General features: G+C 44.6%; 3 protein-coding genes and 1 long non-coding RNA gene across 6 annotated transcripts in view; 1 reads left to right on the top strand and 3 right to left on the bottom strand.

Moving 5' to 3' along the window:
• FGF5 (fibroblast growth factor 5) overlaps positions 1-1,044 on the bottom strand; it is an 8,169-nt gene extending 7,125 nt beyond the window's left edge. Inside the window, exon 1 of the mRNA XM_061345870.1 lies at positions 688-1,044. Coding sequence (XP_061201854.1) covers positions 688-994 — 307 coding nt within the window. The 5' untranslated portion in view covers positions 995-1,044. The remainder of the gene's footprint in view (positions 1-687) is intronic.
• Positions 1,045-8,076: 7,032 nt separating this feature from the next.
• On the bottom strand, positions 8,077-13,524 carry PRDM8 (PR/SET domain 8). Of its 2 annotated transcripts, none has more exons than XM_061345868.1 (4): positions 13,389-13,524; positions 10,343-10,563; positions 9,876-10,107; positions 8,077-9,680 (listed from the first exon to the last, which is right to left on the bottom strand). In XM_061345868.1, exons 1-4 carry the CDS (start codon positions 13,405-13,407, stop codon positions 8,272-8,274), a joined length of 1,881 nt encoding a protein of 626 aa, XP_061201852.1. In that variant the 5' UTR covers positions 13,408-13,524; the 3' UTR covers positions 8,077-8,271. The 2 variants fall into 2 exon arrangements, with proteins under 2 accessions (XP_061201852.1, XP_061201853.1); XM_061345869.1 differs by lacking the exon at positions 13,389-13,524 and adding an exon at positions 11,929-12,575.
• A 25,667-nt stretch (positions 13,525-39,191) lies between these two features.
• ANTXR2 (ANTXR cell adhesion molecule 2) lies at positions 39,192-141,960 on the top strand. Of its 2 annotated transcripts, none has more exons than XM_061345866.1 (17): positions 39,192-39,502; positions 40,199-40,270; positions 42,622-42,693; positions 48,900-48,981; positions 50,009-50,116; positions 50,213-50,281; positions 51,090-51,170; positions 67,782-67,842; positions 70,381-70,476; positions 74,642-74,711; positions 93,984-94,062; positions 97,878-97,973; positions 103,092-103,133; positions 104,164-104,259; positions 107,742-107,909; positions 108,969-109,049; positions 140,076-141,960. In XM_061345866.1, the coding sequence occupies exons 1-17, from the start codon at positions 39,357-39,359 to the stop codon at positions 140,112-140,114; spliced, it is 1,458 nt and encodes a 485-aa protein (XP_061201850.1). In that variant the 5' UTR covers positions 39,192-39,356; the 3' UTR covers positions 140,115-141,960. The 2 variants fall into 2 exon arrangements, with proteins under 2 accessions (XP_061201850.1, XP_061201851.1); XM_061345867.1 differs by lacking the exon at positions 39,192-39,502 and adding an exon at positions 39,745-40,001.
• Positions 101,536-110,560, bottom strand: LOC133208174 (uncharacterized). Its single transcript, XR_009724274.1, has 3 exons — positions 110,305-110,560; positions 108,531-108,623; positions 101,536-101,764 (listed from the first exon to the last, which is right to left on the bottom strand). It is a non-coding gene; the product is annotated as an uncharacterized LOC133208174 (long non-coding RNA).
• Positions 141,961-143,582: the final 1,622 nt, after the last annotated feature.

The following is a 143,582-nucleotide window of genomic DNA, read 5'->3' as shown; positions in this document are numbered from 1 at the left end:
CTCAGGCCCGAGCCCTCAGGCTTTTTAAGTGATTTTTCATCCCTGCCTGCCATTTTATTCCCTCTAACAGGATATCACAGCAACCCCAACCCAAAGGATAAGCCATGAGTTATCACAGCTTTCTTTCAGAGGAACGTCAGCCTTAGTCCTATTTTTAAACTAAATATATCCTATCACTGTGCTGGAAGAATGAGAATGCAGAGGGAAGGATAGAAAAGTTACATGGGGAAAAGACTGGAAAGGGGAGGGCGATGGAGAGCCCAGTGCAGCATCCTCCCCTGCTATACCCCAGTGAGGTGCTATGGCAGGAGTACAAACCTCGCACCTTCACACCAATCCCCATGGATTTGCTTCTTCAATGCAGATGAACCCCACCGGGTGGGAATTCCCAAAGCAAGGAGTGCATAGCTCACTTTACTCCCGGGGGGCAGCATCCCACTTGAGTCTGCAGGATACAGCACCCCAGCCTCCCGGGACAGCCAGCATCCCAAACTCCCCTTTCCCAGGTGAATTTGGGGTGCAGCCCAGGCTGCAGCTCACCCTAGGCAAGGTTAGCAGGGACCTAGGAGCTCCATCTCCCCCGAGGGAACACCTCAGGGATGGAGATGCTGTAGCCCCAGGGTTCTCCGATGTCCCCCGACCCCGACCCCGCCCCCCTCGGCCGGTGTTCCCCAGCAGTGCACTCACTGAGCGGGCTTGCGTCGTGGGCTCCGTCCACCCGTCCATCGGGGTGTAGCTGGAGGTGGAAGCCGATGCCCACCCGGCAATACAACCGGCCCCGCCGCCGCCCGGGGCGGCTCCGCGGGAAGCGGCTCTGACCCGCTGCGGCTGTCGCTGAGGAAGAGGAAAAAGATGAAGGAGCGGGGGCGCCCGGCTGAGCACCACCGGGTATCGGCTCCCGCCGGGCACAGGCGGGCAGGGCGAGGAGGAGGAGAAAAAGGAAGAGGAAGGACGGGCTCATGATGCCGGTGGGAGGGAGGGCGCAGCGAAGCATCCCGCTCCGCCGCCGAGCCCCGGTGGGGAGACTGGGCAGGGAGAGGGCCGGGACGCCCTTCGCCGCGGACGGGGTATTTATAAACGGGCGGCGGCCCCGCACCTGTGTCCGGCCCCAGCCGCGCCGAGACACCCCCTCCCCCGGCCCTCCCTCCCCCGCGGCAGATGCTGGGGCTCAGGGGGCGCATAAATCTGGGGAATTAACTTGTCCGTCCCGCCGAGATGGAGGCGCGGGAGCCTCGCCTCGGGTTACCGCCGAGAAATACCGTGTCAGCGGCTGCACAGCGGCCGGGCAGCGGGGCTCGGTGGAGCCCCCGGGACCGAGAAGGGATTGGGTTGCACCCCCCTGGCCTGGGGGTGCAGGGGATGACAGGCGGCAGCTGCACAGCACAGCCCCCTCCCCGGGCAAGGGGAGCAGACCTGGAGCTGCAGGCAGCACCCCGAGTGCAAAACCCCCCATGTGGTGGCTTCTCCAAGAGCAGCCCTTTGGGTTCATGGGGGACTGTCAGCACTGGCATTACCAAAGCTCCCCCTGACAACACCTGAAGGCGTTCAGGGAAGCACTGAGCCTTGTCTGCTCACAATATCCCCCCCCCCCCCCTCATTCCCAGGGAGGCAGGATCACAGCCCCTTGGCTTCCCACCGCTAGCATGGTAACCCCAACACGTGCCCACTGCCTTGCCAATACCAGCAGCCGTATTTCTTCCCGATTACAAAAACAACTGCCACACAACACCACACACAAGAGAAGTCCCTGTGGCAACAGCCTATCCATCACCCTAGCACAGCACCAAGCACACTCCTCTTTTTCCAGCTCTTGAGGCTGCTTGAGGTTCCCTGCCATCTCCTGAGCCCACCTCTACAAAAGCCAAGACTGGGCAAACTTGCCCTGCCCAGCATGTACCCAAACTCAGCACCCACATGCCCTTACTTCTATTGTAAACCTGGTTGGGGGGGGCCCCCGCTCCATACCCAGAGAATGCTCTGCAGCCAGGCTGTACCCAGGGATCAGGTTCAGCAGGAAGGAGGCAAAGTGGTGGCATGCCACAAGGTGACCATTGCCCTGGGAGGAAGCTGAAAGTCAGGGGCACAGTCAGGGACACACACTGGAGGGGCTGTATCCATCCCGAGTGACACCTGCCATGCTGTGTTGTGAACAGAAATGATCACACATCAACATTACTGCAATTTCAAGCTATTTATCAGCACATATATAAATGTGTATATATAGACAGCCCTATATATAGATACACATACCTGAAGGATGGTCAGAGCACTTGAAAGCTTGTTTACTCCTTCCATCTGTAGTGCTTGGCCTGGTAAAATGTGTGAATTCCACTTACCCACCTTATCTTGTTTATTTAATTGCATACCCAAGATGGCTCTAAATCCAGATCCAGGAGCCAGGCACAGACCTAAAGAGGTTATGAACCCCTCATGACATTTGCACCAGATCTGGTGTATCAGCACAGCTGAGGCACAGCCACCTCCCCTCGAGGAGGATTTCCCCTTTTGCATCTTGCTTTAAAAGCTGCAGCTATCAAAGTATAAGCCCCAGTGAAATCTCTGTTCTCCATCCCAGTCAAGGAGACTATAAACTATTCCTGCCACTGGAAGTTAAGGTAAATGTAAAAAGGTTTAAACCCTTTATCAGGGCGTGATTGGACACAAGAGCAGCTCCTGTGCCCCCATAGAGCAGCCAGCCATGCTGGCAAAGAAAGCACTCACACAAGATATTAATTATTCTTATAGGACATGGCATATTTTCATCTTCACACTGAAACCCTAAGAAACTGAACTCCCAAGCTGGCATGAACTGTACTGCCTTGGGTTGTTTTCATTTGAATCTGTTGATTAATGTAACACATGAATTTCAAAGAGCCCAAGTGTCCATGTAACATAATTCAGTAAGAAAAAAAGATAAAGCTTAAATCTAAATAAGTAGATCTAATAGTCAACTTCCTGGAATAATCCCATGTAATTGCCCTTGGCAGCAGCAGCCCTTGCACGCGCGCGCACACACACACACACACACACACACACACACACACACACCCCAGCAGCTTGTGAAGCCTAATGCTGATGTTATGTTAACTGAATTATTCAAGGCTTTGTGAAGACAAAATGGAGACGGTGAGTTGGATTTCAAGTGTAAGGTTCCTTATTTGAAGAGAAGGGGTCTTCTGAGCCTATTTGATCTGCTGAATAACACGGGGCCATGCTTCACATGGCAGGAACGTGTCCCCTTCCAAACATGAGCCCATTCCTTTTGAAGTGGACCTTAAGAATATGTGACATCAAGCCAGAGAAGTGAGCCGATTTGTGAAGCCCTAGCTCTACCAGAGCTGGCACATGCTCTGTCAGCCCTATAAACTGGAGGAATGTCCTATAACCATATTATAGGAAGCACCACTGGATCCCATGGGGTGCATGTGCATGGGTATGATGGACCCAAGCCAAGCTGTGAGAGGCTGGCAGCAGCACCCTACCAGACAACCTCAGAAGGAAAGCATGCCAGGCTTCCAGCATCACTTTTTGTTCCACTTACAGAATGGGTTATTTCACAGTATACAGCACGCTGGAGTCCATCTCTCGGGATTGAGGGGCAACACTGTACCCCTGTACTTGTGCAGGCACTAAGTGCCGTGGGATCAGCTGCTCCCTAGGAAAACACACACCACAGCATCCCAGGAGGTTGGAAAAAAAACAACTTTCTGACAAGGATTTATGGCCTGAAGGAAACTCAATGTGCAGAAAGATGCCCTGCAAGGATGGCCCTCTGGGAAGCGTCCTCCCTCCTGTGGAAGGTGCAAGCCTTAGAGAAGAAAGTCTGCAAAGAGCTGAAAGCAGACTATGTTACTAAATACATATATACATACATACATACATACACACACACAGGTGTTAAACTACATTTGTTTAATTAAGATATCTCAGGAGCCATAGGGAGCCCAGGTGCTGCCAGGTGGCATGCACCCCTTCCCCATGGGGTCTCTCAGAAGCCACTTCACTGCTGGAAAACACCAGCCTGGCACCTGTGCTGCTCCTTTACTTTCCTCTAGGAAAACATAAGGCTAAGCCAAGGCCCCCAGATGCTTCACTGAAGAGGTGCTGAGCACAGCTTCCCTGCAGCGCCCTGCCAGCACCACATTCCCACTACAGGGCCGACATACCCTATTGTGCTTCTGCAAGCAGGGGCTGGCAGCAGCCTTGCAGAACAAAAACGAACAGCTGCTGCTAGTGATTAAGCACCATCTTCAACAGACCTGCACTTACTCAGTCCTACCATTAACACAGTACTCTTCCAGCATTTTGCAGGACAGTGCTGTATTTGACAGAAACTCCTCCCATGTGTTTTTATTTTTGTGTGCATTTGTTTTAGACTCGCCATCAATATCTTCTGCACTGGGTACGACCTTCGCCCCCTCCGAATAAAACTTTAGCAGCAGGGTCTAGTTTTAGGTGCAAAGCAGAAAATAAATACTGAATAGAATTTTAGAATCCCAGACTGGTTTGAACGGGAAGGGACTTTAAAGCTCATCCAGTTCCAATGCCCTGCCACAGGCAGAGGTACCTTTCACTAGACCATACTGCTCCAAGCCCCATCCAACCTGGCCTTGAACACTGCCAGGGATGTGGCAGCCACAGCTTCTCTGGGCAACCTGTGCCAGGGCCTCACCACCCTCACAGGGAATGCTTTCTTCCCTACATCTCTCTAAGGTCATTGTTTTCAAAACAAACACCCTATTTCAGTCCTTTCTTAGCTATCCACAGCTGAATAATTCACTTTGCAGAGCTAGGTATTAGAACAAAATATTAATAGCTGGTTTGGTTTTGGTGGTTTGTTTTGGGGTTTTGTTGTTGTTGTTTGTTTTGGTTTGGGTTTTTTTATGTTTTGTTGTTGTTTGTTGGGGTTTGGGGTTGTTTTTTTTTTCAGTTTTAGCAATCTGCCCAATGCAGGTTAACTACTAATACACACTTTGAAAAGAGGGGCCCAGCCTCTTCAGGAACAACCCCAGGAAATGGTGTCCATGACCAGGCACCAGCTTTCCATTCCTCCATCATGCTGCTTGGTGTCTTCATGCTCAGCTAAAAACTCAGCTGAGATTTTTTTGGGCAACTTCTGTAGGCTGCAGTGCAGCTGGAAGGGGGCTGACCCCGACCTCAATATCAAAATGCAGTGAAAGCGGCTCTGCTCTGCTTGTGTCTGTGCAACCAGGGGTTCAGTCACCTGTGTCTGACCCCACAGATGCTATTCCACAGCTATTCCAGAGACAAAGCTCCCACTGGTTTTGTCAGGGGCAGGATCAGACCCGGGGGCAGGTAGCTGCTTTTGGCTTCAGGCTGCAGATTCAGGAGCTGTGGGGCTGCTGCTTGCATTAACATCAGACAAAAAAAACCCAAACCACAGTTTTGCCCACATGCATCAGTGGCACAGAATACACACAATTCAGAGCAGCTTTCAAATACTACTGCAGACACAAGCCTGCCCACTGCACCCTAGTAACAGCACTAATACATCAATTTGTTAGAATTACCTGTGTTTGCATAGTGCCTGGCCACATGCCTGGTCTTACCTTGAGCACTGCAGGCAGCAGGAACTGTGCTCCCCTGACAGCACTGGGGCAGGCTGAGGCCAAAAGCTGCCCTTCCTCACTCCTCAGGTGCCTCACTTCTCTGCAGCACATTGAAGACACACCTTGCAGGGTGGGTTTTGTAGCCACATGCACCAGTGTTCTAGTGTGGGTTCACAGATGCAGCTCTGTCCTTAAAGAAATGCCTGAACTGTGCCTTGGTGCTGTCTTTTCTGACCTGTGTTGCTTGGACAGAATCCCATGCCAAAGAAACCCGGCTAGTGGTGCAGCCCAGCTGGCCCCTGCGCTGTACTGAGATGCAGCACAGCATCAGCCCAGTCAGGAATAAAAAGCAATAGTGAGATTCCCTTCCTTCTTATCCCACATGCAGCATTGCTATTAATATAAGAGAGTAGGGTTTGGGCAGCGCATCCTCCTTCGCTCCCTCTCTCTGCAGTGCCCCGGGCCCCCCCCGAGCGCCGACTGCGGCCCCGAGCTGGCACCCTGGAGCCCTCACCGCGCGGACAAACCCGGCGTTAGAATGGAGCTCTGCCGCCGAACCCGCCGTGCTCGCTAGGTGGCAGTGCCCCCACGGTAACCTGCCGCCGGCATTCCTTATCCCCGCCCGGCCTCGGGCACACCGGCGTAACTATGACGGGAACCCCCGCCAAACACCGCCTTCCAACAGCGGCGACCCACCGCGCTGTTATCGCCTTTAAGGGAAGGTCCCTGGGGAGTAATTAAGGGCCTCTTCCCGCAATTAACTGCGGGCAGGTGGAGCCACGCGTGATGCCCACTTCAGTGGGTGGCTGTCAGGGGGTGCAGTGTTAGCACCTCCAGCTGGGGGGGGAGGGGGGGGGGTTAGTTATTCGCACACTCTTGGGGCTAGGCAGATTGTGGCCTTCAAGGACTAATGGAGCAAACAGCAGCTAAGGGAAGCTGTGCTGTGTGGGGAAAACCCTCAGACCGTGATCTCGGTTGCATTATCACCATATCAGGGACCGACCTGTTCTGATTTAATGGAGGGTCAGAGTCGGTTGTGAGCATCAGCTCCCCTCAGGAAGAAGCAGTAAGGCTCAAAATACACAGAGGTTTTAAGTGCGTCCTCTCCGAAGCTGCACCCAACTTCCCCCGTAGTTGTTAAATCTTTGCAGCAGGTCTGGATGGCAAACCCCCGAACACACGGCAGGAGATGCTGATAGCACCCTGAGCCCCATCTGCACAGCACTGTGGGGCTCCCAGGTTCTTCCCTGGGCTCCTGCCTGACTCACTTCCTGCTTTGCAGCCTGGCTGCTGGGCCACACACATCATCCTTGTGACGGCTGGCCCTCAGCAAGTGTTGCCAGCCGGGCTGTGGACATTTGGTTTCAACAGATCACCAAGCTGCTGCATCGGCTGGTGCTGTCCCTTGCACCCAAGAATACGTGGCTCTGACACAAAATGCACCTGCTGCAGCTCCTGCCATAGGACCAAACTGTCCCCCCATTCCCAGGGAGGATACTGAGCCCTCCCATGTGTTCCTGTCCCATCACCCCAGTAACTCACTAGGGCAGGGGGACCCACTCCCCCTCCCCTCCCAGCACTCCTTGTCTCAGGACACCCCAGGCTGGTGCTCCCCTGGGCCCTGTCACCCCAAAGGAAAAAAGGGGAAGGAAGGGAAGGGAAGGGAAGGGAAGGGAAGGGAAGGGAAGGGAAGGGAAGGGAAGGGAAGGGAAGGGGAAGTGGAAAGGGAAGGGGAAGGGAAAGGGGAGGGGGAAGGAGATGGGGAAACAGAAGGGGAAGGGAAAGGGAAAGGGGTCTCTCCTTTTCCTTGCAGCCTGGCCAGGGACCCTGTTTCCCACTGCCACCCCCTAGCATCGATTAACATCCAGGTGCTTTGAAGAAAATAAAGTCATTTATTGTCAAAGCATCCAACATACCCAGATAAACTATAAAGTTTAATAAATCTTTTCGGGGGGGGACAGGAAGAAAAAAAAAACAACAAACCAAAATCCAAAACAACAACAACAACAACAATAACAAAAACCCCAACACAACTCCGAACATTAAAGGGAAGGTAACATGGAACTACCGAGACTTCATTTCACGGGCACCAAGTGACACTCTGTAGGAATATCGAAAATAAAAATTTACCCTGACATAGAATTATTATTACATCTAAACCATAAGTGCTTAATAATTTAAGTAGAAACGTATGACAAATGCATCAATATGTTGCAATATATGACATTTTTAAAAATGTATTTTTAAAGTCTTTGTTTTTTCCTTTTTTCCCTTTTTTCCTTGCTTCCGCAACCCCCTTTTTTCTTTTTTTCCTCAATTTTTTCATTTCTTTTTTCTTTTTCCCTTTTTTCTTTATTTTTTCTACTTTTCTTTCTTTTCCATTTTTTAAGTTCTTTTTACTTGTATTCTTTTTTCTTGTATTTTTTCTTCTTTCCCATTCTTCTTTTTTCTTCCCTTTCTTTTTTCTTTTTCCTTTTTCTTTTCTTTTTTTTTTTTATTCTTCTTTTTCTCCTTTTTTCCCTCTTCTTGTTCTCCTCTTCTTCCCTGCTGCCCTCCCCATCCCTCCCCACAAAGTGAAAATGCGTGCATCGAAAGGAAAGGGAAGAAAGCACCGGGCAACCACTGCCCTCCGCGGGGGCCGGCCGGGGGGTCCCCGGGTGTGCGGGGTGTTGTTGGAGTGTGGTTGAGGGGGGTGTTCCCGCTAGTTGTGGGAGGTCATGTGGCGGGATAGGTGGTGCCGCTCTCGGAAGGACTCGTTGCAGATGGGGCACTTGAGCTTCTCCTCGCGGCGCCGCTTGACTAGGGGCTCCAGCGCATACTCCTTCTTGTGGTGGGAGCGCATGTGGTACACCAGGTCCGAGGTCATGCGAAAGGACGCGTTGCACTTTGCGCACCAGTTCTGGGCCGGCAGGCACAGCGACGTGAACGACGGCGGCAGCAGCGTCAGCGCCGACGGCAGCTGCAGCTGCAGCGGCCCTGCCGCCGCCGCCGCCACCGCCGCCGCCGCCGAGCTTTTGGGCCAGAAGGCGGTGGTGTAGAGGAAGGGGCTCTGTTTGGGCAGCCCCCCGGCGCCGCCTCCACTCCCGCCGCCGCCGCCTCCGCCCGCCGCCTCTCCGCCACCCGGCATCTTGACGGCCAGCGCCTCAGCAGAATAGAGGCGGGTGGGAGCGGCGGCGCCGTCGGAGCAGGGCTCCCCCAGGCCGCCCAGCTTCTGGCCCAGCACCAGCGGCGGGACGTGCGCGAAGGAGCGGGCGGGCTGTGAGAAGGCGCTCTTTCGCTCCTCCGCCCCCCCGCCGGGGCCGGTCCCCCCGAGCTGTGTGACGGTGGTGAAGGCGCTGCCCCGCGCCGGGCTGCCACCTTCTAGACGAGCGGGCAGCGGGACCCCGGGGCCGCTGCGGGGACATAGCCCCGGATCGCTGCCGCCTGCACCCGGTGCAACGGGGGAAGCGCGTTCCTGGCCCTCCTCGGCGCCGCCGCCGTCGGGCTCGGGGCCGCGGGCCGTCTTCTTCACCTCCACGAAGGCGCTGCGCTTGGCCTCCCCCGTCTCCGGGCTGGGCGGTGCGAAGAGGCGGCCGCCCTCCTCCAAGCCGCAGTAGGAGCCAGCGGCCCGGTACTGCTGCTGCGGGGCGCACACGGGCTCCTCCTTGGGCGCCGACGGCAGCCCGGGCCGCTCCTCAGGGAAGCGGCCTCTCGCGGCCGCCCCGGAGCCCCGCTCCTCCTCCTCGGGGTATCGTCGCTTGCCTTTCCCGGCCGCTGTCTCGGGGTCGCCCTCAGCGGGCGCCGGCCTCCCCGGGGACCCGCCGTGGCCGCTGCGGGAGTTCTCCAGCTCCCGCGCGAGGTTGTGGAAGTCCGTGGAGGGCTTGGTGCTGGCGGCGGCCCCGCCGCCGTCTGCCCCGGGGAAGGGGTGGTGGAGCGGTCCTCCGGGCTTGCAGTACTTGCCGGCCTCCTGCTCCTTGCCGACGCTGTCCTTGCTGCCGGGACCGTCGGCGGCGGGGCTAGTGGTATCTGGGCCATGCAGCCTCTTGGGGCAGCGGAACCGGAGGTGAGCGGCGAAAGGCAGCTCGAACTGGAAGCGCTGGTTGCACTCGGGGCAGGTGAAAGGCGGCGAGCCTGCAGCCGGACACACGGCACAGAGAGAGAGACGGGAGCACCGTCAGCCGGGAACGGCGACCAGTCATCCCAGGGGATTAAAGGAAAGAGAAGGGAAAAAGGGGTACCGATGGCAGCCCCCCTTCCCATCACCCCTGGCAGGGACCTCGGCCCGGCCTCCCCCCCGGCCACGGGAAGGGGTTTTGGGGCACCCACCGTTGCTGCGGGCAGGAGCCCGTGCGGGGCTGAGCAGAAGCAGCTCGGTGAGCTCTTTGCCGTACCACACCAGCAGCTCCTCGTCCTTGGCAATGCGGCGCAGAGATCGGTAGAAGAGCTGCCCACTCTTGATGTAGGCCTCCAGGTTCTGCTCCTCCCGCTCCCGCGCCGACTGCACCAGCCGCAGCCACATCAGCCCCTCCGACGAGCCATTTGCCGCCGACGTGTCCACCTACAAACCCCGTTTTCATCAACGCGCACGGACGGGTGGAGGAACCGACCGAGGGGATGGGGCCCGGCAGCCGGCAGTGAGAGACAGGGAGAGCATCCCGACGGCGGATGATCCCTCCCGGCTGCTCCCTGCGGTGAGAATGTGCTCGGGGACCAGCCGTTGGGGCGAGCGGCGGCAGGGGGCTGTCCCCGTGTGCGGGGCAAGCGGCTTGGCCCGGGAGATGTGCGGGTCTTACCCGGAATATGTAGGGGACGGTGCGCTTGTCGGTGGACTTCAGGGCGATGAAGGCAATGCTGTCGTATAGGGATGTGTGGCTCAGGACGCAGGGGCCGAAAATGGCATTTTCCGGGATGTCGCAGGTGGTGTAAACGCTGGTGAAAATGTCAGTCAAGCACTGCTGGACCGTCTTGGCGTCCCCGTCCCATACTCCCCTCTGGACGCCGGCGTCCTCCATGCCTGTGGGCGGAGAGAGGGGCAGAGCCGACGCGTTACGGCGCGGCCGAGAGACAAAATTTAAATATATATATATAATAAACAAAAAAACCAACCAGCCAAACAAAAAAAAAAATCAAAACAAAAAAAACCTCAAGAAAAACAAGAAAAGGTAGGCGAGCACTTTCACAGGTCTGGAAAAAAATAAATAAAGGCGGCGAGGAGCAGGGAAGCTGCCGCGATGATTAATATTTATCACCGAGAGCGGCGGGAGCCGGCTTCGGGCAGCAACCGGGCAGGAGCAGCGGGATCCGGCCACGGGCAGAGCCGAACAAAAAGGGGCAGCGGCTGCGACTGGCCGGTGTCGTCCCCCCACCCCCACCTCAGGTGCCCTGCTATAGGGGTAGGGCCAGGCTCTGGGCTGTGAGAGGAGCAGAGCGAATGGGTTTCAAGTGGCTTGTCATTGTCGCTGATTGCATGTCAGCTTACCTCCCGCTCCGCTCGACAAGAGGGAACGTATGTCTGCTCATTACCATAATCCAGCACTTTCCCTCCGAGACTTTAATTAAAAGCAGCAAGCAGAGGTAATTATTTTTTTACCTCGACACGCTTATTTATGGAGGAGGGTGAGCCCCGGCTCCCGAGCTGTACGAGGGGACGGATCCAGGCGAGGGCGAGGCGGGAAGGATGTTGGCAGGATGCGGGCAGAGAGCGGGCAGCAGGACGGCGGCTACTGGGCTCCGTGGGGCCGAGGCCGGGAAAAGAGCCCTCGCCCTTCCCGACTCGGTTAGTGAGAGGCTGACTCCCCTCCACCCCATCTGCCACTGAAATCGTTTAGTTCGGGCTCGCTCGGGAATAAATACTCTTTCCTCTCCGTGCTCCTACTTAACATCCGGAGCCGCTCGCACCGGGCACAGCCCCGGCGAGCCGCTGCTCTCCCCCGCTTTCGGGAGACAACAGGGTATCCCCCCCGAAACTTCGCCTCCCGGAGCGGCCGAGGCTTTCGCACCCCCCACTTTCCCGGTAACGGCCCCCGCGGGGAGGGCGTTTTCGCCTTCCCCCTGTCGCCGTCCTCGGTCCGGCGCTGCCCGGCGCATCCCTTTCCCAAAGGGATTATTTCGCCAAACGAAACAAACGGCCGCGAGCTGCCCCCGCCAAACTTTCCACCCACCCTCGCCGGGCCCCGCTCTGCTCCCCCCGATGCCGCATCTCCCTGGTCGCCCCGCGGCCGCGCTTTGTCAGGGCCGGGCGGCGCCGGGGCCGCTCCCCGGAGCCTCTGCTGCCGGGCACGGCGTCCCGGGCACGGCCGCCGCGTCCCGGCATTGTTCCCTCCGCCGGTGCCGCCGCTGTTCGCCGGCGTCGCGCTGGGGCCCCTCCGCCGGTACTCACCAGGGAGAGAAGGAATATAATCCTCGCCCGACAAGTGGCACAAAGCCGGGCTGCGGCCCCCGCTGCCTCCCGGCGCTATTGTATCAGAGCAGCTCCATGGCCGGGGCGGCGGCGGGGGCGAGGCGGGGAGGGGAGGCGGCCGAGGAGGCGAGCGGTGCAGATGGACCCGATGCAGTGAGTGACTGGCACACAGACACACACTTTTTGTTTGCTGCACATAATCTGTCCAATGACGCGTGACAGCCCACGTCCCCTCCTTTTAACCCCTTCGGGGGCTGCCCGCTCACTGCCTGCCCGCCGCCAGCCCCTCACCTGGACATCGGGTACCTACGGAAAGGGGAATAGTGGAGGGACACATCGGAGAGCGCCCATACACACGCTCCGCGTTTCCCCTGGCATCGTGCGGGTTTGGGGGCCGCCGCTCCGGCCCAGCAGTGAGTATGGGGCGGGGAGCCGGGAGGAGTCCGACGGCGGCTCTGCCCGGCACCAGGTTCCCGGCGGTCGCCTTCCCCCACTCTGTCCCGTCCGTCACCTGCCGGGCGAGTTCTCACATACACGAATAAGATCCTTCATCGCCGTGGTGAAGGCAGGCGGGGATGCCCTTGCACCGCAAGGGAAGGCGCCCGGCGGAGGCCCGACGTGCGGGTCGCGGGAGTGGCAGTGCCGGTTGCGGAGCAGGGGAGCCGCTAACGGGGCGGCCCCAGTTACGGCAGAGCTCCCCCTTCGCGGGGTGTGGGGATCGCACTACCCGCACTCGCGGGGCTCTTGGTGCCCGCGGCTACGCACGCAGGTTCGGTAAGCGGCGGACGCTCCGTGCAAAAAGGAGGGTTTCACCGCGCGGAGAAGCGTTCACTGGTTGCTCCCTCGTCGCCGTCATTTCACACACACACAAAGCCCCCCCAAGCAGGCTAAAAAATAATATTAAAAATAGAATTTAACACACACCCCCCAAATTAAACAAAAGAAGAGACAAAGCGTTTTCCAGAGAACAATGTTTGCAATCAGGGAGTAGGCTGATGTTTGGCTTTTAAATTCACTTATCCTCTACATAATTACGATTTTCCTTGCATTAGGATTAAAGACTGCATATAATATGCTTTCAACATTTATCTTATTAATTCGACAAAACACAGCGTCTGCTAAAAGCGGGGATTGTAATAACATTAAAAAGATGGGAGTCTGTAAAAATTTGGATCTTAATTCCTGCTTAAAAGTTCCCCCCCCCCCCTTTTTTTTGTGTGTGTGTGGGGGGGGTGTTTGTTTTTTGGTTTGGTTTGGGTGTCGTCCCCCCACATCCCTTATATTATTATTTTTTTTTAATGCTGCAGGGCTCGCTGCGTGACAGAAATTGTCCGAATGACTGTCATTAATGGGGGGGGGGGGGGGGGGGGAGGAAAGAAAACCTACGCATTATTTTTATTCGCGAGAATTTTAAGGGACCACTACGGTACATAAACTACCTCGAAATTGCTTCGGCATTATCTCCACAACCGAAATTCCCCGGTACCGGAAAGGACCGTAGCGGCGTTTCCGAGAATTTCTTCAGCCTCTAATGCCGCCGTACGAGCCAACCTCCGTCAGCCGCATCGCCCCAGCCTCGCAGAACGACACTTCGATGTTTGCAGGCTCTTTCCTTGGAATTTTACGCTTCCGGGCGCCACGGCCGCGAAGTGGCCACCTCAACCCCGACCGACCCCGGCAGAGCCCGATCCCGGTGCCCGCGGCGCAGAAAAGCCACCGTGAAGTACTGGCGGCTCGGAGAGAAAGCCTCTCCCCCGGCTTACCGAGAGACAGGACCGGAATTTTGGGGGTGGAACGGAGGACCCACGGCCCGGCGAGGTCTCTGATTGCCCCGCAGAGGCCGTATTCAGACTGCCTGCCGCCGCCCTAAACCACACGCGGAATATCTCGTTCTATATCCTCGTGTTATGTATAAACCTCTTGCGGAGAGCTGAGACCTGGGCTCAGGAGCTCCAGCCGCCCCACGCCGTTCCCCACTGCTTCAAGCCCCGCACAAGCACAGCGGCGACCTCCCCCCGCCCAACTTCCCCGACGGCGCCCATCGACAACCGGCTCTCCGGGAAGGAGCGTCCCCGGCAGCAGGGAAACTGCTGAGATCGGGCCAGGCAGGCAAACTGCGGTCCTACGCACTTGCAGAGCTGCTGGGCATCCAGCCCCAGGGTCTGCCCCTATCTAGAGGGGCAGGGTGACTGGCACCCCATGGGCCGGCTGAGTGGTGATGATCGGTCACCAGGATCGCTTCAGCTCTCCGAAGGAAGCACCAGTTTGTACTGCGATGAGTTACTATGTGGATAGATAGTGGATCTGTCTCCCTGAGGATGCTAGGACACCCTCCCTGCGCCTCCTCCTTCGTGCCTGGATTTCACCCAGCGAGGTGAAGGTGAAAGGAGCGAGGTGAGGCTCAGAAAGACTCCTGCATCCCTTGGGAAAAGCTGCCTCAAAGTTCTGACGTGCAACCAGGCCTGCAGATGTATAGCTACTCCTCTGAGGACACATAGACACAGCTTAGAATCAGCTCGCAGGTGACTACCTTAAAGTCACCTGTGAAATAAAATGGCTGAGGAAACACCAAGTTACCAGGAGCACACAAGCCCAGCCGTGATTGTCCAGGGGATGCCAAGGACCACAGGGAGGAGGAATGGATGAAGGGACGTATGTGCAAAGCTGCCCTGCACCCCTCTCTTCCTGCTGCTGCCATAGGCAGGGCTGGTCCATGGTCCTCCGGGGGAGCACACTGAAGGGAATGGAAAAGCAACAGGAAATGTGGAGCCACAAGCTTCCCTGGTGTCTGAAGAAATGCAGGCAGAATGGTTCCCCTCCCCTGAGATCAACAGGCAGCTAGGCCTCTGTAGTGGTAAAGAAACTGGGACCTCAGCTGAATGACAAATCGTCCTTCCTGCATTTAACTGTTACTGAGCAGTCCTGTGCCTGCGTGTCCACAGCACCACTGCCATGCTGCAGAACCCCAAACCTTAGCATGGAGAAGCAGGGTTTTCTCCTACTGGAACAGCAAGCATGGGGATCCAGCTGGGACTCCTCTGCCACACAACCAATCAGATGTTTTCCCACCAGCAGGCCCTAGCCATGGCTGGGACAAGCAGGCACTGTCTGTCCTACCTTGTTTCCAGCTCAGCTCCTAAACATCCTGCTGCCGCTGTCCCTTCTTATTTCCATTGACCCTTCAGATACATCTCACTGCTGCTGGACTCCCAGGTGAAGCCACCACCATAAAACCATAAAGCCCTTTTTGCCAGGCACTGGCTGTGGGTCGCCCCAAAATGGAGGCTCAGGCAGCCCCAGTGGGACTCAGCATCCATCTCTTCTCCACCTGTGTTATCTGACTCAGAAATGCCGTAAGCACCTCTGCTATTTCTTCAGCCCCTGATGGTGCTTGAGTTTCCCTTGGACTTCTTTCTGAGCAAGCACAGAGACTAGGTAGAAATATTAATTTGAATGTTCCCCAAAGGTCAAAGAACTTTTTTACCACTGACCAGAAAACAGACCACTGAATATAATACAGGGTGGTTAGTCCAGTAGTTAATGTACAGCCCCAAATCTAACTATCTCAAAAATCAATTTGCTCAACCACAGTTGCTTTTTTTTCTCCTCACTTGACCTGATAGTAGCCACTGAGATTTAAAACCTGGAAAGTTTTCACCTAGCTTTAGCTTCCTTAAAATGCCTTTAAAAACAACCTGGCAGAGGATGTGGTGGGTTGTAAGGGAGAGAAATAGAAGTGGGGAACTCCCGTAGGGCTGAAATCTACCTCCTGTACACCCTTTGACTTTTATGTCCGTGTGCCACCACCAGTGTCCAGTGTTGGGGCTGGAGCCCCCCACTGCATGGTCCTTAGTCACCCTCCAGCTTCGGTGTCGATGTCATGGAGGTGTGGCTCCACAGGGGTGACCAGGGACAGACACACAGGGCTGTCCCGTGTAGGGTGCAGTGGAGTTGAGCATTGCTGGACTCCCTCCCTTAGGGAGATCCAGGCTCTGCAGTGAGCACCCCAGCCTGGACACCTCTTGGTGGCCACATGGCCTCCGTATTGTCCCATCTATGAAGATGTCACTCAGAACTCCCAGTCACGACCCTAGGTGGTCACATCCCAGGTTACACGTGGCCAGGCCTTGGCAGGAGCTGATTTGCCCAGCGTATTCCCATCAGGTGGATGATCTGCATCTGGGGATGGACTTTTCTCTCCCCATGCAGCTTGCAGGGCTGTGAAGGCATCTGCAGTGAGTGACAGTCCCCCAAGTTTGCAGAGGTTTGCTAAAGCCTGGCACAGAGGGGGTGGGAGAGCAGTGAAAGGACAGATAGACAGAGGGGGAGGGAAGGAGGGAGGTAAAAAGAAAGATGCAGAGGATTTCAGCTCCGGCTCTGCTATAGCAACTTGGCGTGGGGTGTGTGAAGGAGCCTAAAACTTAAAAAGATTTATTTTCTCTAGTCATAAATCTCATCCCGTTGTTCCTCTGGCCAACCAAGCATGATAAAATCCTTTTCCATAAAGTATTCAGTATTAAAGCCACAAAGCTCACCCAATCAGTAGCCATCTGCTTCTCCCATAACTGCTGCTCCAGAAGCAGGGAAAAGCAGACAGAAGAGAAAGGGCACCACTGTTACGGCTCTGGGAGAAATGAGGAGACGCTGAGTAGCAGCTGAAACCTTTAGTTTGCCTTGTATATCTGTATCTATAGAGACAGAGAAAGAAAGGAAGCATTATATTGATACAACAATCGTAAAACAAAAAAAGGAAGAGGCATCTAAAGGGCAATACGGCAGGCATCAGAGGGCCCCACTTAAAAAGGGATGCTAACAGATATATGGAAACCTTTAATTGGTTTTCAATTGAAAGATAAAGAGGCTGAGGGGAGGAAAAAAAAACAGCCCAAAACAACTGGGAAGAGCAGCAGAGCAATCTGCATTCCACTCCTGCATCAGTGCCTGATCTCATGCAGCCACACCATTACTTATTTGAAATGATCCCCCCAAGAGCATCCAAGCTGCCCAGCCACACTGCACTGAACTTGACTTTCAGCCAGCTGGGCTGAAAGAACATCACCACCTTACCCCCAGCCCTCCACCCGGACTTGAACGACACATCCCAAAGCCTCCCGACGCTGGCATCCCAGTGGAAGACGGAGGGAGCAGGGCTAGCTCCCAGAGAGACGTTTTTTGGGGTACCTGTCCTCTGGGACGGGAACACACCCCCTCCTTGTCTGCAGGAATAAAAAGCAGCTGTGGGGGTTGTAGCTACACGGCAGCGGATCCTGCATGAAGCCGAACAGCAAGGAGAGGCAGCAGCCAGGACCGGGGAGATACAGTCAGCTCCGCTCCTTCCTGCGCCCTCTCCTGCCCCCATCGCCGGCTAAATAGAGGGTTAATGACCCTCTAATGAGAGAGAAGGGTTTGCCCGAATACCCGTTCGCATTCCGCCGATGGCCTTGCACCTTCTGCCGGGGACTCGCACTTGCCACCGGATGTCGCTTTCCGGGATTACGACCAGGATTAGGAGGCAAGGGCGGACCCCGAGGAGTTTGGGGGCACCCAGATGTGGCTGCTCTGCAGGGTGCATGCTCCATCCCTCCGGTGGAGGGCAGGAGAGTAAAGACAAAGCTGAAAATAGAGGCGAGATTGGTGTCCCAGGAACCTTCCCGCAGCAGAGCTCGGATGGGTATTACGCATATGAACGGGGGGGCTGCACCCCTTGTGCCAGATCGCCCGCACCCTCGACGGCAGAGAGGAGCTGGAAGGACCAACGGGACCTGATCTGAAAGCACAGGGGAAAAGGGTTGTTTGTTTTTTTGTTTTTTTTTTTTTTTAGGAGTCCCCTTTTAAATGGGGGAGGGGAGGCAGCTGTGCGGGAAAGCAACACAAATATGATTTACACACCGATTAACAACCCGGGTGAGGAGCGAGGTTGAATGCTGCATTGAAGACACAAGTTACTCTGTGACTTTTCCTGATCTCTGTGGTGCCCAGCAACACTGTATTATGTCAAAAACCTGGCATGGCAGCCAGTGGCACATCTGCTAGGTGTGGATGACATTCATTAGCCAAGGTTCTCTGCTAAACGGCCTGCCAGAGTCTCAGCAGTAATGCCCAATGCCCACTTGTCTGCTGCCAGCTCAAAGGCAAACCTGCTTCAAGTATGGCTTCTTTCCATGCTGGCAGGAGAACCAGAGGAAACAATGCATTTAGATATTTGGTATGCAAGCAAGGTTGCACACTGAAGCAGCAAGCAGATGTAGCAGAAGAGGAGATGAAGTTGTGAAGTGTCATTTCGTAATTGCAGCTCACAGGAGATGTACTGGCAGGTTCAGGTTTGGGAAGGGGAAATGTTAACCCCTTTCCAAACCACAGTGGTAGATGCTTTTTGAAAGGAAAGGCAATGACACTACTACAGGAAATTGCCTGTTTGTGATCACAGAAGATACACAAAACCTTCAGCATGGGAAGGCTGCGTGTCACGACAGCCTGGAAAGCAGCTGAGGCCCATCTATGCGTCACTGTCACACCTCATGGCTCCCTGGAGCGTGTGTTTGAAACCAAACAGTGACGCAGCCAGGGTGGGGTTTGAGATGTCATTCTGAGTTGTGCAGAGGTTTTCCTTGTTTTAGTGTTGTTTTTTTTTTGGGGGGGGGGGGGGTGGTGGTGGTGGGGGGGAGAAATAAACCCATGCAGTTTAGGGGCAAATTTCCTGTGTGTGGCTCTTCTAAACCCCACGGAGGGGGGAGGCAGGGCAGGTCTGTAGCACCCCCCTCTCCACTGCTTCCAGGCACCAAGCCCACAGCTGTCCCCACCCAGCCACCTCATGCATGACCTGCTGCCTGTGCAGGGGAAGGAGCTGCACTGACCTCCTCAATAGCCCACCCAACCCAGGTTGTCCTTCCCCTCTGAAGCTTTACCTGCTGTAATCTGGACAACCCCATGCTTGTGACTTAGTGGGCTCAGTGCTGGTTTTGACATCTTGTTTCACAGCCTAAAAAGGAGCAGGCTGGGCACTCACCATGCTCTCCTTCGAGTGATGTGGAGAGCGGAGATGGAGGGAGCGAGCTTGGGGCTGCTACTACCACCTTCCTTTAGGGAGAAACACTCCATTCTCCTCTACTTGCACGTCCTGCAAAGGTCCTTGTTCCTACAAAGGAATTAAACCACCTTACTATGAGATGGATGCAAAGATGTTAATCTTCCCCTATTATTATTTTCATAAAATTACAACCACCTCATGAGGTTTGAACTTGAGCCAGTAGCTGGTTTTCAGTGAACCCAAGAATCAACCTCAGACAGGTGCTCCCTTCGTTCCTCTGCCTTCCTCCAGCTTCCCTTCCTACTGCTATTTCTGTTTACATCCATTCATTTACGTAGTGGTTCATAAAATGTGTAAAATGCTGCCTACACACAAGAGCATATACCCTTGCCTCATAGACAAATCTCTATGACAGTCTCAGTATCTTAAATCATAGAATAGTTTGGGTCAGAAAGGACCTTAAGATCATCTAGTTCCAACCCCCCTACCATGGGCCACTATGCAATTCCCCGTGCTTTTAAACCTCCACATATATCTTTCTGCAACCCACAACAGCCCCACATCCATCCTTTCCCTACGTAGGAGCATGCTGCACCATGGTGGTTCTCATCTCTAACCCCACCTTGTGCTCTGCCCCAGGTTTATGGGACAACTTTTCCCATAGGCAGTGGTTTTGGCTCCCTGCATTTCCCTGCCTGTCCATCTGTGGTGCAGGCTCAGCTGTAAGTCCTTGGCCTTTTAGTCTTCTGCTCCCAAAGTTGCTCTGCTCTGTCTGTATTTGGGGTTGAGCCTTATCCACCTTCTGTTTCTACACTGGGTTTCTCTTTGCCCTGGGTAGTTGGTTGGCCGTAACCTACTAAATATCTTCAGATTATTAAGTGTTTCCCCAGTTTCCTACTACTCATGGTTTAACACTATCTGCATCACACTAACACACTTCGGGCACAGGCTGCAAATCCCATAACGTACCATCCTCAGGGGCTGTGACTAGGTGTGCTTTAAGAGCAAGAATCTAACTGAAAGATAGAGATGTGATGCTTTTCCCCCCATCTCCAAACATTACATCTTTGCTTAAATATGCCAGTAATTCCACCCGATCTACTCCTGTGCTTAAAGTTAACTCTATTAAGTGTTCACAGGGACATGGTCTCTATGCAGAGTAGTCAGAAGAGGGGAAAATGGGAGAGTAGGGCACTGCTCTGAGGGGAGTTGTGGGCATGTTGTTCTTTTCCCAGAGCCACATTCCCCTTCAGCCATTCTCCAGGATCAGGCTTCTGCCAGGGTTTGGCATTTCTCCTGCCATCAGCTATGTAAATGCAGTAATGTTTAGGCCTGTCAATACATAGGGAAAAATGTATTTAAAAAGCTCGTGTCAAACCAAAAGCCTGATTTAATTTTTAATTTCAGGTTGGATTTGGTAGTGATTGTGTTCAAAACCATATTTCATTTTACTTTCAAGGTGTTTCTCACATGAGTCATTATAACTTTGTTCATTGCCACTATTTTCAGACAACTATGTGGGAGAGAGCAGAGTTATCACCACTCCTGCTATAAGGGAGAAAAGCACTCATGCACGTGTTCCTTTCACTCTCAAAGGATTTTAAGCATGTACTTCAATTTAAGCCTAAGTATTTTCTGGAACAGGGAGCGTCTCTTAGAACTGGGACTTGATTCAAAATCAGAGCTCATTCTCCTAACTCTCTGCTTTAAGCACTGGGGAAAAATCTCCTGCCTTGGCCATACAAGCCCATGTCACAGCGTTTGATACATCTCTTGGCACGTGCACGTTCTAGTTCACAATAGCACCAGTGCTTCCCCTCCTTATAGTCTGCTTTTCTTTGGGCACAGTGTATTATGTTTTACTGTATGTACTACTACATGCTGCTTGCACAATGTTTTGCGTGATCTAATATTCTTTGTTCAAAACTGCAAAAAAATCTAAATAAAGACTATGGTGTGTTGCAGCAGTATAGGCATCAGCTAACGTTTTCCATGGCATATGGTACTTCAGAAGCCATATGTACCACTGTTTAGTGATTCTGGCAAAGAGGCACAGAATGGTGAAATCCAACTGCCAGGATTTCTGAAAACAAATATGTAAATGCTCCAGTGCTTTTGTTATTCATAACATACCTCTAACACAGCACATACAATATGCTGTTCATTCTGTAATGAGTATACTACTAAGCTATATTTGCTTCAGTTCTCATTTTAAAAGATTTTTTCCCTTCTATGTATGATTCCTCCATCCTTTCCATCAAAATCCATGTAACTTGCAATTTACAAAAAGCATTTTATCTATTTTAAAGGATGACATTTTTTGGGGGTGGGGGACTTTGTGTTGCATGGATATGCAAGGATCTTGTATCAGAACAAAGACAGGCATTATTTCAACAGTCTGAGAATGCCCGCTACAAGTAGTGGAATGAAACCAAGTAAGGAAATGGCATTTAAGGGGATTGGTTGTGCCCTGTGAAGTCTGTTCAGACAGTGAACCTCCCAGGGAAAGCTGGTCCCTCTCAGGAGCTAACGAAGAGCCAGTAGGCTGATGAATCCTTTGGGAATACACTTGAGGGAACAATAGTTGTGAAAGGAACAGATGATTTGGGACACATGGTCAAAGGTAAATGACAGCTGCCAAACTCCAACCTGGGCTGGGATCTGTCCCGGCAATCTGGGGCTCTGTCACCAGCCAAAGAGCAAAGGAGATGCTTCACGGCTGTGGATTTCTCCCTACAAGGACCAGCAGCGCAAACACATCTTTGGTGCAGCAGCCCAAGAAGTCCGAGCACAGGAATAAGGGCAATCCATGGGCTCCAACTCACTTGGGTGAGCACAATTTGACTAGGGTCTGTCCCAACATTCATGCAGAGCCTTTGTGCATCCATAAAATAAGACACCACCAGTGCAGGCAGGAGCATTCCTTCCAGAACCAGCATGGGCAAGTAAACGGAATCAACACCTGATTCCCATCTCTGGCAGCACTACTTCATGGTGCTTCTCTAATCTGCAGACCGCCTGTCATCTCTGCTGAGTTTTTACTTGATGAAGTATTTCAAAATGTTGCTATTTAGCATTCAGCTTCACCATTCACAACAAACATTTTAAAATGCGCTGTCGCCACCATTGCCTCTGTCTTTCAGTTTATCAGTGTGCACGGAGACTGAAATGATGGGAGTGATCAAACGCGTTAGCAAGTTGTTCTCCGGCTTAATCCTGCCTCGTCTGGAGCAAGGGTCTTGTAAATTACTGTCAGAGCCAGCTCATACCCTTGTGGCTCTGGGCAACCCCAGCAAACCAGACAAGCCTTGAAATGCCTGGGGAATAAGAGGAGGGAAAAATAGAGGTGCCTCTGAGAAACATTTGCCTTTACATTCCCTGCTTTTGTTATTTATATTGTTACAATGCAACAACAAAACTGTGACTCCCCTGCACACCTTTTCAGGAAAATGCAGTTGTGCTATAAGTTCTAGTAAAGTTTCAGTCACCTCCACACTTGACAGTATTATCTGAGACACATGTAAGCCAAGAGATCAAGCACTGCTTTTCTTTCTTTGCCAGTCTTGAGCTACAGCATCCTATTTCAGCAAGCACCACCTCCCTCAGGGGCTCGTGCCCACCATAATCTTGGCCCGACTTTCTTCCTACGCTCATAACAGGCCTGCTTATTATCTAAAGTCTCCTGCCAGCTCCCCACTATATTATCCCAAGTTGCCAACAGCCTGGGTGCCCAAGCAATTGTTTTTCAGTGTGGTTTTCCCCCTGCAGTGTTAACCATTATCCAGCTCTTCCTCTGAAGTTAAAGGAAATACTCTATTCTAAAGCTTAAGTTTAGAGCTCTGTGCGCAGCCAGGTCTTTCATCTTTAAACACTTCCTTGTTTCCTAGTCTACCACAAAAAAAAAACCCTTAAAATTAGCCTTTATGTTTTCCTACATTCACAGATCCTTAAGACAGAACCTGAGGGGGGGGGGGGGGGTTGTTGTTTTGCTTTTCTAATCTGTTCTAGTCAGCAGGTGATTACAAGTTGCCACAAAAAATGTTAGCTTTGATATAAGAAATTCCTGGATTAGAAAGAGGCAATTAGAAAGTGAAAAGTGGCAAAATGCTCTGAAGAAGACCAAAATGAAACAACAAACCAACATATAATCTGGCTATCACAAAAGCCACGGTTTTTTTTCTCTTACTGCAGTAAAAATCAGTGATGCAGCAATCAGTATTTTGAAAGGTTAGAAGTCTATGAGGGGAGGAAAAAAGCAATAGTGCAACACTGTCAAAAAGCTGAAGCTATAGATAGCCCTGAGAAAACCACGTGAATAAGGGAAAGAGGCTGTGGTGCAACACAGGGGCATGCCAAGCTGCTGCACGAAAGAAAGGCACAAGAAAAGCCAAGTGCTCGCACTAATAAGAGGTTGCGCTAATCACACAGCCACGCATTAAGACAAACTACACAAAGGGAAGTGAGCCAGAACAAAAGTGTGTTGATTGAACTGGCTCATGTACACCGGCATTTATGGCAGAGCAAAGGTCAGTCTTGTATTACCTCTTGTGAATCCCTCTTGAATGAGCAGGCTGTTGATTTAATGGGCTAACAATGAAGATTTATGGACATACCATGGGTTGCTGGCCCTAACTCTTAACCCACTGGCAGAAGGTTTATTTTTTAGTGTTGGGGTGGGGGTATACATGTAATAGTTGCTTGCTTATGTTAAGAGTTCATGTGATCTTGTCCCAGAGACCTGCCTGCTGCCAGACAACAGACTTTTTAAGCACAACAGTTAACAGAAAGCTTCTTCACTTGAAACCATCTGAGCAGTTATGGGCATGGAGGGGAGAGCATGGGGAAAGCTGAAAGATGTATGTCTATGATTTTATCTGTGAGCTCAGGATCAGCACAGAAAACCCAAAACCTTGCTAATAAAGACCACAGCAGGTAATCCTTATCTCTGTAGTGTTATTGAGCCAGGTGAACACCCCACAGCCAATGCTAAGTGAGATGCCTCCAGAGGGCAATTCAGAGCTCACAGGAGCATCCTCCTATCATCACCACCAAAGCTGCCTGTTTTGTTGGAGAAGAGTCCGTATAGGGGATATAACCACCTCAGCAAGCTTGCTCCCTCTCCTAAGTCACAGTCTTTGATTGCACAGCATCAGGGGCTTAAAATTGAAAGAGCCATCAGAACAGTTCTGTCTTTACAAACACATATCCTCAGGTCTCTTCTACTAAGAACTTTCACTGTGGTCTTCATCTGTACACTAATAGAATCACAGAATGGTTTGGGTTGGAAAGGACCTTAAGATCATCCGGTTCCAACCCCCTGCCATGGGCAGGGATGCCTCACACTAGGCCATGTCACCCAAGGCTCTGTCCAACCTGGCCTTGAACACTGCCAGGAATGGAGCATTCACCACTTCTTTGGGCAATCCATGCCAGTGCCTCACCACCTTCACAGTAAAGAACTTCTTCCTTGTATCTAACCAGAATTTCCCCTCTTTCAGTTTAAACCCATTACCCCTTGTCCTATTGCTACAGTCCCTCCATGTGGAGCATTGTACAACCATGTGGCTGCCTGTACGTGAACTACTGGGTTATCTTTTCCCGTTACTCCTAGGAGGTTCCCATGAACCAACATAATTTTGTTTTACAACATCCAGCTCAATTTTGAAACCCTCTTAGACCCCTGAGCTTTCATCAGCAGCTAAGAAAAAGGGAGGACTCTGCATCCTGGTTTTACACTTACAGTTCTTGCAACACACCACACTTGTTTTACCTTTTTACTTTCTGGTTGCAAACCAAATTGCCCCTGGGGCTGGAACAGGAGAACTCTCCCTCCTCTTTTCCCTGCTGTCTCAGGCAAACCATGTAGACATCCTCTGCTTCCTTCTCCCTTTTGCAGGGAGAGGCAAAGCTTTCTTACCTGCTAGCAGCATTACCAGAACAACCTTCCCCTTGTGTGTGCAAGTGCCTGTTTGGGGCATTTAATTACCCCAAACCCCTTAAGGCTGCAGTGAGCACAGCTGGGAGATCAAGTAAGGACCAGGAGAGGGGTTCCCAATATGTGCTCCTGCAGAATGTATGAATAATTCCTCTTCTGCAGCTAGTGCCAGCACTTGCTCTTTGCCATTTGGCAGAGGTGCAGCTTCTTTTCCCGAGGAATGCTTAACATCTACCTCTCTCCCCACAGAGGGGTGCCACAGAGGCTGGGGCAAGTCCTTCTGAGTAGCCAGGCTTGGGGAAGGGGGAAGAATCCAGTAAAGAGGAGATGGGTTCCTGCTTCACGAGCTCCTTTGAGTTCAAGGGGAGCAGCCGGCACATCTCTCTCCCTTACCTGAGAGTTCCCATGGGAACACGGAAGGGCTCTGTAATGGCAAATTTTGGAACAGGCATCTCTGTTAGAAAAAACTTCTGCTGTAATATTTGAGTCCTCAGATGTTGAACCATTTGCACATACTGTGTGAACACCTCATTTGCATAGAATTTGTATTTGTTGGTATTCACATTTGTAGGAGAATGCATACATTAGATTAATGTCATCACAGTTTATGGAGATCATCTGTGCCACAGTATCAGCTTGCAGCTCTGACTGCATTCTGTGCCCTGTGGCAAGCTGCAGTCCTGGAAGGGCAAGGCAGGACCACTGAGGCTCCAGAGCAATCCCCTAGCCTGGTCCTGGTGGATTATCCCATTTACAAGGCTATGCTATCTTATCAGAACAGAGTAGCTTAAATGCATAGAATGGTTTGGGCTGGAAAGGACCTTAAGATCACCTAGGTTTCCCCCCTACCCCGGCCATGGACAGGGAGACCTCACACTAGACCATGTCACCCAACCTGGCCTTGAACATTGGAGCAACTGGCCAAAATTGCTTAGCTCACACTGACAAAGGTGTAGTTAGCTGAACTGTTCAGCTTTATTCTCTTAAATTTGCTTATATGTTCTATCACACTCCTTGCTCACATCTTTAGTGCCTACACAGGGACTTTAATCTGTGAAACAGCCCAAGTAGGAGGTCTGTTTCCAACAGCATCTCTCCCTCTGTAAAATGGGAATGGTTATTATTCACTCCCTGGTTTACCATGGCACCTGGGTGCTCTCGTGTGCTAGACAGCTGGAAACTGTCACTAGAGATGCTGTTCTCACAGAAGCGTTGCTAGGCTCAGTCAGATATTGTTTGTAAAGCAGATGGAAAACCTCCGAAGAACAGCCTTGCAGCAACAGAAAGCTCATATTCTGCTAGGAAATTGTTGTTATTGGGCAATGTTTTCATTCAGGTGACTTCACACCCCAATGAGTCCACATGCCAGGACAGTCTCATAACCACTTTATCTCAGGATCAGCTGGATTTCTGTGGGAAGCCAAACACCCCAAACAACAGCAGCTGCTCCTAGAGTGCAAGGCCATGGTGGGACCAGGGTGCTCAAACACCCTGAGCAAAACCAGATCACCTCAGTGGCCATTCCAGAGAAACTTGCAGCTGGCAAGAGAGTTAGATTACCAGTGAAAAGCTGATGGGTTTATGGAGTTTGTGCAGTCACAACCACCACAGTGCATGGCTTTATAATGCACTGAAGGGATTTACACTGGTTTTGAGACTTCCACATAGCTGTTCACACCACAGTACTACTGCTTTTCTGGCTCCCTCGAGCTGTGTGTGACATATCCCACCTCAAGATTTCCCCCCTGCCCCAAACATAGTCATTATCTGCTGCTTGAGGAAGAGGTGTAGTAACCAACCATGAGCCAAATCCTGTATGATGTTACTGTAAAATATGTCTCAATCCTGATGATGCAACTGATAGGAAGTGGGTAACACGAAAGAATGTATGCTTCCAAATCTGTATTTTAATGATTTCACATTTACTCTGATAACCAGTCAAGTAACATCATTTTGGCAGCCATTAACAGTTTTGCTATTAAGAACACATGCTGCTGACCTATCCTCAAGCTGAGTGCCACCAAGTTGTTCTTAGTCCTCCCTTACACAGGCACAGCTCTCCTATCTCCCAGCAAAGGTCCTATCCCCACTGCATTAAATGTACAAGGTTACTATCTTATGAACAACTTGTTCAAGGGAAAGGCATGACAAGTTTGACATGTTTTAGGAGGCATGATCTGAACTTATGTGTGTTACAAGCAAGAAGAATTTATTGAAAAGCCCTTTTAATATTTGAGTGCTTCAGTCTTATTTTCCAAGTGATTTATGCACCAAGAAACCTAGATAGAAACTTGAAATAATAATAAAAATCCTTAAATATGTCAGAAAACTTTGTCACCAAATCTTCTGGTAACTAACATCCTTGTGACAAACAGCTCCCTACTTCTTTTTCTTGGTTCCTACTTCTCATTAACATCTGTCACTATGGCTGTGACCTCTAATGGGCTTCTAAACTATATCATGGCATTCTGCATCGATGAGTGACATTCAGTAACTGTTTCATACTGCCAGAAGTAAAACTCTTCCTATGAGACACTGAATGTGCACATCACTCAAGGTGAGAAACTGGTTGCTTTTGTTTTTTATTTGTTTGGATTTTAAACACATCTCATTCAAGGAAACCAAAAACTTTATGAATGTATGAATGAGGGGCAGATTTGACCCCACCTGATTCATACACTGAAAAGATTTACATCCTTGCTGATACTTGCTCCTAACATGCACAGAATCACGGATCACATTACTGTCACTTGCCCCATCTGGAAAACAGTGTGCTGTGTGCTCCTCCAGTCCTGTCTCAGGAAAACAAGGACAGAAGGCGGCTGATTTCTTTGACAGGGTGTACAAATAATTTTCCATGAGGTAGGCAGCGAGGTGATGACTCCCTGCTGATGACTCAGCTGTGTTTCCACTGCTGTTCATCAAGGTTCTTGTGACATGGCTCAAGAGAGTAGCGATCTGTCAGGTTTGATTTACAGGACATGATTTACTGGGGTTATTCCTTACTTCCCACAGATAAGGACATGCACGGCTGATAAGCAAGTGCTCTGTTTCAAGCTCAGACTATCTGAGCTTTGCTTGCAACCCCTGTATATAGGCAGCCTTCCTCTGTGTCTGCAAATCATCTTGGAATCTACCAGGATTATTCCAGTAAGCACAGGAATTGGCATGGTACAGCTTTCCTGGTACAGCTCAGCTCCTAGAGACTGCAGTGGGGTGGCTTCAAAGAAAATGGCTCTACAACATTCAGAAACAGAATCTGGATTTGTGGCTGTCCGGACCAATAGCAACCTGTATGATTTATGGTTGTATGATTTTGTATATGGTTGTATGATTTTGTGGCTGTCATCCCAATGAACCCAGGGATCTTTTTTGCTAGTGTCTGAACACAAGCTCTGCATCCTACTGTCTGCAGAGGCAATTCAACTTAGCCAGGCGGACCATCTCGCCACCCCCAGAAAGGCTAACTCACTATGGGTGTTTACCATCCAGGACAAGTCAAGATGATGCAGTAAGCCAGACTGCAGCCCACTCTGCATACGCAGGGGCACACATGATAAACCTCTCCCAACCAAACACTGGAGAACTGTCTTTTAACATAGTTCAAGTCTTAGTACATGCTCAAATGCTAAGCAGATAACAAGGAAGATGCTGAAAATACAGTGCAGATATGGCAAGGCATTCATGGAATGGAGAAACACTGCTGGCACCTATCTAACTTCTAATGAGTTCACATGCAAACTGTATTTCTAAGGGCGCAATGGGAAAAAGCAAAAAGATGAATCCAATTGCAGAGCAGTAAACAGGTCCAAGAAGAACTCTGCTCAACAGAAACCTCTGCTCTTGCCCCTGCTGACAGCATCTCCCCTTTCCTTTGCTGCCTATGAACCAAGTAACTATCCAAGCCCACATGACTGACTCCCTCCCTGAGGTGTGGCTGGTTCCAGTGGTTCTCGTGAGGTCATGAGTGCAAAAGCCTGCATGCACAAACAGAAGAACCAGTAAACTGTGAGCAGAGTGAGACAGGACAGCACAGTCATGGCAGGAATACTGCCAAGGGGCATATGCACCATGGTTTGTCTGTGCTGCAAGGCATCTTTGCTGGTATCTAGGTGAGGTGTTCCTGAGTTCCCCAGGTGGACTCACACTGACTCACCACCATCTCCAACTCAGGAAATGAGTTAGCAAGTCAATTAAAACCTATCTTATTTGCACATCCACAGCAGGGGCTGAAGCACTCCCCACTCTGTGTTTCACTACAGGTGTCATTTGCTATGATGAAAAGAAAGAGCTGTTGCCATGCAGAAATGGAGGAGTACTTTTCTAACTAGGCAGGCAGCACAGGTAGGCACAGTAAGCACCAGCCTCCACTCCACTTACTCTGACTGACTGCAAGCCTGCTTTCTCTGCTGTCAGAGAGGGAGTTAGGCAGGTGCCCACTGGAGCCTATATGAGAAGAGATGCTGCAAAGCCATCACAGCTGAGTTCTGCATAAGACACAAATCCACACAGGAACTGTGTGCAGGACATCTCCACAGAAATATATGTATAACAGAGACCAAGGTGGCCATTCCCTAGTGCTATAGGAAAGACTAGAGAGGTCACACTTCACTGGATACTGATTTCCAAACATCACGGGAGGCAAAAGAATAGGTGAAACCAAGTCACTGCATCAAAGATGGAAAGCTGGAAAATCAAGTGATGGGTATTGTACAGGAAATACTGATGAGTTTCACATTATCAGGTCATCTCCTGCAATCGGGTTTTGAGCCCTAAACACAAGGTCAGCCTTACCTTTCCAAAAACACTTGAAAGGCATGCTGAGAGGACTTTCCCCGGTGCCATAAGCTATTTATCCTGTTTAGCTTTGTTGAACAAAACATTTATTTTAAAATGCCTTTTTTTTTTTTTCCAGTCAAGAGACCACAAGCATTCAACAGGAATATTAAAATCCTGCCATATCAGGATGACATTTTAGTATCCTAGTTTCTTTCATGTGACTATTACTGTATGGCAGTATGTTCCCCAAAAGCATTGCTAAGCGCACCACCTTCTACTTCCTGCTAAGCTGATCCACGGAGGTCATTCAGCACTTAACAGAGTTAAGATTTCCAAATCACTAAAAGCATGGAGCTTTTACAAAGCTGCTTCATCAACTCATCTCTGGGTGAAGAGACATTACCCTTCTCCATGGTAGATGATTGTATTCACTCCCCTGCCAACATCACTGCTCGAAATGAAACCTGCAATCCCAAGCTCTGCATCACCTCTATCATAACTCCCCAAATATAGGAGGAAATCCAGGATAATCTCTCAAATTACAGAAAATAGGACACAAGTACAAGTTTACCTTCTTTTAAGTGTTGAGGAAGTGAGGAAAGGCTAATCCAGAGTCATGCCAATTTAAGCACAAGTCAGTTAAGATACTTTCCAACTGGCTCACTCCTGTCCGTAGTCCAGTAGTCACACCAATGCACAACCCCCTTCACTTATGATCTAGGAGCTTGAGGAAACTGTGTACACAAATAGGGCAGGACAAGAGCACTGACTGTGGTAGAAACCCCAGAAACTTTGTAAATTTGGGGTTTCACCATACACACCGTCAAGAAGTTTTGACTGGAGTTTGCACTATGGTTTAAAAGTCGTCAGCAATCTGAAACTAACAAGGCAGCAGAAGGCAGTACTGTAATGAAGTTAAAAACCTGCCTGCCAAAGCACATCATATCTTTAAGCTAAAGAAAGACCCCCCCGCCCCGAGCTGGATTGTCACCACTCCCCTGAGTAACTCCACACCTCACAACCACTCCCTGTCTCCTTCTTCCCCATTCTTCTCATGGCAGACCCATATTCATCTGCCTTGATGCTCCATGGCTGCAAGAACAGCCTTGTACCAGCCACCAAGCCCCCCCCTACAGTGCCACTGCACAGACCTGGTTTTCTGGAAACAGGATTTCAACCTGTCCCTGCTCTGCAAACCTTCAGATTCTCTGTGCTAAGTTCCAGAAGCATGACACTGTCTCAAGGGCAGTGACAAACCCCCAGGTTATACCATCCAAACAGAAATGCTCCTCAGGATTCAGCCTTTTTAATCCCAGACCCACTATCAGGGAACACCAAGCAGCTGCTGTTGGCTGCAGGTGGCCCCAGAAACAACCCAAAGCAGTGACCTCTGGAAAGGTGGAAAGCAGAACCATGTGAAAACACAAAGGACCTGTGGAAAGCAGAACCATGTGAAAACACAAAGGACCAAATCCCACAAAGAGCTGCTGGGGACACTGAGCTGTGAGGTGTGGTTGATATGCTGGAGTGAAGGGATGGGATCCAAAGGGACCTGGACATGCTTGAGAGGTGGCCAATGCCACCCTCATGAAGTTTAACAAGTTCCTACATGTGGGTGGGGGCAATCCCAGGCACAGCTACAGGTTGGATGGAGAACAGATTCAGAGCAGCCCTGTGGAGAAGGACTTGGGTGTGCTGGTTGATGAGAAAATGAGCATCAGCCAGCTTCAGTGCGCGCTCGCAGCCAAGAAATCACCTGTGTGCTGGGCTGCATCAAAAGAAGCGTGACCAACAGGTCGAAGGAGGTGATCCTGCCCCTCTGCTCTGCTGTCATGAAACCCCACTTGGAGTATTGTGTGCAGTTCTGGTGTCCTCAGCATAAGAAAGACATGGAGCTGTTGGAGCAAGTCCATGTGAGGGCTACAAGGATGATCAGGGGCTGGAGCACCTCCTGTATGAAGACAGGATGAGAAAATTGGGGCTTTTGAGCCTGGTGAAGAGAAGGCTTCATGGAGACCTCATAGCAGCCTTCCAGTACCTGAAGGGGGCCTGCAAGGATGCTGAAGAGGGACTCTTCAATAGGGAATATAGTGACAGGGCAAGGGGTAATGAGTTCAAACCGAAACAGGGGAAGTTCAGGTTGGATCTAAAGAAGAAGTTCTTTACTGTGAAGGTGATGAGGCACTGGCACAGGTTGCCCAAAGAAGTGGTGAATGCTCCACCCCTGGCAATGTTCAAGGCCAGGCTGGACAGAGCCTTGGGCAACATGGTCTAGGGTGTGGGATCCCTGCCCACGGCAGGAGGTTGGAACTAGATGATCCTAAGGTCCTTTCCAACCCAAACCGTTCTATGATTCTGTGGTTCTAAAATCTAAGTTAAAGAACCGACCTGGTCCAAGTGGGATTTTGGTTGGATAATAAATGAGTTACGTTTGGTCAAAGCATGGGCAAGGTACTTCGGCATACTGTATTCCAACATGGAGCAGGAGGCAAACACCCTGGCTGAGCACAGATCACTTTGTGACTGTCAGTAGACCACAGTTTCATGCAATGGAAGAACGTTGCACAGATGACTTCATGAAACAAAATTAAGTGTCATACATAAGAAAGGATATTGCCACAGTTCTGGCATAATTAGGATCCATCAACATCAAATACAGGAAATTGGCACATCTGCTTTGCAGCTGATGGTCCTGACAAGGGGGAGTCCTGCTGCAGCTCACTGGCCCTGCAAATCTGCGTTTGTAGAAATACCCACACTGGTTTATCATTTATCCTCCTAACTGTTTGTTTCTCTTTCTCTCCTAGGCCTAGGAAAACAAGACTGGTTTCACAGCATCATGTCCTCTTCCTCTTGTCCAGGCTACACTGATAAACATCAGTCACTTTTCAGCCAGCAGAGCCCCAAACAGAACAGAAATTACACTTCCACAACCCTAGAATGGGTTTGATCCTTTTCCCCTAGAGTCAGTGATAAAACTACCTCAAACTGGGTGGCTGTGGGATCATGACCTGTTTTATACCTCCTGATGCTTTTTCCCCCCTCCTACTTCATATACTGTTCCTAAATGTGTTGTCCTTTATATGGGATATCTGTTCTTCAGGGCGCATTCCTGCCTCCTTCCTTCCTCAGTCTGCTCTAGCTGGGCCGTTGTTTCCTGAGAAGACCAAAAAGGGTCACTACAACTCTAGAGTTGTGCTGACTCCCAGCAGAAGTTATCCCTCAGTGCTGCTCCAAGCCAGCAGCTCTGTCGTTTGTTTTTTCCTCTCCCAGGCCAAGATGGGTTTATTTTTATTCTGTGATGGTTTGCATCAGGACAGCCCATCTTTCCTTCTTTATTTTCATGCGTTCTGCTCCTCTGAACATAGTGGAAACACAGGGCTCTGCGTAACTCAAATGCACAGCTCTGTGCCCCAAACAGAAAATCAGCCAACAGATACCCATGTGAAAAAATAATGGTCCCTTCTCCACCTTTGCTGAGCCCAGGAACAAGTATCCGTTATCATCCCTGGCTCCTCTGGGCAACTAATGGTCCAGTGTGACAACACTCCTCACATTTAGAGCTTCTCTCATCCAACATATTGCTAATATGCGAGCTGCCTTGAGTCACAATCTGGTTTTAAGCCAGAACAGCTCAAAGGTTCACATCAGCATTGCCCCTGCCCTTCAGTTTGTATAGCTCAGAGTGTCTCTAAGTGCTGGCTGCTACCTGCAACACACTTGTTGGTAGCAGGCATCCAGGTATCCTAGACCAGAACTGAGTATCGAGCAACAAAGACCACCTTTGTAGTCTCTAGCAAAGGCAGCCCATGTGTTTGCTGACTGACTGACTTTGGTTAAGGCCAAAGGTCCTTCCTCCTCTTGCTGAGGTCACCTCACCATAGCAAAAAAGTATTTCCCACCACAGAGCACCATCTTTCAGCTGCAGCATTAACAATGATCTAAGGTCAGGGCCAGGCTTACAGCTTGAGTCACAGGCCATCTTCTCCCTCCAGCTACTTCTTTCTCACACACGCTGAATTGGGTGTGGCACAAATGCAGTTTGCCTAAGGTCTTTCCAACCAGCCTGGGCCAAAGAGAAGGTGGGAGTGGCTGGATCTTATGGGACAACATGTGGGGGAATCATCTTCAAGTACTGCAGAAAAGAAAGAGAGCTGTATAATCCCATACATGTTGTTAACTGCACTGTTTACTACTTTACAGTAAATCTTAGCAGTGAACTTGTGTTTATCTATGCATCAACTTTCCACATGAAAACTTCTGATTCTATTGCTGGGTTATTTTTAAGTTGTATTTAAGAGTTCTGTTTTAATTGACCACAGCTTTCCTTGCTCTTGGAATAGCTAGCATTTGCTTTCATTATCTGTATTTGCTGCAGGCAAAAGAAAAGGTTCCTCAGGAGAAGTACTGCAATGGCAGGACCATGGACTCATCACTGCAGTCTCTTCCTGCAGTGTGGAGGTCTATCTGGGTTCTGTGTTTGACGGACAAATAGTGCCAGACCCTCCTTTCCTTCCCCAGCTTGAATGGTGGGCAGAAATGAAACAAAACTCAGCATTTCTGAGAGGTAAGAAAAGTCTGAAAGGGACCAGTTGTCAATAGCCACTTCAAGAAGTTTTAGATATGCCCATGTTTTGGGAGATGTTTCTTTTAATTGGCCTCTCCGAATGCTGTCAGCTTTATACATACCAAGCACACCAGAGAATGCTTTCTCCCTCTTCCTGTTTTCCCTGATGTCCCAGGTGGGGGTGAATACCGTGGTACAAGAAACCCATGTAAAAGAGGCCCTTGTGTAAGTGATCTCCACTTGAGACTGACAGGACAGTGAGTGAGGAAAAGCTGTTGCTAGTCCAGATGTGGAACCAACACCCAGAGCCAGGAGGAGGCTCACGTGGTGTTGAGGCAGAATTTTGCAGCTGGCTTTGATCCCTCACTACAGGCAAGGGCATGAAGAGTTCCCTCCTTCCGCTGGACACCCCATACAGCTGTTTTTATACAAGCAAGCATCTCCATGGTCACTGGAGGTAGCAGCATGAAGATCTAGTTTGAGGAACATCTTGCAGTATTTCTTCTCTCAGCTCCATGAGTCTGTTCTTCTGCTGGTTTGTATACAAACAGTCACAGGGCAGTGAAGTTTCCCTGCACTGTGCTTCTTGTGTTGGTGTGCACACAGTGAAACCCAGTCATCCCAGTGGGGCTGGCTGCTGCAGTCCAAGATTTACTCAGTAGTGGAGGAGGAAAGGAAAGAGGAGAGCATTGCCTAATGAGTTCTGAGAACTGGGAAAGGAGGTCCTCAGGCGTTTGGGTGAATGAAGCCAAACACATATATACAGCCATGATACTGTCCACTACCTCCTCTGTACATATCTCTCTCTCATCTAACCATTCCAGCAAAACAGGCGTAACTTATCTGCCACTTCAGCAGAAGAAGCCACATGGTTAGAAACAAGAGCAAATCCCACAACTGTCAGGGGTGGCTCAATCCAAACACAGCCAGTCACATGCGCCTGAAGTAAAAATTCCAACAGCTGGAAAACGTGATGTACTCCCAGGCAAGGCAAGTGCTCCTAGGGCTTGGGGCTGACTCTGAGAGCTAAAGTGCAGCTTGTTTTGAAAAACCTTATTCAGCCTGTGCTGCTGTACCGAAAGCCTTGGCAGGGGGAGGGAGAGCTGGCACCGCACAGCGTTTCTGGGGTGGAACTGACTATCAGTCTTCCCTTTTGTGGGGTCTTTGGCAAAGCACAGGCTGCTCGGTCCTTAATCTTCCATATTTTGTGCATCCACAGGGACTGTAAAACAACACACACCCTTTAGCCTTGCTAGGTCAAAGACATTAGGAACTTCATGAGCCAGATCTGGCTGCCATAAATCACTTTTGGTCCCCAGACATTTCTGAAATTTCCAACTTGCATCATCCTGGGGCTTGGCTTTGAATTGGACTGATGCAGGGAAGACACTCTGGCATGGATGTGTCAGGTCAGAGCACTGTGCCTGCGGGAAACCATCCAAAGACAGCAGGAAATGCAATGAAATGAAAAATCTCCGGCAGGCCACCTTTGACTGCAGCTTTTCCAGTTTGTCTTGCAGAGGGCAGAGGCTTAGGATACTTTTTGGAGCAGGTGATGTGTTTGATTCATCTACATGGCCTGTGAGAGCTGCACTATCGTTGTTAGGTTCTTGCCTTGGTTAAAACCCAGTTCTGTTGTGTTTGTGCAGCTGAAACTTTCAGTCACTGGTAGACTAAGATATGCAGACATAGTACAGATTTAGACTGAATTCTAACTGAATGTAATTTTTTGTATTTATTTCACACACTTTATTTTGTAATGCTCTTTTCAGTGCTCCCATTCTAACTTCCTGACAGAGCCACTTCATCTGTTTTATTTGCACTGAGAGCAAAATGAAATGATACAGAAAGGGAAAAGGAAATATTGCACCACCAGTACATATTTAACATTACATTTGTTTGGGATTTAATCTATGACAGGGGGACTGCCGACAGCAATCTGCAATCCCCAAGTTGTTCCATCTGTAAGAAAGAGTACTTGTGTAAAGGCTGAGGCTGTTCAAAAGTCTGCAGCAGGGAAAACAGAGGCAATTTGTTTGGTCTCACAGTGGTGAGGCTGCACTGTGACCTAATTTAACAAGAAAATACTTGATAATCATAGAATCACAGAATGGTTAGGGTTGGAAAGGACCTTAATGCTGCATGGAGTCCTGTTACTCCAACCAGCAGTTCATCATGGGAGACCTATCTGTTGGAAGTGACAAGAAGAAGATGGGTGTTAAAAATACCAATTTTGTCACCTCACCGCTGGCCTGACTGATGTAAGATTCTTCTTGTATCTTATCATGCATGAACAAGAAAGATATTGACTGAAAGGTGGAGGCTGAACAAGGATAACAAATATCAGCCTCCCACATACTGTGTATTTTTCTCACCTATCAATGATGCTCAAGCTCTCTTGACTTCCCTGAACAGCATGACAGCCTTTATATCCATAGTAAAACAGAGATCCCTCTATGGAAGCCTGCAGTAAGCTGTGCTTTTCCCATAACCATATCAGGTCTTGCCAGAAATACAAATTACGTGTTTTTCCTTTAGACTGTTGTTAGTAAACCCTCCTGAATCAAAGATGCACCTCTGGGTATGAAGGACTTACCTGTGTGAGACACAGCATTGAGGTTTAGTGGCTATGGTGTATGAGGCACCCATACCTCTGTGTAACACCAGCAGGATGCACTGCAGTGTGAGGATTATCAGCGAATTAAAAGCTGACAACGGAACAGCCACTGTTGAAAGGGAAATGTAAATTAGATGGTTAACCTAAGCAATGAGGTAGTTACTATGAGAGGAAAAGAAAAAGCATCTTGGGAACAAACGGTACAGTTCTAGGTAATATTCCACATACAGCCCCATAAAACATTAATTTAATAAAAGCCATGAGGCCATGACAGCTTTCTGCCAGTCACAAACACACACTGCCTCATGAATCATTTATTGGGCAGGTGATGGGGGAAATCAGTAATTTCTGAGGGATTTTTCTCTTGGTAAATGGCTGAACCTCTGACCACTTCCACCACAAGACAGAGCTGTCAGATTATGAAGGAAACATGGGTATATGTCACAAGGCACAGGGCACCTCTGGACTGTGTTTTGTCTTTCCCCAGCCGGGCAGCCTTATTGACTCATCGCTTCTGTGATTGAAGTTATGATGGGAGACAGATTTCTGAGAGCTCTAGCATGTTACCTGACTAGTAAAATGTCAACACATTAAAAGAGAGAATCATATAATTACAGAATAGTTAGGGTTGGAAAGGACCTTAAGATCATCCAGTTCCAACCCCCTGCCGTGGGTAGGAATGCCTCACACTAGACCATGTAGCCCAAGGCTCTGTCTGCCCTGGCCTTGAACACTGCCAGGGATGGAGCATTTACCGCTTCTTTGGGCAACCTGTTCCAGTGTCTCACTACCCTCACAGGGAAGAACTACCTCTTTATATCTAACCTGAACTTCTCTTTTCAGTTTACACTCAACATCTGCTGTCCTATCACTATAGTCCTTAATGAAGAGTCTCTCTCTGGCAATTCAAGAATCCTGAGTATGGTCCTCATTTGAAGTCTCCTGAGGTCTCTGGTGCTCGAGAGCTGGATCCGGAGCTCCTGTGCATTGCAGTGGTCAGCACAGGCCCCTGTAAATCAAAGCTGCTGTTAAAACAAAGCACTGGGCACACAAATGGGGAAAACCAGAATAACTGATTTCATCTCAAATCCTCGTAACTGCTTGTCACATTGTGCTTATGAAGAGAACTCTAGAAAGGAAACAAATACATAGAGGCTAGACATTTATTAATAACTTAGGGGATAATTTTGGTGTATGAAGCATACCATATGACTGGCATTTTCCTTCTAAGAAAATCCACACATCTTTTTAGCCTTCAGATAATATTTTAAGATTATTAAGCATGTTAAAACCTGAAACCACAGATGGAAAACTCTGAAGCATATTCTTGCAGCACAAAGCAATGCTTTCCACAGCACCTCATGTTTGCTTTGAAGAATCCAGCCTGTGCCTCAAACCAAATGTCTGCTCTATATTTAGTTTTGTGAAGCCTATTGTAAATTGGTGGTTACCACGTGCACTGTCCCAGAGCACCAGTTTGGAGCTATCGTAGCCAGTTTCTGACACAGAGGACATGGCCAATGTATATGGGTGTACTAGGGGTTGCAACAGCCTTCAGCTGGCTGCTGGTTGAGAAACCTGTTTTATATGCAGCATCTCTGGCAAAGAACACTCAGATTGTCCCTGCCCATGGCAGGGGTTTGGCACTAGATGATCTTAAGGTCTTCCAACTAAAACCATGCTATGATTCTACGATTAATAAGAAATTAAAGGATTCTATCCCTGACAGTGCTCAAGGCAAAGCTGGATGGGGCTTATAGCAACTTGGTCTAGTGGAAGGTGTTGCTGCCTGTGGCAGGGGGTTGGACCTGCTGTAAGCTTTAGGGTCCCTTCCAACCCAAGCCGTTCTATGATCCCATGAGGTTGCTAGTTGCATTTCTTTGGAGGGGTGGGTGACTGGCTGAGCAGGCAGGTTGAGAACCGGATGCTGGTGAGGTGTTTAGAGGGGGGTAGGGCTGAAGCTGCCTGCTCCCCCAGAGAACGAAAAGCTCATAATGCCACCGGTTTTGTTACGGTGGAACGACATACTCCCACAATGTCCCCATCAATTCTGCCAAGGGCTATGCCGGGGCCTTCCTGCTCCCCCGCTGACCGCCTCACGGTGGGCTTCACCCGTTCCCCCGTACTGACACCGGCTACCGGGACCTCGCCGCAGCCCCGCGCCCGGGCGGAGGGCTGGCGCCGTGAATCCGGGTCAGGCGCGGCCGCCGCCTGCCGGGGAGGTAGTTTCGAGGGGAAGGCTGCAGGGCCGCCATTGCCCAAGTCGCGAGTGGCCGCCGCCACGCCGCTGGGGCGGGTGAGGGACGCGGGAGGCGGTCCGAACCCGCCCGGGCCCGGCCCCCGCCCCGAACGCCGCCGCTGGCGATCAGAGAGGGCCGCGCCGGGCAAGCCACGGCGGAGGGTGAGGGGCTGCAGCTTTAGCACGGCCCGCGCCCTCTCAGAGGCAGGACGGCAGCGACGGCCGCCGCGTTCCCGAGACTCCATGGCAGGGCCCGCGCCCCGGGGGCGCCTCTCGCCGTTACTGCTGCTGCCGGTGCTGCTGATGGCGTCGGTGCCCGCCGCCGCCTCTCCAGCGCCGGAGGGTCCGTCGTGCCACGGCGCGTTCGACATGTACTTCGTGCTGGACAAGTACGGGGCGCTCGCGGGGATGGGGTTGGGGTTGCGGGCGCCGCCGCCATCGCTTTTGTTCGGGCGGCGCGACGCTGAGGGGGAAAGCGCGGGCTCTTTGGGGAGAGGGAGGGGGGGCATGTCCCGTGCCGGCCGTAAAAACGACCTAACGGCCGCCACGGCATAACTAACGGGGAACGGGGCGGCTGAGTCACGCAGAAAGTTTGTCTTGTCGGTGGTGTGTGTGTGTGTGTGTGTCTGAGGTAACCACCCGACGCCCGAGGAGATGGTGAAGCTCGCAGCAAGGAGATCATGTTTTCTGTCCGAAAGTACGCGGGTGGATGTGTGATTTTTGAGTCAGGCCGCATCTGCCACCCTTCCCCCTCCGCAGCTGTTGTGTTACCGTGTTCTTGTGGTGAAGTTCGCGCATAGCGGACCGCCAACAGCGCGGGGAGCCCGGCTGGCCACAGAAGCGGTGCTGATGGGCCTCACGCGGCTCCTGAGGCTTTCAGTTCTTAATGTACACGTTTTGCAAGACAAACAGCGATGGAAACACGCGAGTGTGGTGCTCACGTACTTGGGAGCCGGGGTTTGTGGCAACTAGAAATAATCACAAAAGCAAATAGCCCCTTATGGTGTAATCTCTCGCTGAAATCGTCTCCCTTCCTTTCCTGGTTTCCTTGAACAAGGCCTTACTAACGTGCTTTTTGTTTTCAGGTCTGGGAGCGTAGCACGGAACTGGCATGAAATATTTGATTTCGTAAATCAGCTGACAGAAAGATTTGTGAGGTGCGTTTTGTTACTTGTGACATTTGTAGTACAGGCATATGTTGGGAAGGCCCCCTTGGTTTTGTACTCTCTCACAAACATCCTAAGATTTTGGCTTCTAGCACCCAAATTGCCCAAAATAATGGGAACTTTTACTTCATTTTCTCATGTTTGGAGCTCAGTATAAAGGTGGTAAATAGGCATCTTTAAATACTTAATCTCTAACATTACTCTCAGATGTATTGTGTTGTTTTTTTTTAAAACTTTTTCCATGCATTTTTATATAGGTAAATATATGGTGCTGGTCAAAAGTGAGTATCATTCAAGCTCCAAATACAGGATGTTTATGCCATGATAACCAAATATTTGTTGTATGTATATGTAACCAACTTTGTAACCCAGTAGCAGTGTTGTCTTGCTGTTGTGAATACTGGCCAACTGCACTCTGTAAAAACAGCTGACGAGTACTGTGATGCAGCATTTTGCTTTGAACACTCCCTCCCCCCCAAAATACCCAAATAAAACAAAGGAAGCCCCCCAGAAACATAGACTCTGTGGTAGGTTTTGCTAAGGAAAATGAAGTGCAGTTGGCAGTTATTATCTTGGTTTGCTAACAAAGAGATACAGTTAGGCTTGCATAATTATATATTGCTTACATTCATCTTATAAAAAGCAAATCTTCTGTAAACTAAGTGGGTTACTCAAGGTTTTGAAAAGTATTTTGTAAGTTCTATCATAATAATAATAAAAAAGAGCATGAGGATGCTGGAATCCCCACAGAAAACTTGTTAAGTGTAAATTTTTAAGTTCATTGTCTTTTATAGCCAGTTGATGCTCTCTTTTGCCCCAGTTGTTGCGTGGTGGTCTGGGGTCATTACCTGAAATAAAGCTGTTGAGTTGGCAAGTTAACTTAGCTGGCTTGTCACACCAGAGGAGGATCAGAGAGCCAGACAGTCCAACCTACCACCATCTCGCTTTGCAGGGGGATGCTGAGCTCTCAACCTTATGGGCACAGCCCCTTCACAGCACAGTGGTGGCTGGGCTCTTGTGGGAGCCTGAACTGTCCATCTCCCCCAGTGTTTCCCTCATGGGGCTGGAGTGCTGCTGGAGGCTGAAGAGGCTTTGTCCTGCCTTCAGGCCTTAGTATACTAGATTTGGGCATGGTGTTATTTGACCTTGCCCTTTCTTAAATTGAAAAGAGGAGTTGTGAGAAGGTGGCCAAGAGCCAACTGGTAGCAGTTGCCTTGAGTCCTCACCTGAAGAATTTATGGCAGCGCATCTGCTCTGCAGTTCAACTTGTCTGTAACATGGTTGCAGTAATAGCACTGCATGTCTGTCACCTGGGTTCTGAAAGGCCTGCGTTTGGCAGCGCTCTTGGGTCTAACGGGTGTGTTTACAGGATTATCCTCTATTCTCACAGTGTCTGAGTGCTTGGAGAAGGGGACAAAAATTGGATGTCTTCTGAAGAGGACTGTTTAGTGGTTGCTGCTAAAGACAGATTAGCTAAATGGTAACTTTGAGATTATTACTCAGGGAGAGTTGCATAAGAGAGAGGTAGGGAAGTCTTATGTTACTTGGACTAGGCAGTGATGCAATTGCCAGAGACTGGATTTTGTTTGTCAATGGCTTGCAGCAACTAAGATGATTGATAATACCATTACCAATTTACATTATCATTTAATTTAGAGCATATCAGAGGCTTGTATTCAGAGCTTTAACAGATAGACTGCAAGGCTGGATCTTAAATCCAAGACATGTGCAGTTCTGTGCAGACATGCCCAGTACTAATATTTCCATGATGTCAATAGTTTTAAGTTACAACATTGATATAATTCATAATATAGTCATGAATAGTCATGAATAAAATTTAAAAGCGTGTGGTAGAGATGTTGTTATATCTTACCTTAGGAAAGTTACTGTCTTGGGCTTCTAGAGTATCAGTTCTTAGGCATTTTCCATTGATAGATGGATCTGACTCCTTGTCATCTCACTGGAAGAGACAGGTGGGCTTCTTCAAAAAAAGGTTGAATTCCTTAATAAAATCATTTCATACTGTTTTGCTTTTTATAGTGACTTTTCTTCTGATACTTTTAAGGAAGATGGTCCAAATGTCACAACTGAAGTCAGGCAAGAAGGAATAACAACTCTGCTACTTCATTGTCAAAGCATCTGGGTGAGGGGTAGAGGCAGAAATCCTTTAATTCCTCTCTCCCTTTGGGTTTGCAGTTCAAAAGTATGTTCTTTAGAAGTTGGAGGATAAAGATAATACTAATAAAGCATGAATAAGTGAATGAAATGTGATGCATCTGTACATTTCTTTTTGTTTTCCTAAAATGTATTTCTCTTTTTTTTCTCTTCACCTTTTTTAAAAGCCCCAAGATGAGATTATCGTTCATCGTGTTTTCCACCCAGGCACACGTCATTATGCCATTAACTGGAGACAGGTCAGTGCACTGCTTTTTTAAGTCTTCCTCTCTCTTCTCCCCCCCAAGAACTCTCATGAAATCAGAGGAACAGTAGAAGATACTGAACAATAACTGATATCTTTAACTGGTGGCCAGCCACAAAGCCTTTGTGCAGAGCTGGATTTAATTTTGTGAACAAAGCAATGGATAGCTTAGTAGTAAAGGAAAGAGAAGAACGACAGGAAATACACTCTTGATATGAACTCTGCCACTGCTTTGCAGTACAACTGCAAGTAGTGCTTTCATCTCTGTATGACTCCCCATCTTCCTTGGCACAGCAGGAGAAATTATTCTTGCTTTTACTTTCATAAAGCCCCATCTCTATATAGGTATTCAGCATTTTTTTGTGTCTAGGTTAAGCATGCAATGGTAAATTAATGTTTCCCGAAGTCTCATATAAGGTAGGTATTTAGTTTTTAACGAATGATACGCAATAGCTAGTACAAGACTTACTGAAGAGACCCATCTTTGGGAACAGACAAATGCCTCAGGCTACAGAAGTGAAATAGGATGTCTAAAACTCCAATTCTAACCCCTTCCTGTTTTAACATTTAAAAAAGTTGTCTGATTTAGGAAAAGCCAAGTGTTCACTTCCCCCCATGTGGGCTTGGATACTGACAAGATCATAAGCCATTTCCTAGATGGCTTGAGAGAGGTCAGGAGAGGACACTAAGCCTGTTCTGAGGACTGCTGAAGTCAGTGAAATCCTTTCTCTCCATTTCATTAGGCCTTTAATCTGAGTCAGAGTCCTACTCCCTATCAGGACCGAAGAGTCAACACAGATAGCACACAGACTGCTTGAAATGCATGGGCAGAACTCTGGAGCCCAGCCACAGAAACACAAGTGCTTTTTTCATTGCGTGTCTGTGGCACACTTGAAGCTATTGACAGAAACATGTTTTTATCAGAAGCCTTTTTTAAAGCATAGGGAGAACCATCTTCAGCTCTAGTGGATTCCTTTGTGGGACTTTTCTTTAATACAAAGTTTGCCAATGCTTTTGTGAGTGTGGTATGGAAAGGAAATTACTGCCCTTACTGTTAAGGAGGAATTATAAGGAGAATAAAGAACGAAACATTAGCAACTGTGAACATACATATGTAGGTAAGAATGGATACGGTAGGAACAGCTGTCCTTTTAAATATTAAAGAACTTAACAGGAAAATTACTTAGAATGTCTAACTCCCATTGTTCCAAACAGAAGATGAGGATGCAAAGTACAGTGCAGTTTTGGGGATGGGTGTGTATATGTGTGATTATAGGATACTATGGCTTAGGGGTTTTTATGTGCATTTTGGACTTGCAGGGATGTTTTTCCCCTTGACTACTTGCTAATTTGCAGGAGTCAGGAAACCACAATTCATTCCCAGCAATTAGTTCAAAGTAGGGAACTCTTGTTTTGAAAGCCTTAGGCTTCTGGTTGTTTGCACAAAGCTCTTGCTGGTTTTTACTGCACAGTAAAGCTGTGGACATAAAGAAACCCACACCATAGAGCCGAAGCCCTCAGATTACCAAATATGTTGTGACTGTGAACAGTGCTGTGTGAATAACTCTGGAAACAGAAGTCACTGATAACCACAGTACACACAATGCTATAATAAATACATAGAAAAAAAACCTCCAACATCCAGATGGACAACACTTCTCACAATGGTTATATTCTATTTTAGAGATACATGTTTCCCCTGTGAAGTTCAGCTGTAAGCTGTAAACTAAGTGCTAAACAAAGATAAGAGCATTCATATTTGGGGCTCAGTTTTGCTACTAGTTCTGAAAAGCAAGTTGTTTGGAAAAGTGGATACTCTTACAAATGTCATCCAGATGGCACAATGAGGTCTGTGTTCATCAGAATTCAGGTGTCTGTAAATCCACTTCTGCAGCATTTCACTGATATCCCCGGCCAGGAGTAGCCTTGCTGACTCTGCTTCAGTGAAACTCCTGTTGGAGCTAAAGGAAGATCATATTAATGAGGGTGGAAAAATAGGACACTTGAGTATCTTGCTGTGCTTATCTGTAGTCTGGTTAGAGATGACTGTTCCTCTATTGTACAGACACATGCAATCTAGCAAGACATGTATTTGAGCCTCGGTCACATGAGCTAACCCTACGCTTCAGTTCAAGAAACTTGCCAAAACAGAGCCATCTGCAGAGCGCATGTTCTGCTAAGCGTATGAAGTAGAACAAAGTCAGCCACTTAATGTGTTTTCCATCTGGAGCCCATGCAGGAGGCCTGAAGTTTGAAGCAGAATATTTGTTATAATGGTACTAAGCCCTGTGTAGTATTTGAGAGATGCAGAAAGCAGGAGCCTCTTCCAAATTCTGAATCTGAGGATGCCAGTGTGCAGGGTTTACTTTCACCAGTGCAACAGCTGTGTTGGTCAGGGATGTAACCATCCCTCTTTCTGATAAAGAACACCCCCTCCTGATTTATTTCACTAACAACTTTGTGTGGTTTCCTGTTGTGATACTTAGCAGCAAAACCCAAGTACTTGTTTTGTTTGCCTTTGTTAGAGATGAAGTGTGTTGCCTCGCAGGCACACAGCCTCATTCCTGACAATAAATATGTGCTCATGGGAATCACAGTTTCCCTGCTAGTGCTTATACTCTCAGCACAATGAATAATGAGTCAAGATTCCAGCACTTCAATAGGTAGAATGCAACATGGAAATGAAATACAAGACACTGTTCCCCATCCAGAAGAGCTAAGAACACCACTACTTAAAGCTGCATAGATACTGGTGGAGACTCAGTGTTCCATACAAGGCTAAACCTTTACCCAGCTAAATCAGCATGACCCAAGGCCTATGCAACAACTGGAGGTGGTTCTAACCTCTGCAGCACTAATGTACAAGCACAAAGGATTATTTATTTTTTTTTTTTAAGAATCAGTCCTCCAGGATGCTTTGCTTTCTAGCAAGTATAAGACTTGCTTTTTACACACTGAAGCTGCATAATATTTCCTTTAAGGCAAATGATTGTCTGTTTTTGTTAAGTGTTCTTGCTCTCAAAGACAGTATCATGCCACTGAGAAACTAAGGTGGCTTCTGCTGTGTACCTGGTCTCCAGTCCTCTTAAATGGAGTGGGATCTACGTCCTGCTGTAGTAGAAAGAAGTATTTATTACCTATCTTCCACTGCCAGCAAGTGCTGGCTGTGGCCCTTTCTACACAAGGAGACAAGGCAATGCCTTACCAACATCAGTAGTCTGACCACTTGGCTGCTGACAACACTGGTTTTGGGATTGTGTCAATTAAACTTAGTTGAAGCGAAATATAACACTAAACAATGATGAAAACAGTACCTGTTGAGTTGCTCAAATAAGAGCTTGCAGCCTGACTGAATTTATGCGGAGAAACCTCTCCTGTAAACTGCTGGATAGTTTCCTTGGTGTTAATTCAAACTTGGAAAGGCAAATGGTTACATTTAGACCCGAAGGCAAATCTGAATTGTGGAGCATGCTCAGGTAAGGAGCATGTTTAATTGCAATGGTTTAATTGGTGTTAAATCGAATTCTCCAGTCATTTGCAGAGCTGGGCTGCTTTGTTATGACTCTTTACTAAATGATCTGTTTTCAGCTCTAAATTTAGTTCCACAGTGCCCTGCCTTGAGGAGGCACTGAAGATATAAGACAAGCTCATTGTAGACTTTGGCCTGAGCAGGGCTGGCACAGCCTCCCTCACAGCAGACATGGCCTCTGCAGCTGTGGTGCAGCAAGGTAGAGCACAGCAGAGTTCCCCAGACAGATGAGAGCAGTGGGTGGTGCTAGAGCTGCCACCAGAACCCCTCCTGACCTCAGCCAGGCTGGGATTACTCCTGCAGCCCCTGCTGATGGACTAGCCAAAAAGAAACCACAGACCAAAATGACAGAGAGCTTGTAGCTGTCGCTGTGTTTGGCTGGCTGCTGCTGGAAGAATTATCTGAAGTAGCTAGAAAGTTCTATAAAAGAGGGAACAAACAGGGTAGTTATTAAAAATTAGATGTGCCTTTTCTGAAAAGCAGAGATGCAGCACATATGCTGAGTGGGGAAGAGATATTAAATTTGTACTCCTTCAGCCCAAACACAGACAGGCTGTGAGTTGCTGATTTTGTTTTGCTTTTTCCACCTACTTCCTTTGTCTGACTTAAACCATGAAGCCAGTGGTCCTTCAGCCTGTATCACTATTACTAAACTGTATTGCATCCAGACACCCAGACTGAGGTCATGGCTCTGTTATTTCAAGGGAAAACATACCTTCTCTGTGGATTTTTGTGTCTACAAAAAATTATTACAGAAACAGGAGAAAGGAGAGTTTTGAGAGTACTGAAGAGCAGGAACAGGGGCTTCAAAGTGCTATAGGTGGTTGATTAAAGAGTCCCATTATCAAAATGATTTAGAGAGGCACGACCTCATGTGCCCCCCTTCCAAATTGGCTGGGCGTGAGCTTCAACGTGATTGAACCAGCCTCTCTTGCTGTCTGATAGGGCTTGTTTGCTGGGGACCTAAGTCACACACCCACACTGGTGGTGTGACATCCTGACCAGGACTCGCTTGTACTTGACCAGCTTGGAGCTTGGTCGCATCTGGCTGGGCTTATCCAGCCCCAAAGGAAAGAGTTAGTGACTGATTAAATGCAGCTAAAAAATGTTAATGCTGCCAAAGATTTTCCTGGAACCCCCTGTAGGCAGAGACTTGGAAACACCAGAGATTTCTGTGTGACCGGGTCGCAAGACATTTTAGATAAATAAAACTGAACTGATTGTACAAAAGCTATTTTTGCAAAATGAAATCTGTTTCAGAAAACTGGGACTTCAGTTGCTGCTTGTTTCTTGGCAGCAGAAAACTTAACGCCTGTGATGTGCTGCCACTCATTTCTGGCAAGCACTAAGTATGTGGTTCATAATCTGCGTTCATACATAATCAGTTTCAAGTTGTTTCTATAGATGCTGAATGTAAAATATTTGGATCAAGCAGATTGTATTATCTTACATAACTTCTTCCCTTCCATATATTCAACACAATATTTCTCTCTTCCCCCCCATTGTATTGGTTGATCCTGTGATTGGGAGCTCATTACAGCTATGGATCGTACTTTGAAACAGAGCTTCTAAACATAGAGGAAGCTTATCAGTGGAACAAATGACTAGTGGGTGGCATTCAGGCCGAGAGGCATATGCATTCTTTCTCATTTTGTATGCCCTAAGGAAAGCTTTCACGCATCCTACAACGTATTTTCCCCTCCTTTTCCTCAACCCTGCTGGTTTTCTCTTAGTCGCCTATGTTTGTTACAGTGTTCTATATATTCTGGCCCAGTTTTTGTCCCTACTTTGTTTTTACTTGTCCTTTACTAGCACAACTTGCCATGGGCTTCCGTGGAAATCTGCTTGCATGAGAGCTTGCAGATTTGATTGTTCAGTAAAGTCTCTCTGCCTTTCTCTCCCTTCGCATGTTGATTTCACTTGAAAGAATTCCTTTTGTGCTTCGTTCCAGCTTCTCCAGTCTTAACATCATAGTTCAGTGAGAGGCTTGCAGTCCAAGATAGATTTTTTTTAGGCCTGTGAGAGGTCACTCCACAACCTTACCTTAAATATAAGTGACCTGTGTAAGTGTGATGTCTTGTCAGAGGTCACACAGAAACAGCCAAAAATGTTGAAACCCCTCCCTTTGTAATCCTAGTCCCTTCCTTGGATACAAGAGGGGTCTTGCAAATACTGCATCTGCCTGTTGATACTTATTTTGTTAGACTGTAATTACTGCAATTCTGTACTACTCCATTAAATACCTTCATATTGACCCAGAAGATTTCTCTAGAAACAGAACTGCTGTTTTAGGGGATTTCTTTTTTAATTGCAGTGTGATTGGAAGTGAAGTTGGTTTAATTGAGCAAAGTAGACTTAATACAACAGCATTTCCACTGGGTTATTTAACGCTTAGGCTTTGCCACTTCTTGGCAATACCTACTCTGAATCAATTTTACTTGATTCTAGCTCTTTGACTCGCTGAGCCATATTGTGTTAGTTAGGTCTAAAATATCTGTTACCACAGTGCTGCTTCCGTTGTGAATACAAAATCTGCCTCCACATGGTATTTCAGCTAAATGCTATATTTTGCAGAATTGAATTTCACATCTCCTCTATGACAAAGGCTGATCTTCACATCGATAAACTAACCTTTAGATCATGCTAACAGTCTCCTACCTTTTTGTTTTCAGGGAGAGAATCAAGAAAGGTCTTAAGGATTTGGAGGAGGTAGAACCAGCAGGTGACACATACATACATGAAGGTTTAAAACAGGTAGGTTTTACTCATCTTCTTGCAATCAGAATATCCCATGTTCTTACCTTTTGGATAACAGCAGCCATAACCTGTAGCATAAATGGATTGATTGCATGCCTCAGTCTGTTACACTCAAATCTTTTTGGTTTCCTATGTGGTCCCAGGATTACTCGGATACTATGCAAATCCCATGCAGGAGATTAGCCATCATAGAAAATGGCCATATGGAATTTCCTTGACTTGATCCTTCCCAGTAGAGAGCAGTTCTTTGTCGTGAATTTGACAGCTAACACAGCATACCAATTACATGGTAAATAGTCACAGACAGCTTTGTAGGGCTCTGAGCCTTAAAGAGCTTTCTAGAACATGTACTTATGGAGAGTTGACTGCACAGATAAGCATTTTCAAGACAAACAGTCTTACTTTTAGACTATATTAATTGTGGAGTTCCCAACTGCTCGTATTTTATTGAGAATGTACAGTTAAAGGATGCTTTGTGATTTTGCTGAACCACTCAGGCCCTGAAGGTGAGGATCTAAGTGTTACTGATAAAAACTTAGTTTCTTCCTTTGGCTTATGAAGCCAAATTTGTACCTGTGATGTAGGGGCTGAAAAAACAGACAAACACAAGTTGTTGCCATGTAAAAAAAACCAAAACAACTTAGTTTTAAGCCATTCTTTTTATGTCCTGGAAGCTACTGACTGGCATTTGAAATCTGGGGAGCAGCACAGGAAACCTTACAGTGGATCTAAAGAGAGGTGAGCTTCACAACTCAGACAGTATCTGTCCTGAAAAAATCAAGTGTTTCCAGCCGTTGATCAGTCGGTGACCCTGGCAGTTTGAAAATGGACTCACTGCTGACTGGAAAACACTGATGAATGATTTCCTTGTTAGTAGTGAGTTAAAGAGGGGCAGAAGATTGTCACAAGATCGGTTTGAAGATGAGGCTGAGTGTGGTTTCAGATGCTGCACTCACTTAGAAGATGAGTCTTGGTTAAAAGCTTAGGTGTAATTTTCAGCAGGATAAATATTTTTTGTTTTCAGGCCAACATGCAAATTGCAAAGCAAGGAGCCTCAAGGTTTTCTAGTATCATCATTGCACTGACAGATGGCAAGCTAGATGGTCTGATTCCCTTGCATGCAGAGAAAGAGGTGAGCACTAGGTGAAAATACATGTTATATTCTGAAGATTTGGGTGTTGCCTCTTGAATGAAAAATTGCTTATTCCTCTGTTCTATTTTGGGGAAGGCAAAGAAGTCCAGAGAGCTGGGAGCTAGAGTTTACTGTGTTGGCGTCCTTGATTTCGTACAAGAACAGGTAAGAGCATTGCTAATGTAGATTACTAGGCAGTACCATGTCACAACGTTGTATATATCAAAATCAAGTAATAAATAAATTAATTTTACTTGCATTAGGCAGTATAATGTCTTCTCTGGCTGAGGAAGCAGACACTTGGATGTGTACCTAGACATAAATAGAATGTGTGGGTGTTGCTTTCGTTGCTGAGAAGACCTGTCGGAAATACCCTTGCTAACTAGTAGCTGCCAGCAGGAAAGGATGCCGACAGACCCCCTTTCATTAAGATGGCAACTAGATTAAGCTACAAGTGGCATGAACAGAGTAGCTACAGACAAGCTGCAACCTTGGGATGAGAAAAAGGAAGAAGGATCCATGTCCTTCATTGATTGAAAGCTCTTCCAGAGTTGCTAATGTCCTAATGAAGGCTATAGCTACTCTTGTGAAAGTGACTTGAGTGAAGAAGTGTACAAAAGACTTTACTATAGAAGCCACATAGAAAGGCTCTTTAATGGAAGATGGAGAAAACAAGGAAGGTAATTCTGGAAAGTTACAAAATCACTGCCAATGTACAACTCTAAAAGGTTTCCTTAGTGTGGTGGTTTGACACGGTGGCTCACTACGGTTTTGTTAGCTGCAGTAGGTTGTAGTAAGTTCTCCCATTTAGAAAAGTCAATTAGCTTTGAGGGAACTCAAAAATTTCTTTCTCTTTGCAGAGTGCATGGGAGTTGGTTTTAGACATCCATTTACATTTTTAAGGGTGAAAAGCAGTGGGACAAATTTTGTTTGCCAAATGATTCACGTGTTTGAACATGTTTTCTCTCAAAAGCTTGAAAAAATTGCTGACACAAAAGAGCAAGTCTTCCCTGTCACTGGAGGATTCCAGGCACTCAAAGGGATAATCAATTCTGTGAGTATCAGGCAACAAGTTTACCATTTCCTCAAGATTACAGCTTACTCTCCTATTCCACTTTTTCAAGCAGAACTGGTTCATAAAAAGTAATTGAAATATGTTAAGTTCTCTCCTCCTTATTTTAGACATGCAGTTCTGTAAATTAATGTTGTCTGGTACCCCTGCACTTACTCGTGCTCAGACCTTGCAAGGAGTTTGGGGACTCCATACAGGTGTGGTGAGTTTGAGGGGGGATGCATTGAGGAATGACTGGTACAGGTTTAGTCTGAAAAATATCCAGCCTGTTCGAAGAGTTGAGAGCAACAGGTTAAAATCATTAGGGATGAGAGCAATTCAGGAATTGCCCTAATCTTCATATACAGAGGAGCGTTTTAAATACGTACTTCAGTCTTGACTTTAACCACTTGTTTTCCCAGTATGCAGTAGGACTTTCAGTTCCCTTTTTACAACTTGCCCTGAGACACTCCCATGACCATTAAACTGGTTACCCTGATTTGCAAAAAGGGATCAAAACAAAAGGAATATTTTGGTTAGGATCAGTGGCTTGATAGTGTTTTAGGCAGGTGTCAAGAAGACACCTTTAGTTGTGGGGAGGCAATTTATTTGCCTCATCTTAAACTAAAAATGCGTGTTTTATGCAAGGTTGACAGTGATCCTGCTGCTGTGTGTAGGCAGTATGATGGAATAAAACTTACTGTCAAAAGTCAAGTCAAAGGCAATAATTAAATCCTTTTTCTGAGAGAGATCCCACTGTAATTCATTTCCTTTTTCTCTTTTAATAAAGAAATGATACTACTCATATACAGGATATTACACAGTCATGAGTTGATCACTTCCCTTGAATAGTGTGGGTTTTTTTGGGGAAGTTAATGTCATAATGAAACAGCTTATTTTCCTTCTTGTTGGTTGAAATAAATGTGATTTTAGAATCCTCCTTGCACGTTCTAAAGGAATATAATCAACCTTTTCAGCAGTGACATTTATTTTCTTGAAAAGATGGTACATCCCATGTGGTACTGTCTTTAAAAATCTCTTTCTGTGCCATTTAAAGGATTAGAAGTTACTCTTAGTGTGAAGTGAAGCAACGTTGAAGCCACTAGTGGTGAATGTTTAACCATGATTGATTATGTTATGTTTCCAAGGAGACTGCATTTCAAAATGTGTGTGTCAAGATAGAACTAGATAACGGGCTAAAGGCATTTGTGTTCAGAGTTTCCTTTCCAACAGGGGTCACTGACCTGCATATTGGACCTTTCCAAGGTGTAAGGGTTCTCCATTCTGGTTGCTCCAAGAAGAAGCAGCAGGAGTATAATCGCTTAAGGTTTCTGAGGAGCTCAGCTTGAGGAGTCTAATTCAAACATGCAGAAGATTAGCATAACCTGTAGGTTGTCCTGTTAGCCCCTCTTCTCATCCAAGGTATTCTAGGGCAGCATTTGGCTAGTAGCAGTTCCAGTCTGACTTTTAGACCTCCCAGGAGCTTTCAAGCATCTTCACCTTTTTGTGGACAGAGTGAGGGAAGCTTTTCTGGTAAGATTTGGCAGATGGTGTTTGCCCAAACCTCACTCCAGCTTCTTCAGGCACTTGTGAAAAATCCCAGTGTAAAACTCCGAGATGTGTGCATATCCTAGCTGAACAGCAAGAAAAGACACACATAATGGCAGCATTTTGTTTTAAGGTAACAGCTTAGCACTGACATGGACTATACTGAAAAAGCACATTTCAAATACACTATTCTACAGCTTGTACGCATTGTCTGTTCCTTTAAACTGTGACTGAACTCCTGAATTGTTCAGTTTTTTATTTAACAGAATACAGCTGGAACAGATATTCAGCACTTGGCTCACTGCAGATTTTTGTCCGTAAAAAAGACTCTTACGTTGTGGCTATGGGGGTGGGAGGGGAAAGCAGTGGAAATATTATTTCTGATGAAGGAGCATGAGAAGGCCTTTCTGATAGGAAACATATAAACTGAATTCAGTCTTACCTGCATCAGTCTTGTTTGTGGGGATAAAGGATCAAACAAAACCAGTTAGTGCTAGTGATTGAATAGCTCCCAAGAGCTTTTAGAGGCTTGAATACTGTTTACAGCTTTCTGAAAAGCACTGAATCTGAACAGAGTTTCATTTAGCTGTCAAAGCATTTGGAACTCTCCTTTTACTCTTCTCTGGTAAGCATGTTAAATGTATTTGTTTGAAGTAGTGAGAAAATGATACCCTGACAGTGTCCCTGTTTTACCACAGAATGTGGATAGAAGTATCTATAGATGGAGTTATTTTGCTTCATGGTTGTTTTTTTTTTGTGTCTGTGTGTTTTATGTGTGGTGGCTGTATCATCAACATGAGGTTTTGGTATGCTGTACTTGTAAATCAAATTTTTTTTAAGGGGTTCTTAGCAATTGTGACAGTTCATTCTCATTGCACTACAAAATTTATAAGCAGATTTAACTGAACATGAAATAGTAATTTTTCCTTTTTATTCACAATTATAAATCCATTTCCGTTTATAAGTTAGCTAGAGAATACAGGCTTAAGAGACACTCCATCATAAAAGGGAAAGGTAATTTCAAAAGAGATGAAAATGAAATACCCACATCACAAACATGCAGAAATATCGCTCAAAGTATGGTGTCTAAGGTGCAGTTGTGAAACCCTCCATGAACATTTGTTGAACGTGTCTTGTTCAGAAAAAAATACACCATTTACAGAAATGGCAGCAACCCAGCAGTTAAAACCCTCTAGCAAAACTACAGCCCACAACTGTTCAGCAGGAATGACTGGAGGAGCTGCTCGAAGTGTTTACCTAGTTTGTCTCTACCGAACTCAGATTGGAAATCTTCTGGCTGCTGTGTAGTTATACTTGTAGCAAATTCCAGAAGAGCTGATCAATTACTTTGTTGATGGAAAAAAGAAGCCATAAGCATAACCATAGAGTATCTGTTAGTACCTGCTTCTGCAGTGTTTAAAGTCTAAGCGATTATTCTGATTTATATTAAACAAAACATGTTTAATTGTGGCAGGGGATTAACACTCAGGACAGCTGAGATTAGCAGTTAGAGAAAACCTAGCTCAGATGTTGAAAAGCTTACATTGTGTTTTGGCCACCTTCTTAGTTCAGATAAAATCCCAGTGAAGCAAGTAAGGATTTAAGCACCACCATGCTGTGTTGTGTTTCTGTTGAGTAACATCAACAAATGATTCAAGACTCTGCAGACTTCTGTAAAGAAATGACTGCTTTGTGAAGTTTCCAGCTCTTCTGACGTTACTAATACCTAACTTTACGAAGTAGTAACTAAACAGCAGTGTCAGGGTAAATAAATCTAAGCAGAAGTCTAGAGCTTGGAAGAAAAATGCTGAAGGCAAGTTAGTGTGCCATGAGGAACAGTTTACTGATGTAGTTTGGCTGATAATTGTGTGCAGTATGGCCTCATGAGCAAGCCATAGCATTGTGAACCATAAGGGTTCTGGAGTGCATAGTTTTTATCACAATGTGGCAGTTTAGGGCTATATAAAGAAATGAAACCCATTCTTTTTACCCTTCCTTTCCTATATAAGATTTATGTTAATTTTTATTTTTTTTTAAACCCATTTGATAAAGAACAATTTGGGAATTTGTCATTTACATTGTTAGTTCCAAGTCCATCTGTCATAACCAAAATAGCACCTTCCTACCTGGCTTCGGGGGAGTGTTGGTGAGGCTGCGCATCTCTCAATACAAGGAGCTAAATCAAGAGAAACCTCTCTTGCATCTCACCAGATACGGTCCTAAACCAGTGCTGTCACCAGGAGAAACTGTGAAGACTTTGTGCTTGTTAAATAGCTCAGTCAGATTCACTGTTTCCCTAAGGGGTCAGTTTCTGCAAGGCAACTAGAGACTGTAGAGCCAGCACAGCCTTGAGAGAATTGGGTTATAGCTCAGGCTTTGGGTAAACTCTTTCCTAGAACTCAGAAACCAGCATGGGACTCCCTCGTGAGGGGAGCAGAAGGTGTTTGTCTTCACAGAAGCAAGAAATGTTGGTATTCTGAACACCACTCATTTGAACTGTTTCATCACCTGTGAAATAGTGACTGGGAGAATAACAAGAAGCAGCAGTTAGATTAAGGACTGGGAGCCAAAGTGCTGCTACTGCTTGAATCAAACATATGAATTCTTTAGACAAGAGAGTACCTTTCCTAAGGCTGAAGTTTCTGTAAAGTTCCTGTAACACTTCACTGCAAATCAGTTGCTTAAGCAAATGCAAGACCTACCGATTCATGAGTGCCTGGTTGTCTCTGCAGGCAGAATTGGACAAGGCTTGCACCTTTAAAAGTTACACTAATGGAACTAATTTGTATCTAATAATAGTAATATTATTAGAGTGTGACAGTTCTAAGTAGACTTAAAAACATTTTCATGCTGAAGTGAGTTGGCAGTGCTTAATACAGGAAGTTAAAATACATTTTGTATTGTACTTAAGAAACCCTGCAAAAACCTATCAGATAAGATTACAGGAACTGGTAGATGCAGAACTTGAGAGAGTATATAGTCAGTTTTAAAAAGTTCAGTCTAGAAGTGTTTTATCTTTAAGAAGAATTCTACCTGAGAAGGATTAGAAGTAGAATTGCTAAGCTCCCTTTGCTTATTCAGTTTGCAGGTGCTCAGTTTTGCATTGTTCTATTTAAACATACTGGACAAACACACCACCCCCCCAACACCGATAAAGATGTGCAAGCTGAGCAGTTGCATCACCTAGAGCTTTTTAAACTGAAGGTAAATTGTTTCCAAGATAGTGAAGCCCCTCAGGGAAAAACCCTAACCCTTAGCATAAAGTTGTAAGTTTGGCCAAGAGAAGTTGCAAATTTGTAGATAAGATTGCATCTATCAGAGAATCTTAGTCTCAGATCTTTAGCATAGGTGTGGAGAGGCAGGATGACATAGAACAAGCTACTGATGGTGGGCAGACAGACCCCCTGCATCTCTAACTGGGTTGCTGCCTTCAATGCTGCAGATCTCACTGCAGCAGTGGTGGTCACAACAACTGGAGGAAGAGTGACAGGATAACTGCAAGGGAAAACATGATGGCAGGAAGGAACACAGTAATAACACATCAGTAGTTCCTCCCTCAGGCAGAGCTTTTCTCTGACAATGCCTGCACTGGTCTGGGTAGCACCCATGGCTGTGTGATACCTTACCCTACATGATGAGATGTCTCAGTACTTATTCAAATATCCACCTTCTCTGACCTGGGGAAGAGAGACTGCAGTGTTTGCAGGATGTCAGCTCCAATGCTGAAGTGCAGCTACTTAGAACTATCAAATGAGTGTACCTAGAAGCAGCAAAATTAAACAAAGAATTAAAAGGTTTTAAACTGAAGCAGGGGAAGTTCAGGTTAGATACAAGGAAGAAGTTACTTATGTGAGGGTGGTGAGGTGCTGGCACAGGTTGCCCAAAGAAGTGGTGAATGCTCCATCCCTGGCAGTGTTCAAGGCCAGGTTGCACAGAGCCTTGAGTGATATGAAGAGAGGCTGAGAAAACTTGGGCTATTCAGCCTGGAGAAGAGAAGCTGCATGGAGACCTCAGAGCAAGCCTTCCAGTATCTGAAGGGGGCCTACAAAGATGCTGGAGAGGGATTCTTCATCAGGGACTGCAGCATAGGAGAAGGGGTGATGGGTTTAAAATAAAACAGGGAAAGTTGAAATTAGATTTAAGGAAGAAGTTCTTTACTGTGAGGGTGATGAGGCACTGGCACAGGTTGCCTAGGGAAGCTGTGAATGTTCCATCCCTGGCAGTGTTCACGGCCATATTGGAGAGAGCCTTGGGCAACATGGTTTAGTGTGAGGCGTCCTTCTCACATTCAGATTCATTTGTGCAACAGTGAAGGGTATCTACTGAATATCCAGGGGGTTTCTGTGTCAGTTAGATGGTTCCTGTATCAGGCACCATGCATGACAGTGCATTCATACCTTTAAGTTACATGGATGACAACCAGACCAGCAGGGACAGTTAAAATGTGTGGGGGCAGTGGTACACACAGCAGCTCTCAATACCTGACTGGTTACTTCTCGTCTCAAATGTGGTGACAGTCATTGTCCCTACACTTATACCCCAGTGCCTAGCAGATGGAGGGGCCACACGGCTTGTTGATGAGGCTGGGTGAAAAGCAGACCTGTACCTGCATGTCTTACAGTCTAACAAAGCTCAGCAAGGAGAGAGGGAATTGACCTGTCTTGGACAGTGAGCTGGTGCCAGAGGAGGGGGAAAAGAACAGAGCCTACTGAATAGTACTAGTCATGTTCAGATAGACAAGAGCTGTCTTCTCTCAAGTGAAGAAGAATTTTAGCCTTAAGATTTGTAAAAGTTACTGCAGGACTTTACAAAAGTGTGTTCCAGCCTTGCTTTCGGTCTGGTGCCTGCTGCACGAGGTAAGCTATCAGCAGCACTTTTTCAGAAGCAGCTTTTGCACTAGGGTGATAATAGTGAATTATTAAACTCATGAGTCAGTCAACATCTCCAGCTGTTACCTGCTATAAACAGCAAGATAGGTCAGCAGAGCTCATAGAGATGGAGAGGGAGGCTTAACAGCAAGTGCTCCAAGGTTAGACATTCTGGCAAACGTGCAGTATCTCTAACCAGGAGTGTTTCCTGAGCCTCTTCTAAACTGCTTGTGTGTCAGTGACCAAGTTGCAAGCAACTTAGTTAATGAGTTGTAACTGGGAACTGTGTTATTTTAAAGTTGTCAACAGGTCTGCCCTGAGCTAGCTCAACTAATGAGCTACCTCCCTAGACTACCTTGCTGAGTGTGCAGCATCTGCTTTCCCCTTTTTTCTTAAACAGGGGCCCTGTGCAGCATCTGCTTCCCCCTTTTTTCTTAAAGTGTCCCTTGGCTGCAGACTGAGGAGGAGGGTCAGCCAGCTGAGTGCACGCTGTTAAGATTTTTCAAGAGCAAAACGGGCTTAAATAGTTCATTATCAATTACACATCAGTTTAATTGAATCATTTCCTGTAGGAAGAAAATATGCTCAGTTTGTGCACTGGGAATCCAGGAAGCAAACTGTTAAACTTTTAAGGAGGTTGGGGGAGGAGAAATGCAACAAGTTACCATTAAATGAATTACTCTGTTTAAATCAGCCATCTTCTTTAATCCCCTTGAATGGTCTAATACTCAAGCTGTACTGGGTGCAAGGCTTAGAATGAATGCTGTGCTATGTTTTCCGTGTGATTGAGACTGAGTAGGTAGTTTTGGGAATTACTGCATGTAGTTGTTAAAAGGAATCAATGGCCTGGAATAGAATGCTTTCTGTTCTATCCTTCACTGCTGTGCAGCCCTTAATTTTACATTCTCTGACATATTACAAACCATATAATGTTCTCCTGGAGAACAGAGAGCTTGATAAGCCAGCAACATAACTGACATGGTTCGAGTTTGTGTGAGCATGGGTATACTCGGGGATTTGGATTTGATTTGTCAGCTATCCCTGCATGGCTGTCAGTTCTGTTACATAAGGGATGCTCCAAAAGTTGCTTAAAAAGAAGCACTCGCAGCTCCAAATGAAATTTAGTGTTACCTTAGTGGTAAGTTTCTTCAAGACGGATTTTCCTTACTAGTAAAAAAAAAAAATAAAAAAAAAATTATATATATATAAAAGAAGAAAGAAAGAAATAAAAAGGGAAAAAAAAATAAGATAAAGACCCCAAACAACTTCTTTCCTGTTAAGGAAAGTAACAGTTTTTCTGGATTCCTGTTTACATTACTTGATAAGTAATGGGCTTCAAGTTATTTTTGGTAATTTGGGGGTAAAGGTTCTCATGCTTTTAAAATATGCATCTTTGATGACCCACAGTTTTGTCATCTACATTTGTTTTACTCAGTGACTACAAATCAGGTACTGCTCAGACATTGCATAATTAGAATATTCCCACTAACCTGACACTGCACGCAGCTTCTCTCTGATGGTTATTTTATGCAAGACCATATGTCTCAGGGATTCTTTCTTTTCATTTAGCTAGGGGACAGGACAGCAACCTTCTCCCCATCCCCTCCCCCCTTGCTCTTTGTGCAAGGCACTGCTGAGCAGCATCAGGAAGTAGGCTGAACTTGGCAGCAAGTTGTAGTTAAGAGCACAGATGTTTGGCAGCAGAGGTAGCTATTAACTGCTGTAGTTCCCTTGCTGTAACTTTGCTGGAGAGAATCACTGACATGGTATTTCCTATGAAAGCACACGTTTCATTGCAAGTTATCTTGGTTTGATTGTCTTCTGTCTAGTGTGAGGTGGTTTGTTGCCTCATTGCTTTCTGCACAGATCAGCACTGGGGAAAAAAAAAATGGGAAAAGGTAGGGGTTGCTTTAACAAGAGACACATGATGTGAGACCAGTCCAGACATACAGCATGGAATTTAACTTTGCACATGGATCCCATGGGTTTTGTGTTTTGGGTGGTTTTTTTTGTTTTTTTTTTAAATACTCTTTTTTTTTCCATTTAGTTCAGATCATAATGAGATGCACCTTGGGATACCGTTCAAAAGAATGCAAGATTTTACTTTGGAAATAAGTAATTCACTTCAGGGTGTTTAAACATTGGTTGTTTCATGGAGAAGCTGGCCTGTCTAGAGCCTAAGGGGTGCTTTTGACTTAAAAATCCTGAGTATGATTAAGGGCACAAAAATATAAACACTGAGAACAATGGCTCTGCTTAGGTGAACTTTCTCCTGTAACCTATGCCAGGTTTAAAGTTTACTTATCACAATATAAGGGGGCACACCTCCCACTCAGATAGAAAAACACAGCTCTTGAATGAGAGAAACCTGTAATGATACCAGCATACAGACAGCCAAGGTTTTTCACCATCACATATTCACTTTCACATGCTGTAACATTCAGTGAATTCAATGTGAAAAATACTGATCTATTGACAGTGAGCATTTCATTCTCTAAAACAAAATTAGCAAATGAGTCCATTTGAATTAAACACCTCCTCCTTTACTTGCATTTCCTGTTTACTCTCTCAGCAACAGTGTGTGTGTATGAAGTTCTGAGGTACAGAAAAAAACCCAACCGAAAACAAAGAATACAGCTGCCAGTAGTACTTTGAAATGACTCATAGAAAAATAAAAACACATGGAAACATGAGTTCAGTCCATTCCTAGTTCAGCCAGTCAGCACAAAAGAATCATAGAAGCAAAATAATTTCCAGAGCTAAACTAACCATCTGTGTGAACTGAGCTTTGTTAGGCCCTGCTTGACTTGGGCTGGCCAGATAGGCCACCAGCCCAACCTAGCTTAAAGCTACTAAACAAACAGAACTAGAATGCTATTTTCAGTATTCATTCTGAGGAGTTTCACAACTCCATGCTAGGGCAAATCTCAAGAACATACTAATTTACCAGAGAGGGGACTAACTCAAGAGCATTGTTCCACATACTCCAAAAACTTCACACAACCCCAGCCCAAAAACCCTAAACTCCACTTACAACTCCACAGCAACTGTGGTCCACTTAAATAGATGATACAGGTGTGTGGCATTCCCTGATTAGCACTTACTGGGAACCAAAAGTTGTGGGCAATCCCAGTCAGTTAAGAACCCAGTAAACTTGAGCATCACACTTGACAACTGTTAACAGGCTTTGTCTATGTGCACAGATCCCACTGAGACTAGTAATGGTAAAGGTAATTTGAAGTGCTGTTACCTGATGAGGGCCCTCTCAGACATTGTTTTGAGTTAGCTGTTGCTTCTGCCATCATCCCTTCCTGCAGCCCTTCTTTCAGTACATTTTATCAAATGAAGTAGCTGTGTTTGGCAGTAACAATTACAAGATTGTGGGTGACTAACTTGAGCATGGTTGCCAGTATGTCTTGATCGAGGGTGGAAGCGAGGGAGATACAGCATTTTGTGATGCAGGTTTCACGGTTATCTGAGAGGTCCTTGGCACAGTACATGAGGAGAACCACATTCTCTTCACATGTTGCAATATGAACAACTTTAATTATGTTTGCAGTTTACTGTAGTTCCTATCTGCTTTCTTCATGGTTGTATTTTGCTCACTAGATGTTGTGTTTAGAGCATCCCTAGGGAAAAGGATGAACCCCACATTTGGAAGGAAGGGAAGAAAAAAAAATGGGATGGAAATCCCCATAGAATTTACTGTTAGACTACCATTTAAGGTTTTTTTTTTAGTGCTGTTTTGCCATCTTTCTGAACTGAGAAGCACACATTTTGCAGCGAGTGTACACATGAACGGCTGGCAGTGTATCAATAGGCCATGCTCCAGGCAGAAGCCCCTGTGCACTGAGCAGGAGTTACTACTGCTGTGAATGTAGTTTTGCACACAGACTGTGCAAAAAGTGAAGTGATTATATTGCGCTGCCAGCATGATTTGCACATGTCTTGCCATATGTGGGTATAGCAAGTATTTTGTTTTAAAGGTGAATATTTTCTTTCTCTTTAAAAGAGAAAGGGAAAGGTTCTGGAAATAGCAAGTTAAGAGGCATTTATTTTCTTACAATACATGCACTTCTGTTCACAGAACCACACGCTTTCCTCTGTAAAGAGTGAAGCTGGCCGGTTGTGGGATTGTCAGCAGTTCACTGTTATGCTGGTGTTTTTACTGGGAATCAAACACCTTACATCCAAATATCATTTTCTAGTGTCACAACAGTAGCCTTAAAAATTGTGATAGTGGTTCAGTAGTGAATTGAGCTGTGCTGATGACCTGTCCCAAATCCTGACCTCAGTGTGCAGTTCCGGGGAGGAACAGATGCCACGTGAGTTATGACTTATAGTGCTGACTGCTGCCAAAACCTTCCTAACTGCATACTGGGGCTAAGCAAAACCAAATGGTGCTGGGAAATAACTTGACACTTAGCCTATTTTGTTAATTGTTGATGTACAGTTGGGTTGCTCCATGGCTTGTTGCTGCTGCATTGTTCTCACTGTTTCTTGGAACATGAAATTCATTAAAGTGCTGGAAGGGAAAGTTGTTTCAGCCTGCATGTAATGCTGTACCGCATGGTACACCTCTGTTCCACAGTGTGTTCTGAGTGCATGGTAGTCAAAATACTTACAAAGCTGCAGTGCTGCTTTACTGTTTCAATTCCAAGAACCTTTAAGAGGCAGTAGCCAAGGTGAAAAGTGAGTCAACACAGAGCTGGGCCCAGTGTGTGACAATTTTAACAGATACTGGAAGATGCAGAAGGCATATGTTTTCAATAGGAAGAAATGTTTCCATAAAGCAGCGGCAACATTTATGACAAGGCAACATCTTATGACAGGGACATCTGCCTTTTCTATGCTAATGTAATTATTTGTGTATGTGTATTGTTTCTGAAGCTTAAATCTGACAAAACTTGATTCTGTTTTTCAGTTCGGACCATACAGGTCAGAAACTGAGAGCATTTCTGTAAAACATCTCTAATCGAATTAAATGTTTTATTAATGACAAAAATGATAAACCACTTCTTTAGGAAGGGTAGTCAGGCACTGCAGCTCAAGTCAGCAAGTCTACAGCAAGGGAGAACTTGCTTTTCAGTGCCTATGTCTCAGATGCCTTTATTCTGGTAACTTCTGTTTTCAGAAGTATTCCTGAGTGAATAACTTTCATTACTGAGAAGTTCTGTGGAAATTGTACAGTATCCATTCGTTTAATAGCTGTAAGATGTGATTTCACCAAAAGCCTTAGAGGCTTCTCTGTCTTCCAGCAGTCCTCAGGAGCTGTGCTGAGCGCTGTGTTCAGCACAGAACGTAAGCTGCCTTCATGCACTTGTTACTGAGGTAGCTGTTGTAATAACTGTGGAAAACAGCATGACAACGTTTTTAATCTTAGCTGCTCAGCTGGTGCTACTGCAATGTGGCAGTGAAGTAACAAACCCTGTATATGGAGGAGCTACAGAAAAGGGTTTCCTCATCAGTCTGTTGTTTTGTTGTTTGCTGTTAAACAAGAGGAAGTTTGGGACCTGAATTTCTTGTCTTTTTTTTTTTTTTTTTTTTTTTTGAGTACAAGAGACTACCTTGAAGAGCAGAACTGTATTTCCTTCTCTTTCCAGCAGCCATACATAGAATCACAGAATGGTTTGGGTTGGAAAGGACCTTAAGATCACCTAGTTCCAACCCCCAAACGTGTTTCCTAACAAGTGTTAGGTTCACAGCTGTGTTCATTATGGTTGGAATTGATCTTAAAGGTCTTTTCCAACCCAGTTGACTCTACAGTGTGACCCTCTCCACTTTGATTAGCCTCTATGTGTAGAACTGGTGTTCTGCACAGCACAGTTCAGTCTCACACTTTGAGGAACTACTCAGTAGATCCTTGTGGTTTAAGCCCAGCTGGTAACTCAGAACCACACAGCTGCTCGCTTACTCCCCCACCTTCTTCCTCCCCCTACTCCCAGAGGGATGGGGAGGAGAATCAAAAGAACGTAACTCCCATGGGTTAAGAACAGTCCAGTAACTAAGGTATAACACAAACCACTGCTGCTGACACCAATAATAATAATAATGATAAGGGAAATAACAAGGGAAGAGAATACAACTGCTCACCTCCTGCTGCCTGATACCCAGCCAGACCTGAGCAGCAATCTATCCCTTCCAGGTAACTGCCCCCAGTTTATATACTGGGCATGATGTACTGTGGTATGGAATACCCCTTTTGCTAGTGTGGGTCAGGTGTCCTGTCTCTGCTTCCTTCCAGCTTCTTGTGCCCCTATCCCTGGCAGAGCATGGGACGCAGAAAGTCCTTGGTCAGAGTAAACATTACTTAGCAATGACTAAAAACACTGGTGTTAATCAATGTTGTTCCCAGGCTGAAAGTCAAAAACACAGCACTGCACCATCTACTAAGAAGGAGAAAAGTGACTGCTACTGCTGAACCCAGGACAATTCTCCACACTTCTCCATTTCTGAAGCTCTAAGAAAACTGAGCACAGGCTGACTGTTTTCAGTTCTGTTTTGTACCTGGGTTTGTTGGGAAATGTTTCTTTCTGGGATGGCTAGTGGTTGGGTCTAGAAGGAAAGCCTTTGCGAGCCTGGGAGAGGAGAGCCGTGTATTTGGTGTGGAGCTCTGGTAACGAAATGGATGACATGAATTCTCAGTGCGTGCTATTAAACTAAGTGTCTTGGTTTAAGCCCAGCTGGTAACTCAGAGCCGCGCAGCCACTTGCTCACTCTCCCCTACCCCAACTTCTGGAGGGCTGGGGAGAAGAATTGAAAGAATGCAAATCTGATGGGTTAAGAACAGTCCAATAACTAAAGTATAATACAAAACTACTACTACTACCGCTAATAATTATCATGATAAGGAAAATAACAAGGGGAGAGAATATAAAACTAAGAGGGGAAAGGAAAAAAACCCCAGTAAACAGAAGTGATGCACAATACAGTTGCTCACCACCCGATGACCAATACCCAGCCTGACCTGAGCAGTGATCCGGGCCTTCTGGGTGACTCCCTCCAGTTTATATACTGGGCATGACGTGCTGTGGTATGGAATACCCCTTTGGCTAGTTTGGGTCAGGTGTCCTGTCTCTGCTTCCTCCTAGCATCTTGTGCCCCTCCTCACTGGCAGAGCATGAGAGACTGAAAAGTCGTGGATCGGGGTAAGCATTACTTAGCAACAACTAAAACACTGGTATGTTATCAGCATTGTTCTCAGAGTAAAGTAAAAAATGCAGCTCTACACCAGTTCCTAAGAAGGAGAAAAATGACTGCTACTGTTCAACCCCAGACACTATGGCAATTTATAGTCTTATTTAAATTTATTTTATGTCAGCAGACTTGTTTAACTAGCCTATCCAAGGATGGCCTTATATAGTGATCATTCCAACTTGCCTTGTGGGCAGCAGGTTTCTAAATAATGAATTTGCATTTGATTATCCTGAACTGGGAAAGAAAGAGTGTCGTACAATTTTTCATAGAGTTGATTTTGATCTTGCTGACTCTTCAGCTCAAGTTTCCATAGCAAAATAGTTTAAAGTTTTTAAAAGGAGTGGGAGGGGCTGGTGTGGAGGAGGGAGGTGAAGTTATATGCGTGTTTTGGTTTCTATGTTGCCATTGTTAAATGTGCTTCTGCCACACACAACTGGAGCTCCCTTAAAAGCTGTTACTGTTGGAATGGGTCACATCCCCCATCTTGGGCTGCAGAAGTGGCAAGGATACTAGATTTCAGCTGTGCATACATACTGTGTATGAACCCAGGGCTTACCCCTTTAACTTTGTGGTGAAACACCAGCATCTTGAAAAGGAGAACTTGGATAACTAACATGCACTGTGGAATATCCCTCATGAGCTGTTGCTGAAAGGTGATTTCAGTGTGGTACTAGAAGGAGTGAAACAGGAATAGCCCTGATCTAGAGATGAGGACTTACTGAATAATGAAGATGGGTCATGAGGCAAAATGGCTAAGATGCTTTCACATCATTCCTAAAGGAAAGAGATTAGCTTTTGATTGGAATGCAGTGTGCTAGCTTGGAAGAAACAGCTTGCATGGAAAGAGTGAGAAAAAAAAAGAAGATTAAAACAGATAGAAAAAAGTGAGAGCCAGAGCAGAAAAAGAAGAAAGACTCCCAAGTTTCTATATATCATTTCAAGATGCGAAAATATGTTCTCCTCTCCCACCTGTGACAGGACAAGTGGTGATTGCTTGGAAAATATTTTCATGTTTGGCATTATGAGAGCTAAATACAAGTTACCATATTGTTGTGAGCCAAATCATTCAGAGTGGTGACATGTGGTACAGTTCATGGGATTTGACCCTTTGCACCAATGCTCTGATTTCAAAATCAGAAAAAAAAAAATCAGTAAATCAGTATTTTATTTTGCACATAATAGTCCTCCTCCCCCTCTCAACCCCCACCCCAAACTGCATAGCACTTCCTCTGTTTACACTGAGTTAAGAATCAAAAAGCTAAGTCCCGTTTAGGAATTGCGATGAGAGCCTCAGCTAATATAAACTGGCGAACTTGGAGCTACATTCTTTCCAAAGTTCTCTCTCACTGTGTCTCATCCAAATGCGTGTGCCTGCAAGGGCTCTCTTTTAAAATACTCCTTAATGTTTATAAATGAGGTTTTAAGGGCTAAAAAAGATGACTTGTGCGCAACAGTTTGTGGGGAAACAGGTGATACGGGGAGTGTTGAATGAGGCAAGATATTCTTTTCCTTGGAGCTTGGCATGCTTTTTGTCAGCATAATGACAAATACATTCTTGTTTCTACTGGGCCTAGATTTCTAGCAGGTCTAGATTGCTGGGGGGGCAACAGAAATCACTAGCAGTGATAGACAGAGTAAACAAGAGAGATGTACTTAAAGCAGGGAATGAGGAGTTAAGACAGAGTTACATTTACTGACATTCAGCCAGCTCATGAGCAGGCACAATTCTGGCAACTGGAAATACAGAGGGGATGGAAACAGGACTTTCTACTATGCACCTGATTACAAGGGACTGAATTGATTCCATGCAGTGGTACATATGAATGTCTCCTAAAACTGTATGACTTATTATAGGGAAAGCTATATAGACATCACAAAAGTTTTCTGAGAGAAAAACTTAAAACCATTGGGAAAAATTAAAATAAAATCACACATTACCATGGAAAGGTAGAAGGAAGTTGTGGATTGTTTATGTGTCTAATCCTACATACTTAAAAGAGACTCATTCCCCCTGTGTTATCAGAAATCCCATTACCTGCTTAGGGAGGGAGATTAACATTTCTGTCATAGGTGTCACATCTTCCTCCTGGACAACAGTAATAAGCAAGAGACGGGCCCTGCTGTGGGACTGAGATCCTGGCAGCAGGAAGAGAGGGTGATCTCACCATTAGAATCCAGCAGCAGTTGTAGTCATACAAGCTTTGAATGGAAACTGAAGTGGTCTGCAACACCTGGTTGCTATTCATGCCTCTGCTTGACCATGGATAATGTGATCGCTCTGTGTTTGTAAACAGTAAAATGTAACTTGGCTGAAACTAAGGGTAACTAACATCTGAGACCTCCAGAAGTACAAATCTGTCAAAGGTGCTAGTTCCTCCTTTCTCTTGCATTCCATCCTTTGTATTTCCAAGTCACCTGTAAAGAGTATTGTTTTATCCCAGCCTTCAGGAATCATATTCCTCAACTGATTGGAGAATCAAAGCAGGCTGGTATGGCAGTGAAAAACCCCCGTTCTACAGATGGCAGCACATCAAGAGCACTGTGCATTCTTGCTGTGCTTTACAGAGGGCATGATGCCAGTACTTGGAATAATGTGCACTTGGCTTGACCTGCATATTGTTGGAAGACTGCTTTTGACTGGATTAACTTTTGGATCAGGCTCCTTGTGACTAATTTTTGGCTTGAACTTTAGGATTGGGGTTCCTGGAAAATTAGGTTAGGGATCTGAACAGAAATTTAAAGACAAATATCAGACATCATTGTTTTCAAGACTGCCCTAGATTTAACAAACTATCCAAATCTTCTGAATTCCTAGGAGACTTGAATGCATGTCTGCATAAGTTCTGCATGGTCAAGGCAATACCCTGCAAAACGAGACTTAGGCTTATCAAACCTGTGGCTGTGCACATCTTTCTTCTAGGAACGAGTGTTGGGTTAAATCATATTTCTCACTGAAACAGCACGCAGACCTATCTGTGACTTGTTTCCTGCTTTACAATAGGTTTTGAAGCAGTCATGCACTGAGATTTTATATTTGGAGCCATCCAGTGTCTGCGTAGGAGGTGAGTTTCTATAATGTTAAAATAATATTTGATTATTATAGCATGGATTTCCTGATCTACCTAAAAGAAATCCTTACAGGTCTCTAGAATAAAACATCTGTATTTAAAAAATCTCCAAGGAGCTAAAGAAAGATCAGATCCTTCCCTATTGCCTCATTTTTCTCCTCAGAAGAGGGGTCTTCCAGGGCCTCCTCTCGTGGTTTAGGTAATACACGTGGAAGTTTTGTCCATAGGACCTGATGAAATCCATCCATAGGTCCTGAAGGAGCTGGCGAATGAAGTTGCTAAGCCACTGTCCATCATATTTGAAAAATCATGACAGTCAGGTGAAGTTCCCAATGACTGGAAAAAGGGAAATATAACCCCCATTTTCAAGAAGTGGAAAATGAATGACTCAGGGAACTACAGACCAGTCAGTGTCACCTCTGTGCCTGGCAAAATCTTGGAGCAGATTCTCCTGGAAGCCATGATAAGGCACATGAAAAACAACAAGGTGATTGGCGACAGCCAGCATGGCTTCACCAAGGGGAAATCCTGCCTGACCAATTTGGTGGCCTTCTATGATGGGGCTACAGAACTGATGGACAGGGGTAGAGCAGTTGATGTCATCTACCTGGACTTCTGCAAAGTGTTCAACATTGTCCCACGTGACATCCTTGTCTCTAAATTGGAGAGACATCAATTTGATAGGTGGACCACCCGGTGGATAAAGAAGTGACTGGACCCGTCTGGTTCAACATCTTTGTCAGTGACATGGACAGTGGGATTGAGTGTGCCTTCAGCAAGTTTGCTGATTACATGAAGCTGTGTGATTTGGTTGATACGCTGGAGGGAAGGAATGCTATCCAGAGGGACCTTGACACGCTTGTGAGGTGGGCTGATGCCAACCTCATGAAGTTTAACCATGCCAAGTGAGAGGTCCTGCACCTGGGTCAGAGCAATCCAGCTACTAGTTGAGCAGAGAAGAGATTCAGAGCAGCCCTGCAGAGGGTTGGGGGTGTTGGTCGATGAGAAACTTAACATGAGCCGGCAGTGGGTGCTCCCAGCCCAGAAGGCTGACTGTATCCTGGGCTACATCAAAAGGAGTATGACCAGCAGGTCAAAGGAGGTGATCCTGCCCCTCTACACTGCTCTCGTGAGACCTCACTTGGAGTATTGTGTGCAGTTCTGGTGTCCTCAACATAAAAAGGATATGGAACTGTTGGAACAAGTTCAGAGGAGTGCCACGAGGATGATCAGGGGACTGGAGCACCTCCAGTATGAAGATAGGCTGAGAAAACTGGGGCTGTTCAGCCTGAAGAAGAGAAGGCTGTGTGGAGACCTCATAGCAGCCTTCCAGTATCTGAAGGGGGCTTTTAAGGATGCTGAAGAGGGACTCTTCACTAGGGACTGTAGTGATAGGACAAGGGGTAATGGGTTAAAACTTAAACAGGGGAATTCTAGATTGGATATAAGGAAGGAGTTCTTTACTGTAAGGGTGGTGAGGCACTGGAATGGGTTGTGCAGGGAAGCTGTGAATGCTCCGTCCCTGGCAGTGTTCAGGGTCAGGCTGGACAAAGCCGTGGGTGACATGGTCTGCTGTGAGGCATCCCTGCCCATGGCAGGGGGTTTGGAACTTGATTATCTTAAGGTCCTTTCCAACACTAACTATTCTATGAGTCTATGATTCCATGATTCTAAGTTGAGAGGCATTTAACTGGCCCTCTACCCTTAGTCATGCCCTCATATTCAAAGCTGTGGAACTTATTCTATGACACATGCATACTATCATGGTTTTAAGTTTGAGAATCCTGTTAACATATATGTTCATAAAATATAAATACATGACAATATTTCTAGTGGCGTGATCCTACGTCTGTGGAGTTTAAGTTGTAAAGCATTTTTCTGCAGCGAGGGGAAATACATTTATTAAGTAGAAGAGTTGCATGAAATTGTAAGGGCTAGTCTGCTTTCTGAGTTTCACAATCCACAGATAGTTTGAGACCAGTCCAAATCAGGGAGTTACAAAACCTCCTTATTTTAATGTTTCTGTAACAACATGGATTGTTTCAATGAAACTGGTGGCCTTGATAAACAAACTATTTTCACTCCTCCTCTGCACAACTCACAAATAGCATGGCCCTTCCACAGCTTCCAGAGAAATAGCACTAAGGAGAAGTGTTTTCTTCATCTGGCACTTGAAGTCAGCCAGAGCCAGGTCTAGGGAGTCGTCTGGTTATGAGACCCAGATTTCTCATTTATCACTGAAAGATTGTTTCTTACTGTGCAACTGACCCCCAGATCCTGTTGACAGTCAGAATTAACATCCATTTCAGTAGGGCTGCCTCAATGATTAAGATCTGGAAACAAATCTTAATTTTTCCTATAGTGACCTAACTGATGAATGCAGTACCAGGGGCCACTTAAAGAAAAGAGACCTGAGTAAGTTTTAAGCATTACTGTGTTGTGCTTCATTTATTGCAAGCTATATCGAAATTCTTGCCTAACTTACTGCAGTGCACTGAATTAGTGATTTGGGGTTTTTGCTTTTCTCTCCAGAGGAATTTCAGGTTGTTCTTAGAGGAAATGGCTTAACTCTTGGAGGCAAAACTGATGGCATTAGTTGTACCTATCAAGTGAACGGAACTACAATTTGTAAGTACTCATGTTTGATATTATCTGCCTTGTTATTTCCCAATATCTGATTTATTTTGCTTCTCATTACCTCATTTAATGAAAATCCAAAGAGAAAAATATCAAAGTAGAGGAAAACAGGAAAGGCTCTGAGGATTAGTAAAAGGATGCAAGTTATTTCACATCTTGCCTAGTGGCTTGAATTTGCTACTGCTTGCCATAAGCTGTAAACTGTGCCTGGTGTTTGGCAGCCAAGCTAACCATGTGAATTAACATGGTGATAACTGTCTGGCTTCTGATGTTCAAGTAAGCAGATACTTGCTGATGGAAAAACCATGACCACAGAGTGTATCAGCCGAGTGCCCCTTCTTGTAAGAAGGCCCAAGCCAAGACATAGGCTCTCATGCTGATTCCAGAAGGCACTGTTTTGTTACATTCACCTGCCTTGTTGTCCTGGAGCATCTCTGCCTGCTCTCTCTGGTGTACCAGAGGTATAGCCATTGTGCTGTTTGGTTCAGGGGCTTGGCAGGGTGTGAATGCTCCTCTATGACGTGGAGTTAGTCCTCTTCCTGGAGCTCCTGCAGCAGCACTGAATAAGGCCAAGTCAGAACAGTTGGTACTATTTTGTCCATATCTCACTGGGGAAATTTTACTGAGTGGAGTGCTGTAGAAGGTAGAAAAGGTCTAAAAGTAATTGAGAAGTAGAGTGCACTGTTTTCTTGATCTCTGGTTAAGTATGTTCACAGGGAATGTAACTTTCAGCAAAAGATTCTGGACTTAGTCTTGTCTTGCTCAGTGCATTAACTCGCCCCAGGGCAGATGAAAAGTCATGCTGGAATTTGGGTTAGTGTCCTTGCAATGCTCTGTTCCCTGAACTGGCACAAGGTAGGTGATGGTGAACGAAAAGCCATTAACAGAAACCTCTGCCATTTTTTTATACTAAGGAACTGAATTGGATGGCTAGTGTAAGGACATTCTATTTCTTGCTCTAAGTAGTATCCTTTAGAAGCAAGCCAGACTAGAAAGGAAAACGTCCAACTCATTTTTTCCCTCCCTGCTGATTTTTATATTAGTCTGTCTTAAATTCCTCCTCAGTAGCACATGTGTTTCCAGTACATTTTCTTCCTCACTCTGGATATCATATATATTTGAACAGGCCGCCAATCTCTGCTGCCTGTTAAACATCTAAAATAATTTTGAAGAAAAACAGTAATTCTGGATAAAGGCAACCTGTGTAAAGAAATTTTGCTTGTTTCAATTTCTCTTTAGTTGCAATTGTCACCTTCATTTCCTATGTTAAACTAAAGCTTGCTTACTTTAAGTTGTTGCATAAATCAGATTCGAAAAGAGCTACAGTTGCAGTGGGGCAAAATGACTGCTGCAGTGATGTATTTATCATCACTCTGGACCTTGCTTACTTGGAGAAGTGAGGAAACAGTCTTAGTTTCAGATGAATAGAAGTCATCTTACACTATCTGGGTTAAATAGCTGAGACATCAGATATCTGACCTGAAGATAATTCAAACTGAAATTTCAACTGAAGTGGCTGGTTTGCAAGTCCTCAGGACTCCTCAGTTCTATTCCTGCTTTGCTCCTGACTTGATGACCATGAGCAGTCACTTCTCTACACCCCAGTCTGTCTATTTGGGAAATAAAAGTAATAGCACATACATTCTTTACATGAGTGTTTTGAGGCTTGCATCAACAGTTATATTTGTAGTGGCATCTGTACCATTCAGGATCTTCTGATGGGGTGCTTTAAGGTACTCCTGGAGATAAGGACCTGTAGAACACAACTTAAGGAGGGATTTTGCCATCTTCCATAAGCATCACAAACGTAAACTTCCTCTGCCCTGCTGGTGAATGCTATTGCCCAACTACAAGTATTACCATTATTTAATAATAGTGCTAGCAGCATATACCAAACAGGCTTTCAGTACTTAAAGATTGGTAGGTTGCAGTGCTGTCTGACTTCAGGGCTGTGCTGTCCTACCAAGGATGTACCCTAGGAGCTGGGATTTTGATGTGCTCCGTGCTACAAGCAAGGGACTCATTGTGGAGAGTGTCTGGAGGAGGCTCTCAAGGATGGGCTGAAATCCAGAGCACAGGCTGTAAGACAGGGAAGTTCACTTGGTTACACCTGCAGGAAAGGAAGAATGGCCAAAGTAATCATGAAATATGGGCTGCTGCAGGGCTGAAAATGGTAAGTTGGGCTATCCTAGTCCACTGAAAACAAGAGGCAGCATGCTTCACATTCTGCCACAGATCTATTGTGAGGTATTAGGAGAGTGGTTCTCACTGTGAACATTTCTCAGACATGGAACAGGCTACCTAGACAGCCTTTTACCAGCTTAGATGAGTATTACTGAAGAATGTCTGAGGCATGCTGCCTTCTTTAAATGACCTTTTAAAATGTTTTCTCATTTGTATTTCTCAATTTCTCTGACTTTTAAGTCTTTTATAGTTGTACTGCACATGTACATCTGTTTTGCCATCGCAGAAATAAAAATTATTGAACAGGATGAAGCCCCAAGTACTTGCTAGCATCTGATGTGAGATTTTCCAACCAGATCTCTGTGCTGCCTTTTTTTGCCCCCCTTGGCTTCAGGAAAGGGTGCTCTAGAGCACACGAAGGGAGGGGAATAGCACACTGATGTATTTGTGTGCATGTTGCAGCATGAAAACACAATCTGTTGTATGGGATCTTGCCAGAGACCTGCTACCACCCACCTAGGTTCTCACTGTCGGCAGTGGACAACAGCAAATGTTTAGGGAGTAGTAGAGGAAGGAAACAGTGAAGTCTGATCCTTCCCCTTGTAGGTAAGCTTGTTCTGTACAGCTCTGTGCTGGGCTCCTAGCACTTTTGTCTCGGAGCAAGGTTAGAAGAGAACAGTGGAGCTGGGATGGGTGGACAAAAAGGTAAGAAGAGCCATTTGAGCAGTAGCAGGAGGAAGGAGATAGTCCCAAGAAGAGGAAGATTGTTTATGTGTCATTGCATTCTCCTCTGCAAAATGCTGGCAGTCTCTCAGAAGAACCCTCACTATATAAGGGCATAACAGAGTATTGCATGAGAATGTACTTCCATGTCAGAGTTCCCCTGACTGATAGCAATGGGGCCAGCCTGAGAGCAGACCCGTATTTTGTCAGTTCTTCTGGTTTTAAAAGATGCATTTGGCATGTTTCTTTTTTTGCATTTATAAGGAACCATTACCAAATGCTGGAAAGGAAACCTGCCAAATGTAGCTGTGGGATAGAAAAATCTATGAAACATACCATTAAGACAAAAACATATGGCAATGTGCTAATCCCTCTTCCCCACCTCACAACTAGCCCCAAATCTAGGCCAAGCAGTCAGTGCAGAATATAGCACGTAAGAAAAGCTCATTTATGCTAACAGCTCCTCCTTCAGCTGCCCCTGCACTCCTTGTCTATCTGCCCATTCCCTAAATGCAGGACAGTCATCTCCATATTTATCTGTTCTCTCACCCCTTAATCAGGAAATAGTCCATGCTTGCAGGGGCAGCTCTAGTACAGAAATTCTCTGTCCTGCTATGGGGAAGTTTGGGAGGATGGTTCTGCACACAGAATCAGGTTTTTTCCCGAGCTTAGCAAACGCATGAGGTAAAAGAGCTCCTCCCTCTCCTTTTCACAACTGCAGAAAGGGTGTGCTCTGCTGGGCACAGGGGTCCACTAGTAACCACTGTCTAGTTTAAGATACTCTGCAAACAGCTAGAGACTCAAATCATGAAGAACACTGGCAAAATAGACATTGCAATCACAGTGAATAGTCCTTGAATATAGTGTGCAGCGTTGGAGCTAATTGGAAGCAAACTGGCATCCTCCAAATATTAGGAAGCCTCTTCAAAAAACCCTGGTGATTCTAGGAAATGGTCTCTAGAAAGAGCATGAGCTGACTTGAGTAAAACCAAGTAAGCAGCATAAAATGGCTCACACCCACATCTAAAGCCAACTCTGTGTTTCTGTTTTCAAGGTTCAGCTACTGAAAAGCAGCAGCTTTATTCCCTGACTTGGCCCTGCTTGCTTGCAAGCTCCAGTCATTTCCAAACCAGTACTGAGAAGGGAAGAGACTTTACAACATATGCACACATCAACTTCTCATTGAAGCAGCATGGTGTATTAAGCTCATGTGATTGTTGGTGGATTTTTTATTTTTTTTTTTTTTCAGATGAAAGACCAAAAACCGTGGAATCTGATTTTTTGCTCTGCCCTGCACCAATCCTGTACAAAAGTGGGCAGTAAGTACTTGAATCAGATGTTACCCTCTGTTTTGTTAGAATTAGAGCCATTATTGCTGATGTTAATTGGGGGGGGGGGGGTGTGTTTGGCTGAATGCAGCCTTTTGTTGGTCTATGTGAGGTGGTTTGTTGTTGCATTTGTTTTTCCCTGATAGTTGTGTTATTTCCCTGGTGTATTTACCACCTTTGGAGTGGGCTTTAAATAGTCATCTGTGACCAAACTGATTTAGACAGTGTCTTAAAAATGAATATTCAGCCAGTTTATTAAACACTGAAAAGGTCTGGCTTGTCATAAGTTTTATGCAGATTAGCTGTTTTAACAGAGCAGAATATACACTTTCTGGATAATCTTTAAGCTCATTGTTAAATAGATTACATTATCACTGACACTTACAAGCTGTTATTAAAATTACATGTCAAGATGTATACCACTGCTCAACATGTAATGAGAACATGAGGCGCTGACGTAATGTTCTAACAGCACTGTGGCTAAATTGCAGCTCTAGCCTTATTCTAAGTGTCACTGGCCATGGCTGCGCATTACTTCTGGCCCATTGAGAACTAATCCTTCCCTCCTCTTCTCAAATTCAGACATGCCCTGAGCCTTTTAAGATCACTTAAACTTCAGGATTCGAATTTGTGAAATCAGTAAAGCTAATGAAAAAATACCATGTTAGAACCTGGCCCTGTAGCAGGGCAAAGGCTTTTGGGCTGTTGACTTTCTCTTAGTTTTGCAACTAGCTCTTCTCAGAGTTATTTGGGATAAGCTTAATACTATTCCAGTAGGAAGCATAGTGAAAACACAGAGAAGACTTACATGGAAAGCAGAGGAAGGGCATGAGCTTTTCACACTGTTAAGTCTTTCCTGATACTCAAGATGCCTTTTACATAGCTATACAAAACGTCCATCTTGTCTTATGTACAGTAGGACTTTGTTAGACCCGTGTGCGTTTGTATTAACCAGTGCAGTGGCACTGTTTTTGGTCGAGTTAAGCTACATGTGGTTGTCTGGCAAGGGCACAAGAGAGCTGTTAACAAACTGCTGACTTAGCTGAAGTACATCAGCACTATGTGCAGCTCTAGCAGAACTCATTTTGTCATCAGAACCATGTAAATCAGTCAGGTTAAGGAACCCCTCCTCAGTGGGCTGACCTTGCAGCTGAGGAACAGGAGCAAATTAGGCCCCCAGTATTAAGCACCTCAGGACCTAAAATTGTAAATGGTTTTCCACACACTTTTAATTTGAGGGTATGTAAACAGCCTATCCTGCCAAATGAATATGAAACACATGGAATATTTGTATCGATGGAAGTTATATATTTATACAGATGCAATACTTATATAATGGAAGTTACTTGAACATGCTGCATTTTTCTTACTCTATGAAGAGCTTGTTTGGCCTGTGAGGCATTACTGAAATAGACTACTCACTGTATTGCAATTACAGTGTAGATCAAGCATGTGTCTTCTCAGCAGTGTTTGTGAGGAAGGATGCATAAACAATACACATCAAGTTGTACAGGTTCACAGGAAAAAAAAAAAAAACCACATCTGTTCAGAAGTTAGTATGTGAAATTTACTTCCATTACATGATACTGAAGTAGCTCTGGCTTTGGGCTAAACAGTTTGCTGTGCAGGAGACCGACAGCTATGAGAGATACGTACTTACTTGAACTCCTGACTTTCCATTGGCACAGCTCAGACTGTTGCTGGATAACTCCCAGTAATACCTTTTGTAGCGGAGCTAATATTAGTCACTAACATAGCAACAACTAGTCTGCTCTTTTTCTAGTGCTTTTTAAAGTGGAATTAAGAACAGAACAACCAAAGTTGTTAGCTTTGTGACTTCTAAGCCTGCAGCTTAGTTTCTGGGTAAAGACTCCTTTAACAGGTTTCATTCTATTTTTCTAATCGGAGATATTTCTTGTTGACTGATCCATTTGCAGTTTACACATACAGAACAAAACCCCATGAGGAATAGGTAAAATGCCTGTTGGTAAACCCCTGGTCTCCTGCACATAGTTCATTGTGTTTTTTTACTTATTTTTCTGCTGCTGGCTGTGTTTAGTTCAGAGCTTGTAAAATGACAGCTGTAGATTTAACCAAGTGTTCTTTTCAAAACCCACTTTCTCACAGTACTGTGTAGCAGGTGCATGGGGTATCCTCAGGTTATGTGACAGTGTAACTATGCTGCTGGTGCCATTTTGGATACTTTGTTATCGATCCACTTCTGAAGTGCAAAATTACATAGGCTTCTTACAAACCCAGCCCTCTTTAAAAGGCCCTTGATCGAGCTAACGGATGAGAATTACTTGGGACTCTTACATGAGCAACCTATGCATTATAAAAAGTGTCAGAAAGTACTGAAATACTTTATAAATACAAGCACCAGGTACACTCTGCAGAAGGAACATGAGGAGACAAACGCAAATTGAATTGCTTTGCTTCATGTACTTTGAGATATCTCTTACATATTGTGAGAGGAAGTGGGACGTTACAGCTAACCTGGTTTATTAATAAGGACTCAGATTCTACTGCATTGACCATTTAAAAGCCACATTTTTAGAGTTTGAAGAATATTTGAGAAAATCAGTTCCCCTTTTTAGTGCAGGCTTGAATTTGCTGTCCTGACACAGCACAAGGGAGTCAAACTGAATCAGTTTTCTTTGACCTCTTCATTACTTTTAATGTTTCTTGAGTTAGTGTATTTGGGAAAGAAAACAAAGCCCTTGTCTCTTTGGAAAAGCAGTACAGGAAAAACAGGTCTAGTTTTAGAAGTCTGCGTTCTTGTGCTACTTCCCTTTTGTTTTCTTCATTTTGCTTTTAAGTTCCTTGACTAGACTTCCCAAAAATAGTTCTGTAGGCTTGACTTCACAAACAGATGGCTTGTGTTCCTCCAAGCCAGTGGTAAAACCCCTTCTGCCTTCAGTGGAGAGGCTATCAGAACAATATACATTTCCTTACTGAAGGTTTACAAATTGTCTTTTATTTGATGAGTGGATGACAATAATAAAAGTTTAAACTAGCACAGCAGTGTGCTATTCTACTGAAGTATTTGTGGTTGATATTTACATGTTTACTACTACCTACCTCATTTTGTTTGATCACTACTTTCTCATTGTATTATCACAGTAAAATTTTGGATTTGCTGGTGCCTACCGAAAAAAACCCAATCTGATCTTGTGCAGATGCTCATCTAAAGAAAGCAAGAAAGGTTAGGTTTAAGCAAGGTGGGGAACTGTTAAAAGTGCAAGAGGCAAAGAATTAACATTGTTCTTAAAATGTTTCAGAGAACTAGAGAGGTTTATTTTTTAATGCAACTGCAGTGTTGCTGGCCATCTTCCACCTTCATCCATCCACCTTCACCTTCCACCTCCACCTGAATTCATACAGTGGTTGCTCTAAGATTAGCTCGTAAACTGAGGTGAGTCTTTCCACCTTGATCCAACAAGGTATACAAGCTTCTCAACATGAAACACACTGACTAAGCTATCCAAGCAGCTGTACAGAAAGTTGGTGATGTGTTTCAGATGACCAACAGAAGGGCAAACATCAGGTCAAGTGGGATCACTCATTTAAGTATCACATGGTTTCCATCTCTCACCTGAGTGATATTCTGACCCCATTGCAGTGAATGGCACTTGACTACCTGAGGGGTGCCCGGGGATAAATTTGGGCAGTGTCTTCCTCCTTGGACTTGTAAACTTAAGGACTAATAAAGCCAAAAAAGAAAAACCCAAACTTAAGCTCTCAGTTAGTTGAATTTGGAGCTAGATTGTGTGTAGAGATGGTACAGTCTGCATGACTGCTTTTTAATGACCTGATCTGCCCTCTATTCAAATCATGTTGGCTTCAGCTTGCATATATATTCCTTCTTACATCCTGTCCAACATGAACAGCTGCTGGCACTTAAAGAGCAGTACAAACTGGAACACAAGAGGTTCCACTTAAACTTGAGAAGAAACTTCTTCTCAGTGAGGGTGACAGAACACTGGAACAGGCTGCCCAGGGAGGTTGTGGAGTCTCCTTCTCTGGAGACATTCAAAACCCGCCTGGACACGTTCCTGTGTAACCTTATCTGGGTGTTCCTGCTCCAGCAGGGGGATTGGACTAGATGATCTTTTGAGGTCCCTTCCAATCTCTAACATACTGTGATACTGTGATTAAATAAGAATTACTTTTTGTGTGGTAGAAAGGAAGATGACTATGCCTGTATTCCCAAATTCTGAGTTGCCTCCAGTTTTCAAAGTAGCTGACTTCAAGCTCCAGCACGCAGTTCAGTTGAAACAAAGCACGCAACAACACGTCTTAACCAGTTAGCCAGCATCATATATTGTTTTTTTTTTAAATGTATTGGTAATAGTAAGAGCTCCTGGCAATAGCACAAGTTTAGTAGTCACTTTAAATGCTCTTTCTATCCCACATTCATAAAAGGAGTTATTGAAGGAAAAAATCAACCTTACTGAGCAAGTCCTATGAGAATCTGAACATAACGAGAGAATCAATAGCTCAGACTCTTGCAAGTGTAAGAAAACTAAGGATTTTTGTCCTAGAAAGAAAGCATAATGGGAAGTGATCTCTAGGACTAAGCACATAGCTTTATGTTTTGAAGCTGCAACTGCTTCCTGGAGACATGTTTTTATTTAGCTATTAACCAGATTTCTCACAGGGGGAGCCTGTGTCATTAGAGTCTTTGTTCTTCTGTTGACAACAGCTACTTGGCTTGTTTGGCACTAGGTTGTGAATGGGATGGCAGCTCAGAGGGAATGCAGAACCACCACCATCATTTTGTGGTTTCTGCACTGTCACTTCTCAGGTCTTTAGACAGTAATTTTTTGCTGTTGTTGCTTCTGGTTTATAATTTATTTTCTTTTGATCCTGTCTTACAGCATCGCTATTATCTCTTAGACTTTTGGGATAAAAAGGTGAGGGAAGAAACAAGTAACCTCCTCCTTAATTTATGTGGCACCACCAGGCTTTAAGTAATCTATTTCGGGAATTAGCTTAACACCTATTGCATGCACATGTCTTCCTCTTAAGAGGTTTCTCAGCTTCTCTACACATGAAAATAATTTTTTTCTTTTTTTAGGTTCTGTTTCACTTGCAGAAAATCAGTTGTTTTTTTTTTTTCCACAGCATCAAGTCAGTCCTGTAATATTCAGTAATGCTGTCTGGCTCTTGATATTTGACTGTTCACATCACCTGTCCTCTGTCTACTTTTGTTTGAGCTAGTGCTAAAGCAAGCTCCACTTCTTTTCCCTTTTATACCTTTTCTTGTAGCCTGTGATAGCCTGAATGCAGGCAAGAGCTTTATCATTCTTTAGCCAAAGTTTTGATAATACGATCCTAATATTCCAAGTACAGCTTTAGGGCAGAGTTAACTGCTCTGCTTTATGCTGTGGGGTTACATGCAGGGCTGAGGGTTGAGGACAGTGGGAATTAGCCATGAGCTTCAAGTTAGACATAACTTTGAGAGCATCTCTCAACAGGGGCTAAAGGAAAGCCAAGGCCTGTCTTCTGGAAGAGCTTGTAGTTCTGGGCAGTTGGAGAAGCAGACTTGTAAGCCCAGTTTCATGGGTTCTGACAAAGTAAATTAAAACCAGTTTAAAACAGCACAAGGAGAGTCTATATAAAACATACTCAACTGCAGTTTACAGGATGCACCAAATAGTTCCTGCTCATTACTTCAGGGGCTTTGAACTTTATTCACAGCAGCTATGCAGGCAAAAGCTAAGACAAGCTGAAAGCCCGGGAATTCACACCTAAGCTGTCACTGGCAGTCTTGCACTAGATTTCTGCCTCCCTGGGAAACAATCTGTCAGTATGAAGAGAAAGCACACACGTCGTATTTAGTTCTAGGTGCTTTGAGTGAAAGATGTTTCTGTGACAGTGGTTCATGAGTCTCGCTTTCCAGTTTCAAAGTGTCATTTTTATTAATACCAGCACCAGACTTAAGAGGAAGATCATAAACACACGAAAGAAGGTGGATGGATTATGGGTTCTATCCTGCGGATTACCTTATTTGGTTTCTAGACAGCTGCTCCCATTCAGGAGCAGCTGAAAGGTGTTCTACAAAATGGCTGTGTCAAGGCAGGCTTCTAACAAAGTACCTCAACTCTTCCGCCCTGGTCCCCACTAGCCCGAAGATAGAACTTATGATGCCTTTGCTCCATCCAGTGCTTGTGTGACATGAACCTGGGAGCCAGAAACTTAAAAATCACCTTTACATTTCATCTCTTGGGGAACAAGAGCATGTTACATAGGCCAGCAATGTTTTCAAGTTTGTGATGCAGGGGGAAGGCCATGAAAGCGTGGGCATATTCAGGGATATTACAGTACATGCAGAAGCAGTGAAGCCATTCTTTTTCAAGTTCAAGGAAAAACTTTTTCCACTGTTAATTCACTTGGTTTTGCCAACACCTGTAGGTCCTTACAGTCTTCCTGCTTCCTCCCATGTGCTAGTGTACTTGCAGTATTAGGAAGCACATAGTGAAGGCAGTTCCCTGGAGCACTGCCATTTTCATTAGAGCAGTGATCTGATTTCTTATCTGTTTTTTTTCCTGCAGCTTCTTTGTGGGATCTCTGTTTTTCCCCCTCCTTTTTCCTGCGGTTGTTAATGACTCTAAAGTAGTAAAAGCAATGTTAAAGAAGTGATGCTTTGTGAGGTGGCTGATACTTAGTATGTTTGCGCAATGAACTAATGGATAATAATTCTAACCATTAAGTAGCTAGTTAGTACGTTTCGAATGAACACATCTGGTCCTGCCATGGGTGAAAGTTCTGCCTGTGTATGAGTGACAGATGTGATGTTTCCCTGGTGCTCTCTTTTAAATAGTTAACTGCATACAGGTGAAGTAGCCTTAGCCAGCCAGCCTCCAAGGCAGCTGCATGGTCTCATGGCTGTGGACATGAGCCTCATCTTGTTAGTCTGCTCCAGCTATTGCATTCACTGGACTTTCCCATTTCATAGGCTACATGTAGCTTTAAGAAACACCCTTTTAAAGAACTTTGGACTCTCTGCTTCTCGTCTGAAAGGCAGCAGCAGCAATAATAGTATGTCATGCCATCCAAGGGGCAAATAGTTGTGAATTCACAAGCCTTGCAGATTGATCTTTCTTAGCAAAGGGTATTTGGGGCAGTGCCACCCTGCTGTGTTGTTACTTGGAGCTGGTGAGCTAAATTTGGAAACAACATTCTTCTGAAAGAAAGAATCATCTCAGGGCAGCCTACTTCCTTATGTAGTCCGTAACTTCTTTGGCTGGAACAGCTGGCATTTCATATCCATTTCAGAAGTGAGAAAAGCTAATATTAGTTACATGCAGAAGAGAGCATTCTTCCCAGCTGTGCCGTCATTTTGATTTCTTCAGATTTTCTCTTTTTCAGATGGGGCTCTTTAAAGGGTTTTTCCTCCTTCCCCAGGCAGAGGAAGGGATTATGTCACTAAATTAAACAGCAGGATATTTTGCAATAGGCTGATTTGCACAAATCATAGAATCATAGAATAGTTAGGGTTGGAAAGGACATTAAGATCATCAAGTTCCAACCCCCCCTGTCCCCCGGGCAGGGACACCTCGCTCTAAACCATATTACCCAAGGCCTCGTCCAACCTGACCTTGAACACTGTCAGGGATGGAGCATTCACAACCTCCCTGGGCAACCTATTCCAGTGCCTCAACACCCTAACAGGAAAGAATTTCCTCCTTATATCCAAGCTAAACTTCCCCTGTTTAAGTTTTAACCCATTACCCCTTGTCCTACCACTACAGTCCCTAATGAAGACTCCATCCCCAGCATCCCTATATGCCCCCTTAAGATACTGGAAGGCTGCTATGAGGTCTCCACGCAGCCTTCTCTTCTCCAGGCTGAACAGCCCAACTTTCTCAGCCAATCTTCATATGGGAGGTGCTCCAGTCCCCTGATCATTCTCGTGGCCCTCCTCTGGACTTGTTCCAACAGCTCCATGTCCTTTTTATGTTGAAGACACCAGAACTGTACACAATACTCCAAATGAGGTCTCACGAGAGCAGAATAAAGGGGCAGGATCACCCCCTTTGACCTGCTGATCACTCTCCTTTCGATGCAGCCCAGGATATGGTTGCTTTCTGGGCTGCAAGCGCACACTGAAGCTGGCTCATGTTCATTTTCTCATCGACCAACACCCCCAAGTCCTTCTCCGCAGGGCTGCTTTGAATCTCTTCTCTGCCCAACCTGTAGCTGTGCCTGGGATTGCTCTGACCCAGGTGTAGGACCTTGCACTTGGCATGGTTAAACTTCATGAGGTTGGCATCAGCCCACCTCACAAGCGTGTCAAGGTCCCTCTGGATGGCATTCCTTCCTTCCAGCGTATCAACTGAACCACACAGCTTGGTGTCATTGGCAAACCTGCTGAGAGCGCACTCAATCTCACTGTCCATGTCAGCGACGAAGATGTTAAACAAGACCGCTCCCAACACCGATCCCTGAGGGATTGGTCAGTTCTTAAAACAGGAGACTTGAGTTCTTGACTACTAGAGGGCAAGGTAAGTTTTATTCCTATTTCTGAGGGTCAAGGAACCCTGATTGTTTCATGCCTATCCCTTAGTGGTTAACATGCAGCTGCCAGTAGCTCTAGTGATAAGGTCTCAGTCTGTGACCTTTGTTTTGTAAGGCATCAACAATAGCACAGCTGCCCTTGCATAGCTGAAATCTCAAACCTGCAATTTGGCATGAGGAACAGAACAAATTGGATAAATATACATAAACACATTGTGAAGGAAGGGAAAACAGAACAGAATGAACCAGAGCATCATCCTACAAGTTGTTTGATAGGGATGATTTAAGTAGGCATATGGTATAGTTAAATGTGCTTTCGAAAACATTGGCCCGATTCTTCAAGCAAATATGAAATAAATAACCAAATAGAAAGTGAGCTGATAGAGTATCATTAGTTCTCTCAAAGGAGGCATGTGAGTGCCTTTGGAAATGTGTGCCAGTGGGGGCTGGGCGTGAATGATAACCAGATTTACATTCCCACACAAGAAGTTGTCATTTACTTATTGTTAAGATGACACAGTTGTACTTCTTTCTAATGCTGCAAGCATTAAAAAACCAAGCATGCAATGAGCTAATATTTAGAGGTAAGCTAGCACCAATTTTCAGATCTCATGAGTTCAGCATTGGCATAGCAGACCAGCACAGCACTTTACTACCTCTCACAGACCTATTTCCACCCAGCAGTCACACTGCCTACAACACATGTATTCCAGAACTCAGGATCACTGCTATGTACATCCTACATTGAGACCTTCTAATGCTGTGGTAGTTAGTAACTCAGTAGCAATTGTAAGTTAAATTTAGCCTTTGTTTCTGCATTTCTTTTACCCCATGGAAAGAAAAATACAAAATGGATAAGCTAAGAAACACCTAATGCTTCACTGCAAAAGAAGTCTAAACAGAAGTAAAGGATGCTCTTCACAGGGTGGATTAGGCTTAATGTCTGTTATAAATATTAACTTCTGAAAATATTTTAGCAATACATTTAGTTTGACACAATTAGATTATAATGGGAACTATTCACAGATGGTAACATCCTCAATGAATTGTATAGGCTAACTGGCTCCTTAGACATATGAATCTGATGTTAAGATCAGTAGTAATTTCTAATGCAGTCCTTCATGTTCCTCAATAGGGCACAAAGTGTTCCCAGAGCATTAAGAAAGAGTGCGTGAGCAGAACTAAGTGCTTAATATTATGCAGTGGACATAGTACCTGGAGCTGAATTAATAGAGTAACTTAACATAATGATGATATTTCATACCCTGTTACTGCAGGTTCCCATGATTCCATGAGATTGAGCTAATGCACTGCAGGCTCCCAGTTTTTTCAGATTCAGTGGCACTTCCCCACATTGAAGCACTCAGGTATCACTGCACTGCTGTCTCTTTGCTGTGGAAAGCAAATATAGGCAGCATGTTGAAAATTCTGCTGAGAAAGCTAGATAGTTCTGAGGTAACAAGAGGGGATCCTGAGAAAACTATAGTTTGCGTTTATGTCATTGCTAAGCTACACCAAGGAGACAGGGAGGAGTTTGTACTAACTCTTTACCAAACCCCCAAAATCTCTGACCATTTATTGTAACTGCACGTTAACAACTGTATCCCAGTACAGTTCCCATCATCTCGAATAAACTGGTTCCTGTGTGACCCTTGGTACAGTGGAACCACACTGCATATTTGGCAGGCAAGCTTGTAAACCTGCTCCAGGGAAACTCATGTTCTTTCTGCAGCTGGAGCTTTTGATATAGGAAAAGCAGCAAACCCAGAAGCATGGACTTGAATGCCTTCCTGTGTGGCTTTGTGTGGCCTCCTCCTGCTCCATAAATGTATTCCTAGATGCAGAGAGTCACATTTGTGGTCCTGGAGTGTTTGTTAACGGAGAACAGGGGAAAGGATACTCTGTGCTTTGGTGGTAAGAATTTGTGGGTAAAGATTCTGTCCTGTAGTGACAGGGCAATGGGTAACAGGTTTAAACTTAAACAGGGAAAGTTCAGGTTAGATCTAAGGAAGAAGTTCTTTACTGTGAAGGTGGTGAGGCACTGACACAGGTAGGCCAAAGAAGTGGTGAATGCTCAATCCCTGGCAGTGTTCAAGGCCAGGTTGGACAGAGCCTTGGATGCCATGGTCTAGTGTGAGGTGTCCCTTCCCATGGCAGGGGGTTGGAACTAAATGATCTGAAGTTTCTTTCCAACCCAAACCATTCTGTGATTCTATGGTTCTATAAGGTTAGCTGTATCCCTAGCAAATAATGGCCAACAATTTCAGACTTAGGCTGGTCAAATGTAACCTCTGTGTCCATACAGTGAGACTAAAGCAGACCCCACTGAGAACATCAGAGTCCTGCAGCCATCTCTCCTACCCTGTACCTGAGCACGAGTTGTATCCCTGGTGTGCTACTACTGCTGCTTTTCAGCCTTCATGCAGGGAATGAGGGGTGGAATGGGAGAGCCTGCCTCAGTCTACCTCCAGAGGTGAGGTGGATATTGTTTGGCAACTAAGTTTTTCCTTCGACCTGTAAACCACAAAATACTTGCACTGAATGACACCTCCACCTGTATTTGCTCCTGCTGTGAACAAGGGTGAATATTTCTGCCTTAAAAACCTGAACATGATATTGTCAGTTACAGCAGTTACAGCAGTTCCCCTGGCCTTCCAGTAAGCATCAGAACAAAACATGGTCATGGTGGCACCCCTTTGTACTCCCAGGCTGTTGTGTAGGGGATAGTAAATTACACAGGGGTGAAGTGATAGGTATGCAAATAATTACACTTAATTGGTAGTTCTGCCAACCCCCTTTCCCACCCATTCCTGCTTTTCCAGTGTGTGATTTCTGTTGACATGTAGATGTATGCAAACACACAGGTGCATTCTTTATGTACAGATACATTTAGAACACATACACTTACTTCTGGCTTCCAATATTAACTGTGTAGTATACCTATATATTCATTTATGGTGATAGTTTTTTAAGGGAAGGCATCCTTTTAAATAATAGCTGTATTTTCTTCCTTCCTACTGTGTACAGCGTTTCAGCTATTTTAATGCTGGCACTTGATTCTGAAATACCTTTGTCACCAGAATTTTAGTAACTTCTTGAGCAGTTGCCAGTTTAATTTTCAGCGCATGAAAATTGAAGGTAAATTATTTATTACTTCCAGCAAATGCCTTTCACAATTTTATTTAATTTTTTCATTTTTTTTTAATGGCTCATAAAATGGCAGCCTTTCATTGGGTACTCATAAAGTAAGGAGCAAATGAATATTTTGCTAATAGGTTACTGTGGATTGAAATGTCAGCTGTATTTCACACGGTGTGAAATTCTTTAGACCAGAGCTGGAGTTACATATGGCCTTGGGCCATGGTCCTCTTCTGTAACAGTACAGCAGCAGTGGGCATAAAGGAAGGAAAGAATTGCAATTGTTTGGTCTTCTCAAGTTACATTTTTTGGTAAATTATTTATTAGAATGGCCAGCGGGTGGTGGCTGATGTAGTTTAAAGTTGCAAGACTCTTGTGGTTAACTTTGGTCATAAATAAGAACATCTTTTAAAAGTTTTTTTGTCAGACTAAGTTTTCCAGGATTGATTCCCATCCAAGAAGTGATATTTCAGAGACAGCATTTAGCCTTCTGCATTGAGCAAGGGCTATTAACTGTAAATAAAGCCCACAGTTTTTGCTATGACAATGAAATAGCTTTGTAAGTACAGACCACTGGAAAATTGCATATTAGACCTGCGGTACATAAAAAACAAGAGAGTGTGTGAGTAGCTGCACAGCGTGTTAATTACACATGTTTGTTAGCTCTATTTGCCATCTATTTGATTCCCCTTTACTCAAGCGCTGTGGTAGCAGTGATCAGAAGGCAGGAAGATGCGTCCTGGCTAAAAGCCTTAAAGAGCTGCTGGATGTGGGTACTGCTGTGTTCTGGAGGATCAGCGTGGAGGGCTGCCCTTGCCTTTCCTTGGAAGCTTGTTCCCACAGCTATGTTTTTCAAGTCAGGCACAGAGAAGCTGATCAACTCCTTGTGTTCTGGAGTGTAACTGCAAGAAGGCCTGGACCGGCCTCTGGTATCAGAACCTCTGCGCCTGCTTCCCCTTCTTGTGTGCACAGCATGGGAACACCACACCTTGACCCATGTAGCATGTGCCAGGCAGCAGAGGTGAGGTGTTAGCTGGGCACTGAAGGGTGTCTTCCTGGGTTGCTACAGCAACATCAACATTTACATTTCCAGATTATTTGTGAGTTTTATCTGGGGTTGACTTGAGGAGATACTGTGTTCTTGCAGCTTGCAAGAACTTGACATCTGTTTTTTTTTCTGTGTGGGTATGAAATTAGTATCACTCTAACCCTCCCTTGTGAAATAGGGTTGTGTCAGAATGTCTGTTGTACCTTAGGAACAGTCTGCCCTTCTGTGCATAGCTGTGCCTTTTATGTCACCAGTTCTATGAAACAGAGCCCAGCAAGGGTTCAAACATGGGCCTCACATGGGCACTTGGTGCCTGTGGAGACATTTCTGAAGCATTTCTGATCCACTCCACTAGGAAGACTGAAGGTACGGTCTTATGACTGGCTGACCAAAACCTGTGCTGCACCTTCCCTCGGGAGCTTGAGCCTATAATGAAAAATTACTGCAGCCTCATAAGCCTTTAAATGGTTTTCCTCCAGTCTATAGAAGAAAGGGCCCTCAAGATTTCCAAGCATTAGCTGTGACATGGTCTGGTTCAGCTGTTGGCTGATTTGAGCTTTTCTGATGGAACCCAGCATTTGTGAAATATAGTCACCAGTGGGAAATGAAGGTGCCCAAAAAATAGAATCACTGCTGGATGTTATTTTATTTTTAAAGTATTTCAGGTTTATGCAAGAGTACTGAGCTAAAAGCCTCACGCATGTAAGCAGTTAGTAGTAAATGATAGATGTATTTATGTAGATGTCTTTCTTGTGGATGTTTGTGAATGAGCGAGTGGAAGAAATAGGACACCTAGTTTTTGGAACTCCAAATTTGAAGGGGTAGTGTTTCTATGAATTAGCAGCACACATAGCTATTCAAACAGGTGGATGCTAAGGAAATGAAAAAACGTGTTTCTTATCTCCTGCAGACATGACAGTTTCAGGAAAGGAGTGATTTTGTATGTTGACAGCTTCATCCTTTTGAGGATGAGGTAATTATCTGTCTGAGTTCACTTCTGTGGCTTTTAGAACTGAGTATGATCAGCTCCTAGGAAATAGCTCATCCCTGTAGCAGTGTATCAGCATGGAAGCTGATAGGGAAACCGGTTGTTCTGTATCTGCTCTGATAGCTGATGTGCTTGCTCAGTGAGCCTGTTGCTTGGGATATTTGTCAGACAGCCTGACAGCTAAAGGTTTGCAGAATGCAAAGCTCCACAGCGCTGAAATGGCAGGTGGCACCAGGGACTGGAAACGAGCGGGATCCAATGAGCAGTGGCCCTGCTTCTCATTCAGACACTTGTGGTGTCGGTGCCCTTTTCTGCGTATGGCTAGAATGGTGTACAGAGGTGTTGCTGTGAGTTGAGTATCAGATCTGTAGACCTCACTGGAAGTAGAGTCAGGCCTAGAGGGGGACAGGAGCTTGCTCCATGGCACCTCCTAAAAATATGGGTATGCTCCCCATTTTAATGACCATCTCAAGAACTGGCCTTCAGGAACCAGCCTGAGCAGACTTTACAGTGTCATAGAATAACAGAATGGTTTGGGTTGGAAAGGACCTTAAGATCATTCAGTTCCAAACCCCTGCCACGGGCAGGGACGCCTTATACTAAACCATGTCGCCCAAGGCTCTGTCCATCCTGGGCTTGAACACTGCCAGGGATGGAGCATTTACCACTCCTCGGGCAACCTGTGCCAGTGCCTCATCACCCTAACAATAAAGAACTTCTTGCTTAGATCTAACTTCAGCTTCCCCTGTTTCATTTTAAACCCATCACCCCTTGTCCTATCACGACAGTCCCGGATGAAGAGTCCCTCTCCAGCATCCTTCTAGGCCTCCTTCAGATACTGGAAGGCTGCTACGAGGTCTCCACACAGCTTCTCCAGGCTGAACAGCACCAATTTTCTTAGCCTCTCTTCATATGGGAGCTGCTGCTCATCCTCATCCTCATGGCCTCCTCTGGACTTGCCCGAACAGCTCCTTCTTATGTTGAAGACATCAGAAGTCACAAGAGCAGACCCCACCTGGAGTACTGTTCAGTTAATAGCAAGTTTCTTCCTGGTCAGTTGTGCCGAACTGAGATTTCTGTGGCACTTCTGAGCATTTGTTTTCACCAACACATGCACTCTAAAAGCAATTGTTTATTTGTCAAGTGCCTGGTGCCTGATTGTAGCTATGTTCTGACACTACAGAAAAGAGCTGAGTTGTGTCCCAGGGACTATGCCTGCTCAGCACACCACCCGGGCAGGTCACATAAGAGAATAGATTACAGACATCCCTACGCCATTTTCTCCCAAATCCAAGGGAAAATACTTAGCTGGAATGCAGCACTCAGGCTCGGACAGCACATCACCCAAGCAAACATTTTTGCTGGGGCTGGAATTAAAAGCTGCTTTTTCTAGTAGAAGACAGAAGTCTTCTGGAGTGTTTCATCCATATGTGTTTCAGGTTCCCATTTTGCTCAATTTGCTAGCAAAGACCATCTAAAAAGATAGTTTCTTTTCATAATAACTAAGTTGGACATACGTTGCATGTTGCAGCCAGGACTCATCGAGCTTACAGTGGCAAATAGACTAAGTCTGGTAGCTACAGAACACTGCTAGAAAAAGCCTCATTCAGCTGTTCCACACAAAGGCAAGAGAGAACTGCCCCTAAAAATTGAAGGAAATAATACGTATTGCATCAAGAGAATGTAGTTTGGTGCACAACAGAGAGAAAGTAGAATTAAAAAGAGTGACTTTTTCTTCAAGGTTTAATGCACAAGAAGGAAACAGTGTGAGAAGTTTAGCAGGGTTGACTGTTAAGGCTTGAAAGCTGGGCTTTTTCTAAGGAAGCCAAGAAAGTCCAACAGCTAAGTCACAGATCCAGGAATTCCCAGGGTACGCTGTCTGTCTCACACACTGAAATGTGTACTTCAGCGAGTTAGAACACCTACCTCCAGATTAAGCCATGGGGGCATGTAGATTTTTGCCGACAAACCAGTCAAGGTAGGGGATGGGAAGCATTGCTGCAAAAAGGGGGAGTTTGTTTCCTGAAGAGCTGTATGGGTATGTGGGAAGAAGGTATGTGGAAATAGGCTTCTAAGAATATCTGTTTGAAATAATTTCCATTATCATTCTAGTGGACTTAGCAGTTTGTTGTTTTGTTGGTTTTTTTTGTTTTGTTTTTTCTTTATGTAGGGTTTGTTATACAGGAAAATGAAACATAAACATGAATTAAACATGAAATTAAACATCATCAGGGACTGTAGTGATGGGACAAGGGGTGAAGGGTTTAAACTGAAACAGGTTAAATATAAGTAAGAAGTTCTTTACTGTTAGGGTGGTGAGGCACTGGCACAGGCTGCCCAAAGAAGTGGTGAATGCTCCAACCCTGTCAGTGTTCAGGGACAGGATGAACAGAGCCTTGGATGGCACAGTCTAGTGTAAGGTGTCCCTGCCCATGGCAGGGAGTAGGAACTGGATGATCTTAAGGTCCTTGTCAACCCAAACCATTCTATGATTCTGTGAGTAGCATTTAGTGATACTGGTAGCATAGCGAGAACAGGCCTCAACAGCCATTTACTTCTCTTCTGAACTCTCAGATGTGTTTTGCCTCCTAGTAGCTCAGATGAAAAACATGCTATGCTGAGTAGACGACATTTCAGACAGTGCCTGCTAGTGCTGGCATCAGCACTCAGCCACTGATGCACCCTCCCTTTCAAATCACATAGGTTTGGGACTGGTAATGGCACATCACACAGATCAGCAAACTGCTGGAGGGTAAAAAACCTGGTGAATGATGCTAGAAGATATTGCCGACTGACAAGAACACATGGGTCAGAGGCAAGGTTGATACTGCCAGGCAGCAAAAAGGATTTGCTTGGATAGCAGAAAAAAATCCCATGGGAGATCGAGGATTCACATTCATTTTTTATTTTTTTATTTTTTTTTTTTTTAATATGAAACGGGGAAAAAGCAAGCATCTAAATGTGTTTTGGAAATTTGGCCTCAGTATCTGTCAGCAGCTCCAGTCAGATGTTACTGGCCAAATCTATCAGTTCTTCGCTGCTGCGAAGGCACAATTACTTTTTCTTTCAGTGGGAGTTTTGTCCAACAGTAGACTACAGAAATAGCTCCAACAAAAGGTAAAAGAGCTGAGGAAAAGCCTACAATGGTTTTAGACACAGTTAAAATAGGATTTGAGATCAAGTCAAGCAGGGGGTATATAAAAACTAAGTTCTTAAAAAATGTTACATGTTAATCTAAAAATCAAAATTGGGTGGTGGACTATGTGTGGATTTAGAGCAGTTGGAAGGGTTCTTCCCATGCTAGCAGTCTCTGAACCATCAGTGTCATCCCAGCTACAGCACACACCATTACTTCAGAAAGTTCAAAGTAAAGGGCTGAACAGCTTTTATGTTCAGGAAACTTGGAGCACTGTGTGCAGTTCCGATGTCTTCAACAGAAGGGCATGGTGCTGTTGGAGCAAGTCCAGAGGAGGCCACGAGGATGGTCAGGGGCTGCAGCACCTCGTTTATGAAGAGAGGCTGAGAAAATGGGGGCTGTTCAGCCTGAAGGAGAGAAGGCTGCGTGAAGACCTCATAGCATCCTTCCCGTATCTGAAGGAGCATAGAAGGATGCTGGAGAGGGACTCCTCATCAGGGACTGTAGTGATAGAACAAGGGGAGATGGGTTTAAACTGAAATGGGGAGTTCAGGTTAGATGTAAGGAAGAGGTTCTTTATTGTGAGGGTGGTGTGACACTGGCACAGGTTGCCTGAAGAAGTGGTGAATGCTCCATCCCTGGCATTGTTCAAGGCCAGGTTGGACAGAGCCTTGGGAGACATGGTCTACTGTGAGGTATCTCTGCCCATGGCAGCAGTTGGAACTGAATGATCTTAAGGTCCTTTCCAACCCAAAACATTCTGTGATTCTATGATTCTATGAAATGTGACCGCAGTGAATGCCCTTGCTCAGAAGTAACCGCTCTTGGAACTTGGTGCACAGCCTATGGAATGTTTCTCTGAGTCTTGCTTTAAAAAAACAAGGCTAATAGGGGAAAAGAAAATATTTAAGAGATTAATCTTTCCTCTCTAAATTTGTGCTTAACTGAAAAGTTGCTATCCAAGACTATTTGTGTGTGTTGTGGATTCCTCAGTATTTATGGACTGAATTCTGTTACTCCCTTTCATCTTGAGACATTCTATGATTCTGTGCTGGAGTTACACCTAGTCATAGGTGATGCAGTGCTTTTACCTGGGTGCAGAAGGATGTGACCCCAGGCCAGCAGAGTGAGTCACATCAGTGTAACTGGGCTGTAGGTTAGCGACTTGACTGCTTAGTATGATATGCTTATGGTACACACATCTCCAGAAGGCTGAAGAGCTTAATCACACACATTTCCTCAGGGACACCTGTCAGGATCTGGGCTGTCTTTCAACAGCACAGCGTGTGCTTAAGTCCCTTATCCAGAAACGGTACAGCATGGGATCCTCCTGCACTGCAATCAGGAGGGTTCTTCAGCCTAAGTCAGGCAAAGTTGTTGTGCTTAAATTTCCCACAGCACTTCCCACTGAAGTGGCAAAGCAAAACATGGGAAAAAGCATTAGGTGTAAAAAAAATTCATCACCAAGGAAAGTTTGGGTATAGTTTGCTTTATTTAGTGTGCTGGAAGGGAACGGAAGTAATTTTTTATTTTTATCTGTTCTGATTCACTTCTTCTAACAATAGTTAGAAATAAATGAGAGTTATTCTTTCTGTTAGATCAATTATTCATAACACAGATCATTTAAAGATTAGTTTAGCGGACACAACTTGCTTCATTTTTGCTAAAACTGAAAAAAGAAATTAGCCAAATTAGTTAAAATAGCTTTGAACTCCATATTGACAAAAGCGTTTGTGCCAGAATAAAAAATCATGACATATAAGAATGGTATAAATGATTAATCATATTATTAGTTCATGGATATCTTTTTATTTAATTACATCTATGCATAATATAAACTGTCTGAATCTTGGGAATCCAAGCCAGAGAAGCTGGAGAGTCGTCTTAATGTTTAACATGCACCATGTGTTGTTTTCTTCTAAGGTTAATTTGTAAAATGTAAACCACATACTATTTGTAAGCAGTGTTTGAGTACTATTTATAGAAAGTCTTGACCATTTATAGTTAATCCGACATTTTTATCCATAATGTCTGCTATGACTAAAGAGTTGCTTATGGAACAGACAAAACAGTGTTATTTTTACAGCTCAGCTTCAGCTGATTTGATGTGAAACTTTTCAGAGTAATTTATGCCCCATAAAGTAGTGAAGGGTTTTTCTGTCCTCTGATAGCTGTCTATCAAGCAGACAATTTCCCAATAGGATTCAACACAGTACCCAAAACTGGTTTCTGAATTCCCCATGATCCAACCCTGTAGCAGCCAAGTCACTCCTGACATCTAGAGCAGCTCAGATCCCCAACCCCCATTTTCCTCTCTTGGAAAATGTTCTTTGTTGAGCATAGTCTGTATGGGCAAGTGCCTGTGTAGCATATATGTGTTGTTACTGACTGCTTTATGGCTGCTGATTCTTGGTTTTTCTTTCTTTACAGAACTCTGGAAGTGTTGGTGAGTTTGAGTGAAGGGCAATCTTTCATGTCCAGCTCCTTAACAATCACAGCTTCAGAGTGTGTAAGTAAGCAGATAACATCAGTCAGTCCTGAAATCCAGTTTCGCTTTCGGCTTTATCATTGCACAACCTCTCAGTGCAGAGAACCTCAGCGCATGGCAAGTCTTGGTGGACATCTGGAGCACCCAACTACAAATACACCTGTGCAGACACATACAGAATAGACAGAATTCTATTGATACCAGAGTTCTTAATGTGTAGTGCTCATGTATATATATGTCCTAAGATGCTTTCTCTGTATTTTGACACATGCTTAGAATCTGTTCTATAACACACAACAAAGGGTTTTCAGCTGGTTAAGTTCTCTGATGAAGCATGTGTGTGTGGGGGGGTTACAGGCAAGATTTTTTCCTGCAGTCATATAAAACAATTCCCTTAACTCTTCCCATTAAGGTGGAAAACAGATTTTTTTGCAGGACCCTATGTAAGTGAAGCATTGCTATATGTATCATATGAGACTTCCTAGTAACACACAAAAGCCATGTCTCATGTGGCAGGCTTGGAGTTTTAGCCTTGCCTTCTGATGTAGGCTCTAAGGGTTTCTCCTCTCACTGGTGTTGCATGTGTTTTGCTAGCTGCTTCAGGGATTGCTGATTTAGACCATCTGCAGAACTCTTTAAGTAGAGGAAAAGCCCTGGAAGTCTTCTCTCCCAGGGTACTTCAGCTGGCTCTGCCCGTGAGATCCAAGTAGTGTCTGTGTGTTTGTGGTCTGGGCAGGGCTTGTATTTTTCTGGAGCTTGGGAATTGTATTTTGCTAAATATATTACAACAAATGACTTTAGCACAATGTGCAGCTGAGGCTTTCAAAATACTGGGAAGCTTCCATGCCATCAGAGACTTGCTCACTGTAACAATAATCATTTGGTAAGAGCCAGGTGTGAGACAGTCACCTGGGGTCCCATTTCAGCACAGTCCCATTCCAACCTGCTGTGGGATCAGTGGGAGCAGGCTGAAGCTGAGTAGACAGGACCTTCAGACTTCAGCCTGGTATTGAAGGTGGTTATAATCCTATGGGAGGATACTAATGCCACATAACTTTACATACCTGACTTTGGTGCCCAAATATGGAGTGCAGGCTCTCAACTCTGTTAATTAGAGGAGACAGTCTTTGTCAAAGCACAGGCTGGAGCACTTAAGTTAAGCCTTGGTTTAAGGTAGTGTGAACATGTGGCTATGTTTTCTCATAGGCTTAGAGAGCAGTTAACAACAGCTTCTAGGATAAGCCACATACTTAGCAGTCAGTGACTTTCCTAATGTAATATATCCAATTTCTTACCTCCCATTCCCACTGTCCATTAATTTCCTGTGTCTTCTGTATTATGTAGGCAAGAGAGGTGAACTGTTTGCAGTTTGACACCAGACCACTGCGTAGGGCTGGAGGTTTGGAAAGCGTGCTGCATGCACATGGATACCCTGTTTCTTGAAATCTGTCTCATTTAATAAGTGACTTGACTGCAGTTTTTCTGTCAGGCACAGAACATACAGAACAGTACCTGCTGCTCATCAGCATATATCCTTCCAACAGTATTTGGTCATAGAATCATAAAATCAAAGATTGGTTTGGGTCGTAAAGCACCTTAAAAATATCCAGTTCCAAACCCCTGCTATGGGCAGGGACACCTCACACTAGACCATTTTGCCCAAGGCTCTGTCCAGCCTGGCCTTGAACACTGCCAGGTGTGAAGCATTTGCTTCTTCTTTGGGCAACCTGTTCCAGTGCCTCACCACCCTCACAGTAAAGAACCTCTTCCTTATATCTAACCTGAAGTTTCCCTGTTTCAGTTTAAACCCATCACCCCTTGTCCTGTCACAACAGTCCCAGATAATGAGTCCTCTCCAGCATCCTTGTAGACCCCCTGCAGTTACTGGAAGGCTGCTCTGAGATCTCCACCTTATTGCTTGTAGATAATTAACCTAAGAGAAAAAATGACAATTTTCTTCTGTTCATTTAAAACCTAAATAGTTTAGAGATCAGAGTCATGTCAGTTGAGCCCTTCAGCTGCAGGAAGAAAGCCTGAATGAACTGAGAGCTGAAGAAACCCATACTACCCGAATCACATTTCTCTGTTTAAAGGCTCTGTCATTCAGAAGGATTTCAATCTTACCCCAAAACATGCTGAAGCAGCCTCTCGGCATGGTAATGTAAGGCCAATACAGTCATAGGAGGACGCTGGAAACTAGCTGCTTCTATCTTAGTCCATGTCCAGTCTGTCCCTGTGCCCCCTTAAAATGACTAAGATTGCCCAGATAGGTAAAAACAAAGCATCGAGGCAAAGCATCCTACCACACTGCTGGGTCTTTCCTTTGCTGTACTCTTGTGAGGCAGAAGTTTTCACTAACAGGAAACGGAAAGAGTGCAGATGTGCATTGACAAAAAAAATTGTTGTACTTCTGTTTACCATCTTTTTATTTTTTTCTTTGCCTTTCATACACATTGCAGCAAAGACAGCTCCACACAAGGAGAGCTGCTGTTTCCATAGTAGCAGATGGGCAACTGCAAAAAATGGGTCATTGCTGGAATTGTTCCACTAATTCTGATAGCTGAGTAGCTGATGGCTGGTTGGTGTAGATGAGTTATAAGTTATAGCCTCCCCTAGCAAACACGCGGTGCTGCAGTGAAAACAAACAAAAGATACGTGGCATCTAGGCACTGTGGCATGCATCCCACCTGTTTCTCGTAAACATGTATGCCTCACTGCACCTACGTGTACTTACTGTAGAATCACAGAATCCCAGACTGGTTTGGGTTGCACAGGAACTTAAAATAATCCAGTTCCAACTCCCTGCCACAGGCAAGGACACCTTCCACTAGCAACTTCCAGGTTGCTCCAGGCCCTGTTGAAGCTGACTACCAGGGATAGATCATTGATCACTTCTTTGGGCAACCTGTTCTAAACTTGGAACAAAGTTCAGTTTCACCTTCCACTTGTAATGGTGTATCTCCAGTACAACCTCTTTCACTTTGACAGAACTACTAACACTGTGTACCAGCCTTAGTGACTTCAACTTTGTTTTCTACCACAAATCTTTGTGGAAAAGGAAAATTAAAAAATTACTAAGAAGAAAGCTTCAAGTTCTCTTACTTTAAAATAATTAGCTTCCTTTTTCCCCACCTGAAGTCTAAACAACTTCTCTTTTCCCAAGGCCACTGTTGCACTGTTTTCTGAGTGTTGTACTAAACCAGCCAGCAGCACAAAACACCAAGTGTAAGAATAAAAGCGCCTACAGGATGTGGTTTTGAGGTGGTGGGAGATGGGCTGCTCATTTCTTTACTAAAAGCACTATTGCTGGAAGCAGTAACACTTGGTCAGAAAATCTCAGGATGGTGGGTTCAGGTTCAAACAGCACTACTACAGATATTCAGTGTGCTGTATATAGAATCATAGAATGGTTTGGGTTGGATAAGTTGGTTGGATAAGATAATATAGTTCCATCCATGGGCAGGGAAGCCTCACACTAGACCGTGTTGCCCATATGCAATGTGAATGCCCCAGGTGTGTGGGCAATAAGCGTAAAAGCCTTAGATATGTATTGTTAGGAGAGATTCCTTAAAATTCCACCCACCAATCCATACAGACCTGTGTTGTCACAGAAAGGAGGGTACCTTTCATCACAGACTCAGGAGGAGACTTACTTTGTTTGTGGTCCAACAACAGCTCATTTCTTAGCAGTCAGTGTACACTTTGTTTTCTTCAACTTGGGCCTTACTCATTTGGGATTTGTATCATTCAGTATGAAGCCGTTTTGGAGTGAGTGGGAATACCGGCAGCAGTTGTTTGCAGCATCCACTGACGTTGTCTTTCTGCTTTCTTCTCAGTCTAGTGGAGTAGCAGCGCTTGTTGCTGTTCTTGTGTTGTTGCTGTTAGTGGCACTTGCTCTGCTCTGGTGGTTCTGGCCCCTCTGCTGCAAAGTGGTGAGTAAAGACTGTTGGAAATTGTCAATGCATGTCTGACTCATGATGATAACTCATAGGGAAACTCAGGCTGGGAAACACAGATACCATGGGAAACAGGTTAATTAACAGGAGAGCTACATGTGACATACGCTGTCTATTGAGGGAGGTTTCTGTCATTGTCAGTACACACTAAATGGAAGAAGAGACCAACTTCAACGCTGGGGGCTGCACTCTTAGCAGTGCTTCTGGCTTTCTGAGACCTGCACACAGGGAAACGAGCACCAGCATGCTGCTGTGATGCTCATTGGCTTTCTACTGAGTGAGCACATGTTCTATTTCTGTAAAAGTCTTCCATAAAAGCCTTTTATTATTTGGAATTTGTTTGCTGTAGTGGTATGAACATGTTACCCTGAAATCAAGGATATTTTAGAAGTAATAGCACTTAAAATTGATATTTGTAGTCCATTAAGGGCTCTCAAGTTAGAAATCCCGTATTGTCTTAATAATCCTTTGCATACATTGCATCTCTCTTCATCAGAATGCATGTTTATTATTCATCCAGTTCAATGACAGTGCTGAGGACTTGGGGAATGGAAATTGTTTCCAGGGTGTCACTGTACTCCTGATCTTGTCTTGGGGACAGCAGAAAAACACGTTTCTGATTCTTTCCTGACCATGAAGCCCTTGGGTGTGGTCTGTCAGACCTCAGGCTATCCTAGGGCAAGAAGTCCTTAGCTCCCATCTGCATCTTCATGGTCTGGGGTTTCTGTGTCCTCTATGAACTCACCTCTGATAAGAAGACTCTCTTCTGTCTCATTCTTTGAAGTACAGCCCCATCACAAATCTCAGGAGTTTGCCTGTTAGCTGTTTTACTTCAACTTTGTTTTCTATCACGAGTCTTCTGTAAAAAAGGGCAATTCAAAATCGCTAAGAAGAAAGCTTCCAATTTTCTTAGTTTAAAATAATGAGGTAACCTGAACTTATAGACCGTCGTCACACTTCTTAGTTTCTATACTTTCCAACTGTAGAAAGCAGCTACAACTAGGCTAGTTTGTCAGAGCTCTCAGTACAACTTACCTTAGTAGGGATTGTCACTAGCTGAATATGACTGTCAGAATATAATCCATGTGTCTTCAATTTATGTTAGCCCAGAATCAGTCTTTTGCATCTGGAAGTGCAATCGATCACACCATACTCAGTTGTGCATGCAGTTTTCATCGTCTGCCAAGTTGATGTTTGAGGGATTTTTTTCAGCATCAAGTTTACACATGCAGTGAAAAAAATCCAAATGCTCTTCATATTGGTCAGTGTTCCCAAGTCAGTGCTTGTTAGCAGTAGTCATGCTGTAGTACAACTTCCTATACTGTGCATTTTCCTTTCATTACAGTAAGAAGTGACTTCAGTATTTCATCCTCTTGAGAGGAGGAATTCTCTTCCCAGTGGTGACTCTGTAATGACATTCAGTAAGGTGCTTTCTGGATTTTTTGATGTTCATTAAAAAAAAAGGTCAGATCTATAGTTCTACAGGGTTGATTTCCAGTCCTTTTGATAGTTATGATAGTGTAATACATTAAAATATTAGCTGCACCAGCCTGTGCCTGTTACAAATGAAAGGAGTTCAGTTTACATTACAGGTCTACATCAACACATGCAGAGCTCTGGAGGGGTATCTCAGGTAGGAGCCAATTCATGGGAAAAGATACCCTTTATAATCAATTACAGAGTGAAGATTCTACATTGGGTGCTAAGGATGCACTGTGGCATTAAGGCAGGGTTCTTTCTGGGCTGATCTCTTGTGTGGAGCTACATCTCCACAAAGCAGCACTGAGCTGTGAGAAAACATCCCTTGGTTGTCACTCACCTTGGGTTTAAGTCTGTTCCTTTCTGATGCTTACTTTAAGGGATGGTAACTTACCTATCTTTTCTGGAAATAGTGTTTAATACAGGGCTAATGTCCTTGATGAGAGGTAGCAAATCAGGGACAGGCAGGACCTTCTCTGACTCTGCTTCCCTGGCAGAGTGCAGCATCTGGTTTTGTGGGACAAAGAATAGGAACAAAGGAGAAAACAGCAGCCCTCAAGCCTTGTAAGCTTCCCATGCTTCAGAATCAAATGGGAGAGAGGGAGGCAAAAGGCGTCATGGACAGAACACAGTGAGTATCTGGAGCCACATGAGCACATAATCCCTTCCACAATGAGCCTCAGCTGGTTTGGGCACTCCATTCTTGATGGGCCTCAGTCCTGACTGTGTTCCTTGCTGTAAGGTCGATGTTGGGGTAGGTGGACTCCTTTTCCTTATTCTTCCTCCCTCCCACCTTTTTTTTTTTTTTAAGGCAGTTCCCTGTTGACAGTTCTTTCACTCTTCTTCCCTCAATATCAGAGCATATGATCGCATCAAGCTGGCTTCAGGCTCTGGTGCTGACATTTCCTAATGCCCACATCATGCGAACATTTGAAAAGTGTTAATGAGCAGATCAAAAGGACTGTTGCCTGAAGCAACTAACTTTTTTTCTTTCTTTAAGAAGTCGGCTCTCCTCCAAACTCAGTTCTTCATTCTTTGCAACTAAATAAATGAGATGCAGCCTTGCATGGTGATGATGATGCTGATAAGCCAAAACAAAATTAGGAAGTGAACCCTCGCTACCTGGGTTTAATAAGACAGCAGCATTATTCAATCTTCCCTATTTAAACTATCTGAATCAAGTTCAGGAAAAGGTAATTTGCAGTATTAAGATCTCCAGTATGTGCAGTTTCATGCTACATTTGCACTCTTTTCTGCCAAAGCTGCATTGGTTCCTTGGATTTCTGTTTCTTAAAAATGGCTTTCTACTAAAAAATGGCTTAAAAGTGGCTTTCTATTGATTTCACTTGAAATACCACACAAGACTGAAAATAATCCTTGTGTGTGTGCGTGTGAGAGAGAGGGAGTGTGTGAGGAGCCTGTAGAAACATAAGGATGCAGGCATTTGCATTCCACTTCTGTCAGCAGGGGTGAGTATCTGCTACTCAAAGCAGACTATTTTCTCACACCACTGTCACATTTAAAACAAGTTTCATTTTCTGAAGCTATTAGAAATAGGAGCTAATTAATGTGTTGGTTAGCTACAAACCAGAGTGTACCCTGTAACTCCAGGGAGCTTAGCAGCTGGCACAGGATTAGATCCCTCATTTAGAGAATCAAACGAAAACTGCCACTGACATGGGACTTTTGAAGCCCAGTGAGGTACACCTGTAGTTCTTCTTGGTTCACTGGGGTAGAAACGTTGATTCCGTAAATATTGATATGCACAGGGCCCAAGTGAACTTTAGTATGTGCCACAAAGAAGTTTGTCTCTGGGGGAGATTACAAAACTTCAGAATTGTAGAACTGTAGAAAGTGGAGTGATAATACCACTTAATGCATATTTATATATGCATATAATACCATTTAATGCATATTTCTATAAAGCCACAAGCTAGCTAGGCCTTCCCCCTGTAAAGCTTGCAGTCTTGGCAGCAAATTCCATTTTTTGAGCTAATCATTAGAGATGGGCAAAAGGGAAATAAGAATGTGAATTAAAGAAGATAAGGTGACCCTTAATACACTGAAATACTGCTTTACCATTTCCAGTCTTTTAATTGCTTTCAGTGAGAATTAAATATCTTCATGCCCTGGAAAACCTTGCTCAGCATCCAAGTATCTCACAGAATCTGTCCTGTGATCCCTCTGTGTTGTTGGCTTTTGTAAAATGAGGGCAGTAATTCCTAGCTGCTTCTCAGGAATGTTTTGCTGATTAAATAATCCATTTCTATTAAGTAACCTGAAAATTCCTGATGGGTAGAAAGAAAAAGTATTCAGCAGTAATTCATGAAAAGTAATGTCTGACATCATAGCAGCAAAGGATGTCTGGTTAAAATCCATAGTTGGCTTTTCAGTCCACTCCAAGTGCTCTGAGCTTGCTTGACAAACAGTTAAGTATCTCAAACCTGAAGTGCTATGGAAAAATATTTTTAGGCGTGCCCTAACTTCTCTTATCATAATTCCTGTATCCAGTGCTAAAAGTCCACAGGCAGTAACTAGGGACTATCTTGGTAGCACTGTGTCTTGAAATGGAAATCAAGAAGGAAAACTCTTGATTATTGGTTAAGAAAAGTACATTTCTTTTATGTATGAGGCTATACATCTCTGCAGTGACATTATTTATCATGGACAGTGGTGGCCATGTTTATATAATACTAAGGCATAGCAGAAACAGACTCCTTGATACTCATGGGGCATTTTTTAGTCATTACTATACAAAAGTCAAGTACAAAAGATGACTTGAGATCACTAAAATACTTTTTAGCTCACAGATCTGCTTTTTGCATTGAAGAATGGCTGACATTCACTTTTTATCTGAATTCATCCTCTTCCCCTCCCTATTCTGCTTTGTGGATTCCTGTCAGTAGCAAGGAACTCCCTGAGATGTACAGTATGTATGTGAGAAAGAGAACAGAAAGAAACTATAGGTAGAGGTTTAAATATAGCTGTAAGTAAATTATCCTAAGAACAGGTCTTATCCAGAAGCCATTTGAGAAGCCTTATGACTCTCCCTGCTGCTGGCAGGAGTGCCACACTGAACAGTCAAGGAGCTACATACTTGAAATTATTAGATCTCAAATGTGAGATCTGTGGAAACGCTCTGAACGTCTAGAAGTGAAGCCTGACCTACTAGCAGGCATTTCACACTTATCATTCTGCCAGAAATTATTCAGCAGCATGGCACAAGGAAGCTGGCATCTTGGCCGCGGATTAATCAAGACCTCACATAGACCTTGTGATGCTTTTCCTTCCAGGCTTGCTGATGAACTCCATAGAGTTTAATCACTGGCTATTACTTAGAATGACTGAATCTTATCTGGTCAGGAAGCAAAGTGGCAGACACGTCTGCCCAAAGAGTGTCTGTCAGTCAATGGATGTTATTTTCTATTAGATGGATGGTGTTAATTTCCAGAAGGCCTTGATGATCGATACCCAAGAGACTTTGCAGCAGCAGTTGCCAGGTTGCAAGCAGATGTAGGGGACTCAGATGGAAAGAGTTCACTCTTTAAATTTTCTGTTGGGTTTTGGATGCTGCCAGTGCAGTTTCTTACGCTTTTTTATGTTTGGCTCTTTCAGGTCATCAAAGATCCCCCTCCATCTCCACCGGCTCCCAAAGAGGTATGGTATGATGGTGCTTCGCTTATCACACTGCTTAACACCACACCACTCTGTGCTTGCCTGTGTTCTGTGACTTCAGCTCTTTCTCCTAGCTTCTTCGAAGGAAAGAACTGCCCTGTGGGAAGCCTTAAGCTGAGAGCAGGATGGCTGAAGTCCAAATCTCTGTTCTGCCTCACTCATCTCAGTGTGGCATGAATTAAGGCCAAATTCACAGAAATGTTTCAGGGCTTTATCCCAGGATAGTTGAACATTATTTTTCCCATTCTGCAGCGAAAACAGAAAGACTGACAAGCTCTTGTATAACAATCAAAAGATTCCTGTGTGACTTAAAGAGCATTTTCCCACAGCTTTGCCATTCTAGACACTGAACAAGCCTTACAAGGGAATTTCTCTCCCTCTTACAGGCAGTAATACGCTAGAGGATATTATGGTGTCTTCAGTATTTTTCCCCCTTGGTCTTGATATACATGATTGCTTGAGCATACTCAAGCATACTCTGACAGTTAGGTCCATGATGAGGCACACTTGACTGAGCTGAGGCAGGCAAGAGTGAGTTTGACAAAGGCTGGCTTAGGAAACTGTGTAACCTTTATCTGTGGATCTGCTGAATACCGTCTGTTGAATCCAAACATGTAGGGCTGATGATCTGTCTCGCGGAAGACATTATATTTTCTGTAGAAGAAGCCACTCCAAATTCTTCTCTTTGTGTATGTTTTGCTTATTTTTATTTGTGGAAAGGAAAAGGATGAGGCAAACAAATGACTGCCAGTAGAATGCACAGATTCTTCGTTTGGACTTTCCTGGTGGTCACCACCAATGCTTTTGTCACGCTAAATACTAGAAGTGCTTCCAAACATGACCAGATTTCGTTTGGGAGTTGCTGAACACTTGGGGAAGTTAAATATCTGAACTTTCACACCTGACACAAGAAAACTTACTCTCTGTGGACTCTAGTGAAATATAGTTAAAAAGACAGTGGGGGAAGAAAAAATTACCTTTTGAAGTAAATGTTGCTTGATTTTATTGACAGGAAGAAGAACAAGAGCCCTTGCCTACCAAGAAGTGGCCCACAGTGGATGCTTCCTACTATGGTGGACGAGGAGTTGGAGGAATTAAAAGGATGGAGGTTTGTGCCATGGGGAGATGCCAATTCACTGACACACAAGCTCTCTGAGGCTACAAGTGGTGGAAACAAAGACTTTCAAAGTATACTGGAAATACAAGGGCATAATATGTGCTTCCTTCCAGTGACATAAGCCTTGAAAACTTTTACAATATCCAACAATTTTGACCTTGCCTATGAAAGAACAGCTTTGAATAGTTCCATTTGACTGGAACTTTAAATAGCTGCCTGAAGACATGCTCTTTCCATCAGGCTAATGAGAGAGTGAGAGCCTTTTCTCAATGTTTTGGAAGAAATTACAGTGAAACATAAGTCCTCCAACTGCGGGCCAGCCAAATGCACTGACAATGGTGATGCGAAGGAGAGGCTTGATCCCAAAGGAACTCAGAGCGACAACAGTGCCTGTCTTTGAAGAGACACGATAGCATCATGTTAATTAAAACAGAATGAAAAATGTGCATCCTTATGGGCACGTCCTTATGTCAGATTTTATAGTCAAGTCAGCCTTTATGGCATTTGCAAAGCAATTTTCTGCAGCTTTTAACTTCATTCTCCATCTGAAATACCCACCTAGGTCATACTGATGTATCTTGATGAAACTTTAAAGATATTGGCCTAAGAGTCAGCCTTGCTTGAGTTCTTTTTAAACACAGCAGAAGAACATGCAAGTTTAAAGTTGTGCTGCTTAGATGTGTTTCCTTCAGCAGTTCAGCATTGCTAATTTAGAAGTGATACAGATTCTAGAAAAAGAAAACATTCTGTGCAGTTCTTTTCAGGGACAAACTAGATCATGCTTTTCAAATTAAAGAATACAAGTCTGGATTTTTAATGGGAGCCGTGATGAAGCTCTGGGAGGGGTTTCAGGGTTTAAATCATTACAGTTTGTAAATGGGATCTTGCACAGTGAAACAGAAACCTGATAGATAGCAGATGAGCACAAGTAACATTGGTACTATAAAGAAATCCTTGTTCATCATGTGGCAAAAATACAGTATTTCCTCTTCAGAGCAGAGAGCAAAAAGTAATGATGAGGTTAGAAAACTTGGTCTGTGTGAGGAATTGTGTGCAGGACTAAGGGCTAAAGATGCAAACCAACTGAAACTGCTGATAAGGCAGTCATGGTCTCTTGAAGGGAACCTCATTCTTGGAAGCTGTGTCTGTGTCCTTCTATGGGATGCAAGAGTAGTAACAAATTTTGGGGTTGGGTGCCACATACTGAATGCCTGAGCATTTGAGTATGGAGCTTTACTTCTGTCCTGTTTCACTCCTGCCTCCCCCAGTAGCTTCACCCGTTTGTAACAGTCCAGCATGTAGCCAGCGTTGTTCACTCTTCCTAGATCTGCCTTTTGGCATTACTTTAAAAGTTTATGATGCCATTTCTACGCCACCTATTACAGGCAGTCAGTTTTTATGTGAAAGTTGTGTTGTCATACTCCACAAATCCTGGGTTCTTTTGGGTGAAGTCGCTTTAATCCAAAGGAGAAGGTCATCTTAGCAGCAAGGAATCCACCTTCTTTCTCTAAATGGTTTTAACAGTGTTTAAAATAGTTTTTTAACAACCTCATAAAAAACACCATAAAAGTACCATTGATCACACTGCAAAACACAGATGCATTTTAATGAGGCAGCAGGGCCTACTTGGACATGAAAGCCCATTCTAATATTGCAGAGAGAGCATTCCCCAATGAGGAAAAGAAATTAAATAGCAAGCCAAACAGTAAGGTCCAAAATAACAGAAAGGTCCAAAACAATCCCGTTCCTGAGAAACAATGGTGTATTTTACCAAGGTGAGTTACAATATTACAGACCAAATTAAGCTCTGTTGTAGTTTGCTACTCTCACTCTTTATACTGAGATTACATGGGTAAAAACGCACTTCCTGATGGTGATAAAATGACAAGATTTTCCTCCAGAGTATTTCGTTTTTCTGAAGGGGCCTAGACTCTGGCGTGCCTGCGTATTTTCTGCACTTTCTCTGTCAGCAGATTGTGCATATGCTGCTGGTGAGGATGAAGTCAGGCTGCTTCCTTCTCCCATCCTATGTCATACTTATCCCAGCACATTACAGAGTGGCCCTAGGAGGACCTGGAGAAGTCCTCCCAATCCCTCTGGGCAACAGAAGGAGGACCAGGGGCATGTCTTCTTCCTGGTGAGCAAAACAATTTTGCACCCCTTGGCAGTGGAACAGTTGTTGCACCCCAGTTCTTCTGCCTACTTTTCAAGTGCTTGAACTGGCAGGTAGTGAGAAAGAACTGACATGCACTTACCAAGCAGCTTGCAGTGATGCTCCTAATGTTTTCCTTCAGGGTGGAAGGTCAGTCTTGTCTGACTTTCCTTACTTAGGTTCTTCTCTCTTCATGCCAGGAGATCCCTGAGAAAAAGGAGTATGCTGGTGAGGTCCTGCAGGAGCCTGTTTTCCACTAAGTTTCTTGACTCATCAGCGTGTCACATTTACCCAGGATGTCATGTCAGAATTTGATTTCCTGAGTTTAGGTCTGTCAGGTCCTACTTACAGGCTACATTGTAGCAGATGGCATGATTTAGGAAGTCTTGCACTGAAAATAATCCAGGCCAGTTTTACCAAGAACTTCCAAACTCCAGGTATAGCTTTTAGATGCTCTTTTTGGGTAATAAAGTAACAATCTCATCTAGGTTTGCTTCTTTGTACAATACAGCAAACATCCTTGCTCAAATTGCTTCACAGTGTTTCCAATGAGAAGATGAAATAAGATTACTGTAGTAAGACAAATCATCTCTCTTAGAGGGAAGTTTGGTTTGTTTTGTTATTTTTTTTTCCTGTATTTCCTCTTTACAGCATAATAAGTACAACCTTTTATGGAAATGGAAATAGATGCTTGTCTCACCAAGGGCAATAACCCAGGTGTCCTTTCTCTTTAAACTCTTTGTATATATTCTGTACACTTAGGGCAGTGATCAAATATACATTGCTACATATTTTACATTAACTTACTATTCATGTTAGACTACTTTGTCTGCATTTGCTCCAGTATGTATCTTCATGCAGGACTACTTGAAACCTGAGTAGTTTCAAGGAGGTTCTGTTAAAACCTGCTCAGGTATTGCCTTCTATTTAACTGGGGTTCTCAACAAACATGCTGTGTTAGGAAATCTGGGGTGACAAAAATATAGGCTGTCATCAGTGCCAGGTTAAGGTCTGGTATTCTAAGATAAATCTGAACTAGAAATAATACCTTTACATCATTAATTAGAAAAGACTTCCCAGATTTCCTGTCTCCTATACAGGCTGTCTGCATGGTAGAGTTGAATTGTCTTTCAGTATTTCTCTTGCCTTTTCACTACTGAGAGTGCCTGAATGAAGAGGGAACATTTTCCTTAGTACCTCTCCTCTTATTTATTCAGAGCTTCTTCCAAATTTAAACGTTTTCAATTACTTCTGTTATTTGCAACAGTTCCCTTGTCCATTGCATACAGCACATTCACATCTGAACTCTGGCTTTCCTTAGGTTCGCTGGGGTGATAAAGGATCCACTGAAGAAGGGGCTAGATTAGAAAAAGCAAAAAATGCTGTGGTGAAACTCCCAGAAGAACCAGAAGAACCTTTTCATCCAAAGCCACCTAAACCAAAGCCTACCTCACCAGCCATTCAGGAGAAGTGGTATACACCAATTAAGGTAATCTTTGCAGTCTTCAATATAAGGGAATTCTGTGCTAAAGGCTGGATTCTACCTTACCAGTCTTTGCATGCTGAAGTGTAGATTATTTTTCAAGTATTCACATCCAAGTGAAATGTACTATACTCAAAGCAAACACCTACTCAGGATGAATAGCAAGAACAGTTTTTAGCCCCAAATACACTACATCATTAATGCCACATTCTGTTTTCCTTTTCCTGGTAAGAGTACTAAAATCCGAGGGGCCTTGGCTGGCATTTGGTCTATCTCAGTGTTCAAGGCTGGGTTAGACAGAGCCTTGGGTGACATGGTCTAGTGTGAGGCATCCCTGCCAATGGCAGAGGGGTTGGAACTAGATGATCCTAAGGTCCTTTCCAACCCAAACCATTTTATGATTCTGTGATTCTGTAACTAACTAAGCCTAACTCACCACCTTTTGTAGCTGTTTTAAACACACATACTTACCAAAACCATACAACCAAGAAAAGCAAAATATTATATAAAACAATATAATGCAAAAAGTCTGATAAACAACTGAAACATAATTAATGGCATAAAATAAAGACACTTATTTCTGTAGGTGCCGTGAGTCGTCTAAGAGCAGACAATACATGGGTTTACCTGGGCGTATGGATGTATCTGCCTTCACAGCTGTATACCACATCCCTTGCAGTTCGAAGGCTGCTTGAGAACGACCAATTTGCTGTATACATGCTGTAAGAACAAATACATTGATGTGAGAGAAAACCCAGATGAACACATGGCAATTCAGCCCAAAATATTGGCAAATAAACATATTACTTCTAGATGGCTCAGAAGTAAATGTGGGTTAGGTCACAGCCACTGCAGGGTAGATAAGAGCACAGTACCTGCCATTCACTGATGCAGCCACATGGTGTAGGTGACATAGCTGAAATTTGTCTGGCCCTAGGGAACTGGTGCTCAGTGCTGCCAGTACATTTGTCCATGGATCAACGCGGATGGTAACTTAGCAAGTGTGGTGTTCTCTCCATTGACTGATTTTGTTGTACTGAAAGTCCTGTTGCTCTGTTGCTACAGGGTCGACTCGATGCACTGTGGGCACTGTTACGAAGACAGTATGACAGAGTCTCTTTGGTGCGACCACAGCAAGGAGATGAGGTTTGTGTGTGGTGTATCTGCTATGGTTAGCAAAAGAGGGGCGTGTCACAGCCAGGCTTCAGCACCTGCTGAACGTTCACAATCTTGTGACATTAACTAAGGAAAGCACTGCAGCCAAAAGAATGGCACAGCAGGAAATATAAAGCATTGGGGAAACAAAGGGCATTGAGAAATGCATCACACCAGCCCCAAGATATTGCAGAAACATAGATCTCCTGAAAGCAGAGTGAAGGACTCTTTACTTTGTGTGTGTTCAGCTAGAAAATGAAAACATGGCACACGCTTCATTCAGTGTAAACTCTCTGTAACAAATACCAAGTCTTATAATCAGCTATTTGTAAGAGTAGAGTCTGGCAATCAGAACACTAAAACCACATCAAATTGAAGTGACCATCTGACTTCCATGCAGTCTGCTTCTCATAGCCTTGCACTTCGTACCAGAGGCAGCTTTTACAGAAAGGAAAAGGTAAGGAAACCTTTTCCTCAGACAATCCTTTCTTCTTCACCTGGGATCCATGAAAAGTGCCCTCCACTACAAAGGCTGCTATGACTGGGAAGCAGAGTTGTTACTTGAACCTTTTATAGTGAAACTGCATTGTGTATTTCTGGTTGTTATTCCTCACAAAATTATTATTTTAAATCTTAGCATTCATCTGAGGAACTGATTTATCTTAAAAATATTTCTGTCCTCCTAGGACCATTTAGCTTCCCGTTAGTTGCACATCTGAAGAGACACAAGAGCAGATGATTTCCTGTAAATGAGGTGGCCCTGGATGGGTGTTGACAGGTCAGGTTCTTTCACAAAGCAGTAGTGTGGAAGAACACTTATATCTGCAACATACACCATAAAGGTGACATGAAACAATTAGAGGAGTTAAAAGGAGTCTGTTACCTTTGGGAGAATGAGGAGTAAATTGGTGTTTGCATTTTTTTCTTGGGATGTAGTTTGGTACTGTTCTAAAGGAGGAAAAGGGGAGACTGAATTAAGACTGGTGTTGAAAGAAGCAGAATGTCGAGAGTGCAATGCTGGAAATAGCACAGACTAATACTTGTGTTAGCATTCTAGTTGTAGCAGAATTAACTAACTAACAGCAGAATTAACAACAACAAATTACATAAAAAATAAACAATACAATACAGCTTAACAGGTAAAAATCAATGTAAATAGGAACATAGAACTGTTGCATGCCCAGGCTAAAGATGTATCAGCCAGGCCCTGTTTTAAGGATTTCTGACTGTTAAGACAGGTGGGTACCTTAAAAGTTGCCTGCCAGGGAAGCCTTTGCTGAGCCACCATGGAGTCAGGCATACGCCTTCTCAGAACTCGACAGGATGACACTGATCCACATCCTGTTTTCTGAAAACAGAGAAGTAGCTCACTCACCATCAGTTTCCTCACTAAAAAAGGAGTAGCATTTGTAGTGATGACTAAAGGCTGAATAAATGGTTGTTAAGGTGTGACATGGGGCACTGTGAGAGTGCAAATTGTGTCTAGTATGATATTTTTTATCTTGGGGAGTGTGTGTGTGTGTGTGTGTGTGTGGACTCTACTGTTTCCTGCCTTGCTAGTCAGATCTCATGGTGTACCCTGATGGGTTTAAGTCACATGTATGGCCAAGCAGTCACACATATGCACAGCAAGGCACACACAGATGTAGTTATGTCAGAACACTGTTACGGTGAACAGCAGCCACATAGTTGTTTTGCTTTGTCGTCTTTCTTTTATGGTTTAAGAACTCAGTAGTTGCCATTTGTAGAAGAATTCACTGCTGCATTGAAGTCCTTGATCAAGTAATTAAAATTTAGGCATGAAGTATCAAAGATCAAAGCAGAGTGAGCCATTTCTTCCTTCTCCCTCTCATCTCCTCTGCCATCTCTGCCACATTGCCATGTGATGCTGAAGGTGGCCTAGTCTGAGGACTGAATACTGTCGCTTTGATTGTGGAAGGAAGTCCTTGGAGTGGTCCATTTTTCAGCTATCAATCCATGACATTAGGGAAGCTTGTGCAGGTGTGAGCTAGCAGGTTGTCACTGACATCTGTTCTGAGTGGAGGCACAGGTCCTCGGCAGCCTGCAGCAAGGCTGCAGGACTGTCAACAGATGTAGTTAAGAGTGGCAGAACAGTTTTGGTCTCACATTTGCCGCCTGGGGGCTGAAACACTGAAGGTAGAGTGGGGGTGGACACAGCTGTGCTCCCAAACATGCCTCAGGCACAAATGAAGAGATCCAATATAGTTTGACTCTGTTGTGGTGGAGAGATGAGGACAGAGAGCCACTTCAGAGATAACTGCGCTACAACATCTGCTGCCAAGTTTCCAGGGAGTGACAGGGGACAGCAGGTACAGATCGAAGTCCCCACATAAACAGCCTCCATTAAGCCATGAACTCTTTTGAAGGGCTCCCATCAAACATCATAGGGGAGTCCACAAGGGGAGATTTTGTTTTCAAAGCCATGTTTTGTTTTCTGCACTAACTAGCTAATTTATAAATGATGCATTACCCTGTGTTCATACTCCTGTCTGTACTTCCTTTCCTTTTGTTATTAAAGGGGCAGAAAAGAGGGAGCCACAGTAGTGTTGAGGTACTTTGATAAAGCAGTTAACTGTTTGAGGATCTTATCTGAGATTGTGGCAACCTTCAGTGTGCAATGTTGCTACAGCCAGGAAGCAGAGTGGAATGCATGTGCCATTGCAGTGCCATTGCCTCTTCAAGGGAATCGTTACTGCATGAGAACAGACCTTGGCACAGGTTCTCAGTCCTAGCACCGGGAACTGGTCTTTTCTCCAAGTCCTGGTGTTTGTTTTCTGGTTCATAGCTTAGAACCTGAAGGTAATTGTCAGGTTTCTTCAAATTTGCTATATGACCATGTTGCTTTGTGCAGTTTGATAGTAGCAGAGATTCTGATCATGTGCATGTTGATGCACACAAATTTCCTTTAAGTCCACAAAAAAGCTTATGGCACTTACATTTAAAATGTTACCCTATCAATATGCAAGTATGTGGACTGGCAAAAGGGAAAAAACATCAGTAGCTAATCACAGAAGAATTTCTATAATAGAATTAGAGAATAGCTTTTAATGTTACAAAATGGCCTAATAAAAAGGAGGACACTTGTTTTTAATTTTTAACCTATTTATTAGCATTTGCCTGCTTGAAAGATTCTTTCATAATAATGGCTGCAGAATTTACACAAACATCTGTTTAAACTCGTGTTACTTTGTGAGCATCTCTACGGTACAGAAATGAATTATACTATGCATTGTGACTTGGTTAGCACCACACAATTCACAGTTAGAAACACGTTGGCAGTATTCTGTTCTCTGAGACAAATCGCATGTTACTGTTCCCTTTGTGTTTCTTCAGTAATTCCTAAGCTTGGCACAGGCAGGAAATAATAAATCATTAATTGTTAGAAGGCTGAGGCTGTAGGTGCCTTACAACTGGGAACAAACACTCCGTAATGGCAGTGCCATCATCCCCCTTTGCAGCAGAGCTGCCCCTCAGCCAGCACTGTTACTAGCCCCATGGTTTGTAAGCCAGTGAGCACTGCTGTCTTGCCTAAGGGGGTAACGGGAACAGGAATGAGACTAGTGGTGGCAGCATTTTTTAGTTTACTTCTGTATTCTCTAAACCCAGAACTATTTGTCCATTCTGTAACCAAGGGGGACCTCCTTGAAGAAAATGAAGGTGATTTGGCTCCTTTTTTAGCACTGCAAGTTGCTGAAATGCATAGAGAAATACCAAGTTACAGTTAGAGAAAGGTTACTGGGGCTGCTTAGAAGTAGTATGTGTTTTGGCATAAACTGCACTAGCAGTAATTCAAACTACAGCATAAGACTCGGTTCTATGGATCTTCTCCTTCAATGATAGTATTCCCATTGAGCAAAGCATTTAAGGTCCTTTCCAACCCAAATCATTCCATAATTCTATAATTCTATGATTTTATGATTTTATGAAAAGCAGTTGTCCCTCAGCATGCCTAAAAGCACTGCAATTCTTCCCCCCCCCCCAAGTGTACTAACAAGAAATTATTTTATCTGGCAATACAGTTTCTATTAGTATCGGTTTCATTGGGTATGATTCAAAAAGGAAGAAAAAAAACAAGTTTGTTTTTTTAATTCCTCAAACATCTTTTTCATGACGTGAAGTACACTAAAAGCTGTTGTAGTTAATAGCTACCTGGCTGAGAATGAAGAGGGGGCAGTGTGTGTGTAACCAAACCCGGTTGTAAAGCGCACTTCCCAGCTTGGGCACAGCTTCCTGCAGTTGATGTTCATGACGAGTTTCTTATTAGTCCGGTTCAGGAAGAGACCTTAGTTTCACCTTACGCAATGAGAAGCAAGCTGACAGGTTCATGTAGTCGCTCCTCTCCAGAAGAGATGTGGGAGCTTTAACTGTCTTGGGCGCACAGATTTATGGAGTAGTCCGATGCTCCTAACCAGATTAGTTCCTTTTCCATTAAGTGCTGAAAGTAGGGCAGCTGTCCGAGCGGCTGGTTGTAAATTCGATAATGTCTGCTGTGTTAGTCTGTAAGCTTTTCAGATGAAGAAGGCAGCAGATAACAGGATTAGTTTCATGACCCACGGTTTTCACAGCCCGAGACTCGGGCATAAGGGGATAGAGGATGACTTCTGTCATTAATCTTAATTGATTGCCAAGAGATTTTAAACTGAGTTATTAATTAGGAAGGTCCTTAACACACTGTCTACGTATCAACATCAGATGCTCTTTTGGGACTTTTGGGACATATGGCCTATCTTATATTTACATTCACACAATTTACACATACATACATTTCAGTATGAAGAAATTCTTATATGTATATATGCATACAAATGGCTGTGGGAGCACTTACATGCGCAGAGGCAGCACACTCTCTTTGGCAAAATGTAATGAAAGTGAAAAACCTGCTTTGAACAAAGGTTACATTTCCATACAAGAAACATGTATACCTGTATTTATGGCGATATGTATATTAATCCATTTTGGTTACAGATGCCATTTATCTTGATTACCTTTCATTTGCAGATTTAAGTCATGTTAACACAAGTGTAGCACACGTCTCTGTGCCTCTGGACATTCAGGCACAAATCGTGACTAGAAATGTTACCTTTTTATCTTTCCCAGTTTCGATGAGTTAATGGTTGGGCCTTCACTTTTCTGTTTTCTTATTTTTAAACAAGTTCCTGCTGGACAGATTGTACAAGTAGAAGTGCATCTTTCTATAGCTGCAGCTACCTAACTGTATGATAAATCCCAGTAACATTTACTGAAGTCCTGACTGCAGGAGAAAATACTAAATTATGATTTGATCATATAAACTAAGCAAGAAAACTCTGTGATAGAGTTGCGGCATTTGGATTTTGTTCAGATTCAAACTATACTACACATTTTTGCAGTCTTTTCTTTCTTTACAGAAGATTATTTACATGATTAATCCTAAGTAATGGAGGAGATCAGTACGAATACTTTGTAGAAACAGAGATGAGTGATCATGGAAATCAACGGACCAGGAACTAGAGATGGGAAACTTGGTAACAGGATGAGGTGAAAAGAAATAGGTTAGTTTTTCTTTGACTTCCCTGGGCTACAGTTCTCTAACCAGCAGAAGAAAACATCTTGAAAAGACTATTTTTAGAAAGATTTTTATGTGTCAGTCTCACTTGCACGTAGCTGTGGCAGCCTAGACCTCAAGGAGGTTCGCTTAGGGTGGACTTTTTATACGCTTGTGCTAAACTGGAGCTCATCAAGTTCAGAGTATGTTCAAATATGCCCACCCAGGTATTCACTGTACCAGTGCAAAAGCTCTAAAGCAGTTGTACATGATAATCACTGCCTACATGCAGATTTTTTCATGAGCTTTAATACAATATTCTCAAAAAGAAGGTGAAGTCAGGGCACTGTTCCCATGGCTTGACATTGATTGCATAGCTCATGCAGAATCAAGGAATGAAGAGGAAGGTTAGAAGTTGAGAAGGACTATAGCACATATGCTGCTGAATGTGACAGCTGTATGTTACAGGTGGACAGTGGGGAGAAAAAAGAAGAATAATCATAAAAAATTATTGCTTCTGATCTTTTTCCTGTGTTCCGATAATTCAAAATTATTTCTGTTGTGAAACTCATTTTTCAATGTCCGGGTCCATTTATGGGCTCAAACAGAAGTTCAGGTTAGATCTAAGGAAGAAGTTCTTTACTGCGAGGGTGGTGAGGCCCTGGCACAGGTTGCCCGAAGAAGTGGTGAATGCTCCATCCCTGTCAGTGCTCAAGGCCAGGTTGGACAGAGCCTTGGGTGACATGGTCTAGTGGGAGGCATCCCTGCCCATGGCAGAAGATTGGAGCTGGATGATCTTACAGTCCTTTCCAACCTAAACCATTCTGTGATTTTATGAAAGCCAAGCTCTCCCCAGCATTACAGATTGTAGCGCATCTCTACAGAAATCCTGCTTATTGCAACCAAGAACAACTGCTCATCTTAGGAGACAGATGGTTCGTTGTAGGGCAGATCCTCGCATCAGGACTGCTTCCCCCTCTGTCTCAGTTCCTCCTTGTTGCCTCTTTCTGGTTCCGTTTCTCAGCTAGCTCCATTTGCCGTCACCACAGGAGAGCTTTGGGTGGCTTTCTTAAACCTAGAATATCTATCAGAGTTGAGAAGACAAAATAACATCTACAAGGCTTCTGCCTACTAACAGGCAGTTGGAGTCTCAGGCAGTTGATGGGAATGACCTCGGTTTGTGCAGTTGTTTTTCCATAATGACACTTGGGGTCAGGCCTGACAACCAGTCTGCCACACATTAGTAGCAGACAGTGGTTCCCTTTGGTCACACGACAGGGGTTGACCCCCAGCAGATGGTCAGAGATCATAGCTGACTAATTGACTTGATGGGCATTTTATTAGGATTATGATGACAAGTAAGACTTTCCCTCTGATAACAGCACTTCTAATAGAAAGAAAAGAAAGGTGTGCAAAGGAACAGGAGAATGCAATGGACCGTATTTCTGGTTGTCCTGGTTTCGGCTGAGGCCCAGCAAATGCTCCCACCAGGCAGCAGCAGAGGCTGGTTTGGGCACAGAGCTTGTGTCTGCTGTTGTGGCTGTCTTCCAGAGACTCAGGCTTCAGCTGCCTCTCTTTCCTGATGGATCCCTGGGGAAATGGTGGGCTTCCTCTTCCCCAAAGCAAAGCATAGAGGCCAGCTGCCTCAGTTCTGTGGTGTGAACAAACTTCGCTTTCCTCTGGCTATGATAAATGCACACCCCATCCAAACAATTGTAGAGTCACCCAAAATCCAGGAAAAACATTGTGAGAAATGACTGGTAATCTCTTTTTTTTTTTTTTTCTTTTTTTCCCGTAAATGCTCTGATGCAATGTTCTCTGTGCTTTAGTCAAACCTTACTTTCACTGGAGGTCACTCAGTAAAGCTAGTTGAGCAGCAGTGAAATGTCTGGTAGAAGGAAATACGTAACAGCAACAGGAAATGGTGCTCTGTGGTCACTACAACTTCTGGTTGGTGGTCTCTCTCCCCAGTTGTGGTTCACTGGCTGTCCTGCACCTTCTGGAGTAACCTACCACTTGTGACACTTCTACTACAGAATTGACATACGCAGTAGCAAAAGCAGCAGGAGATTTCTATTCTCCTATTTGCAGAAAGTTATACTATACACATATGCTTAACCTTCTTAGACTTGTAATAAAATGGTGATGGTTGGTAAGAGAGGAAGTGCTCACTTCCCTTTTGGCATGAGTGGTGTCATGGTGTAAGTCCAACTGTAAATCAGAACCACGTAGTCTCCCTCTCACTCCCCCTCTTCCTCCCTGCCCCCGCTTCTGGAGGTATGGGGAGGAGAATCGAAAGAATGTAACTCCCACGGGCTGAGATAAGAGCAGCCCAGTAACTAAGGTATAACACAAACCACTACTGCTACCACCAATAATAATAAAGATAAGGGAAATAACAAGGGGAGAGAATACAACTGCTCACACCCGCCAACCAATACCCAGCCCAACCCCAGCAGTGATCTAGGCCTCCTGGGTAACTGCCCCCAGTTCTACATCCTGGGCATGACGTGCTGTGGTATGGAATACCCCTTTGGCTAGTTTGGGTCAGGTGTCCTGTCTCTGCCTCCTCCTGGCTTCCCCTCCTCCCTGGCAGAGCATGGGACTCAGAAAGTCCTTGGTCAGAATAGACATTACTTGGCAACAACCAAAAACATCGGTGTTATCAGCGCTGCTTCCAGGCTGAAAGTCAAAAACACAGCACTGCACCAGCTACTGAGGAGAAAAATGACTGCTACTGTTGAACCCAGGACAGGTGGATACAGATCTGTTTGTATTGGTGATAAGTTTAGTCATATATGTTTTAAGATTTTGAGGCTGATATTTTCAGCCTGAAACCTTTGCTGCTCAAATCTATTTTAAGTGTTCTTCATGCTGTTTTTGTGGAGCATGCATTAGGGTTTTAAAGAACTGCTTTGGGAAGCTATTATCAGATATTAATTATTGAACACTATACCTTCTGGAAAAGTTGTTTTATCTCTGGAAAGTGACCTTGTTAGAGGAAGCAGAGGGAAAGAGAGATGTATAGTGCCTTCTGAGATCAAGAGGAGTGATGCATATCAAGAGGAGACACTAAAGATTTATTGTCTGTGGCAAAAGAAACACAGATCTCTGCTTGTGCAGTGTTTTTAACATCATACACCCTAAAGAGAGATTGGATACTCTAAGCTAAAAAGCACTTCACTGAAGTCAAGTAACAGACACTTTCCCAGCGCTGATTTTATTAAGACATCTGACTGCATGGCAGTGTAGCCTACCTTGTCCTGAGAATTTGATGGGGTCAAGCCATTTGTGTGATAAAAGACAGCTGAATATTCCTAAGCAAGGATACAGAGAATTTATCTAAGTAAAATGAAATGTAATGGAAAAAAAATGTGCCTGGGTTTTTGTTTTGTTAGCCTTTTTCAGGTTTACAGATTAGTGGACAAAACCCTCACTGTGGCCTTGCACAGCTGCTGTTAGACAAGACGCAGGGAAAGTGCAAGTGGCAGCACTGCTCAGGAAGATTGCACAAACTGCACTGCTGTGACATTTGTGATGTTCTCCATTATATAGCAAAAGCTATCTTTTTGGCTCCCCTTTAACATGTATTGAAAAATCATAGATCCCTTTTGACCTTGGTGAGTGCTGGTACAAATTCTTACTATGTGCCAGCCACACCACTGGAGAAGTCCAACATCAGCATTGTTTGGAAGCCTTACATGGACATTTAATTTCATAACCTCACCATGACCTTCTCCTGGAAGCTTCTTTTTTTCACAGATGTTTGTGCAGCACTGTGCTTGGTTTACAGTAATACCCGTTTGGAGTGTTCCCACTGCTCAGACAGCTGGAGTTGTTTAAAAAAACAAGGTAAATAGGAATTCAGTTTAAAACAAAAGCTGGGGAAAAGCGACCACTCAGACTCATCTCTCACTTGGGTTGGACAGCAAGCATTATGGCCAGAGAGCCTTTAGATAAATCATAATTAGGTACGTGTGCAGATACCTCAGCTAGGCCTAGGCACACAATTAGGCACCTAATTATGTTGAAAATGCAATTGCACACTTAGCTAAAATAACCACACTTCCTGGGAAGCCGTCCTGTTGTTTCTGTCCCGTCTGCAGCATGGCTTCAGCCTGGTTTTACTGCGGGAATGGAGGGGATGGGACAGTCAGTTCAGTTGGGAAGGAGCCGAGTGCCTTTTCCAGCAAAGCAGAGGTTTCAGAGGTGTCACGCTGTTTGCACGTATCAGGGAAGATGTAGCCAGGTAGAAAGAGGTGTTACAGTGTTGCCTTTGAAAGGAAAATCTGCAGCAGAGGCAACTTCGGAGGCCGTTCTTGGTATCCATGTTCTTCAGGTATCAGTACCTAAGAAACCAGGCTGCGCTGAGCTGATGTCTTGTGGGACTGTTTGTTTTTGAGGAATTGAATGTGGGGTCATCAGAGGGTATGGTGAGAAAAGAGGAATCAGTAGTTGACAGCATCTTTGTCATTGGGCTATCCTGGAATTTATTGAACTGTTGGGTGGTGGTTTTTTTTCTCTTTCTGCTACAGTTTTTTTTTCTTTCTTTCAGCAAGGAAAAGAGGGGGAAAGACCCAGTCAACTGTGATTTGTGATTGAGCTGACAGACAGTGTGTGATTGAAACTGCAGAAAGGTTGATTCCAAAGAAAAAGTGCAGTTTAAAAGAACACTGTCACTATTCAGGGACAGCATTTTCTTTTTGGAAATGTCTTATCTTAGGATGTTGTCAGAGACATGATCCACTCAGGGCCTAATTGTTCAGCCACTACTTTGAAACCATAGAGTCATATGGTAGGGGTGGAAAGGACATTAAGATCATCCAGTTCCACCCCCCTGCCATGGACATGGGTGCCTCACAATAGACCATGTTGCCCAAGGCTCTGTCCAGCCTGGCCTTGAACACTGCCAGGGATGGAGCATTAGCCACTTCTCTGAAGAAGAACTTCCTTATATCTGACCTGAACTTCCCCTGTTACAGTGTTGAACCCATCACCCCTTTTACTATTGCTAGAGTCCCTGATGAAGAGTCCTTCTCTAGCATCCTGGTAGGCCCCCTTCAGATACTAGAAGGCTGCTATGAGGTCTTCACACAGCTTTTCATCTCCAGGCTGAACAGCCCCAACTTTCTCAGCCTGTCTTCATACAGGAGGTGCTCCAGCCCCTGATCATCCTTGTGGCCTCCTCTGGACTTGCTCCAACAGCTCCATGTCCTTATGTTGAGGATATCAGAACTGCACACTAGATGACTTCTCACGGGCAAGAATTGTGCGTGAGACTTTGCATGTTCAAAGGAACAGTGTGTGAACTGGGAAGTGAGGCTGGAAAGTGTGTGTGTGTTCATGACTTAATAAATTCATCTCAACTTCACAGTCAGTTCTTCAGAAGCCCCTCACAAGTACAACATTGCAGTGTATTAATGCCAAGACCTCCAAAGGTGGGTGCAGAATAGCAGGAGCCCCATGGTACCTAAGGCACAGGAAGGCATGACACCCAGCCTGCCTACCTTGCAGCATACAGCAAGAACCAGCCAAGCGCTGTTTGGTAATCCTGCTTGAGACAGAGATCACCATGGCAGAGCAGGACCTTTAGAGCAATAATGCCAAAAGCCCTAGGTGAGTGACAGCACTTAATTTCACCTTGTAAACGGACAGGAGGCGACAGAATTTCAAAGCTAGGCGTTCACTAAACTACCTTAAAAGTTCAGAAGGAAAAAAGCTAGATCCTCAGAAGGCTGAATGTTTCTATACACAGATATATGCACACACAAACCCAGGCTTGCCTCTTAAGGACAAGAAAAGCAGGGCTGAGTGTGCAAGTGCCTGGAGGTGAGTCCACAGCACGGCCCTGGGGGCCAGCCAGGGCAGGGAGCATTGCAGTGGTACTCAAAGACAGGAAAGATTTTGCCAGAAGTGGTGGATATGCTAAATATGTTTAAGAGCTTAGCAGCCTATTGAAATTAAACTGCAAATGCATTGTGCCAACATTTCCTATCTGCCAATAGGCCTGTGAACTGCCTTTTCCAGCTACCACTGTGCTCACCTTCTCTGCTGTCTGCCAAGCACAAACCTTCCCTCCGTTTCCCTCACAAAAATACTTTAACTGCATCATTTACCATGGATGGGTGTGTGTGAAGATGATTTTGCTTGTGTTGAAATATATAGATTTAATTTTTCCCCCTCATCTAATCCTTGAATTGCACAGCTCCCCGCCTGTGAATCAGTCCCCTCAGGTGGTATAACCCCACTGTGACTGCATCATGCCCTGGGTTCAGCACAGGACAGGTGCTCTCACATCCTTCTTTTCTCAGGATTCCTTATCATGTGTTAGTAATCTCTGTTTACAGAGGAAAACGAGGCATGGTATTTTCTTATTGTCACCATCAGGTCTGCAGTGATTTATTCCTATCCAGTGTGTAACTGAATTAAGATCTTAATTAGGCTTATGCCACTCTTTTTTTTAATTAGGTACAGCCAAACCACTTATCTATGGGAAGGAGTAAGAAAGAGAAAGAGCAGAAACAGTTTTTTTCTGATCTGTACTTGTAGTACCGAAGCCTTAGTTAAGAACATCCTCTCAAAGGGATATCCAAGGCTTTTTTTATTTTCTTTTTTATTAATGATAAGAATTTATTCCTCCCAGAAACTTTAAGCCTGCTGTGCAGTTACATGCTGTGTCTGTGTTACATCCCTGGCTGTTGTGATTTCAACGGCTTGCAGCCACTATGGTGTTGTGCCTGGGCACGGGGCTCCAATGAAAAGCCAGTGTTTAGCCATATGCCATGACTTGGTCATCAGCACCATCAGTTTGTTAGTGAGCTCCTGTCTGGTCTCTTCCCAGAGTAAAGGTAACACATTAACCGGAGTGCTCTTGTACAGGAAACCCCAGTAATTCACATAAATGTTTTTCCTGAGTGTTTCCTGGGGTTATTTTCACATCTGACTTTCTAGAGTTCTTATTTAACTTATAAGACACCAGGAAATGGATGATACATTGCAGCAATGAGGTTTTTGATGCCTGTAGCAAACACTGCTTCCCTCTAAACCAATACATCATAGTTAAATGTATTTAACACCAAATTTAGTGGTTGTTTTGGCTGTACAGATGTCTGTCCTAGCTTTACAACTCCAATCTTTAGGTGGAAAGGGTGAGCCCAGCTGCACCTCCATGGGCTTCCCCTAATCCATCCCTTCTTCCCACTCACTTTTCACACACAGCAAATGTTACACAGATTACAGGAGTTTCCCCCAGCAAATTTAAAGTTTGTAATAAACTCTCCTAAAATAGCAAGTGTAAATCCTTAACTTTTAGCAATGAAAGGGTTTTTGTTTGGTCTGCTTTCAGCATGACCCATTTCTTTTCCTCTCGCTTCAACCTGCCTTCCTGTGTGGAAACGTGTAAGCTGGCTCTTTTGGGGACACCACAGCTGGGGCAGTGTCGCCCCCTGCAGAGTGCAACCCTTTTCAGGCTTTTGGCTTTCCATGGTCTGCATGTAGCCAAAGCTCTTTATATGCTCTGTGTTGTGTGTAGGGGTAGGATTTCAATCCAAGTTAAATTCTAATGTTTATAGAACTATAGAATCATAGAATGGTTTGGGTTGGAAAGGACCTTAAGATCATCCAGTTCCAGGCCCCTGCCATGGGCAGGGATGCCTCACACTAGACCATGTCACCCAAGGCTCTGTCCAGCCTGTCCGTGAGCACTGCCAGAGATGGAGCATTTACCACTTCTTTGGACAACATGTTCCAGTGCCTTACCACCTTCACAGTAAAGAACTTCTTCCTTGTACCTAACGTGAACTTCCCCTGTTTTGTTTCACTTTAAACCCATCACCCCTTGTCCTATTGCTAGAGTCCCTGATGAAGAGTCCCTCTCCAGCATCCTTGTAGACCCCCTTCGTCTGTCGTCTAATTTCCTAATTCCTCTTTGTTGCAGAAGCGAGCTTCTGCAGCTTCCTTAGTGTTTATAAAATATACTGTAGTAATAAATAAAACTTTTACTAATGAGTCCTCCATCCTCCTAAGTGCACGCTCCGTGCCCTGCCCTATGGAAGCATGAAGTCATTTCAGTCACCTGTTTACTGAGAAGCCAGTCTCTTGTAGTCACAACTAAATGCACTTCTTTCCACATTAACCTCATTATTTGAGTTCAGTCTGTGCTATCCTTTGGGAGAGAAGGAGCTCTGGCATGCAACTGTTTCAGTGTCCAAGTGGCAGACTTCCAAACACGCAACGCAGCTCTGGTCTGACAGCTCTCCCCAGTTAGGCTGACACTCTGTCCTTAGCCCAGCCTCTTGTGCACAGGTACTGTAGCACATATGGTACCTACCACCATGTGCTTTACTGCAGCTCTGCAGGAATGGCAAGGGAGGTGAGAGGGGTGGGAGGGATTCTGCTCCAGCTCCAGCCTGATGTGCTGACACCTGGGGACACAGTCTGTCCCACAGGCATGTATGGAAGAGAAGCAGCCGTCACAAGAAATTCAACCTAGTCTGAAGGAGAATGTCCTTCACTGGCAAGTGCAGTAGCATTTGAGATTTTCAAAAGGGTTTATGGGATGCAAAGCACTTCAGCAGGACTTGGGAGACTTTAAGTTCTTCTGTAAATCTCTTGCTTAACATTCACATGTTGACATTTTCCACTTACAGGGCTCTTTGGCATTAATTTATAATGCTGTGATAGTTGCATTGCTGTTTTAGAAAGACTTTGAAATCAGGTTTGGTTAAGTATGAAGATTGAGCACATTCCAACTTCTGTTAGTTTTCGTTTGTTTGTGGGGTTTTTTGGTTTTTGTTTTTTTTTATTGCTACATTTTACAGATGTGTTTCCTAACTAAATTTCTATCTCTTTTCGCATATTTTAGTGAGTATGGTATGATACTTGCAATATTCTGTATGCCTTCCTATGTTAATGGTGTATTAATATAGAGTCATAACGTCATAGAATGGTTTGGGTTGGAAAAGACCTTAAGATCATCCAGTTCCAACCCCCTGCCATGGGCAGGGACACCTCACTCTAGACCATGTTTCCCAGGGCTCCGTCCAGCCTGGCCTTGAACATAGCACCACTGACTGCAACAGGATCAGTCAAGGAAAAACCTCACCTCACCGATGGTAGCTTCTGTTCTGTTTAGCTGAAGCATCCTGTTCACACCATTCTCAAGAGTTCATGCCTTTTAAGATGATGGGAGCAAAAAGCTTATGCTGTTGGCTTGGCCACTCCAGCAAGTCAGAGCTCGTACCAGCATGCAGCTGTAGCCAAGCTGTGGAGCTCTGTCTTGAAAGAGACAATACCAACAGTGTTCTGTCTTAGTCCAGCATAAGTGCCAGCAGTGGGGCTTGAATTTTTGCCCTGGCATCCTAATTGTGATTCACACACTGAACCCATGGTTGGTTTGCAAAGGGGTAATTAGAAATGAGGACTTCTAGACAAGCAAAGTGAACAACAAATAGGGCTGTTCATTTCAGTAGGGCCTCCACATGCAAATGATTGATAGAATGGCTCCATTAAGTTCTGTTACAACTGGTACTAACCCTTATCAACATGCCTGGGGCATTTTAAAATGTGAAAAATAATTTAGCTTGAATCAGCCCTTTACTAACTGCAGCTAATACATGTAAGGCAGTTTAAGATGGTTCCCAAAGCAATATTTACTAATTTCACTACACTTGTTTGAAAATAGAATTTGAAATGGGCAATTACAATAAGGAAACCTATATTTTATTTTTGCAAGTGAACTTTTTTTAAGTTTATAATTTAACAGTTTAGCCTTTTATTATGGTTTCAACTAGAAATAGCTGTCGTCCTCCTCAGTGATAGGATCTGCAAAAGGCACCAGTCTACCCATACCGCAATTAAATTCCTGCTGAAGTGTGTGTGTGCGCCTCCAGCGTTGGAAGGTAATTGTGCACACCTCATTGCTTTTTACTTCTAAATGCTGTTGTGGTCATTTACCAGGTAATTTCAGGGACAAGTTCTAAATTACCAGTGATTTCAAAAAGTTTAAAACATTCACACCTGGCTAGAGGATGCCTCCTTCCCTCAATGGCAAATTAAATAGTCCTAAAACAAGCAGTCTTCAGCAGTAAAATGCTCACCATTTACTCCACTGAGTAACAACAGCAGCCACTGACTTCATGTTTGTATTGCAAAGGCCTTGGTAGTTCCTAAATTCACCAATTAGACTGATCACAGGGTTGTTAAATCTGACCTCCATTTAAACGCACTGTACTACTTCCCTACTTTTAAACAAGGATCTTTTTGTGGGTATTGTTCATTTTCTTTTTACTAAGTAACAAAATTAAATACTTCAGTCTTGAAATAGACTGGGAGGATGACTGCTGTTTCTTTCACATCCCTTAAAACCTTTTCTCCTCCTCTCGCTGAGATTTCTGAGTGTCTCTTCATGCAGGGAGAAAGGACCAGGCTCAGGGCAGAGCCACCCTACACTGCATGACACACACACACACACACCCCCCCCCAAAAAAAAAAAACCTAGGCTGAGTTTATATAAAATAATGATGGCATATATAAGATAATTGGTAGCTCTTTGGTTGGTTCACATTCCAGTGCTGCAAGGTGGGTCATGCATGCTGCTCTGGCTGTGCTGCCCAGGTCTGTGCTGCATTCCACTTGTGGCCTGTGTAAGCAATGAGTGCTTCTATATACACAGAAGCAGAAGAGCAATTGGAAAACCCATGTTTTCCAACAAGGGAAGTGACAAGAGATGTTGTTTTGGTCAAAGGTAGGAACCTACACATTTGGCAGCCACTAGTCTTTTTTCATCTGTACTAGGGCAGTTTGTTAGTACAGGCCAATTTAACCATTATCTAAGTATTCAAGGGCCAATTCCTAAATAAAGTGGAGGGGCTTCCTTCCTTCATTACTAACCTGCCAACCCTAGCACCACCTGGGCATGGCTATAGCATCATAGAATAATAGAATGGTTCAGGTTGGAAAGGACCTTAAGATCATCTTGTTCAAGCCCCCTGCCGTGAGCAGGGATGCCTCCCACTAGACCATGTTGCCCAAGGCTCTGTCCAACCTGTCCTTGAGCACTGACAGGGGTGGAGCATTCACCACTTTTTTGGGCAACCTGTGCCAGTGCCTCACTACCCTCACAGTAAAGAACTTCTTCAGATCTAACTTCAACTTCCCCTCTTTCAGTTTGAACCCATTACCCCTTGTCCTATCACTACATTCCCTGATGAAGAGTCCCTCTGTAGCACCCTTGGTAGGCCCCCTTCAGATACTGGAATAAAGCTCTGAGGTCTCCATGCAGCCTTCTCCAGGCTGAACAGCCCCAACTTTCTCAGCCTGTCTTTATACAGGAGGTGCTCCAGCCCCCTGATCATCCTTGCAGCCTCCTCTGGACTTGCTTCAAGAGTTCCATGTCCTTTTTATGTTGAGAACACCATAACTTCCTACAGAGCTCCAAGTTCTGACAAGCCTTATATATGCTGCAGATGAAGAACCAGATGCTCGCTCATTCCACAGCTCCTAAAAGTTGGTTTCACTGACTGAAATTGTCCTCAAGGATGCCCCCCCCAGTGCGGTGTGGTCTTTTTTTTTTTAGTCAGCTGCTAGTTTTTAAAGTATAGCATATGTTTAACATAGAACATATAGAAAGAAAGAAAAAAATCTTGAATTACAAATGTTACATCCTCATTAGAAAAAGATTTCACAGTGTGAAAATGGTCATTCAGAACAAAACTAAAGAAATAGTATATACAAACATTTACAAAACTAGTTCTAGTTATTATCTTATATATATCCTGATGGAAACCTGAAGTAAGGCTGCTGCTGGGAGCCTCAGGCCTCCTGCTACAGAAACACCACAGCAAAAGGCAGCCCGTACAGATTCTGGCTATGCCATTAGTTTAACTATAAATTGCCTTTACCAAAGAGTACCTTTGGTGAAAGGAGACATGCTGTACATGTATCAGTCACAAATGGCTCCACTACACAGTATCAGATCTCGGTGTAACTATGCTATGAACGGGCTGTGCATCAAACAGGTGCAAACCAAACTGTTCTGTCTGAGAGGGTCTACTGGAAGGTCAGCCTCATCTCAAGGAACACTTACAAGTAATAGAGTGGGCGCTGTCTAGGCAAACACAAAGATGCTTCTTTGTGTTCTTCTTTGGAACAGAACCCTTGATTCATCAGCCTTTGCAGGAACTGTGTTCAGCTGGGAGGTGGCTCCTTACCCCTCTGCTCTTTCTCTAATGCAGGTTAGGCTGAATAAAGCACGTCAGCTTTTCTGACAGACTGACATTGTACTGATTTAATTAAAGTAATTTTTAAGCCAGATAATTCTCTTTTAAATTCTTAGCAGACAGTTATGTTCAATTTAAGAACTCTTTCATTTGTATTTTTATCTGCCGTTTTGTATCTCATACCTACCTCCTTAGGACAAATTGGTCCAAACTGCTGTCACCTATGAGTATGCACAAAACTTACTTTTCTTGGGTTCAGTGAAACTGATCTTAAACTAAAAAGAGCATAGAATGAGGAAATCTTTGCTTTTAGTTCACAGTCTCTTAAATTACCAAATTCTATTCATCTGGACAAGGGTGCTGCAGAGCTCGGAGCACTGGCTCTGGGTACTGCCTGTTGGTCTGTGCTCAATGTGGGCAGACCTGGACCATGATACTCTCCTTGGCTTTGCCAGGAATTCCCTTCCCTATGTTAGTGTTCAGCCTTTCCATGTCTCCAGATACAGAGCTGTACAGTTCAGAGGGCTTTCTCCTGAGGCTTCCTGGACCTGGCTAGGCAGCAATCCTCCAACGAGGTTACTGTGCTGCTGCTTATCACTGCTCTGACTTACAGCTCTTTGTTTGAGAAACAATACAGCAGACAATTAAAAACTAGTAACAGAAGCAAATGCTCACCTCTTCCTTTATCTATAGGAAAGAAACCGTAGGAGGCTATTTCACACCTAAGTTTCTTTGAGCAGCAAATGACTGAATAGGAAGCAAAATTCCAAACTAGGTGGGATGACATCTGCATTCCTATATGCAATCAATATCCTAAATAACCTTCAATACAAACTGACAGATTAAAGGCATCGTTCGGTCCAAACTTTTTCTGAGCAAACTGAAACGATGCAGTGGAAGGTGACCATCACCAATGCAAAACTGTCCTTCAGTAGGTTTATCTGTTAGGTCCTGCCAGTTTGTCTTCAGTCTAGAACACAAGGGCAGGGAGGATTTATCTGAATACCACAACAGGATGAAGCAGCTCCTATTTAGAGAAAAGGACTAAGAAGGGACATGGCAGGTTTCATCTGCAGTTGAAATGAGGGACATCAGCGCAGGTGCCTGTGCTCCCCACTGCATCTTCCACTTTGAGATCTGTTAGTGTCAGCAGCAAACGTAAAGCTCTAGGTACCATCCTTACTATGTCTCTTCCTCCTCCCCCCTTTCTTTCTCTTTCTCTCTATCTCTTTTTTTTTTTTTAGTACACTTCCAGATAAATGCCAATCATTTGGCCAGGGCTCACTCACAGAAGGTACAGCAGGCACAGATGGTACTAATGCATAAATGTAATCTAGCAAAAGTATGCCAACACCAACCCAGAAAAGGTTCCAAGTAACTGCAGTGCACTTACAGGAATACAGTGATTGGCAAGGTGAAAGCTGAGATTTGCAAGAGCTTACTGTTCCCAAATCAGCAATAGAAATTTTACAACAAATGAGCATATTTATTTATTAATTTAGAAAACGCACTTAATACCAAGATCTCCTTGCATATGTATAATAAAGGCTTACTAAAAGCCAAACTCATTATACAGGTTATACTGATTTTAGTAAAATAAGGGAGAAAGGGGAAGATGGAAACTGGAAAGCAGAACCAAATCCAGCGCCATACACCCACTCCCCTGTATTTCTCTGGAGAGCTCCTGTGAGGAAAGATGGGCAGTGCAGGGCGACTTGTAAGTCAAGTGATGTAGCGACTGAAGCTAATACCATGGGAGTGGCTTTCCAGACCATACCTGCCCTATTCTTCCTCAGGATTCAGAGCCTAAAAACATCCACACCAAATCCTTTTTCCAGTAGTAGCTGGTAATGTACACTTAGGAAAAACGTACAGGCAAGAAAACAAACACAGTTTGACAGTGTCCCCATGGGACACTTCTCCCAGATTATGGAGAACATGAGATCTCCTCTAAGGACATCTGCTGCAGGGTGTCCAATGAAAAAAAGGTATTTCAGAGAGCACAGGCTTCACCCCGCGTTCCCCAGTCCGCAGGGAAGGTAAGAGTACCACTTCTGCAGTACTCAAATAGTATCTCCTTGCTGTGTACACATCCTAGAGGCTGCCAGCACCGTGGGTGCCTGGCCAGCTGCTTGGTAGTACTGAAAAGGAGCCTGCGATAGACACCACACTGTCATAATACAATCTGAGGACCAGCTTCTAATCTTACTAGCATGAGCTTTATGCTGCTGACTTTAAAAGAATTGTTCCTGATTTTCAGCAAGACACAGGAGATCAGAAGCAGTGCTTAAAAATCAAGGGAAGCTGGTGTGACACTAGTACATCCAAGTGAATTGTTAGCAAATGCCTTGCTAAGTAAGGAGAGTATTGCTAGCTGTTAAGACAATCCAGGACAAATATCTTAAATTACTGACCTCTTGGCAAAGAAATACTACAGAAAAGTGCTGCATGTGTGCTGCCCATTCTGTCTTGCTTGCTGTCATTACTTCTTGCAAGAAGAGAACTCTCACTCTGCTGGCTACGCAGCCTTCTCTTCTCCAGGCTGAACAGCCCCAACTTTCTCAGCCTATCTTCATACAGGAGGTGCTCCAGCTCCTGATCATCCTTGTGACCTCCTCTGGACTTGCTCCAACAGTTCCATGCCCTTCTTGTTTTGAGGACACCAGAACTGCACGCAGTGCTCCAAGTATCGTCTCATGAGAGCAGAGGGGCAGGATCACCTCCTTTGACCTGCTGGTCACGCTCCTTTTGATGCAGCCCAGGATACAGTTGGTTTCTGGGCCAAGTGGAATTTTTTCCTCACAATAGCTGTGTTATAATTATTTTTAAATCATTTACATAGCATTCTACAGTCTGGGGTGGCTTCTCTCTTTACACATAATTATCATATGCCAGTCAGATACCACAAAATCTTAATGGGCCAGGTTTTTAATGGGGTAGAAATGCTGTGTTACTGCTATGTCACAATCTAGAACACAACCCCAGGATGACTTACAGACCTTACAGCTGTGGAGCGTCTGCTTCTTGTACTCATGAGCCATCTGAAGATGACAGCATCTCTTCAAAAAAGCCTCAGTTAGAGAAGTCTATTAAGAATAGGAGACAGGGAAGTATTGCTAAAGGAGGGAGATTTTAGGAGAGGCTTGAAGGGTGGTCATGGTGGAGGAGAAAAGTAGTTTGAAAAGAACATTTCTTCTGACAGTTACAGTTTATCTGTTGATATCTCTTATTTCAGAGAAAGATAAATTGCATTCTTCTCACTTGAAGTAGCTGCACAGAGGGGAGGAAGGAAGAATAATAGAGATGTCTGACTTTGCTTTAGATATGCCATCTCTAGAAACTGTAGATTTCTGATCATCCTGGTATTTTTAGATGAAAAAGACCCCAGAGTGCCAGATTTTGATGTTTGTTGGTCTTACTGGGTTTAAAATTGTGCTGTTTCTGACTTTACAAGGCTTTAAATGTGATGCATCTAGTAGCATTTTCTCTCTCTTCCTAAAAAAGATGTAGATGACTCAAGGAGTCATTTAGGATGCTCACATGAGGAAACCACTTAAGATCAGGCCTGCTATCAGTTTGGCTGGAGCTCTCCCATAACATAAAAGGGATCCCCAGTAATACTTACTCCTGACAAGGATTCATCCCACAGTTTTAAGAGAGTTCAGGATTCATCCCACAGTTTTAAGAGAGTTCAAAGAGCTAGGAGGACAATTCTCAAGAGAAAACTCTCCACAGCCCAGAGGAAACTCAGGAAGAGTTCTTGAAGCTTCACCTGGAAATGAGTTTTAGAATCTCACCACCCCAGTTTGTTTCCTGAGGAGAGGGAGCTCTCTCAGTGACAGCCCAGCCTATCACTGGGGATGATGGGAGAAGTGGTGTCCTGGTTCTTGTACCCACATGAGCAATTGAGTGCCAGCACGGGGTTAGGTGTGGGATGGGCTGCCAGCACAGGGATCACTTTCCCTCTGGCATTGAGAACAAGCTGGATCTGCCTTCCAAGGCATAATTAGACCTGAAGGAGAAAAGCCCTCCATTGGCAGGCGCCTGCAATGGGGAAACAAGATCGTGTCCTTCAGGAAAAAAAGGGTCAAATCTTGCCAGGCTGTGGAGGCAGAAGCTCTGTGTGTGAAGGAGGCTTATTGCCAACGGGTCAGATGGAGAGTGTTCCAGACAACCTGTGCTAGAGAAACAGGGACACTCCAGGCCATTTCCACATCCTTTCCTTTTGCATAAGCAATGCTTGCCTTGTATGAGGAAAACAACAAACTCCTGCCCTCTAGAGACAGGAGACCTCCAGCTCTGCTGAATAAAATATTTGCCATAACCTCCTTTTGAAGCAGATGCTAGAAATGCATACAGTTTTATTCTCCCCTAAGGCCCACACAACTGGCTCAGCAGCTCATCACGCTCTCCACTTCCAGACCTGGAAGGCCAACTCCTAGGAGGGGCAGCTTGTCATAACCACTCTATTTCAAGGCAGTATTTTATTTCCAGAACTGCTGAATAAAGCAGTCACAGAAAATTTGGCAAAGGAAGATAAATCCCTCTCTTCCTCATTACCAAAACCTGTCTAGGCAGGACAGCAAATCTTGTGCTAGCTGAGCACTTGCTTGCTTTCCCATGCCTGCATGCTTTCCCATGCCTACATGCCTCTGCAACCCACTCATCATCTCATCTTTCTTGGAAAACCAGGCTCCCTGGCGTGTAAATGACAGTGACTTGGAATTTCAAAGGTGGGAAAACAGTGTTATAAGTCTATCCCTGCATATTTGCTCTCCAGTACCAGGAGTCTTAGCAGAAGCATTCTTCGCAGTGCCACACAGGATACCGAGCTACCAAATCCCTTCAGTACTGGGTTTCAGAAGGTTACAACCGCTGGTAAACATGTACTTCAAAGATTTTGCTCACTGTAGCAACTGTGGTGAAATGTCCATATGTCCAGTTACAAAATAAGCATTATTAGTGAGGTGAAAAGCTGCTGTTAATAGCATTTTCTCAAAGCCTTCAGTGTTACTAAAAATACAACAGATAATACCTCTTGACTCCCCGCTGCGGTGCACCCAGTGTTTTCATTTACATCTAAGCCAAGTGCCCCCAAAGCAGACAGCGAGCCCTGCCAGATGACATAGCAACACTTGATAGATGTGTGTAGGGAATGTTTGCTCCCAACCTTTAGCAAACCACATCGACACAAGATCTGCTAAAACACTTGAGAAAACCCAGCACACCAGAGCTTACAATGGTGTTCATCAGTAGTGACCTGCTATACATATCAGTGGGTTTAAGATACTCACAGGGTTTCCCACCACAAATGAATACTTACTGCAAATATTTATATGAAGTAGAAAGCCTGATGCTGATGGCTACAGCTGAGCTGTATATTTTTGTGTAAGAAATACTTGTCTGGAGCAGCAACAGGCTCTTGGCCATCCATGACATATTTTATGTATTTACAAAGCATCATTAAAATACCTATTTTGAACCTATTACTGACAGTTTTGTTTTGTTGACCTCTATAATACAGTGCGGAAAGAGGAACTACCTTTTAAAAGAAATTAGTCCTGTCCTCCTGCACTTCACTTGCTTACAATTCCAGCATGACCAAGGAACAAACAGTGGCTGCCGAGTCAGTCTTGGCTCCTGAGGCACCTGTAATAGTGCTGGCACATGTAAGTTCCTCTAAGCAGTCTTTTTCTGAGGCAGATGATGGCAGGGTTGATTGTGAAACTCCTATTCTTCAAATTCAGATGTTGTAACTTGTGAAAGTTCACCTACAAGGCCACTAAGATTGCTCCCAAAGATCATGAAGTTCATGCACAGATGCTGAGAAGGCTTATTTACACAAATACAAGGACAATAAACAAGTTCTGTGCCTTTCCACTTAGGTCAGATTACCTGCAAATACTGATGGAGTGAAAAAAAAATAAATATCCCTCTTAGGGTAAAAATATATAATGCCATTCATCTGTAGTTTGTTTCTTTTTAGTTGTTGTTACTTTAGGAGGATTTTGAGCCCATCTATCACTGTTTTCGGGGTTCAGAGCTTATCTCATCTCTTGTCAGTGACCTTTCAGTCATCAGTTAAGTAATTTTGAGGAGAAAGCCTACTTGGACAAGCCCTAGAAATGGTTCTAATGTCTGCATCAGTAGTGATGGGCTCTGTAGCAATAACACCAGTTCAGATCATTCCTCTAAGAGATTCATTGCTGATTTATTCTGTGAAAAATGATACCTCCAGCAGTCTACAGCACTGCAAGTCATCTTTTCCCAGGTGCTAAATATCTACCACCACAATGTGGGTCAGGGATGCCAAGTGAGAGTGAGAGTTCCTTCAGGATGTCACATGGTGATGGCACACGGTGAGACACGGCCATGGAGACCCACCATGGGGGGGGAAGGCCTTGGGCAGTAATTTGACATGAGCAAAGACAGGAAATTCTGACAACTTAGAATGGGGTTTGCTGAGTTTTTATGGGAAGATCAACCTGAAATAAAAACCAGGCATCGACGAAGATGGAGCTTGAGCACTAAGATACAGGTTTCTGTTACGAGGGGTGTAAAGCCATTTCCAAGTTCTTACCACATACTGAGCTGCTTGGGTCTCTGAGACAAAGGATTACCTGATGGCCAGTTTGAATCTCTGAGCACTGCTTAGAGCTGCACAGGACATGGGTGGGTTAGCAACCCCTCTCTGAAGTAAGCATATAAATCACCTTTTTTAATATATATATAAAATGTATATATATAAACTTAACTTCAGCTGTATGCTCCAGCTTGTCAACTTACATTTATGAGGTGAGCATAATATTATAATGGTTATAGGAGTGAAATACATCCTGAGCCAGGGAGCTAGTAAAGAGGAGCATGGGTGTTAATGCCAGTGGAATTCTAATGCCCAGGAGATGGGGCAAGGTGACATTACTTCCAGTTAATGTTGCTTTTGATGGCTACAGTGAGGGGAGATCCCTGAGAACCCTTTCTGATGGCTGTAGACAGCAGGGCATGAGCTGCTGCCCTGTTCCAGTCAGTGGTACCAGCTCTGCCGTGGGATTCTTTCAGTAAGGAAAGAGTTCCTTCCTGTTCAGCCCTTGTTACAGGGTGTTAAGGTCCAGCCTCTCAGCACCTGGTTTGAATCACTGGCTGTTTTATTCCATTAAAAGGAGCTTTTGTTGTTAAAACTGCATGAGTGTGTGGGTCAGGAGCTTGGGAAGGAGGAGTTCATTATCCCCAGTAAGTGTTATACTGGGAGGTAATGATTTCAGAGAGGTTTGGGAAGCAGGAAATTGCCTTTCCCTTGCATTAGCAAAGGAGAAGAGGTTTGCACAGTCCTCCTTTACTGAAAGGCCTACATGGAAGAACTCCATACACTCATCTTAGATCCCTTATAGTGAGGCAGATGGCTGGCTGGCAACAAGGAAAGTAAGAGTAAGAAGAAAGAGAACCAGGTAAACCAGGTTCTCATCTGGTAATCCAGACTGCACCAACACTCTCAGCAGCCTGTTGTGAGGACCTGTGGTGAGAACACAGCTTCCTAGTGAGCAGCTAACCCAGGCTCACAGCAGTGCACCCATCACAGAGATGATGCTCTGATAATGCTGTGGAGATGCAGCCAACACTAATGACGTTGCTAAATACATGTCTCAGGAGTGACATTATTCTAGAGCCCTCCCCTTCCTCATGGCTCTGTGGGCACTGATCAGTTGGGCTGGAGGGCACAGAGCTCACATGTGCCATATAACTGACAAACCCCCAAAGGGTATATTCTCTTTATGGAGATACTGCAGCTGGGGGTAGAAGCACACGATCCTCAGCTTCTGCTGGCAATTCAGAGACAGACAGTGGAGGATCTTGATCCTTCAAGGTCAAAGTGAGCCAATCTTTGACAACGTTGTGTATTATAGGCAGTAATGGGCAACGAGGTCTAGTGTGAGGCATCCCTGCCCATGGCAGAGGGTTGGAACTGGATGATCTTAAGGTCCTTTCCAACCTGAACCATTTTATGATTCTGTGTAATACAGCTGTTCTGGACAGAGCTGTAAGTGCACCTTTGGAAAATGTGGTTGTTCTTACCACTCTGAAGTTGGATGCCGAACAATTCATCCCTGTACAAGGAACCTTCTCCTATACATACAGTTACGTAGCATGTTAAAGAAATAAAGTCACACACAAGGACAAGGTATGGATGGGCTGTTACAAGTACCTGACAGTGCAGTGCAAGCTGAGTGGCCAGGTATCACCACATCCCATCTCACACTCCTTGGAGTGCCCTTTCTGAATTGCTGAAGAATACTACAAGTGAGGCCAAACTACCAAAGAAAAGAATAGCCAGGACAGCGAGTTGAAAGTAATAATATATTAAAAGCTGCTTCTTTAGATCAGTGACCACCCAGCAGCAGCCAGCTGCTTAAAAGCTAAGTAAATGATTCAAAGTCCTGTCTGAGTTGTCCTTTCAACTTTCTGCGCATATGGGTGGCAGTTCATAGGTAGCCTGAGCCTATTGGCTTAGTAGCATTTGGAGGAAAGCTGTGATGAAGTATCCACAGCCTCACAGGAGATAGATCATGTTTCACGATGACCCTTGTGACAGCATCCAGAAGTTGAAGTTCAAGGTTTTAGGTAAGAGAACCCCAGTCCCTTAAATTACATCCTTTCAGACAAGTACGCAACACAGTAAAGAAGAGCACACCCCATATATCCCTGTCTCTGTATTTGTCTGTCCTGGGAGGGGATTTTTTCTACTGACCCTGGTGTATGGAAACAACCCCCGTATTTCACACAGAGCTCAGGGAATGCTTGCATATTCCATTGTTTAATTACTCTAGTCCTAAACCACTAAATTTAGTTCAATTTTGTACAGACTACAAGTTGGTATTGTTAAGGTTTATGATCCAGTGATTTACGAGGCATGATACATCGGATTTCAGATTGGTTGTATTGACTGTTTAATTGAATACGGGGACATGAGGGCAATGTTAGTGCAAACTTGTGAATCACAGCAGTGCTGTGATGGTGGTAATTCACTGGTGTCATCAGTTATACAGTACAAGCATGTTGGAGTTGTGAAGGCCAGAACCAGACTGATGAACCTAAGTAGTGCTTCCGTTTAACTACACAATCCTTTCTGTTGAGATTAATCAGAAGAAAAATGTAATATTCAGTTTCTAAACACTGGTCTTAATGATGAAATAGCTGTTGCTACACAGGAGGTTTTCAATTCATTAGAGGAACGAATTGACTTACACACTGTGCATCTTCTCAAAACCACCCTGCATGAAGACAGTGATACTGGTTGCACCTACTTCATATTGGTTTGATCCTTAGGAAATAAAAATTAGTCTTTTTATCTTTTGCCTACTTCAGTTTGCCCTTCTAGAATGTGAATGGTTTAAAAGCTCACTTAAATTACTTATAGTGTATGTGTTATTACCTGTTACTGTCTGGTATGGACAGTGGTTGGATAGCTCGTATTTCTTAGGTGCTTTCAGATTCTTCTACTGATGGTGTTTTGTCTGCCTGACAACACACAATTCCTTCTTTTTGTCCTTCCTCCCCTGTAAATCCTTGAGTAAGGAGTTTAGGCCAGAGACCGTGGGAGATAAGTGGGGAACCAGAATGGGAATTGTTCATTTAAGGCTTTCCTCTGTCCTTGCTATGTCTGGAACCACTTACCCTGGAAACAGAAACCCTCTAAAGCCAGCATTTAGGGCAAAGGGTTATGTACATGAAACCAACTATGGAAAGTACCTCCCATATGAAGACAGGCTGAGAAAATCAGGGCATTTCAGCCTGGAGAAGAGAAGCTGTGTGGAGATCTCAGAGCTTTATTCCAGTACCTGAAGGGGGCCTACCAGGATGCCGGAGAGGGACTCTTCATCAGGGACTGTAGCAATAGGACAAGGGCTGACAGGTTCAAACTGAAAGAGGGGAGGTTGAAGTTAGATCTAAAGAAGTTATTTACTGTGAGGGTGGTGAGGCACTGGCACAGGTTGCCCAAAGAAGTGGTGAATGCTCCATCCCTGTCAGTGTTCAAGGCCAGGCTGGACAGAGCTTTGGGTGACATGGTGTAGTGTGAAGGCATCCCTGCCTATGACAGGGGAGTTGGAACTGGATGATCTTAAGGCCCTTTTTATCCAAACCATTCTGTGGTTCTGTAAGCATACTGAGAGAGAGCCTTGCTAGTAGACACAGATATTTTTTTCCTAAGAAATAATAATATAAAAGGTATAGATGGTAACTGTGCAAGTTAAGATTTAAACTGCAAGCCTGGAGAGAACTCAAAGCCCTGTACTTTGGCTTGAAAGCTATTTCTGAATGCACTTCATGTGTAGGTATTGTGAACTCAGGCACCTTGTCACATCCCATTACCTAAATGTAAAAGCTGTTCTCTCCTTTGTTGTCGTGCTGTATTTACTGTTCCATTAATGACATGGCAGTGTTCCCTACCCTCTCATTAATTAGCACTTTCAGTGTATTTTCCAAGATCCTGATTTCAGCTCTGTCCTCTGAGCATCACACTGCACACAAAAAATGGCTGCTTACACAGAAGGCTTTGTTTCATTTGAAATCTATCACCCTCCAGTGTTCTTAAATAAGTAAAGGTAAAAAGAGTTGCCAGTACAGAAATTCACAGAGGTTCTAGCATAATCTGATCATGCATCACATCTACTGACTAACCTAATGCCTGCAGGAAGGGTCAGAGTGGACCTGACTCCACTTCTGGTAGAAAGGAAGAAAAGATGTATCACAGAAACATCTCCCCAAAAGCTTACTAGGGTGTGGCAGAGGAGACATGTTTAGAACAAAACACAGTGTCTTTTTCTTAATTCTAATGAAAGCCATGACCTGCAACTACTAAGACATCACCTTTAAGTTATATTTTAAGGCTTAACAATTTCTCAATTTATTTTGAAACAGGTTTACTTTCCCTTTCCTCATTAATCCCCCTTATATTGTTAAAAAATCATCTACCACGCTCATGGTCAGCCTTTAGAAGACGATGGACACTCCAAAACTATAGGGCACTTATAACAGGGCACCTGGCCAGCAGAGCAGGACTCGATGCTGCAGACCTGCATGTGCCAGACCTATCTTTGATTCCAGGGATTATTTCAGACCTCAGGTAAAGTGCTGAGCCACTAAATAAGTAATAGCCCAACACCAAAATAAGTAATAGCCCAAAACTTCTCTGAACTGAGGCACTGGTAACTACCATTAAAGAACACTGAGAGAGCTACAAACAAAAGTAGAAATGTTGTATCAATCGGTAAATTGTAATATTAACAAAAGCAGACAGGAACTACTGCAATTCCTCGCTACCTGTTTTCTGCCAGGGTTTTGCGGTGTTGATTTTCCATTGTGGCATTACCTTGGGTGTGAGCATCCTTACTGTCAGTGTTCATTTAATGTCGACTCTGTTGTCACAAGTGCTCAAGCTGCACAGCATTTCTGTATTTTATGCTCTAGAAACATTTTGCTTCTACCACAGAACTCATTTTAATATGTTTAATAAAAACAAAAACCTTCACAAAAACACAAAACAAGCAAATGAAAAGGTGCATAAAGATGTCCAGGCCTTCAGAGGAACCTCTTGGCACTAGTGATCGCTTCTGCATTAATTATATGGATGGTAGCAGCCAGAAGTTACTACAATTACAGCACCCACCTGTTCACTAGTTTTAATTATTATACATGTGACAGAAGCAGAATCAGGAGTAGAGTGTTAGGAAAAGAACTGCCCTGATCAGAACACTGCCCCTTCCATGCCAGTCATGTGCATGTGCCGAGACTTGCCTGAACAATGCCAAATAGCTCTGTGTACCATTACGCTCCCTGTTAACCAAAGCATTTAGGTTTTTACGTTACAACATCAGGTTGAATAAATAAATAAATAGAAGGAATATGAAATTCAGCCCTAATTGCTTTTGATAATTCCGTAATCTCCAAGCTTTAAGAAGAAAGCAGTAATTTTCCTTGAACCACCTATGTTTGAAAAGAAACAAGGATTCAAAGCATAACCACAGCTGCCTGTTCCGGCTTACTTGGCTTCATCTTTGACAGGTCTCTTCTAAATTGCTTCACAGACACAGCAATTTCAAAGTTCTTAAGTAGGAATCAAAGGGACAGAGAACAAAAAACACACTTGGCTTTTTTCCTTTTAAGGGTCTTGCACATGAAATCCCTCTAAAGTATGTGAAATCTGCAGCCCTACATGCCTTTGTTGATGTCTGCAGAGTGCAGAGATAGCCACTGCTACTGCAGAACCAGTTAAGGAGTCACGGCTTCTCACAGGCCACTGGGGTAGGATTCTGTGTTCCAAGACCCACTCCATGGAGACTTTGTGATCCATGGAGAACCTCACTCCAGAACGTGCAGCAGCATGCACTCCTTGTCCCCCACACACTGTCATAGAAGTCATTAATACTTCCATGTCATGTCTTGAAGAATGGCTTTCTCCCCATCACAGAGCTCTTCCCGTCACAGAGAAAAGGTGCTAGGTCCCTCTGCTGCGCCCAAGAGAGCTGTTGAACAAGAGGAGCTGTTCTCTTGGGAGCACACCCTACCTCAAAAACTCACTATCACTTTAGGCATTTAAATAAGCCACTTGCAATTTTCAGGCTTTATCCAAATGAATAAAAAGGGCTCATGATTTTTGCTATTGGATTTGTTCCATTCTTCTACACCAAAAGCTGTCAAGATTGATTTGGGCCTGTTTATGGGAGAATGGTATTTACCTGATAATAACATCAGGAGGAACCACTTTTCGTTTTGGTGCACAGCAATTTTAAGTTGTGTAAGAACAGAGTTTATAGATGCAGAGCTCAGTTATTGCTAATAAAACACTGTTTCCAATCAGCAGCAGCTCTGCTAACTAACAGTCACGTTCCTCTGTGCACTGTGTGAGGGTTTGACTCACAGGGAGATCTGTGGGGAGGATCTGCCTTTGCCAGGATCTTTCTTTACCATGGTTAGAAAGGTTTGAGTTTGCTCACTGCAGTTACTGAGATTTTGTAAATGAGCCTCACAGAAGACCTGAGAGCATTCAAAATGTGCTTTCCTAACATTGTAAATTTGTGAGTTAAATGTAGTGCCTCACTCTGGATAATTTCCATTAAATCTTAAAAGGTTTTTCATGGATACATTATTTGCACAAACACTGGAATTTAAATTACAGCTATCTAATATTCAGCATTCAAACATCTCGGTTGCATGTGTTACTCCACCAATAAAAGCTTCTCTTCTCTTTTCCCCCATCAGGGCCGATGTATCAACTTCACCCGAGTTCAGTCCCAGTAGAGGAGGAGAAGAAGGTATCAGGAGGAAAGACAGCCACATTGGCACTTTTCAACTGAGCAGAGAGAACTAAGCACTTGCTCGCCACATTCCTTGGACCACCTTCAAGCCCAACCCATAAGGCTTCCATGTTCCCCATGCAGGAGCTGGCATCACCGTACAAGCTCCTGCACTTCACCCCAGCACGTCGATGCTCTGTGACTGGCGAGTGCCAAGCAATGAAGCTTTGACTTGCAATGCCCATGCTTCTCCAGAACACACAAGGGAGAGAACACAGACACCAAAGATGATCGTGTTTTTCTAGTTTTGGTATTTTATGTTTTTTTTTCCTTAAGGACTACAAATTCTCAGGATGCAATGTGCTTTTAGCAATGATGCTGAGTTTCTCCAGTGCAGAGAAGGCACGTGGTATTTAAACAGGGACTACTAGCTAAGGGCAGGGTTAAAACCTCCTACCAGGCTAAGCAAGAGCTGAGTGCCTTACAGCCATTTCAAATCACAAACCCTTGCGAGTGAGTCTCCATCGCATTGTGCCTTACAGGAACCTTCTGACTGGAAATCTTGTCACTCTAACACTGAAAAGTGCACACGCATGACAAAATGTAGACAGGGTGCCTCGAGGTATTGGTAGCAAGCAAGACTTTGCCCTTTAGTTTTTGAAGACACCTTTCTTTCATTATGCACCCGGGACAGGGAGAAAATTAATAGAGCGTTATTCCATGGGAAGACAGCCTGTAACCAGGGATCTTGAGTGCAGTTTGAGGGACTGATGCTTCAAGACCTTGACACTGGGGCTGGTGTTTTTTCTCCCCTTTCCTGCATTCACAGTTCAGTAGCGCATAAAACATCATCATCTATAAACATACCTAGCAGTCCTAGAGCTTAGCTATTTTTAGTCTTTTTTTTAGATTAAAAAAAGCAGTAGCCACTAAACTGATATCTCAGGGTTCTCCCCCCACCTCCAAATCTCCAAGGGCTCTTCAGCGTCACAAGCCAGCAACTCTCTTTGCATGAGAATTTCAAAGTTTAATTAATATAATTAAAGGCAACAGCAAGCAGCAGCCTGTGAAGATTTTGCTCATCTTTTTTATGCCTTTTGACATTGAATGACCTATTACTGTGTGTGCATTACTGGGTTTTCAAGGGGGCACTGAGCACTGGTTGGGATTCAGCAGTGGAAAAAATACCTCCTTCCATCAATGGAGAAATTAAATGTAGGGGATGTCGGCTATCAGAAACCATTGACAATGTATGTATTCTAATTTTTTAGAAAAACCAGTGTCGTGTCACGTCGACAATGCCAAATTATGTTAGAGTGAGCGGAAACACTGTGGGGGAGGAAGGAGGGAGCAGCTGAAGAAAAAGGCTCAAATGATCCAGTCACTTTCGATACTGTACTTCAGATGCAGAATGGATATTCGAGGCGAAACCTGACAAAGCGCGCCCGCTTTGATGGGAACTGGTATAGACAATGACCAGTGGCTGGGTCAGTGGGATGTCTCTCTGTGAGCAGGGAGGCTTATCAAATGACACTAAAAATAAGTTCAACAACCATCACGTTGGAGGGGAAAAGGCGAACATTTCACATTTGGTGGGCACAAACGCGCGCAAGATGGAAAGAGCAATGTGAAGCATCGTGGTCTAATTTTCTCCTTTGTGCTCCTCATTGGAATTCCAAGGGACAGAAATAAGTCTCTTGGTTGATGTCCAAATTTGTGGCACTGCCCAAAGAAGCCTTTACATGTATCCACTCGCTTACCTCTTTTGCTTGACTTTATTTATGTCACTGGTAGCCTCATTATCAACAGCCATGTGTGCACATAAGACTATAAATAAAATTATTAGCTAAGTTTCAGGCATTATTTCCTCTTCTTCCTCTCCACCTAGCCTCCTAGCCTCATTTTGCCAGGTCACCCTCAATACCAGCTCCAACAGACCACTACCCTGCCCAACACCGGCTGATAACAGCAGGTACCATCAGTTACATTCACAGGTCAATCTGGTGCCCACAGATGTGGCTCATCCTTCCTCTGCCTCATGAAACTGCACCTTTGATCCTACCAGCTGTTGGGTGGGGACAGTGCAGCCTACTTGCATAAAAGAGGTTGGTTTCATCCATGATGCCCAACCATCCACAAGTCTTTGGCTTGTTTCAGGCCACCTCTGTGTGCCTTCCAGCTGCACTCAAGATGGAGAACCAAACTGGGCAGGTTTGCTAGGGTACAAGTGAGGTTCTGTACTACTCCTCCAGACACCGAGGCAGCAGAAACAGCCTATGATCAGACACTAAGTTAAAACCCTGCTGCCTCTTACTTGCCTTCCCTCCGTTTGTAATGCAAACACAACACTTGCTGTGAGCTAAGGCTGGAATTGCCAGCCTGCATTTTGAGCAGTGTGTTGTTCAACAGGAATCATAGAATCAGCCAAGTTGGGAAAGACCTTTAAGGTCATCAAGTCCAACCATTCCCCCAGCACTGCCAAGGCCACCACTAAACCATGCCACTGCGGGCCTCATCTACACAGCCTGTGAACACTTTCAGGAATGGTGACTCCACCATTCCCTGGGCAGTCTGTTCCAATGCCTGATCACCCTTTTGGGGAAGAAATTGTTCCCAATATCCAACCAGCAGATGAAGATTTCTTCCTCTCACATGTATCTGCTGTCTCTCAAAAGAATATTTGTAAGTAGGAGAGCCAGAGAAATAGAAATCCAAGCATCATCCTTTGTCCTCTCTAGCTGTCTAGCCATGTTCATTAAAAACTGGAACCTGCAATTTTTCACAGAGTGGCTGATACAAACCAAAACCATATTTCAGGTGTCTGCACTGATTTTCCCATCTAATTCACGTGATAGTACAGCATGTTATTATTTAGCTGAAGATAATAACCTAAGAGTTTCATTATTGTACAGTGTGGAGTATGTCACAAATAATGGGGGGGGGGGGGGCAAGAGGCACAAGGGAAATAATACTGTAAAACCCACTGATGCAAAATGACACAAAGTGGGACTTCTAGGCACGAGAGCTCAAAAGCGTGATGGGTTCAAACTGAAACGGGAAGTTCAGGTTAGATATAAGGAAGAAGCTCTTTACAGTAAGGGTGGTGAGGCACTGGAATGGGTTGCCCAAAGAAGTGGTGAATGCTCCATCCCTGGCAGTGTTCAAGGCCAGGTTGGACAGAGCATTGGGTGACATGGACTATGGGGTTGGAACTAGATGATCTTAAGGTCCTTTCCAACCCAAACTGTTCTGTGATTCTATGATTCTATGCTCAAGCAAACCTCCATCAGTAGGTTCAGCAGCATATGTTCTTTGCATGGGTTCAAACCCTGGGGTCTCCTTACAGAAAGACCATGTCCTGGTAACACTGCTGGGATCTGTTTTAGCCTGCATAAGAAAAGTAACGATCTCCTGAAAAAATAACTGAGCACAGAAGTGATCCAGAAAGCATTCTACATGTATAAATCCCACA

This window comes from Neopsephotus bourkii, unplaced genomic scaffold (assembly GCF_033783945.1).
Source record: "Neopsephotus bourkii isolate Nb327-2 ecotype Australia unplaced genomic scaffold, CSIRO-AGI_Nbou_v1 NB_244, whole genome shotgun sequence".
NCBI lineage: Eukaryota > Metazoa > Chordata > Aves > Psittaciformes > Psittacidae > Neopsephotus > Neopsephotus bourkii.
This window is presented reverse-complemented; position numbering and strand designations above follow the sequence as displayed.

What these genes read in the sequence shown, in the direction of transcription:
- PRDM8 (XM_061345868.1), bottom strand. An exon ending in CCGTCCCCTACATATTCCGG is followed by an intron (nt 10,108 to 10,342) that starts GTAAGACCCGCA and finishes CGGGGTTTGTAG; the next exon opens with GTGGACACGTCGGCGGCAAA. An exon ending in GGCTCCTGCCCGCAGCAACG is followed by an intron (nt 9,681 to 9,875) that starts GTGGGTGCCCCA and finishes GTCCGGCTGCAG; the next exon opens with GCTCGCCGCCTTTCACCTGC.
- ANTXR2 (XM_061345866.1), top strand. Translation starts at nt 39,357, where the DNA reads ATGGCAGGGCCCGCGCCCCGGGGGCGCCTCTCGCCGTTACTGCTGCTG. An exon ending in TACATGAAGGTTTAAAACAG is followed by an intron (nt 48,982 to 50,008) that starts GTAGGTTTTACT and finishes TTTTGTTTTCAG; the next exon opens with GCCAACATGCAAATTGCAAA. An exon ending in GACCACAGCAAGGAGATGAG is followed by an intron (nt 109,050 to 140,075) that starts GTTTGTGTGTGG and finishes TTCCCCCATCAG; the next exon opens with GGCCGATGTATCAACTTCAC.